At 43.2% G+C, this 144,179-nt stretch overlaps 2 protein-coding genes across 2 annotated transcripts; one reads left to right on the top strand and one right to left on the bottom strand.

Moving 5' to 3' along the window:
- Nucleotides 1-78,188: 78,188 nt before the first annotated feature.
- On the bottom strand, nt 78,189-122,133 carry UCHL5 (ubiquitin C-terminal hydrolase L5). Its single transcript, XM_033960306.1, has 11 exons — nt 122,002-122,133; nt 116,024-116,087; nt 115,524-115,629; nt 114,050-114,175; nt 113,900-113,961; nt 110,248-110,378; nt 101,997-102,060; nt 95,089-95,191; nt 94,035-94,148; nt 84,700-84,798; nt 78,189-78,730 (listed from the first exon to the last, which is right to left on the bottom strand). Exons 1-11 carry the CDS (start codon nt 122,075-122,077, stop codon nt 78,686-78,688), a joined length of 990 nt encoding a protein of 329 aa, XP_033816197.1. The 5' UTR covers nt 122,078-122,133; the 3' UTR covers nt 78,189-78,685.
- Nucleotides 122,134-122,271: 138 nt separating this feature from the next.
- On the top strand, nt 122,272-143,529 carry RO60 (Ro60, Y RNA binding protein). Its single transcript, XM_033960305.1, has 9 exons — nt 122,272-122,401; nt 127,265-127,866; nt 131,092-131,312; nt 132,616-132,762; nt 135,591-135,728; nt 137,981-138,097; nt 139,297-139,410; nt 141,309-141,455; nt 142,822-143,529. The coding sequence occupies exons 2-9, from the start codon at nt 127,287-127,289 to the stop codon at nt 142,972-142,974; spliced, it is 1,617 nt and encodes a 538-aa protein (XP_033816196.1). The 5' UTR covers nt 122,272-122,401; nt 127,265-127,286; the 3' UTR covers nt 142,975-143,529.
- Nucleotides 143,530-144,179: the final 650 nt, after the last annotated feature.

The following is a 144,179-nucleotide window of genomic DNA, read 5'->3' as shown; positions in this document are numbered from 1 at the left end:
ATGGCTGGTTAAAATCTAAATATCTCCTTAACTAGCAATGCGCTAACGGGTGTTAAAAAACCCAAATTTTCAATGTCGGTCACCAGAAGCAGCCTGACATTAAATATCTGGATTGCTTGCCAGCAACAGGTAGTCAAACTGCTGCCCACCATAAGATGAATATTGGGCCCACAGTTTCTGATATTGATGACGAAATCAGCTATCTTGAAGCATATGACCTCACTAAGCAAGGTGAAGAGCTGCAGTTTAGTCAGCTTGCTCGAAACCACCAGAATGCACGATATTCAAGAGGAATGTTGCTCAACGATATTCATTCTTGACAGATGGGGTTACCTCAAACACCAGCAAGAAGGATGAATTCCGGATGCTAATGGAACATGTCCAAACAGTAACTTCAGATGGGGACTGAAATATGCCACCTTTTTCAACATTTCGGTATACTCTTCCTTAATCTAGTCTAAACAAGCATGGGATTAGGTCAATGACCGACTTAGGGGTCTTTTTACTAAAGGCGGCTAAGTCCTTGATGTATGCTCTTTCATGAATTCCCCCCTTAATGGATGACCATAAAATGAGCCCCTAGGCTCTTGTCACTTCTGCTTATTACTGTCACAACAACTCCATTAAGAATTTTAGAAAGTCTCACAGAATGCTGCAATTAGATTATTAGGCCGGGTGTTTATTCGTGATCATGTGACACCTTTGTATTTCAAATTCCATTGGTTACCAATAGAATTTAGGATCCAGTTTAAGATCTAAATGTTAGCACATAGAGCATTTATTCCAGTTACAGCCTTCATATCTTTCTAATTTGGGGCTATTCTACTCCCCAAGGCGTTTATTACGATCTCTGAATGGCAATAGGGTAGTCGTTCCTCATATTTCGAAGGCACATCTTGCATCAACTAGAGATTGTGCGTTCTTCTATCTAGTTCCGCAGTTAGGGAATAATTTGCCCATAGACTTGAGAAAAGAAGAATCTTATATAAATTTTAAAAGACATTTAAAAGCACATTTTTTCCAGTTGACTTTCTCAACTTAGAACAGAGTTTGGGACTGTGATCTGTGTTTTATTGTTTTATTATTAGAATTATTACTGTTGAGATATTTGCTATGATATTTTATGGGAAAAAATCAGGTTTTTTAACTTTTGTTCTTAATCTTTCCTTTTCTATTTTTAATGGAGTTATTTTCTTGATGAATAAGAATTGTGTATTGTAAACCGCTTAGATCCTTTTAGGCTGTTATGCGGTATACTACTATGGCTCGGCCCTAAACTTGATCAATTACCCACTTCCATCCCACTGCCCACAGGCTCCTCTCTTCAGTTGGAGTTCTCTAGCAAAGTTCTGGGCATCACCATAGATTCATCATTATCCTTCAACGACCACCTCAACTCCCTGATAAAAAAATGCTTTTGCAGCCTTCACATGCTGAGGAAAGTGAGGTCCTGCTTCCACCAAAAACACTTCGCCGTCCTCGTTCAATCCATCATCCTCTCCAGATTGGATTATTGCAATTCCATTTACCTAAGCTTAACAAAGAAAAGCCTTCACAGACTCCAATTAATCCAGAACACCGCGGCCAAACTTATCTTCTCAAAAAGTAAATTTGACCATGTCTCACCGCTCCTGTCCAAGCTCCACTGGCTTCCCGTTATTTCCAGGGTCCACTTTAAATGTGTCTGCCTAACCTTCAAGATCCTCCACGGTATTCTTCCTCTTCTTATCCCTCTATCCTGGAATTCCTCAAATCCAATCTCCACTAGATCCACGCAAAAATTAAAACTATCCTACCCCTCCTTAAAAGGCATCTCCCTTGTTGGTAAACTTGGGTCTTCCCTCCTTTTCAGAATCGCTCAGCTCTGGAATAGTCTCCCTTCCCCTCTCCGCAATTTGAGCCCCTTTCTACCATTCCGTAAGCATCTGAAGACCTGGCTCTTCTCCAAAACGTAACCCCGTACCCTTCGTGGCACTCTCACACCTAACCTCTCTTCTCTCTTACTTATATAATTCCATTGGAGTTCCGTTCCTTCCCTAACCTTGTAAACCGAGTCGAGCTCCATCTGCGGAGATGATGCGGTATATAAACCCAAGATTTAGTTTAGTTTAGTTTAGTTTATACCATGCAAACTAATGCCCCGGCATTCATAGATAGTCTACTATGACCCTCCCAGAACCTCACAGCATTCCCTTAATGTCCCATCCCTAAAGATAATTGGTACTCAACGCACCCTCATTTTTTTAGTCACCGCCCCTTTAATTTGGAACTCTCTCCCTCTATACTTTAGAACTGAATGAAACTTGCAGAAATTCAAAAGCAGCTTAAGATGCTTGCTTTTTAAAGATGCCTATAACTGATTTTTATACACGTATCTATTCCAGTTATTTTTTTCCTTTTTCCCTTTTCCTATTGTATTTTCCTTTTTTGTATTCTTTCTATAAAATTGTAGTTCTTCCCTCTTTTCCCATTGTTTTCAAGTCATAAGTATGTTTGTTTAGTTCGTGTATGTCTAATTAATTTAAAAATATTCGTCTCCCAGCTATTTTTAAATACTTTGTACAACGCTTTGTACTTTTGGATAAGCGTTTAATCAAAACTTAAATAAACTATGACACTATATAAAGTTCTTCATACACATAAACAGTACTAATGTAGAGTAACTGAGTGGTGTCAATAACATCTCAAAGTCTCCAGAAAAGATAAGTGTGTTCATCACAGGGTGTCCTTTTTGACTTTGGTGGGCCTGAGGCTAACAGTATTGTTCTGGATGAATGGAAAGGAACATGAAAGAGGCAAAAAGGCCAAAAATGAAGGATCTTCCCTGAAGCTTCAACTAAATGGCAGGTGGAACTTGGAAACAGACAAAGACTCAGCATCAACAAACCTTTTTACCAGCTCAACACAAGATCTATTACACCTTAATGAGGTGCAATTTCATTTGCATGAATCATTACAATAAATCATATCTATTGAGACTGACAAAGGATCTACATCGAGTGACAAAGGATCTTACTTACCAAATGCCTCTTTGAGGTCAATGTCAAGTTGTCTTCGCATTACAACGATTCTAGATAGAATATATTTTACCCTTCTTAAAGTATGCCTGCTCATTATCTTGTATTCAGGGTCACTTTGACCACTTAAGGGACTCGGGGTAAATTTTTGTGGATGTCCCCCCCCAGGCAAGCAGCACAGCTTCCTTAGTCCCCTACCAAAACAAAATGAGGTATAAATGCCAACCCTGTCCTGGGAGACCCCCAGCCAGTCAGGTTTTCAAGATATCCCTAATAAATATGCATACCAAAAAGATATATTCGGAGCTTATCATAAACTTTAAATAGCTAATTTTCTTTAAATACCTATACTAAAACATACACTTGATATAAATAATATTATATAAATAGTATCATATAAATCTGCATGAGAGAGATTTGCATACAATGGAAGTGACAGGTATGCAAATCTCTCTCACGCATATTCATTAGAGATATCATTAGGAAGTCAGGGAGTGTCAAGGACATTCGGGTGGGGGGGAGGCTTCAGGGGTCAATCTTAATTAGGGCTTACTTTTGGGGTAGGGCTTATATTAGGAGCATCTTTAAAATCACGCTAGGGCTTATTTTCAGGGAAACAGGGTAGGTGCCCAGTTATAGACTTACTCCATACATGGTGAAGCAGCAGGGTTAGCAAGCAAAGGGACAATGAGCCATTGATAACTATTGAAAGCCTTGAGGCGTCCTTTTTATCCAATTCCTGGTTTTACATAGATTTTGCTTTCAAGGATTAATCCTAGATAACATGCTAGTAGTGAATGTAAGCAGCAAACAAGTAGACTAGTCATATGCAATATATATCAGCTGACGGTATCATTTTGCCATCAGCAAAAGACAAAAGGAATTGACCCCAAAATATCCACAAAGAAGAAAATCCAGAGAAAACAAAAAAAACTCTGTGGAGTGACGATGTTCCCAAATGGACTTTATTTGAAAGTATCAAAGTTCCAAAGGTACACTAAAATCATCCACATAAAATAATTCCATCCACATAAAAGTAAATCATCCACATAAGAGCCTTAAAGGACCTAGTCCGCTAGGGATACAGGACCCAACACGGTCCGCGTTTCGACAAAAAGTCTTCTTCAGGGGTCCCTGGGGGTCCTATAAAGGTGAATACGTGGGAAACAATTGTGTGGTGAGCAGGAAGTGAGACGCTGCTTGTGTTTGCAACATTCTAGAGCTCAAACTGTGATGTCATAATGCCTGATTCCACCAATGCCTAAGCTCCGTCCTCATCTGCGCAAGCCTCAAACGCTTTAAAATCATAAGTAGCAAAAACAAAAGGAATTGACCCCAAAATACCCACAAAGAAGAAAATCCAGAGAATACCAAAAAACTCTGTGGAGTAACGATGTTCCCAAATGGACTTTATTTGAAAGTATCAAAGTTCCAAAGGTCCACTAAAATCATCCACATAAAATAATTCCATCCACATAAAAGTAAATCATCCACATAAGAGCCTTAAAGGACCTAGTCCGCTAGGGATACAGGACCCAACACGGTCCGCGTTTCGACAAAAAGTCTTCTTCAGGGGTCCCTGGGGGTCCTATAAAGGTGAATACGTGGGAAACAATTGTGTGGTGAGCCGGAAGTGAGACACTGCTTGTGTTTGCAACATTCTAGAGCTCAAACTGTGATGTCATAATGCCTGATTCCACCAATGCCTAAGCTCTGTCTTCATCTGCGCAAGCCTCAAACGCTTTAAAATCATAAGTAGCAAAAACAAAAGGAATTGACCCCAAAATACCCACAAAGAAGAAAATCCAGAGAATACCAAAAAACTCTGTGGAGTAACGATGTTCCCAAATGGACTTTATTTGAAAGTATCAAAGTTCCAAAGGTCCACTGAAATCATCCACATAAAATAATTCCATCCACATAAAAGTAAATCATCCACATAAGAGCCTTAAAGGACCTAGTCCGCTAGGGATACAGGACCCAACACGGTCCGCGTTTCGACAAAAAGTCTTCTTCAGGGGTCCCTGGGGGGTCCTATAAAGGTGAATACGTGGGAAACAATTGTGTGGTGAGCCGGAAGTGAGACACTGCTTGCATTTGCAATGGAAAAGTTTTTTTGGTTTTCTCATCATTTTGCCATCAACATGGCCTTAAAACCGTAAATTCCTTTCACAATGATGCCGCTCAGTTCTTTTTCTCCCTTCAGTTTACCGTACTTCCCCAGCAAGATGCAGCTATATTTGTAATGGAATATTACTGAAACATTTGCCTGAAAGCGTTATCAGCAGGTGGCATGAAAAACAGGCGGGATGAAGACATTTCCCCTTGCAAATGAGAGGCAGATAAAATCCTGCTTGTTCCATTGCAGCTGGCAATAAGGACAGCCATGCACGAGCAGGAATGAGCTTCCAAACAAGTACATTTCAGAGGCGGAAAGGAAGTGGTTTTGCTAGAACACAACACACAAAAGAGGCTTTCAGGTCTGTTTTGGAGCGTCTACAGAGTTATGCAACAACCCCCAAATTCCACACATTCTTTCCTGTTTTAACACAGGGCTCATTCTGCTTGGATACTCCTTTTCAATGAATATTCGGTGGAAAATTACTGATTCATTCTTCTAAGAATTCACGCGTCCTACAAACATGCAGACCACCGAACATCAACATCCACTCATCGGTGTGGGACAGTGCCCTTAACCTTTGCTTACATTTTCCAAAATGTTTAGTCTAATATTTGAGGTGCCTGCCATATTTTTGGTCACTGACCGCGGTGCACTCATTGACGTAGCCAAAGCCACTAGCCAAGTCTTAGATAAATAATAAAATCACGGCTACAGGATTCAGTGACATGTCCTCACTCCACGTGCTTAGGAAAAGAATGTAACACTTCAGCTCTCTGCAGAACTGCTTCTCATTTCTGTAACACTACCATATAAATGCAGCACTATATTACACTATGCCAGCCCTGCACTTCCGTACCATTTAGTCAAGGAAAATCATGAGGCCGTGCAATGGGTACAGTTCAACAGTTCTATTACAGTATTTGTTATCCATGCTTTCCTGCTCCTTGTGACCCTGGAAAAGTCACTTAATCCCCCGTTGCCAAATTATGTAACACTGTGAATGACACCGCAAATAAAAATGATTTGTCCGACAGTATGAGGCAGGACCTGCTTTTACTGGAACATTGGTCCACAACCTGGCAGCTGGGCTTCAATGCGAAAAAATGCAAAGTCATGCACCTTGGTAACAATAATCCGTGTAGGACATACACACTGAATGGTGAAACCTTGTCCAGGACTACAGCAGAGCGGGATTTGGGGGTGATCATTAGTGGAGACATGAAATCAGCCAATCAAGTGGAGAAGGCTTCATCTAAGGCTAGACAAATGCTGGGATGTATCCGTAGAGGCTTTGTTAGCCGGAAGCCAGAGGTCATAATGCCGTTGAACAGAAGCATGGTGAGACCTCATCTGGAGTACTGTGTGCAATTCTGGAGGCCGCACTACCGTAAGGATGTGCTGAGAGTTGAGTCGGTTCAGCGAATGGCCACCAGGATGATCCTGGGGCTCAAGGATCTCTCGTATGAAGACAGGCTGCACAAGTTGCGGCTATACTCTCTCGAGGAACGTAGGGAGAGGGGAGATATGATAGAGACATTTAAGTTCATCACTGGCCGCATAGAGGTGGAAGACGACGTTTTCCTTCTAAAAGGACCCTTGTCCACAAGGGGACGTCCGTTGAAAATCAGGGGGGGGGAAATTTCATGGGGATACCAGGAAGTACTTCTTCACTGAAAGAGTGGTGGACCATTGGAATGAGCTCCCGGAGCAGGTGATCGTAGCCAGCAGCATACAAGATTTTAAGAATAAATGGGATGCCCACGTTGGATCCCTACAAGGGTAGCATAGAGGAGGGCAGCTTGGGAATGAGTGATAGAGTGTAGATTAGGGGAGGGTTGTTGGAGTGGGCAGACTTGATGGGCTATGGCTCTTTTCTGCCGTCATTTTCTATGTTTCTATGTACATTAGATAGAGTATGAGCCCAGCAGGAGAGATAGGGAAAAAAGCTTCAGTACCTGAATACAAACCGCCTAGGATAAATAAATGCTGCATATCAATTAGGAGTCACCCAATGTACAGGGCTACAGAGCTTGCTTTAGAGAAGATTCCAGGTTGTTCTAACCCTGTATGTGGAAACACAAAAGACGACCATATTAATGGAAATTCAAAACAGAAAAATGTATTTTCTCTTGCTTTAAGCATAGTTTCAACATTTAAAAGGCTTAGGGCCAAGGTTAAAGCATTAAGCAACCAAGATGAACTTTCAAGCCAATAGCCACCCCTCCCCCATCTGATAACTTGATAATTAAACAGAACAATCACAGTCATTCCAGAATATCACCATTAACTTTATACTGTACTGTATATTTATTTAAAAATGTATATTCCACTCAATCTATGATACTAAGCAAATTACATGTAAAAGATGCATATTTGTATATATATAATGGGGATAATTTTATAAAATTTCATCCAAATTTAAAGTTTGGACAATTTCCTGGTGGAAAAGTCCGTCGTTCAGTCTGTTATTGAGAAAGACATGGCCCTGGATCGGTAGCATGGAATGTTGCTACTCCTTGGATTTTGGCCAGGTACTAGTGACCTGGATTGACCATCGTGAGAACGGGCTACTGGGTTTGACCCAGTAAGGCTATTCTTACGTTCTTATGTTTTGCACAGAAAGAGAGGCTTTTATAAAATTGTGTGACCGCCTTCGTATTTTAAAAGTATGCTCATGCAAAAAGTGTACTCTTCAGACATTCCCACAGTGTGGGCAGAGCAAAGGTGGAGTTGTATTTTATAAAATATGTGGGTATCTGCATAGAATGTACGCATACACCTTTTTAGGAGCAGATAGAAATTTGTGCTATTGGAACTGACCTTACTATTGTAACATAGTAGATAACTTTAGATAACAGTCAACATGGTCCATCCAGTCTGCCCAAGATAAACTCCTAGGAGTCAACATTCAGCCAATGGTGAACAGTAAATTCAATGCTGGGTCATATCCGGGCCGGCATTGAATTGGTTCACAGACAACCCCGCGAAAGACAAAGGCGCGCGCCGACAACTGAGCGCAAGACGGAGGCGCGCGCTGAAGAAAATTACAGTTTTTAGGTGCTCTGAGGGGGGTTTTTGTTGGGGAGCCCCCCCAGTTTACTTAATAGAGATCGCGCCGGCGTTGTGGGGGGTTTGGGGGGTTGTAACCCTCCAAATTTTACTGTAAACTTAACTTTTTCCCTAAAAATAGGGAAAAACCCTCCACAACGCCCCCACAACGCGGCGCGATCTCTATTAAGTAAAGTGGGGGGGCTCCCCCACACACACACACCCCCGTCGGAGCCCTAAAAACAGTAATTTTCTGCGGCGCTCACCTCCGCGCTGCGTTCAATTGTCCCGGCTCGCTTTTGACCTGACACCCATTGAATTTCTGAGTTTACGGAGCAGGATAAGTGCAATATTCAACACAACCGGCTATGACTTACCGCATAAAGATAGGAGTGACTTTTATGCAATCCCATTTATGAGGTTAACCCAGCTGGTTATGTTCTGACCAATCTGGCCAACCAGTTACGTGTTGCTGAAAATGACCAGTTAGCCCAGAACAGGCGATTTAACTGGCCAGGAGTCATTTATGGCCAATTAAATCACATTGAATATCGACCCCCTTAAAACGAAGGTTCTTTAAAAAGTTTCCGCACTTTTCATATTTTTTTCGGGAAATAGCTGGGGTGGGAGAAGTGGTGAGAGGGCGTGTCCTAGAATGTCATGTGACTAGTCAGGCAGGCAGGCAACAAGGTGATTATGTGGATAAGTGATGTAATTCGTTTTTGAGATATTTAATAAATAGTGTTTAAAGAAATAAAAGTGCAGAAACATTATGAAGATCCCTCGTATATGATATGATATGATAAAATAGGCTTAAAATAGGTGCTTTTTGGTACTTCTCCTCCCATCCCCCACCCCACACCAGTGAAGACATGTTGCAAAACCATTTACTTTAGCAAGAAAATAACAGATCCATGAGTTTCCCACTTCCCCTTTTATGAAAACACATTAGACTTTTTTTATCACCATCTGCAGCGGTAAAAGCTCCAACTGAGAGACTTCTATGAGAGTCAGGGCTACCAGCGCTGCGGCCAATGATAAAAAAAAGCTTAATACAGCTTCATAAAAGTGTTGCATCAGTACCTATGAGCATAACACCATCAAATAAGAACTATCATACCAAGTCAGGCCAATGTCCATCATGCCTAGTATCCTGTTTTCAACAGTGGCCATTTCAAGCCACGTACACTTGACGGGATTCCAAAAAAAGCGGTTAATTTCCATGACACTTGAGGGTCATAAACCAGTCGAATTTTGGGGATTTCGGTTATACATTTGTCTGAGATACTTTCTGAAAACTCAAAAGGGTTCAACCCTTGAGAAATGGACTTTGAAAGGCCTGCTCAAAATTGTCTACATTATTCAAAATTGTCCTCGTAGTGGGTAGCTGGAATTTTTCTATTCTTTATTTTCTCAAGGACGGCTCTCACTTCTAAAAGTATTCCATGGTCTTTATAGCTTTTCTGCAATCTGATCCTGATTCAATGGCAAGATGGCGTGATTAGTGGATACCAATCTGATCTTCAAACTATCGCTTAGGGCTCCTTTTATCAAGCCACGCTAGCGGGGTTAACCCCTGCGCTGGCCAAAAAACTACCACCTGCTCAAGGGAGGCGCGTTATTATGCACGTTAAACCGCTAGCACGGCTTGATAAAAGGAGCCCTGGGTCAGACCAATGGTCCATCAAGCCCAGTATCCCCTCTTCACAGAGGCCGATCCAAGTCACAAGTACCTGGCAAAAACCCAAATAGTAGCAGCATTCCATGCCACTGATCCAGGGCAAGCAGTGGCTTCTCCCATGTCTGTCTTAACAGCAGAGTATGGACTTTTCCTCCAGGAACTTGTCCAAAACTTTTTTTTAAACCAGCTACATCAACCGCTCTTACCACATCCTCTGGCTTAACTATTCTCTGAAATGGAAAAAAATTTCCTCCTATTGGTTTTAAAAGCATTTCCCTGTAACTTCATCGAGTGTCCCCTAGTCTTTGTCATTTTTGACAGAGTGAAAAACCGATCCACTTGTACCCGTTCCACTCCACTCAGGATTTTGTAGACGTCAATCCTATCTCCCCTCAGCCGTCTCTTTTCCAAAATGATGAGCCCTAACTCTTTACTTTTTCTTCATGCGAGAGGAGTTCCATCCCCTTTATTATCTTGGTCACTCTTCCTTTTTTTGAGATAAGGAGACTAGAACTGAACACAGTACTCAAGGTGAGTTTGCCCCATTGAGCAATACAGAGGCATTATAACATTCTTAGTCTTATTTACCATCCCTTTTTTAATCATTCCTGGCATCTTGTTTGCTTTTTTGGCCACTGCTGCACATTGGGCAGAAGGTATCAGCGTATTGTCTATGATGAGACCCAGATTTTCTTCTTGGGCACTGACCCCCCCAAGGTAGACCCTAGCATCCAATAACTAGTTTCATAGGGCCTGGCAGGCTAAATACCACTTAACCAGCTGTCCTCCAATATTCAGTGGGAGAAAGCTGACTATCTCCTGCTGAATATTCCACTCCCAAGATTTGCCCAACAAAGCCAATCACCATCAATAGTAGCTAGATAGTCACGCCTAAAAAACAGGATTACCTTTCAGAACTGTACTTTAGTCAACCAGCCACTGAATATCGGCTTGACCAGATAAGTCTTCAGTGGTGAACTTTGACCCAGATATTAAATGTTGGTGGCCAGATGCAGCCCGGCATTGAATAACTGGGATCACAGCGGGCCACAAGAGACAGACAGCTATCTCCTGTGGTCTGAGTATCAGGGAGATAGTATCCAATGAAGGTACTTGGGATACCTCTAATGAATATGCATGAGCTAGAAGGGCATACAATGGAGGTGGGATATTGTGAACACAAGACCCTTTTGTGAATTCCAATGACTAGAAATGAATTCGGATGGCTAATACATGCTGACTGTCTGTGAGGTGAAGGAGGGGGTGTATGCAGTGGCGAAGCAAGGGTAGAAGACGCCCAGGGTGGTGGCCCACAACCCTCTTCTCTCCCTCCCGCTCCTTCTCCACCCCCCACCCCCACCCCACCACGTGCATTCCCCTTTTGTTCCCCCATAGCTCTTTAAATTCACTGGCACAAACAGCATCCCCAACCTGCTGCCTTTTCCAGCTTCGGATCTCCCTCCGATGTTCTGGTCCCACGACAAGGAAGTAACTATAGAGGGAGAGGTTGCAGCTGCTGCCCGTATTGGCAAAGAGTTAGAAGCACAGGGGAAAGTGAAGACCTATGTGCGGTGGGAGAAGGACTGGAAGGGCGGGAAGAGGTGCCGGTGCTCCAAACCTAGAGTGTGCCTGAGGCAGTCTGCCCCCCCCCCCCTCCTTTCTACATCACTGGGTATATGGACCTTCTTTATCTGCCTTAATTTCATTCATATCTGATTTTCCAGCCCAATCATAATGTACCCTACCCTCCTTCCTTCCTATTTATGACAAAAAAGGATCCAGAGCAATGGCACTATTGGCCTTCCCTTGTGGTCTTGTCCTCCTATTCTTCTCTCTAAACCTCCATGACAGGGATTGCTCCCATAGCTCACTATCCCTTTTGAAACCTGCTGCATGAGCACCTACATTGTACCAGAGGCTCTGAGCAGTGTGAATTAGACTCAGATCTCCAACGTAGCAGCATGAGTGGGGCCATAAGACTGGTCTGAATAGACACGAATCTCCCAACTGCACTTGACAAAGATGCAGATTGCAGAGGATCAGCACCATGAGCCCTGGCCTTCAGATTAAGCTCTTTATCACTCCTGACGCCACACAGCCTGCACAAATGGATCCCTGGACTCTCGTTGTGATTCACGCTTCGGTGCTTTCATCACATGAGCAGTCCCCGAGCCCAGGCAGTCTGCTGGAAGATATTGGGAAACTTGCCATGACAAATGATAAGTGTATGGGTAGACAGTTATGCGGAAACATGAGAAAACAATGGATTTTTCTTCAATGTACTCTTTAGAACATTAGTTTTTTGTTCTCTCTGTGCCTGTTTGTTTGTATTAAGCAATATTTTTTCTTCATTGCAATCTTTTCCTTACAGCCATCACCCACCCCAGGTCAGCCCAAACAGGTGACCTGGCCTTTGTTTATCCTCATTGCACGCACGAGATGGTACTTTCCAGTGTATTTTTCTATCAATAAAAACCAAGTACTCACATGCAGGGATACCCTTAAGAGGTGGGGTGACCACTGAAGGACCTAATCCCTCATTAGCCAGCCACGGTCTCCATGAAAAGACAGCATAGCAAATACAAATCTCTCGTTGGGAAAAGAGAACAAGTCAGACTGCTACAAATCCCTACACAGAAAATACCTGACCTAGAGCACATATGCAATAGGGATAAAGCTTCGCCAAGCAGAATAAATGACCACAAATTAGAAACAGAAATGAGCAGAGAAACTGAACTGGAATCTTCAAGAAGCCAGACTCTACATATAGGGAACAATTGAACAGCATATATTGATCTACCCTATGTCCTGTGTGTCTGTCATAATTCGATTGAAAGCTCTTTCAAGCAGGGACCATCTCTTGCATGTTTATCTACAACGCTGTGTGCGTCTGGTAGCACTATAGAACGAAAGTTGGTTTCATAGTAACATAGTAGATGACGGCAGATAAAGACCCGAATGGTCCATCCAGTCTGCCCAACCTGATTCAATTTAAATTTTTTCTTCTTAGCTATTTCTGGGCAAGAATCCAAAGCTCTACCCGGTACTGTGCTTGGGTTCCAACTGCCGAAATCTCCTTCAAAACCTACTCCAGCCATTGAAGCCCTCCCCAGCCCATCCTCCCCCAAACGGCCATATACAGACGCAGACCGTGCAAGTCTGCCCAGTACTGGCCTTAGTTCAATATTTAATATCATTTTCTGATTCTAGATCCTCTGTGTTCATCCCACGCTTCTTTGAACTCAGTCAGTTTTACTCTCTCAAGAAAGATATAGCGGCGCTAGAAAAGGTTCAAAGAAGAGCGACCAAGACTAGGGGGCACTCGAAGTTACAGAGGCATACACACACATAAATGATCAGAATTCTGGCATATGCAGGGGTTCGGGTGCACATATACATGTAAATGCCAATAGGCCAGCTACATCTGACACCTAAAGATGATGGTGCAGTTTGAAGGGGGCAGAGTCTGGGCAAAGAACAGGCAGTGCACATGGTGATGTCCATAAACTATAGACTACTATGGATTAGGCACACATTTGAGCAATCTAGCTACAAGCATTTACACCAGCTCTATGTCTGATTGAAGTGGCCATGGCTAAAATACAATTGTCCATTTGTCTTGCTGGGATTTCTATGAAGGAAAGGAGCCACCAATTTCTCTTAGGTGCTGCTACTACGACTCCTCATTTCTATAGTGGTACTAGACAAATACAGGTGCTGTATACATTGAGAGGCATTTTCGATATGATGTCCAAATCTGCAATTATGACATGTAAATCCAATAGACCAAAAGGACTAGATCTAAAATATCTAGATGCTGGATTTCTAAGCTAGTTTTGCTTTTTTTTCAACCACTCATTAATTGAGTAGGTTTTTTTGTATGGATCTTCAGAACGCAATCGGGAATGACATACTTCTGATTACTTAGGTCTACATCGATCCAATTTTTAATGCAAAAAAGCACAAGCTAAGTTTGAATATTAGTTTTTGCACAATGATAAGAAGTAGAGAATGACACGGTGACAAAATTCATCACCTTCCCCGCAGATAACCGCGGGAAATAATCCCATGTCATTTTCAAGTGTCTATTTCAACCTCAATCCTTCTACACCTGCTTTCTTCAAAGCAAAGCTTGCGGGTCAGTGGTTGTGTCCATTCATACTCTGATTCTTCCCTCTCTCCTTAAAGAATGACATGAAGATGGTTTCCCGCGGGAACGGGGACGGGGACGGTGATGAATTTTGTCACTGTGTCATTTTCTACTTCTTATCATTGTGCAAAAACTAATATTCAAACTTAGCTGGTGCTTTTTGTTCAGTGTATTGTTAAATCTTCAATTTCACCATCTCTCCTGACATGCATGTTTTACAGGAAACTTTCTTCCGGGCCAAGGGATCTATAACGTCTGAGGGAGCCTTCAAGTGCCGTTTGTATTTGGTTTTCTATTCACATACAAATCTGAGTTTGGACAGTCTGCAAAAGATGCACCAAAATCTAGTAGCAAACATGAGCATTTTTGAAACAGAAACACGTCTTTTTGTTTTGAAAATGACCGTTTCTTCGATGTGTGTCTATCATTTTGAAGCATTTTTGAAGAAAAAAAACCCCCACATCCAAAAAAGAAACTTCATAAAACAAGCCATCGGGATGTAGGAGGGTCCAGCAGTTTTAGTAGTCTGGCCACACAGGCATCCCAGCATAGAAACATAAAAACATAGAAATAGACGGCAGATAAGGGCCACGGCCCATCCAGTCTGCCCACCCTAATGACCCTCCCCTACCTTTACCTTGTGAATAGATCCCACGTGTCGATCCCATTTGGCCTTAAAATCAGGCACGCAGGTGGCCTCAATCACCTGAAGTGGAAGACTATTCCAGCGATCAACTACCCTTTCAGTAAAAAAGAACTTCCTGGTGTCACCTCGCAGTCTCCCGCCCCTGATTTTCCACGGATGCCCTCTTGTTGCCGAGGGACCCTTGAAAAAGAAGACATCTTCCTCTGCCTCGATGCGGCCCGTGAGATATTTGAACGTCTCGATCATGTCTCCCCTCTCTCTGCGCTCCTCGAGCGAGTATAGCTGTAATTTTTCTAACCGTTCCTCGTACGGGAGATCCTTGAGTCCCGAGACCATCCGGCAGAGCAGGGGCGGCACCTTAAGGGGCACTGCATTACACATCTCACCATAACCCCCTTATGGTATATGGTGAACCCTCCAAAGCTCACTCAAAACCTACTGGGCCCAACTGTGCACCACTGCTCTAGCCCTTATGCCTGCAGGTATCGCCTATATGTAGGTAGAGTGGGATTAGGGTGGCTTTTGGAAGGCTCACATAGTTCAAGTGAGATATGGGCCTGAGTCCTCTTCTCTGTAGTTGACTACACGGCTCTTCTAGGTCTGGCCATATGAGGGGATGCTGAAAAGTTCTCAGCCCACTCAAGACGAGAATGACCTGGTTATAGTTCAATCAATGATCTGAAACAATATCAAAACAGAGAATGGCACTCTTTTCAGCTACAGTGGCAAAATAACGCACAGAATGTAGGAAGTTGGTTGGTTGGGCTGAGAACTTTTTAGCAACAACTCATGGCATCTGAAGCTATCATACAGGCAGGTACCGTATATACTATTTCATTCACATCTTATGGAGGTGGGAGGGGTCAATGACCACTGGGGAAGTGAGGGGGGGGGGGCGGGTTGTGTAGGGTTACCATATGGCTCTAGAAAAAGGAGGACGGATTGAGACATCCGGGTTTTACTTCTACTGACAGCAATGGAAGTAAAACCTGGAGCCATATGGTAACCCTAGGTTTGTGCCTGCATCCCCCCCAGTGGTTATCTGGGCAGTTTAGACACTTTTTTGGTAACTTATTTATTGTTAAAACAGGTCTAGTCCCAAATGTCTAAACTGTGCCCTGGACATTTTCTAAAATGTAAATGTTCAATTATTGCAGAAAAACATCCAAATCACAATCAAACTATAGCCACCTGAAGTGACATACAAAGTAAAAAATGCATATTTTCTATGTACTGTATAATCACATGCAATGAAAACACAAGAAACATCAACAGCCAACACCGCACACATAGAAAACCAGGTAGGTTCCCGAGTCAGCCAATTCCTTTCTGGACAAATGACAGACACATCCAGATCCCAAACAGACTAAAGCTGCCTTTCACCTTGCCAGCTATTTACCCAAACAAATGACATCAGCCTGCATCCATTTCAAAGAAACAAAAAGAGGGCCCTGTAAAGCTAAAAAAGGATAGGTCGTCTTACTCACCATCTGTACTGCAAACAACTAGCCCTTAATACAAGCAACATTAAAAAAAAAAAATAAACTAGAACAACTAAAATTTAAAAAGGCCCAGGCTTATCAGCCAGATGCTGTGGGGCTCAGTTTCCAAAGCGTGGCATAAAAGGTGCAGATGGCTGTTTTTTTCAACAAAATGTCCCAAATCATTATTTCTGAAATCCATTTTTGAGTCCGTTTTGTCCATTCTGTAGACCAGGGGTGTCCAACCTTTTGGCTTCACTGGGCCGCATTGGCCGAAAAAAATGAAACTGGGGCCGCGCAAACGCTGCAGCAAGACAGAGGAGGGAGCCGGCAAGACGGTAAACACCCGGGGGCAGCAGAGGAAAACACTGCATCGCCCCTCGACGGGGGCCGCACAAAATACTTCATTGGGCCGCATGCGGCCCTCGGGCCACAGGTTGGACACCCCTGCTGTAGACAGTTCTCGATGCTGTCTGCTTGCAATGCATCTAAATTTCAAGGGAGCGTGTTGGAGGCATGGTTTGGGTGGGATTAAGGTAGGTTTATGATTTGGACAAAGACATTTTAATTTAATAATAAAATTGTAATACATATAATTACAAGGCTGTCATTTATTATGTTACTGTTATTAACTATTTTTATTTCACATATTATCTGAGGTAGAACTAGTTAATTGTAATATTATTTAAGGGGTCCTTTTATTCTATGGGTGCCTTAGCCTTTAGCATGCGCTAAATCAGTTAACGCACCTTAATAAAAGAACCCTTAAATGTAACTCTTTTCTCGGACTAGAACATATCTGAATTAACAGCCGTCCCTTCCAGATACCCCACATACAGGGGGTTCAGGAAGTCTGAGTTAGACAGAAGGCGTAGTTGACCGCATTTCATTAGTGTGAAGCCGGCTCATACAGTGACTAGGTTGGAGCTCAGCTATTTAACCCTTAGAAAACAACAAAAAAAAGAAAATGTGGCTCCCTACTACTTAGATTCTAATTAGAGATCCTCTGATAGTACTCTCTTGAAATCGATACCCCTTGCATTCCTCTACCTTTTGACAGTACCTTCGGGCTAAAGCAATGTAGCATTCCCACAGTCAAAGAGCAAGCCAACGGAAACTCAAGAACAAGATGAAACGTGAACGTTCCCATAGTTCGACATATGGCTTTTTACCTAATTGATGCAAACTGTTTTGCTGACAGTGCAAACTTGTCTCTTTGTTTCTGAATGCCGCTCGTTACCTGTCACAATAAACAGCACCAGTGTACGCAAACGTCTGAAGCAGCAGCCTTGCACTGACACACTCCTGTCTACAAAAGTGGCCCTCGGGACCTGCTGGGCTCTGCTACTTCAGCCATATTTAGGGGTCCTTTAACTAAAGCCCAAAAATGGATTTAACCCCACCCCCGTTTTACAAAACTGTAGTGTGTTTTTTTAGCGCTGACACTCATAGACTTCCTATAAGTGTCGGAGCTGTTACCGCTGCAGCCAGCATTATAAACCGCGCTAAGGTTTTGTAAAAGGGGCTGGGGGTTAGTGTGCACTAAATCCCATAGAACCCATTATATTCTTTTGGACTGAATAGCATTTACTCCCTCTTCTACAAAGCTGCGCGGCAACGGCCCCAAAGCCCTTTAAATCTCTATGGGCTTCGGGGCCTTTACCGCGTGGCTTTGTATAGGATAACATGCACACATTAGCGTTTTAGCAGACGGTAATATTTAGCGTGCGCTAAAAAGCAAAGCGCACCTTTGTAAAAGAGGGGGTTAGCAAGAAGTAGCTTCAAAGATTAAACCAGTCTCTGTCGTATCCATTATTGTGTGCCCTTATTTTTTAAAAAAAGTTTCTTCTGAATCATTCTAATCTTCTTAAGGAGTGAAGTGGCAAAACAATAAAAAAGATTGTGGAACAGATCAAATAAGCGTCCAAATAACTTAAAAACAATCCACAAAGGGTGTATCTAGTCACAAGTGACCCACAAGATAAAAACCAAATCATGACCCAAGTGCCAGTGTATATGAGAAATTACGCTTTGGCAATGCAGGACCCTGTTTAGTCACAATCTTAGCCAGAAACCATGGAGAAGAGTAGGGCCAGTCTCTTATCCAAATGTTTCTCTGGGCTGAAGAACAGAAGGCTTGTGCACCGTCAGCCCTGTCCAATTGTCTGCATGCGATTTAGGTCATAGAGTATTTCATGAGAACAGACTATGGGAGGAAACCACTTTGTATTCCTGAGCTGACAAATGACCTAGTTTCTGCAGAGAGACTTTGAGCTGGCTCTTTTCTAATTCACCTGCTTGATTTATTCTGCTGTAAGTAGAACCGATTCCATATCAAAGGCCAACACAAACTAAATTGCCCAAGGGTGTAAGTTCAAATACCAGTAATAGGGCTCCTTACTTGTTCTACTACACTAACAGGGATTTATGTCTTCCAATATACTTTGGATGTTTGGATATTTCTATGAACCTGAAGTGTGCACAAATGTAAACATTGTACTTTTCATGGCACTGCAGAGTATGAGACTGTAGAGCAGGGTGTTCATGTAGATCAGTGCCAAGTACCCCCGGCCAAACTCCGCCCCAAACTCCACCCCCATAGTAATAATACTAATTGTAATGCAATTTCTTCCATCCATTTTTCATATAAACACACTCTAATCTTATTAATACATAGTGGTAACCACAAAATTTTAAAAAAACACAAAGCACACTGTACGCAGAGAAAATGTTAATTATCATTTATATTCAGGGGGGTTTCAAAGATGTCAGATGACTTTTAAATATGCAATGTCACCTCAGTAATAACTTTAGAAAAATAGACAAATATCGTGCAAAATATAGACAGCAGATATAAATTCTGAAAACCGACACATTGTGATCACTAAATTGAAAATAAAATCATTTTTCCTACCTTTGTTGGCTGGTGATTTCATGAGTATATGGATGCACTTCCTTCTGATTGTGCATCCTATATTTCTGCCTTTCTTTCTGCACTCAGGCCCAACAATTGTCCCTTTCTATTCCCTCCCTCCTTCCTACATCCCGAGTTAGTGCCCCCTTCCTATCATGCCTACGAAGCCACGCCGAAGCCTGCCTGCCTGCTCCCAAGCCGACCCGCCACCAATTCTGCCTCCTGCCACTCGCCCCCCCCGCCGCCGCTGCTCACAGCCCTCCATTCACCTGCTCCATTTAATTCCCCTCCCGCTGCTGCCGCAACTACAAAAGGGCCAGGCGCTGGTCCATAAGCCTTCCCCCCCCCCGACATCAATTCTGGTGCTAGAGAGAAGGTCTGGACCAGCCAAGCAGCGACTATTTCTTTATTTCTACATAAAAGTGTAAATCTTAAACGTTTAAAAAAAAAAAAATCAAAAACGAAAAGTGGATGACATGGATTTTTAAAACTACAACACCTTTGGAGTGTGCTACAGTTCTCTTCAGCTCCTTCGGTTCTACGGTTAAACTGTTACCATTCTTAGTTAGATTATGGCACTGTGACCCTCATCATAGCTTATGTAAGAACACAAAAATTGCCATACTGGAACAGACTGAAGGTCAATCAAGCCCAGAATCCTGTTTCCAACAATGGCCATCCCAGATCCCAAGTACCTAGATAGATCCCAAGCAGTCCTAGCGGAATTGTGCAAGTGCAGAATTTCTCACCCCCTCAAGACATATAGAATTTTGCACATGCTATGCAGAATTCAGTGCAGACATGAGTAGCAGAAGAGGAAGTGAACTGCTGCAGAGCGGGTCACTTCCTCCTCCTGTGCTGGCTCAGACACTGACTATTTAGCTAAGCTGCTGTTTTGCATGTGAAGAATTCCAAGCAATAAAACTTGACTATCAACCAAAGGTCACAGGTCAAAACTCCCCCCCCCCCCCCCCCCAGAATCCAAAGCATGAGAGGACCTCTCATATACTGACAGACTGAAAAAGCTAGGGCTTTTCTCCCTGGAAAAGCGGAGACTTAGAGGAGACATGATAGAAACCTTCAAGATCATGAAAGGCATAGAAAAAATAGACAGGGACAGATTTTTCAAATTAAGGGGATCAATAAGTACAAGGGGGCACTCAGAGAAATTGAAAGGAGAGAGGTTTAGAACAAACGCCAGGAAGTTCTTTTTCACACAGAGGGTGGTGGATACATGGAACGCGCTACCAGAGGATGTGATAACCAGGAGCACGCTACAGGGCTTCAAAGAAGCTTTGGATAGTTACTTGGAAGACAAAGGGATTGAGGGGTACAGATAAGAGTAAAGGTAGATTATAGGGATGGGATTAGAGGTAAGTTACAAAATTAATCAGGGACCACTGTTCAGGCACAAGGCCTGATGGGCCGCCGCGGGAGCGGACCGCTGAGCAAGATGGACCTCTGGTCTGACTCAGCGGGGGCAACTTCTTATGTTCTTATGAAGGTAGGCAACAGCTGAGTATCCTCCCTTCCAGGACTGTGAGTGCTACTTCCACAGCCTTCTCAGCCATAGTAGGTCAGAGGAGACATAATCTGGCCTGGGAATCGGACCTCGGGTCTACCGCAGGGCGCTGCATAACATTGCCAGATCAGCCTGAATATCTAAACAGAAATCTGTTCATGACTGCTATTTTAATTTCATTATTTTGCTGCACATTTTTCTTCACAAGACGCTTAGGGCTCCTTTTACAAAGGCACGCTAGCAGTTTAAGCGCACTCGAGCCATTACCGCCTCCTCTTGAGCGCTAATCCGGTGTGTGCACCTTTGTAAAAGGAGCTCTAAGAGTTATAAGGTATTTTCTAGTCTCTTGCTGTTGCGGGACTGAAATAGGTGTGGCCTGAAACCGTAGAAAAACACTACACTACCAGGGAGATAGCCTGACATGACATGCTGTATTTTATCTTTCCTTGGCTTGATATAAATTAATGGCTTCTGAATTAAATGAGATCAAAAATATTCTAGGAAAAATAAATCTTTCTTTGCACTGTGTGTGAGTGTCTGCCTCCTCCGTGTGCATTTGTTAAGAACACTATTAAGCTGAAGGGACTGTAAATTTAATATGTGGAACTGAAGTAAGCAGAGTATATGAAGGAAATGTATCTGGTGCCTCGATCATTATTTTCCTGAGACAACACAACCCTCATTATAAACCAGCCAAGACTAATGGCCTTGCATTAATTACTGTTTTAGTTGTTACAACATGGCTATGATCCAGTTTCATCTTCAAAGTCACTACATTTCAGTAAAACCAAACAAGGAAAACCATTTGAGTGGGGCAGAGAGGTGGGTCAAATGCAGCACTCCATGAACTCATCGTCCATTTGCAAACCAAACCTCAAGCCTCTGTGCTGGCCATACATTTGCAGAAGGTGAAGTCATAATTAGAATAAATTCCAAGAACACTTTCTCCTTAAGCTTTGATCTGCACCTGAGCTGTTTACTGGGAGATCCAGCCTCTATAATATCATAGAATACAAGTTGAAAATGGTACAGTTGTAGTGTGACACTATGGAACGTCTTCCCTCTCTGTTTACACATTCAGACATGTCTGTGTGGGAGACTCCGTGGGAAGAGATAGGGTAAAGTGTGTCTCAGCAGAATTAAAGAGGCTATATTAATGGATGTGGAGAAGTAAATGGGGTTTCGGTATTATGACTGATTGTATATGTTAACCAAATGATACCGTTTGTATTTATAGATTGATATACAGTAGATATCGATGTGTAGGTAGGGATGTACAAAGGGTTACCAATGTGTCTGTAGGGATGTACAACTTGGATGTGTAGATTGGGAGATATTCAAGAGAGCTTGGGGTTTGAGTTTGATGGCGGGGGCAGATATAAGCTTGGGGAGCGTTTGACATGATGTATGAGTGGAAAGATGTCTTATGGAGGTGCAGAATATATGGGCGTCAGATTGTTCGACGGACAGGAAATGTGGGAGAAATGGAGATGTGAAGGAATAGAGTGTTTCATGGTAGTCTCATTCTCCTTTCTTACTCCCTTTCTCTCCCCTGCCTCCCTTCCCTCTCTCTGCATTCACTGCCTCTGTTCTTCCGCGCCCCCCACCCCCCACTTATATTATTTTGCAATTCTTCCTTTTCACCACAGCTATCACAGGTGCTCTTCTGTGCTACAGTTGGGCCTCTTCATCCTGTGTCATGGGACTCCCTGTGGCATGCTCAGTAATCTTCACTACTGCCAGACCTCTTCATCCCTGAGGCATAATCTTTGAGTCTTCTGTTCTTTTTCGTCTACCACCTCCTAATTTGCTTTATACATGCTTATTTGTGCATATTAAAACAAATCTATGCGAATGGATGGATGGATGGCCAGACAAACAGATAGACCCTCCCTAATAGGCACTATCGGTCTAGTGAAACATGCCTAAAAATTGAAAACCGGAGAAGGGGGGGGATAGAAATTGGATGGGGAAGATGTAAGAAGAGCAGTTGAGGGATATGAATGGGCAGTAGGGCATAAAAATAGGGGGGAAGGGGGGCATAACAGATGCGGATGTGGATACATAGTCCCACAGGGTTCTCCTCTCTCCTCAATACTTTTTCATGTCTACCTGAGCTCTCTTGGTCCCAGATTGTCTGACCTGAATGTTTCTTATTATAGCTATGCTGATGATATAACTGTTAATTCCTGTACCATCCATTTTACTACAAGTAACCCAGTTAATATCAACGGTGTTATCAGTTATGGAACACTGGATGCAGGAATTTAGATTAAAACTTAATAAGGACAAGACAAAATTCTTTTGTGCTGCCCCTTGTAAAAAGATGGTCGAAGAAAGCATAGTGGTAGGCGGAATTTCATATCTAGGAAGACCAACAATTAAGATCCTAGGGATCACATTAGATCAAGATTTATCAATGAAAGAACACACTAACCAGCTGGTTGGCAAATGTTTTTATACATCCTAAAAGATCTTTTTTGACTATCCCGCCTTCAAATTGCTGGTGCAATCTTTGATTCTCAGTTCTCCGGATCATTTTATTGTTATCTATTATGCCGGCCTTAAGAGTAATCTCCACAGACTGCGACTGATCCAGAATACGGCTGTAAGGTTGATTTTTAATTTGAAAAAAAAAAAATCGGACCATGTCACCCCTTCTTCTCGTAGGCTGCACTGGCTTCCGATTGAGGCCAGGACTATTTTTAAATTCGAATTACTCTGCTACAAAGTGTTCTTTGGTCTCACAGCTGATTATATAGTGGAACATTTTGTACTCTGACATATTTTTCCTTTCCTTCTGTTAAGAATTGTCGCTACAAAAGATAACATAAGAACATAAGCATCGCCTCTGCCGGGTCAGACCAGGGGTCCGTCGCGCCCGGCAGTCCAGTCCCGCGGCGGCCCTCCAGGTCCATGACCTGAAAATGTTCCCTACCTAACCTAAAAAGTCCATACCCTATATGCTCAGTGTCCTGTGAGGTAAACTTTGATACTCTTTTCAGACAGCAATTAGAGACAAGGAATTTAGCTAGTTATTAGTCAATGCTGTGTCATACACATTTTAGAAAACACATCTATTTGATAAATTTTTATAAAATTAGAACTGGATAATTTATTAATCTGTACTTCCTGAAACTGTCTAAGTTTCTTTTAGGGTTCCTTTTACGAAACCGCGGTAGCGGCTTTGGCGCATGTGACTTTTTAATCACGCGCTAACCCCCGCGGTAGCCGGAAAAACTACTGCCTGCTCAAGAGTAGGCGGTAGCGGCTAGCGTGACCGGCAGTTTAGCGCGTGGTATTATGCGCGTTTAAACCGCTAACACGCCTTCGTCAAAGGAGCCCTTAGTTGTAAGCTGCATAGAATCGGAAGGTTACAAACAACAATATAATGGAATGGAATGTGAGAAGGAGGAATACAGTTCTTCAAGAAAACGAGGGAAAGACAGAAGTCAAAGGGTGATGAGGGAGAGGGAAAGCACCTAAGTTAATTGGGAATCACGCAATCAGAGAATCATACCTCTGGCAAAAGTAGGCAGCGGAAATGTAGGGCCTGTGGTGTGAATTGGCTTTATAGCGTTTAATGCCACGTCCAGTGTTAATAATCCAATCAAACAATCACTCAGTGCAAAATTCTTCTCCAGTGGGAATTCTGATTCCACTTGTTCAAATCGAGTCCGTGGTCATGGGATTCTTCATTATTCCCCAACTGGTAGAATTATTATTATATTTTATATTTTTATATCGTTTTATAACTTATTTATAACGTATTAAATAGATTTAAAAGTATATCACTTATCTTAAATCCTTATTGGTTCCCCTTCCCGACGCGTTTCAAATTCCTTTTTCAAGGTCGGGGGAACAAAAGATAAGGGTAATCCTACTCCATCTTTCTTGATAGCCAGCGGCAGGAAACTGGAGTAGGAGATTGGATTGGCAGGACCTACCCCTGGTGAATCCATGTTGACTGGGATCCCATAGATTCTCCTCATCCAGGATTGTGTCTAATTTACACTTAATGGAAAAAGGACCCAACGGAGGAAAATCACCAGGCGCACAGGAAATGCCAAAAGGAATGCCACCAAGAGGTTAGAAAAGCGAAAGGGGAATACGAAGAGGGGCTGGCCAGGGAGGCGAAAAACTTCAAGGCATTCTTCAGTTACATAAAGGGGAAGCGACCAGCGAGAGAGGAGGTGGGGCCGTTGGACGATGGGGATAGGAAGGGAGTGATTAAGGAGGATAAAGAGGTAGCTGAGAGGTTGAACACGTTCTTCTCATCGGTTTTCACGAGCGAAGACACATCTAATATACCGGACTCAGAGGAGCTCATGAGTGGGGAACAGGCCAAAAAATTGGAGTACATAGAGGTAAGTAAGGAGGATGTCCTCAAACAGATAGACAGGTTAAAATGCGGTAAATCACCGGGCCCGGACGGGATCCACCCAAGGGTTCTGAAGGAACTAAGACAAGAAATAGCGGGCACAATCCAGCATGTTTGCAACCTATCCTTGAAAACTGGTGAGGTACCAGAGGACTGGAAATTGGCGAATGTCACACCTATCTTCAAGAAGGGATCGAGGGGTGACCCCGGGAACTACAGGCCGGTGAGCCTGACTTCAATTATAGGGAAGATGGTGGAAGCTATGATCAAGGACGGCATTTGCGAGCACATCTAGAGGAATGGCCTACTGAGAACAAGCCAGCACGGATTCTGTAAGGGAAGGTCGTGCCTAACGAACCTTCTGTACTTCTTTGAGGGAATAAGCAGTCGGGTGGACAATGGGGAACCCATAGACATCATTTACCTCGATTTTCAAAAGGCTTTCGACAAGGTGCCACATGAAAGGCTGCTTAGGAAGCTGTGGAACCACGGGGTGGGAGGGGATGTGCACAGATGGATCAAGCACTGGATGTCGGGTAGACTGCAGAGGGTCGGAGTGAAGGGCCAATATTCTGACTGGTGGGGAGTCACGAGCGGTGTGCCACAGGGATCGGTGCTGGGGCCGTTACTCTTCAACATATTTATCAATGACCTGGAAAAGGAGGCAAAGTGCGAGGTTATAAAATTTGCAGACGATACCAAACTGTGCGGTAGAGTTAGGTCCAGGGAGGAGTGTGAGGACCTGCAAAGGGACCTGGACAAGCTGGAAGACTGGGCAAACAAATGGCAAATGCGCTTTAACGTGGAAAAATGCAAGGTCATGCATATAGGGAAAAAGAACCTGTTGTTCAACTACAAATTGGGGGGGGCATTGTTGGGAGACAGCAGACTTGAGAGAGACTTGGGTGTGCTGGTGGATGCATCACTGAAGCCATCTGCACAGTGCGCAGCAGCCTCGAAAAAAGCCAACAGGATGCTGGGCATCATAAAGAGGGGCATAACAACCAGGACGCGGGAAGTCATCATGCCATTGTATCGAGCGATGGTGCGTCCACATCTGGAATACTGCGTTCAGTATTGGTCGCCACACCTCAAGAAGGACATGGCGGTACTTGAGAGAGTCCAAAGGAGAGCAACGAAACTGGTAAAAGGGCTGGAACACTGCCCATACGCCGAGAGGTTGGATAGGCTGGGGCTCTTCTCTCTGGAAAAAAGGAGGCTCAGGGGAGATATGATAGAGACCTTCAAGATCATGAGGGGCATAGAGAGGGTGGATAGGGACAGATTCTTCAGACTGAAGGGGACAACAGGTACGAGGGGGCATTCGGAGAAACTGAAGGGAGATAGGTTCAAAACAAATGCAAGGAAGTTTTTTTTCACCCAAAGGGTCGTGGACACTTGGAATGCGCTACCGGAGGAAGTGATCAGGCAGAGTACGGTACAGGGATTCAAACAGGGATTGGACGGATTCCTGAGGGATAAAGGGATCGTGGGATACTGAGGGAGGAGCTGGGATGTAACACAAGTATAGAAAGCTAACCAGGTAATAAGTATAGAAACCAAATCAGGTCGTGCATGTGCAAGACCGGAGGGTTAGGACTTCGATGGGAAGATAGGACTTCAATGAGAAACCAAGGTGGCAAGGGAGCCCCTTCTGGTGATTCAGACAGGTCGTGACCTGTTTGGGCCGCCGCGGGAGCGGACTGCTGGGCAGGATGGACCTATGGTCTGACCCGGCGGAGGCACTGCTTATGTTCTTATGTTCTTATCTACACCCTCCCAGCCATTGAAGCCCTCCCCTGCCCATCCTCCACCAAACGGCCATACACAGACACAGTTAAGCTCTGGAATTTGTTGCTGGAGGATGTGTTAATAGCAGTTAGGGCCTGATTCTCAAAACAGCATCCCGATTGTAGGCAGCAATAAGCATCCTACCGCCATCTTAATAGACTAATCGGGACGTATGGCTTTTTTTAAAGTGATGCGATGAATGACGTCTACAATGTAGGCATCTGACTCGTGCCTAAAGAAGCATCTATGCATGCCTACTTGCACCGGAAGTGGCCTTAGGCATCCACAAGCGTGCCTAGGTGCTTCTGGAGGCGTGAGTCAGATGCCTTAAATGCAGGCCTGTAAAAAAAAGGCGTTTTTACAAAAAGCAGACGCAATTCTGGACACAGCGCCTACCAGTGATTGACACACAGTTGGCGCCTGCTATTCAGCAGGTGCCGTTTCCAGAATCAGCCCCTTAGTGAATTGGGGTTTACGACAGGTTTGAACAAACTCCTAGCGGTAAAGTCCATAATCTGACATGGGGAAAGCCACTATTTATCCCTAGGATTGGTAGCATGGAATGTTGCTGTTTTATGGGATTCTGTCATGTACTTGGGACCTGATTGGACACTATTGGAAGAAGGATAGTGAGCTAGAAAGGCCATTGGTCTGACCCAATGTGGCTATTCTTGTGTTCTTATTTCTTATGGTCACTGTACTATCTACTCAGCACTGGCGCGGAATATATGTTTTAATTTAAACTCTGTTGCCAACAATTAACTTAAGCCAATGATTGCGCAAGCTGAAAATTGGCCCCTAACTTACAGCATATTATCTTGTACATACTAGCTCATTTTTTATCAGCCTAAGAAGGTGAATTACAGATCCAGTGAAATAGCAGTGCTAATGCCAGAACACTGTGTTCAATCCTGGACAGATACCGTAAATATTGTTTCATCAAGTTTATATAACAACTACTAAGATTTATCAAAGTTCACCTGTGTTGTCTGTATCTACAACAGTGTGTGACGGCATCTCTCCAAAGCCTGTGAAATTTTAAATCATCTGCTATGTGGCTCACTGGCCGGCGTCCTTCATCAGTTATTTCTCCCACCCTTTCCAATTCACTGTACTAGGGTCCCGTATGAACCCTAGTATCCTCGGCTGTTAAATCTTGCTTCTTTAACTTTCTCCAAATACTGTACTATTTGCCCCTATTGGGACAAGGAGGCACTGTTTACATTCATCCACACTCTCATCATAAGTAGGTTAGATCAGTAGTGTTCAACCCAGGGATCACCTGGCAAGTCAAGGGGCCTTAAGCATCTGAGCCAATTTGGGCATTAGGCCCCCTTGCCTGGTGCATCCTGGGATATACTGGGAGAAGCCTAAGGCCCTAATTGGCTCAGACGCCCAAGGCCCATCCCCTGGGAGAGGCCTTAGAAGTCTGAGCCAATCAGGGTCTTAGGCCCTTCCCCATTCATCCCAGGATGCACTGGGAAGGTGAAAGCCCACCATTTTGGAGTGGCGGGCCTGTGGGCAGGAGGGACTGGGCATCCCTCCTACTGTCATCTTCACTCAGAGGTACAGGTGGTTCAGGGGAGCCAGAGGGGAGCCGGAGGAGGAAGAGGGCATCCCTCCTGATGATTTTTTCTAAGGATGGGGAGTAGGGAAGGGGAAAGGAAGGGAGGAGGGTCCTGGCAGGGGATGCACTAAACTCACCGTGTGTCTAACGATCATCGCTAAACTAGTTGAACAAATTTAGCATTGGACGTAATTTACCGACTAATGTCCACAGTGGCTCAGCCCTGCTTCAAACACGGGGGTTCACACTGCAGGGAAGGCGGCAGAGAGCAGGAGAGTCAGGGCAAATGAATTTTAGCCGAGCTTCCTTGTGCATGTAGAGAACCTGGCACTCATCCCAAAACTGTTGCAAACTTTTTGATTGACAGGGAGCCCGAGTTTGAACAGGGGGAGTTTTAGCCGAAGCTGCTGCCGCCGGGGTTCACCCTTCTAGAGAACTAGTTGAAGAGACAGGAGAGTCGGGGGCCCCCCCCTTAAAAAAAAACCCAAAAGCAGCAAAAACAAACAGAAACTCATGCGCAGACAATCTACAGGGAAAGCAGATGGTCTGCGAATGCGTCAGGATCGCACACTAGTGATCTGTGTCAGCGGATGGGGGCATTCCTCCGATCGCTCCCATTAGAATATTACTGCGGCCCTGTGAAGTATTTTGTGTGGCCCCAGTCAAGGGAGATACAGTGTTTTCCTCTGCTGCCCCCCGGGTGTTTACCGTCTTGCCGGCTCCCTCCTCTGTCTTGCTGCAGCATTTGCGCGGCCCCAGAAATTTTTTTTTCAGCCAAAAGGTTGGACACCCCTGATCTAGACCTTTGTTACTATATGGAAACTTTAAGCCAGTTCTGGCTCTCTAGCGCCACCTGGTGCATTTTGATACCCATGGTGCTTGCTTCAGATAGAAAGAGTAGGATTAGAAATGCCACAGTGGAATCTGGTTTAACCTCTACATCAGTGTCTCTCAAACTTTTTTTTAGCGCCAGCACATTAAATGGAGCAAATGCTTTTCGCAGCACACTAAATGGAGCAAATATTTTTTGTGGCACATTATAATAGAAATCATAAAATTGCAAAACCAACAAAAAATTAAATTTGAGTTATTTATTTAAAGTTCTTTAAGCTATGTCTGGGTAATTGTAACAAGGGTGAAACTAAAGTAGATAGAATAGAATTGCTAATTAATGCGATGGATGTGCTTGTTTTTGAGTGCATATTAATTCAAAAAGTGGCTCGATAGTCGACAAGCAAGCACGCATTTCATCATCCACCATCTGCGGTCGTTTTCTGTTTTTTCGATTTAATTCAAAGATAAGAAGATCCATACGGTACCAAAGCCTTGATTGCTTTGTTGCTCAAGTTAGGATAACTATTGCATAAAAAAATAAAAGTAAAATTATGTGCCATTATTTTTCAAGGACCAATCACGTCAAAGAATGATGCTTGTCTGGGCGGTTGTATCCGTAAACATACAGACGCTCATAATATTGACAGACATGATGTACATATATTCTAGTGTATACTTCTGAAGGGATTTTATAAAAATAAAAGTAAAATTCTGGAATCTCTCAGGGCACACAACTGTGCCGTGGCACACAGTTCGAGAGACACTGCTCTAGACAGTGAGTAAAAAGCACCGTAGTTTTCTCCTTAGTCCTATTCTCATTGTCCCCAGTCAATTCTTTTCCATCCCCACCCCCATTCCATCATTATTGATACCATCCCAGCACCATCGCCATCCTGCATTTAATAGGTCTTAGTATGTCTTCCTTTCTCCCACCTACAGGTCCCGCCCTCCCTCAACCCCGAGGTCCAACTCTTCCTGTCCCGTCCTCAGCCTCAGAGAGTGGGCGGGTGGCAGAGAGCATCTACGTTGCGTCGGGGGGAGGAAAGAGGTGATGCAGGTAGGCAGGAAGGTTCCGAAGCCATGAGGTTGAGATGTATACTGCCTCTCTGATGCAACTTCCTGTGGGCGGGACATGGCACAGAAAAGCCCGGAAGCAGCCTGTATTCAGCTACATGTGGCGATGACTCCCCAACCATCAAAGAGGGGGTGAAGATGAAGCTCTGAACCCACACACATGGGGGGAAGGGGTGAGAAGAGGCACCAGACTTGCAGGGTAGACTGTTTTCTTCCTTTTCCCTGTGATACGGGCAGTTTGTACCCCCAAACTATGCCTATGGTGTGATTGTAGCTTCACTTAGCCCAGAGGTATGCTACATGCTAGCACAGCTTAGTAGAACTGCCAATGAGTTTATGCAGAGAAAGCAGACTAATTCCCCAGCTTTTATTGATCGAATATTAATTCCCTATGATCCACCAAGATCTTTAAGATCCATAACCCAATCCAATTTAAATATCCCCTCCTTAAAAATAATCGGTACACGTCGAACCTCTATTTTCTCTGTAACAGCTCCTACTATTTGGAATGCTCTTCCGCTTTATCTAAAAACAGAAAATAATTTAAAAACGTTTAAAAGTAGCTTAAAATGTTTCCTTTTTAAAGATGCTTTTAATTGAAGTTATTATTTCATTATTTTTTTTTTTTTTTATTTTTTTTTTCTTTCTCTTCTTTTCTTTTCTCTTTTCTCTCCTTCTTTTTTCTCCATTAAGTCCTGCCCTTTTGTTTTTTTTCCCTTAATGTCTCTCTCATTTACTATAATTATTGTATTTCCTCCCTTTTTCCTTCATGTATCGTTTGTTAGTGCGTCCTTATTTAACCTAGTACGTGTTGTAGTTCGTCTAATAATTTTGTATTTTCGTTTTTTTTAAATAAGTTTGTTTTAATGGTAATTCAGTTTGTTACAATGTTATTTTATCAAGTGCTTTGTACAACGCTTTGCAGAATCGATAAAGCGTTTAATCAAGAAACTAATTAAACAATAAACTGGCAGCTCCATTTAGGAGTGTTGTGCCAAGATGCCCTTATAGAATACTAAGCTAAGATGGCATGGGTGCCCCCCAGTTAAGGTGCATATATTTAGTTCACATTAATGGCAAGTGTAAAGGGGTGTGTTTACATGTGCCTAGTGATGTCCATAGTATTCTGTAAGTTGGAGACATGCCCATAGCCCACCCATTTGTCAATCATTTGTTAGGTACCACTTACAGAATGGCACCCAGCGGTACGTAAGCCGACTTAGGCACCTGAAAGCATTGAATTTTTAGGGTTTCTTGGCCTAAATGAGTGTGTCTAAGTTAGACACCTACTGGCATAGTGTTACCAGACATGTCCTCTTTTTAGAAGACTGTCCGGGGTCCTGTATGGACTTTCCAAAACCCAGCAGTTTAATTTAAACTAGTGGTTGTGTTTGCTGAAAATTGACCACAGTTTCATTCGCACTTTAAGTAGGAAAATAATCCCTATTGAAGCTAATGAACCATACAAAAGGTAAATTAATCGTGATGAAACTAAACCCACACTCACCTCATAAACACTAGACAGTCAGATACGTTTTGGGAAAGCAGTTCAAGCCATCAGCATGCATCATCCCCTTTACGCTCCATTAGCTCTTCACTATAAAATGAACTGTCAGATAGATTATTGCTGGGAATTACTTCTCAGCCTGATGTCAGCTACAGACAAGTTTGTACTGTGCTAAAACTTTTTCCCCACCTTGGCACGGAGATGGCCACACAGATCTTGGCTGCCTTAATCAAAAAAGAAGCCAATTTGAGTCCGGTGACGGGACAAAAGCGCGCGAGATTTCGGCGTGCCGACATTGCAGCACGACTGGGTAAGTTGCAGCTGTACTCGCTCGAGGAACGCAGAGAGAGGGGAGACATGATCGAGACGTTCAAATAGGTCACGGGCCGTATCGAGGTATAAAGGACCCACGGCCACAAGAGGGCATCCGTTGAAAATCAGGGGTGGGAAATTTCATGGCGACACCGGAAAATATTTCTTCACCGAAAGGGTGGTTGACCGCTGGAATAATCTTCCACAACAGGTAATTGAGGCCAGCAGCGTGCCAGATTTTAAGAAAAGATGGGATTGGCCTGTGGGGTCTCTTCATGGAGGTAGTTAGGGGGTGGGCCATTAGGGTGGGCAGACTGGGTGGGCCGTGGGCCTTTTCTGCCGTCACGCTCTATGTTTCTATTTGGCATGTGGGATCTCTTCATGGAGGTAGTTAGGGGGTGGGTCATTAGTGTGGGCAGACTGGGTGGGCCGTGGCCCTTTTCTGCCGTCATGTTCTATGTTTCTATTTGGCATGTGGGATCTCTTCATGGAGGTAGTTAGGGGGTGGGTCATTAGTGTGGGCAGACTGGGTGGGCCGTGGCCCTTTTCTGCCGTCACACTCTATGTTTCTATTTGGCATGTGGGATCTCTTCATGGAGGTAGTTAGGGGGTGGGTCATTAGTGTGGGCAGACTGGGTGGGCCGTGGCCCTTTTCTGCCGTCACACTCTATGTTTCTATTTGGCATGTGGGATCTCTTCATGGAGGTAGTTAGGGGGTGGGTCATTAGGGTGGGCAGACTGGGTGGGCCGTGGCCCTTTTCTGCCGTCACACTCTATGTTTCTATTTGGCATGTGGGATCTCTTCATGGAGGTAGTTAGGGGGTGGGTCATTAGTGTGGGCAGACTGGGTGGGCCGTGGCCCTTTTCTGCCGTCATGTTCTATGTTTCTATTTGGCATGTGGGATCTCTTCATGGAGGTAGTTAGGGGGTGGGCCATTAGGGTGGGCAGACTAGATGGGCCGTGGCCCTTTTCTGCCGTCACGCTCTATGTTTCTATTTGGCATCTGGGATCTCTTCATGGAGGTAGTTAGGGGGTGGGCCATTAGGGTGGGCAGACTAGATGGGCCGTGGCCCTTTTCTGCCGTCACGCTCTATGTTTCTATTTGGCATGTGGGATCTCTTCATGGAGGTAGTTAGGGGGTGGGCCATTAGGGTGGACAGACTGGGTGGGCCGTGGCCCTTTTCTGCCGTCATTTTCTATGTTTCTATGACCCCAGCGCACCGCCTAAAAAGTTACTTTTAAAGAGCTCCGATAGGGGGTATGGGGGGGAACTTTACTTCATACTCTTCGTGCTGCCGTTGAGGGAGTGGGGGGTGCAACCCCCCACATTATAGAGAAAACTTAACTTTTTCCTATAAAATTGGGGAAAAAGTTAAGTTTATTCTATAATGGAGGGTTCCAAACCCCCCCCCCCCATGGCAACACGAAGAGTATGAAGTAAACTGGGGGGGGGTCCCCACTCACACCCCGCGTCGGAGCTCTTTAAAAGTAACTTTTTAGGCGACGCGCTGGGGTCTTGCGCCGATTTGTCTGCGCTGCAATGTCGGTGCGCCGAAGTCCCGCACACGAATGACTATGAACCTTTAAACCCTCCTTATCAACCAAGCATATGAATTTGTGATTTCCTGGAACATTTTGTACCATTTTGACCAGGGAATTTTGCTAGACCTGTAGCAAGAAATAATTGGTCCTGGATCTTGTGTCATTTCCTCAAGCTTTGCATGTTTTGCCCTCCCTTGAATCTAATCTAATCTAATCTAATCTAAACCTTAAATTTATATACCGCATCATCTCCATGAGTATGGAGCTCGACATGGTTTACAAGAACTTAAATAGTAGGTAGAGAAGAAGAAAAAGGATTACATGAACTTATGTGTAGAAGGGAGGAGAAAAAAAGGGGGGGAGGATAGAGTTACAATTTGATGAAAAGCCAGGTTTTCAGTTGTTTGCAGAATAATTGAAGGGAGTCCAGGTTCCGCAACAGGATGGTGAGGTCGTTCCAAAGACCTGTGATTTTGGAAAGAAGGGATTTTCCCAGTTTGCCTGCATAGTGGATGCCGCGTAGAGAGGGGAAGGCTAGTATATACCTTTGGGCAGTTCTGGAGGAGTCGGGTCTGGAGGAGTTGAAGGATAGCGGGATAAGAGGAGGGAGGATGCCTTGAATGATCTTAAAAGCCAGGCAGGAACATTTGAAATGGATTCTGGAGATTATTGGGAGCCAGTGAAGTTTGGCAAGGAGTGGGGAGGCATGGTCAGATTTGCGTTTTGAGAAGATCAGTTTGGCTGCAGTATTCTGGATTAGCTGGAGTCTTAGAAGACTTTTTTTTTGATAGATTTAAGTAGATGGCGTTGCAGTAATCTAGTTTGGAGAGGATGATGGATTAGACAAGGATGGCAAAGTATTGTTGGCTGAAGTAGGATCTAACTTTCCTCAGCGTGTGGAGGCTGAAAAAGCATGATTTTGCCAAGGAATTGAGGTGGTCTTTGAGGGAGAGAGAGGAATCGATAATGATGCCAAGGACCTTGGATGAGAATTCGAGTTGTAGTGTATCGCCTGTGGGTAGTAAGAAAAGGGTGGGCAGGTGTTCGAATTTTGGGCCGAGCCAGAGTAATTTTGAATATGATTGACAAGAACACATAAGCAGGCACAGAATATGTAACCACTTCTAAATGCACCATATAGAGTTAGACAGAGATGCCAAGCTACCCAGTTCCAAGGTAGGACAGCCTTGGATTTCTGACCACCCCATCTTAGTGCATTTTAGGTCTTGCAGCACTTTAGGATGTACATATGTTCCCAAAATCTCTAGCCTGGAACTGAGAAACTTGACATCTGTGTATGCAATCACAGAAATGTCTTAACTATAACTGCCAGCTGGATCCAGATTCGAATGACAGGGTTGAGCCAGTCCTGGATTTACCCCATTGCACCCAGGAACATGTAGTTCTGATGTCCCCATTGCATTCTCTAAGAAAAGCAAGGCTAAAATTCCTAACTAGAGCAAACCAGGATTGGATCAACCCTGCCCCGTGAATCTGGATCCATTGGGCAATGCTAGTCTTAACACATCCTCTGGAATTTGAATGTGTGGATAAATTTTTTTCACCTGGGCCCATCTAAGATTCTAGTCTTATTCCAGAGTCGCTTCATGTGTATTTTTGGAAAAGTTGCATAAGAATTATCACTGCTGGGTCAGACCAGTGATCCATGGTGCCCAGCAGTCCGCTCCCGCGGCGGCCCTTAGGTCAAAGGCCAGTTCCCTGAGACTAGCCTTATCTGCATACATTCTGGTTCAGCAGGAACAGAATGGATTTGGAGTATGTGAAAGAAAGCAGTGCTAAGACAGGAGTTTAAAGCTTACCAGATTTATATTATACCACTTATCATTTTCTGCCACATCTGCCTACACAACGAACCTTCTGTACCAGCAGGAGTTTATCTTGTCTAAATACTCTCATTAGAAAGTAAATATCATCAAACTCAAAATAGAATGTCTGTTCTAAAAAAAGCTACTTAAAAATAACCAAGATGTCATGTAACTTTGCCTGAAGATCTTTTCAGTTCCGGCTTTTGTAATCATCCTTGGAATTTGCTGTTTTTAAATCAAGATTTTTTTTTTCACTTACCTTGCTTCAAAAAGTTCTTGTAGGAATCGGTTGCGACACGAATGCGGTTCATGCCAGAACATTTTGAATGCGTTTGGACAATTTAGCCATCTGTCGAAGCATGGGAGCCAACTTTTCCAAAATTATTGGACGTGCTACACCCAACAGAAATTTTCTCTCCCTGAACACATTCAAAGAGTTTGTTCACTATTGAGGGTGCTCGAGCACCCAAAGCAGCGGCTCTAATGTTTTGGAGTAAATGTCATAAGAACAAAAGAATTCCCATGCAGGTCCATCAAGCCCAGTATCCTGTTTCCAACATTGGCCAACCCAGGTCCCAAGTACCCAGCTAGATCCCAAGTAGTAAAACCAATTTGATGCTTCTTAACCCTTTCAGGACCAAGGGACATATTTGTCCCATAACCTTAAAATCCTATAAATTTTGATTGGGATAGTCTACAGTTCTTAAATTTGATATGTACGGATTCCATATGATACTGCCTTTATGTAAACAAACTGGTTCCGACATTCATTCATTAGCGTCGTTGCCAGATTGACGAGAAGATTCACTTGCCACACTGTCCATAAGCCAGAAGTTTGATTTTTTTAAAAAAAAATAATATTTCACAAAAAAAATCAATATTTTGGCATCTGCAAGCCCTTTTTACCATAAAAATGTCATCAAAACCACAAAAATTGGCTTACGATCCTTATGGTCCTGAAAGGGTTAACCTAGGAATAAGCAGTGGATTTCCCCCAAGCCGACTTCTCTTGTAGGAAATTCTCCAAACCTTTTTGAAAACTGATTTCACCATATTCTCCAGAAACAAATTCCAGGGTGTAATTTCATGTCATGTGAAGAAATATTTTCTCCGGTTTGTTTCAAATCTACTACTTAGTAGCTTCATCACATGCCCCCCTTAGTCCTAGTATTTTTGGAAGTAGTAAACGAGTGATTCACATCTACCCTTTCCACTCCACTCAGTATTTGATAGACCTCTCTCTCTTCTCCGAGCTGAAGAGCCCTAGCTGCTTCAGCCTTTCCCATCCCGTTTATCGTTTTCATTGCCCTTCTCTGTACCTTTTCTAATTCCGCTACATCTTTTTTAAGACACAGTGACCAGAATTGCAGACAGCACGTGTGGTGCATCCGTATCATTCTCATCTTTGTTTTCCATTCCTTTCCTGAGAATTCCTATCATTCTATTTGCTTTCTTAGCTGCCGCCGCACATTGAGCTGAGGGTTTCAACGTATCCTCAACGATGACATGTTATGTGACTGGCATCGTTTTGTTATGTGACTGGCATTATTTAGACTTTAATTTCTATGAATGAATAGAATGAAAATGATATAAATTACTTGCTTGTTTTTATGTCCGTGCGCTGAAGGAAAGTGGAGAGAGAGTGGGCTGAGGACGCTGAAGGGAAATGGGGAAGAGAGAGTGGGGAGAAGACGCTGATTTATAAATTGACAATTGTACAGAATATTGTTTCTTTTTTATATTCATCCATAGCTGCATGTTAATGATGTGCTCATATGCACTTATTTATCATCATAGCATATACATCATCATTAACATGCAGCTGTGAATGTGTAAGGACAGGCTGAGGAGGATGGATGGGAAGGAAGGAAGGTGCACATATCAACATATCGTACATTTTTAACATGCATGATGCAGCTATAGGCAAGCTGAGGAGGATGGGATCATATAGATGTGTATGTTCAGATATGCGTTCAGATGTGTAGTTTTTTCTGAGATATTTATTAACGATGTCCTTTTCCTGGGCAGTGACTCCCGACATGGAACCCTGCATCATATAGTTTGAATTCCTCTTTCCCACATGCAACACTTTGCACTAGATGAATATACAGAGCCGTGCAAAAGTTTTGCATCACCCCCAAGTAATACATTGCTCCATCTTTCTTGCTGGATCACAGCAATATTTCTGATGCCTACTAATGCATATTATATACGGACATGTTCAGAATTTTATGTTCTATCACCCTGCACATTTTAAATTGATTTAGGACTTCAGATTTAAGACTTATAATGCATAAATTGAAAAATGTCGAAAATGTCGACATTTCGCATCAAAACTGGATCGAAACAGTCCAATCAGATCACTCTGTTTTCAACCAATGGCATTTGTTTTGAGGAACCAGTCACAGTGCAGCATTCACAGGCATATATGATGAAGCAGGAAAATCAGTTTTCATAACTGTCTGCTGCTCCAGTGACAACATAATTGCAACATGGGAAAAGTCAGAAATCTTTCAAAAGAATGTGTGATGGTGGTTGTACTTAATGAAGAAAACATTCTCTTCAGCAATGAGAGTACTTGGAGGCCAGTTGGGCTTTCAAACCACAGTGCCTGGACTTGGTCTGGGGCTGTACGTCAGCCAATGGCATTGGACGATTTCAGGTGACTGATGGCGCCAAGTATCTCTCCACTTTGCAAAACGTAAATGGTTCTGTCTGCAAGGAGTCTCTTCCAGGGTAACTTCCACTTCCAGGATGACAATGCACCCTGTCATTGGGCACAGATGGTGACAAAGTGGATGACACTGAGCCATATTCAGCAACTGGAATGGCCAGGGCAGTCCCCAGATCTCAATCCAATTGAGAATTTGTGGGATAATCTTACTGTCAAGGTGTTCAGAAAACACCCCAAAACAAAGGTCGAGTTGATTGAAGCACTGATGAATGCTTGGCACCATGTTGTACAGCCAGATGAACTTCGAAAATTGGTTCACTCCATGCCTCAACGCTGCAAGCTTGTTATCAAGAAGAAAGGCTGGCCCATATGTTATTAGACTAACAGAAAACAACCAGCCCTTTTCAGAGCTACCTCCTCTTGAAGGGGGTGACAGTTAAAATACAAATAAACTTAGTACGTATTGAAATAGCCAATGTAATCCATTTATGAAATATCGACATTTTTTGACATTACAAGTCTTAAATCTGAAGTCCTAAATCAATTTAAAATGAGCATAAAATTCTGAACACATCAGTATATAATATGCATTAGTAGGCATCAGAAATATTGCTGTGATCCAGCAAGAAAGACGGAACAATGTATTACTTGGAGGTGATGCAAAACTTTTGCACGGTTCTGTACAAATGGGAAATATAAGAACATAAGAATAGCCGTACTGGGTCAGACCAATGGTCCATCAAGCCCAGTAGCCCGTTCTCATGGTGGCCAATCCAGGTCACAAGTACCTGGCCAAAACCCAAAGAGTAGCAACATTCCATGATACTGATCCAGGACAAGCAGTGGCTTCCCTCATGTCTTTCTCAATAACAGACTATGGACTTTTCCTCCAGGAACTTGTCCAAACCTTTATTAAAACCAGCTATGCCAAACAGGGCATCTTAAATATACTCCTATATGGCTGCAATTACACTAGGACTATGGGTTCAACTTCTGTTTTACTTTATCTGCTTCATTATGTCATTTGGTTATGGAAAAACACTTTATTGTATTAGTTTAGGGTCGGCAAGAGGAGGAGATTTGGGGCGAGAACAGGGTGGTGAGTCGGGTGGCAAGAGGAGGAGATTCGGGGCAAGAGCTTTTTCAATTCCATCACCGTTTTCCTCTCCACAGGAGTAGATCAACTTGTGGTACCTGTTTGATGGGGGAAATTTGAGGAGGCATCTGATATTGATATTTCATCCACATTAAAATTTTTGCATCCAAAAAGATCGACGGACAATCCATGTTCCCTTTCTGTTATAAAAGATTTGGAAGATGGAATTATACCATCTCTATTATTGATCATAAATAAGTGTTTACAAACAAGAACTATGCCTAAATTACTGAAAACTGTATGGTGTGTGTCGTTAGATATATCATCAGCTTTTGATTCAGTAGACTGATATTTTGAAGCAAAAATTGATGATGGGGATAGGAGGCAAGGTTTATGCCTGGTTTTCGTCATAATTTCAAGATTGGATGATTCATGTTAACAGCAATGGTCAAGTATCAAGCACGGTACCTATATATAGGGGTGTCCTGCAAGGGCTGGCACTTTCTGCTCTACTCTTTAATCTCTATATAGCATCTTTGGCGAAGGTTTTTTGCGAATTGAGCATCAGTTATCATTTTTATGCTGATGATATTCAATTCTTTTTCCCTATGGATGACTGGAAAGTTGATTTGCAAAGGACATTATCGAATTGTCTGCAAGTTATAGATATATGGATGACTGAACACAAATGAGCATTGAACCTTGCTAAGATAGATGTGATGCTGATTGGACGGAATGAAGCTCCACAATGGCCCCTATATGTAGAAGTTAGCAACATGAGACTTACAATTCAAAGGCAATTGATGATTTTGGGTGTCTGGTTGGATGCAACATTAAGTATGAAAGATCCAGTGTTGGCAGTGGTAAAATCTACATTTTTCCAAATGCAATTATTGAGTGGCTCAAAGCCTATGTGATCAGGTTATCCAGCAGGTGGTTCAAACTATAGTAATTCGAAATGCACTATCTCCCATAGGCTGCATTCCTGTTAGAGTTGGGTGTACCATCTCACACTGGGCAGGCTTTTCTCCACTGCTAGCCCTGAAGTGAGAAGAGAGCCAAAAAAGACACTGGAGTGATTCAGGAACCAATAAGCTATGAATAAAGCAGTTGACAATGTTCATCAAAGCCACAAATGATGGAAAGTTCTCAAGCTCTCCTCACTAGCATGACCTTATAGCTGCCTCACACCAAGTCACCATGTCCCATTGATGTCACTTGGAAGTGACATCAGTGGGACGTAGGCCCAAATGGACTTCAGCAGGGCATAGGATTCAACAGGTCATGAAGAAGGCTGCAGGATATACCAAACCTTTAAATCTGATATTTTCCATTTTGTTTTACTTCTGCATGACTATGTTTCTGCACATTCATGCCATTGTGAAGCAGGTTAACTGTCAGCACATGTCTTCGGTAGCAGATGTAAGTGCATAATTGCAAGCATAACTAAAGAGAGCACAATCAAACACATTTCTGGATGACCTATTTTTCACAGCAAACATCTCGAAACAATTTTTTTTTCTTCACTAATAACTAGGTCAGTCATTCTAACCTATATTTTGAGATCTGTTGGATAATGTTTTGCTCCCCCCCAGTAGCCTAGTTGAAAGCAGTGGAATGAAGCTGAACAAAGTTTTAACACACACGAACAAATTCAGAGGAAAAATTTCACCTTGCTGAGACCCTGCACTGTGAATTTCACTGACTGGGATAATATAATACTTTTCAGATTTCATCCAGCATGTCCCCACGGAATCGCACTGTCACTTTGTTCAGTTGGTTCACAATATACTTGTCATTTTTTTTTTTTTTTCAATAGAAAAGACAGATGTATACAAGACAAATAGTTTTGAATTTAGGGCCACTGGAGTTATAAAGTTTGGGTGTCTGAAAAGATTTCCAGATCCTACATAAAGTAATATGATTTTACTTGTCTGACCAGACAAATCCATCTTCCAGAATACAGAAGCCCAGGCAATTACCTGACCAGAAATATAGGGGTCAATATTCAGCATGGTTTAAGGGGGCAGGAGAGGGGCTGTAGAGATTGGCCTGTTTGGATAGATCATATGGTCTTTTTCTTTAGTCGATATTCAGACCCTGCTTAGCCACTTTAATAGCATTATGACATCCCCAGGTTCTGCTCTTTGGTACACAAACACCAAAAGGTGCAGCAAGGTAGAAGGGATGGAGTCAGGAGTTGGCAATAGAGGAGAAGGGTACCGACAAGGGAGACTTACCCAATGAATGGAGTTCCTGGGTGGAGTATAGGTAGAGAAGAGAGGAAAGATACTGAGGAGCTGCAGGTCAATAAGAAATTGAACTGTATGCGGAAACAGAGAGCCAATGAAACGACTTGAGGAGAGCATAACAACACTGGTGGAATACGAGGCATGCAATAGAATTTTTAACACACTGAAGGGGTGAGAGATGGCTTAGCAGAAGACCTGTGAGAAGCAAGTTGCAATAATCCAGGTGAGAGGTGACGAGAGCGTGGACGAGGGTCTTGGTAGTGTGCCCAGAAAGAAAAGGCCAGATTTTAACAACATTGTAGAGAAAGAAAAGACAAGTTTGGCAGTCTGTTGGATATGTGAAGTGGTGAACGCTTGGAATGCTCTCCCAGAGGAGGTGGTGACGGAGACTACCATTCTGGGTTTCAAGCGTGAGTTGGATGTACACCTCCTTGCAAATCACATTGAGGGATATGGGTAATCAGGGTTTCCATCTGGGAGCACCTGGCTTGGCCTCCGCATGTGCGGGTCGCCAGAATAGATGGACCTAAAGTCTGATCCGGTGAAGGCGTTTCTAGTAAAGTATCGGGGTTCAAGAAGGGATTGGGCAACTTTCTGAAGAAAAGGGGATAGAAGAGTACGGATAGAGGACTACTACACAGGTCCTGGACCTGATGGGCCTCAGCGTGTGCGGACTGCTGGGCATGATGGACCTCTGGTCTGACCTAGCAGCGGCAATTCTTATGCTCTTACATTCACCTGCCCACTGCCACAAGCATTTGGATGTTGTACAGCTGAGGATCCTACCAAATAAAACGTTATACAAGAGAGAGAGAGTGGTTTATGCTTTTCTATATAGGAGGGGCCTTAGGTATCTGAACCAATTAGAGTCTTAGGCCCCTCCTAGTGCATCCCAGGATGCACCTGGAAGGGGGGCCAAAGGTCCTGATTGGCCCAGATGCCTAAGGTCCCTCCTATGGGAGGGGCCTTCTGTATCTGGGCTAATCAGAGTCTTAAGCCCCTCCCTGGTACATCTCAGGATGCATAGGGAAGGGGAAGGCCTGACATTATGAAGAGGCGAGCCTGCCAGCAAGAAAGAGTGGGCATCTCTCTTGTTTACTTTCTACAACAAAGTACAAGGGGGGGAGGTTTGGGGCTGCTTGAGCTGAGGGATTCTGACCTGACTCCCCCCCCGACAACCAGACCACCAGGGCCCTCCTCTCTTGAGGACTTGTTGGTGTGGTGGTGGGAGGGGCTGAAAGGGGGGCCTTGTTGGGGGGGGGGCATGGGGATGTGGGTGATCCAGGTTTTGGTCAATCAGGGGTGCATCCCTCCTGCCAGTGATCTTCATGAGGATGATCGGGAGTGTGGGAGGGGGTCAGGTGGCCACAATTTTGTAGGGGGGTTGGGAGCATGGAGGGGTTCGAGTGGCCACAATATTTACAGGGGGGTTGAGGAGTATGGGAATACAGGTTTTTTAAGCAGGAGACAGTGGACATCCCTCTTGCTTCTCTTATTTTATGGCAGACCTGTTGTTTTTTTCGGGTCCTTAGTAGCCGTTGCTAGATTATATGAATGTTTTAGCTATGTTATCAATCAGAGTGCTCATTCTAATATTAATGACCTCATTTTAATACTAATGAGGTCGTTTGCATGGGACAGTTGGAGAATGTACGAATGCACAGAAAAGCATGTGGTGAGCCATTGTGTACATCGGTCGGCAAATTAGGTTAAGAACATAAGAAGTTGCCTCCGCTGAGGCAGACCAGAGGTCCATCTCACCCAGCGGTCCGCTCCCGTGGCGGCCCATCAGGCCCGTTGCCTGAGTAGTGTTCTATACCTATCTATACCCCTCAATCCCTTTGTCTTCTAGGAATTTATCCAAACCTTCTTTGAAGCCATTTAACGTGCTCCTGTCTACCAGCGCGTTCCATGTATCAAACTGGTTTAGGGACAATCATTAGACAATCATTGAATTTAGTGCATCCGGGCCTCAGTTCACTACTTTGGTTTCTACCCCCAGGCTGCTCAGTTTACTCATGAGCCTCCTATGCAGGACAATATCAAATTCAAATAAACTATATTCAACCCATTCCCTTGAACTAACTCTTAGTAGTCCAATTGGTAAAACTACTTGTCCTCGAATCTTGCAACCACTGAATTGTGGATAGTTCACTATTCTTTCTTTCAGTAACATCTCAGTTTCACCACTGTTAAAGGTGCAAAGGCAGATATTTTCCAACTTCCTTTTGTGAAGAGGGACCATAGACACTCTTCTCCAATCCTATGGGACCTTTCCCATCTCCAAAGTATTATGACACACATTCTTCAGCAGTCCCAGAAGATTTCTGACCTCTTTTAGTGTCCTAGAATGTATCTGAACTGGCCTCATAGCTTTCTCCTCTTTCAATTCTGCAAGTTCCTTATAAACACTTTCTTCCATGAACACTGTGGTTTCTACTCCACTCCCATATGTACCTTGGCTAGATGTCTGTGGCCCTCTAGGGTTTTCTTCAATACAAGTTGAACAAATTATTTCGTATTTCCGCTTTTTCTTTGTCATTCTTTACACAATGATCCTTAGCATTTTCAGTCTAATGATTTCACCTTTGGCTTTCCTTCTTCCCCTGCCATGCCTGAAAGATACTGCCTGTTCACTTTGCTGCCTCCTTTCCAGCATCTAAATGGTTGACTATGCCTCAAGGTGATTAATGATATGAGTTCCATGTAGCTGATTCCTTTCTGTAGAACTGTTATGTGGTATACAGCTGTTTGTTTTCCAGTAGATCTTAGCTTTCAAAAAATGTATTGACCTTATTAACCACAAATGCAATTTGTAGGTTGACACTGGACCCACTCCATTATACATACAAATATTTACTTTTAATTATGTTGAAACATAATCCGATAAAATTCATTAACTTAATGCCAATGCAATTTTCTGAAACTGCACCAGCACAGAATGAGAAAATTACTGAGATGCTCTAGCCTGAAGGTGTTTTATGCTTCTGAGTAATGTGTTGTGATCAATATTTTTGCAGACAGTGAGTCACCAGTAAACATACAGATATAAAAACCTTAACATAGCATGTGCTAGGTACCTATTTCTCTACAAGAGTATTACTGCTGGTATATTTGGCAAAAGGACACAAAAGACAGGTGAAGCAAGGTAACCAGATTTGTGCACCAGAGCACAGCATTGGCTATTCTACAGCATGAAGTTTGCAGTACATCAAATATTATCATCTTATTATAAAACATCTATGAGTGTATGTGAGCACAGGTTCCTTTTGCAATGGAATGACATAGAACTCAAAAAATATACAAGATTGTCTGCTAATCTAATGATTTAACTGGTGCTGAGGAAGTCTTGCAGCCCATCTGCATATTCCTCTCAGTATTCTCCAGGATGACTCCCAGGTCCACCCCAATCCACTCAGGGCCTTCACTCTAGGTGCTCTCTCTTCCATAGGGCATCTTCCCTATTTCTATGTCCCTTCAATAAACTGTGTATCTGGGGTCCCTTCTCTCCTTTGCACATGATTCATTTCAGCTTCACCCCTCTCCATTTTTCTGTCTCCAACCCCTCCTTTGCTTTGGCATCTCTCTCTTTCTCTTCTCCTTTCCTTCCTTCCTTCCCACTCCACACCATGGTGTGGTATCTCTATCTCCTTCCCTTCCCTCATGCCATGGCATCTCTTCCTCCCCCTCCATGGTCTGGTATCTCCTTTCCTTTTTTCCTTTCTCTCCCTCCCATGGACTTGGCATCTCTGGTTACTCTCCCTTCTCCCTCCTTCCCTCTCTCTCCCCAATTGGGTGCTGCAGCAGCAGCATGTCTCCCCCCCCCCTTTTCCTGTGCAGTATTTCTACCCTCATCCCTTCCCTGTGCAGCAGCAGCAGCATGTCTCCCCCCTTGCCTTTGCAGCATATCTCCCCCCTTGCCTGTGCAGTATTTCTACCCTCCCCCTTCCCTGTGCAGCATTTCTACCCTCCCTCCTTCCCTGCCCAGCATGTCTACCCTCCCCCCCTTCCCTGCCCAGCATGTCTGGCCAGCTCCCCTGCAGAAAGTCGTGGCCATCCGCTCCTCGCGCGATCCGCACCTGTGTCGGGAGCCTTCTCTCTGACGTCGTGACATCAGAGGGAATGCTTCCGACGCAGCTGCGGATCGTGCGAGGAGCGAACGCCCTGCAGCTTTCAGCAGGGGAGCCAGCCAGAAAATGAGCAACGCCGGTGAGCACCCGCAGACACCCCTGTTTACTGCCACTGCTGCTGGTTAAGGAAAGCAGCAGTGGCAGAATAGGGAGGGTGGCCGCCTGTGCACTAGAGAGTTGCGCAGGGACAGAAGTTCCACCCGTCCCCGTGAGGAATCCCTCCATCCCCACCAGTCCCCGTGAGGAATCCCCTCCATCACCATCCGTCCCCGCAAGGAATCCCCTTCGTCCCCACCTGTCCCTATAAACTTCAGAAATAGTTATTTCATTTAATTATGCTACTGAATTAAAGGCTCTGGTAAAGACCCATTTACAAATAAGCAAAGACACTTTATTAATTTGGAAATATTAATTGGGAAGAATACCAACTTTTTAAACAGGTTTCTACCAGATCCTCTAATGTAAATATAAAATATAAATACTCAGCTAATGAGAACCCCCAAGCTGTCAGCTGAGGACTTTCTTTGCAGTTGGCTGGCCTTTTGCCAAGCTTGGCAGGCAGCAGTAGCGTCTCTGAGTCACGGATGCTGGCACCTTAGTGGCTCATGGATGTTGCCAGCGATTGCTGTGCTTGGTGGAGGGGAGTTTTGGCCATCTCTAGAGGAGATCTTCTACTGGCAGTGCTTGGGGATCACCAGTCACAGCAAGGGTCAGCAAGTACAACACTGTAGAAATAAAACCAGAAATGCATTTCCTTTTCTTTTGAACACAATATAAAGACATCTACTATATACATTCCCCAAAGCTAACATATTTTAGTCAATAAAAATTCCGTTTTTTACCTTTGTTGTCTGGAGACATATTTTTCCATAAAGTTGGTCCCAGTTTCTTTTTTCCGCTTTCCCATCTTCTGTAAATTCTTCTGTTGCTGTCTATTGGTTCCTCCTACCATGGTCCAGCATTTATCCCTTTTTCATCTTTCGCCCCTGCCCACCAAGTCTCATGCCCAACATTTCTCCATCTATCACCCCTCTCCAGCACCATGCCACATCTCTCTCTCCATTCCCTTCAACACTATGTCCAACATTTCTCCCTCTTGTATCCATTTCAATCTGTCCGTTCTACCACAATATTTCTCCCTCTCATCTGTACCTCACTCCCTCACAATGATCAAAAATTCTCCTTTCTTCCATTCCCCGTGTACACAACCATCTCTTTCCCTTCCTTCCTCTCTCTCAAGTCCATGCCTTCTGTGTCCAAAAATGCACTCCCTCCCCACCTCTTCCCCTCCCTTCCTCCATCCTCTCTCCAAAGTTCATGCCTTGTGTCCAAAAACGCACTCCCTCCCCCACCTCTTTCCCTCCCTTCCTCCATCCTCTCTCCCAAGTTCATGACTTGTGTCCAAAAACGCACTCCCTCTCCCACCTCAGCATCTCTTTCCCTCCCTTCCTCTCTCCCAAGTCCATGCCTTCTGTGTCCAAAACGCAATCCCTCTCCCACCTCAGCATCTCTTTCCTTCCCTTCCTCTCTCTCAAGTCCATGCCTTCGGTGTCCAAAAATGCACTCCCTCTCCCACCTCAGCATGTCTTTCCCTCTCTTCCTCCATCCTCTTTCCCAAGTTCATGCCTTGTGTCCAAAAATGCACTCCCTCCCCCCTTTTGTGTTCCGCGTTTGCCTCCCAGCCCTCATCTTAGCAACTTTCTCAGCCAAATGGAGCTCAAGCCGCGAGGCTCATCTTCCATTTCCTGCCTGCTCTGCCGCACACACATAGCCAACCGGAAGTCTTCCCCGATGTCAGCGTTGACATTGGAGGGCAGGCTTTGCTTAAGCCCTCCCTCCGACGTCAGCGCTGACATCGGGGAAAACTTCTGGTCGGCTATGTGTGCGTGGCAGGGTAGGTAGGAACAGAAGACGAGCCTCACAGTGCGAGTTATATTTAACCCCACAGGTCCCCCGTCATCCCCGTTCAGCTCTCTCCTGTGCACCCCCTTGGGGCGTGCACCCGGGGCGGACCTCCCCCCCCTAGGTACGCCACTGCAGGGAAGGCCTATGGGTAATGGGTGGGAGAGGGTGGAGTTGGTGAGTGGCCCAGGAGGACAGGTTTTATGTCAAGGGGATCCTTCCTTGCAAAACCTGCTTGGTGATTAGGCAGAGACCTGCCTGTACCAGGGGCCTGATTTCATGAAACTCTAGGAGTTTGTTCTTCAGTATTAGCCACAACGGCATGTTTTTCCGATACTCCCTTTGACATAAAATCTGTAACACAAAAATATTTTAAATAAATAGTTACATGGCTTGCTCTACACTGCTCTAATTTTCCCTTTCTTCAGTATTCTTTTGCAAGGCAAAGAATATGTTATCTATCTCTAGACTGATATGTAATTTATAGTGTCGATTGTTTAATCTTTGCAGCATCAGTAGAATTGAAAGTTAACTTTTGTCTCCATATCTGATACAATAAACCTCTTGCAGACAAAATCCCAGAACTTATGATGCTTAACACCAATTCCAGTCAAGCAAAATAATAAAAATTCCATCAGAACAAGTATGTTTATAGTTAAATAACACTTCATGTCCAAATTTGAGACAGATCATCTCATCATAAGGTTATAAACATATATCTATAAACATTGCCTAAGAGCACAAGTTCTGGATTAGATGAAAGCCAACAAAGGTGTTTCACCTGAGCAAAGCAAAACTGTGTGTGAAAATGGAGTGATGGAATGTAAACACTGGAGTTTTACTTTGGGAAAGGAAATCCATGAGGAGACCTTTCCAGCAGCCACACACAACTTCAAGGCTCTGACTGCTCGTAGAAAGAAAATTTAGAAATGGCCCACCACGAAGGAGACTGAGGGGTTTATCTAATAGCAAAGTGTGGGGAGAGAGAAGCCTTTCTCCTGCTTCCCTCCACGCCGTACCGTCCAGCCATCCAGCTTCTTCGGCGGGAAACACCACCTCTGGCAACGACGACCTCGCCTGCCCAGACGGCCTTTTACAAGGCCAGGATCATCAGCCCAGGAATGCAGCATCTCCACTAAAGCACAACACTGCCCACACCTCAAGCAACCATACCTCTCTCTATTTGTACAGCATCTTGTAGCTCTTGAAATATACAGCTCCATTATTCTTGTAACTTCTCCTGGAAATGACCAGAATTCTCTCTGTAATTATCCTGGAAATGTCCAATTGTCTCTTTTGTAATCCGCCCAGAACTGCAAGGTTGAGGCGGAATAGAAATCAGCAATGTAATGTAATCAGTAATGTAATGTAATATTTCGGCAATGGCAGTAGAAATGTACTTCAGGACACTTCAATCTTTTACCTCCCTTCCTCCTATCCCAATTATTTCTATCCTGTCCTATTATTAATGGAGTTCTGTTTCCCTTTATTTTCTTGCTCATCCTTGCTCATCCTTGCTCATCATTCTTTTTTCTTACCTCTTCTTTTAATAAGTTGTGAGATTATGCAAACCACTCTAACAGTCTTGACCCTGAGCGGTATAAAAAGTCTTTTAATAAACCTGAATCTTTATTTGATATATCACCTTTCCTCTGCAGATATCAAAGCAGTTTACATTACAGTGTTCCCCCGCGAATTCGCGGACTCACTAATTCGTGGTATTCTCCAACTGCCTCTTCCTGTACTAAAGTCGAGCTACACCAATCAGGAGCTGCATGTCAAAGCAGCTCCTGATTGGTGTAGCCTTACTTTAGTAACAGAAAGAGGCGGTCAGAGCATACTGCGAGTGATTTTCTTCACTCGCTGGTGCTCCAGCTGCCCTCTCCTGTCTCTCCTGCCTTTTGACAGGCAAAAAACCGTATTCGCAGTTTTTTGAAATTCATGGGAATTTCGCAGTTTTTTGAAATTCATGAAGAGGAGAGGGATCTAATTTCTGGGGGAGGGGGGTTCCAAAGAGTAGGGTCTAGGATGCTAAAAGACTTTTGTTCAGATAGAATCATGGCAGATCTGATTTAGTGGTGCTCGGACTAAAGAGGACTGCGAAGAATTACAAAGGGACTTTGAACAAACTAGAGGAGTGGGCGACGAGATGGCAGATGAAGTTCAGCCGAACGTAGAGAAATGTAAAGTATTACAAGTAGGAAGCAGAAACCCGAGGTACAGCTATACGATGGGAGGGATGTTATTGAATGAGAGTATCCAAGAAAGGGACTTGGGGGTAATGGTGGACAAGACAATGAAGCTGATGGCACTGTGCGCAGCGGCCGCTAAGAGAGCGAATAGAATGTTAGGTATAATTAAGAAGGGTATTACAACCAGAATGAAAGAAGTTATCCTGCCGTTGTATCGGGCGATGGTGCGTCCGCATCTGGAGTACTGCTTCCAATATTGGTCACCGTACCTTAAGAAGAATATTGCGATACTCGAGAGGGTTCAGAGGAGAGTGACACGTTTGATAAAGGATATGGAAAATCTTTCATAGGCTGAGAGATTTGAGAAACTGGGTCTCTTTTCCCTGGAGAAGAGAAGACTTAGAGGGGATATGATAGAGACTTACAAGATCATGAAGGGCATAGAGAGAGTAGAGAGGGACAGATTCTTCAAACTTTCAAAAAATAAAAGAACAAGAGGGCATTCGGAAAAGTTGAAAGGGGACAGATTCAAAACAAATGCTAGGAAGTTTTTCTTCACCCAACATGTGGTGGACACCTGGAATGCGCTTCCAGAGGGTGTGATAGAACAGAGTACGGTATTGAGGTTCAAGAAGGGATTGGACAATTTTTTGTTGGAAAAGGGGATAGAGGGGTATAGATAGAGGATTCCTGCACAGGTCCTGGACCTGGTGGGCTGCCGCGAGAGCGGACTGCTGGGCACGATGGACCTCAGGTCTGACCCAGTGGAGGCACTGCTTATGTTCTTATAAAAGGTTGGAATAGGAAGAGTGTAGTTCTAGTTGGAGTGTACAGAGTCAGGTATCAGACCAGGTAAAGGGGGGATACCTGCATGATAATTTTAAATGCAATTCTGTGTGGGATGGGGAGTCAGTGTTTTCAAGTTTCAAGTTTTATTAAAATAATTGTTTAAGTGGTGTACAAAACTGAAGTATAAAAATTTTTTGAGCATTAGGGGAGACATAACTAAGACAAAAAATTACAAAACATATTGAAACAAATGGAAAGCATGGGTGAACTACAATTGTAATAGGAAAGAGGAACAAAAAAAAGGCCAGCCCAGGGTGGGGGGGGGAGAGTTATGCTCTTCCTTCAATGGAATCTGAGTGAAATTGGGAAATTACAGGTCGTATGCATCCCTAAATAAGAATGTTTTTAAATTTGATTAAATTTGTCAAAATTGGTCTCTTCTCGTAATTATAATGGGAGAGAGTTCCAAAGAGTTGGGGCAGTAAGTGAGAAAATCCTTTTACGGGTGATATCATAGAATAAATGACATAGAAAAGGAATATTCAAGAGAAATTGATTGTTGGATCATAGTGTCCTTGAAGAGCAGTAAGGGATGATTAATTTATCAATAAATCCCAGGGAGTGTGAGTTTTTTGTTTTGAAAGTGAGTACAGTAGTCCTCTGAAATTCACGGGGGTTCCATTCCAGGAACCCCCGCAAATTTTGAAAAACCGCTGTCAAAAGGCAGGGGAGGCAGGAGAGGGCAGCTGGAGTGCTGGCAGGTGAAGAAAATCACTCACGGTCTGCTCCAACCGCCTCTTCCAGTGGCTTCCGTGGGGGGGGGAGGTAGGGATGTGGAACAAATCGCCTGTGTTTTCATTCACTCTTATGGGGAAAGTTGCTTTGAGATATGAGCACTTTAGTTTACAAGCATGCTTCTGGAATGAATTATGCTCGCAAACCAAGGTTCCACTGTATTTATCAATGATCTAGAGATGAGAATAACTAATGAGGTATTTAAATTTTCTGATGAAACAAAGTTGTTAAACCATAAGATGATTGTGAAAAATTGCAAGAAGACTTTGTGAGACTGGGCATCTACATGGAAGATGATGTTTAATGTGAGCAAGTGCAAAATGATGCATGTGGAAAATAAGAACCCGAAGTATAGCTACGTGATACAAGGCTCTATGTTAGGACTCACTGCCCAGAAAAACTTCCATGACCGAGAAAAACTGTCTGGTATGCTAAATCTAGAGCGGTTGGAGCAGACCGTGCTAAATCTAGAGAGTAAAGTTGGGCTACACCAATCAGGAGCTGCTTTGACACACAGCTCCTGATTGGTGCTGCCCGACTTTACCCACTGTGAAAGTAGAAGGGAAACCAGTGTTGGCTTTTGCTGATAGTCAATTACCCTACATTCTGCATACAGATGCTAACTAAGAAGGGTTAGGTATAATATTGCACCAGAAGTACCCAGAGGTTACTGTCGCTTTTGCCAGCTGAAAATGATCTGAATCTGAAAAGCAATATCCAGCTCATCAGCTGGAATTCCTGGCACTAAAGTGGGCTGTAGTAGACAAATTCCACAACGACCTAAATAGTGCCAAATTCACAGCATGCATAGACAACAATCCACTTACATATGTTCTGATGATGGCCAAGCTCGATGCTATTAGTCACAGGTGGCTTGCCACACTAGCTACATATGACTTCAGTTTGATATACCGCCCAGGAAGAGTAAACATTGATGCTGATGCACTATCAAGGAGTACTCAACAAAGGAGTCATGAGGATAAGATGTCAAGTAATCAGCCAAGGAGAACATACAATCAATAATTCTTCTGACCCAGAAGATGGGGTCAGAGCCTTATGCCAGCCTACTAGTGAGTGTGAAGCAGTTACCTCACTGAGAATGTCTGCCACCCTCCTACCTGTGGCATATACCAATGTCACCAGCCTAAGTGAAGATGGTTTACCTTCTTTAAGTATATCTGACCTGCACAAGGCCCAGAGAAATGATTGAGGTTTAGAGCTAGTGTGGAAAGCAAACATTCCTTGTGATCTTGGACAGTTTATTTCCCGTTGCCTCCAGCAGTCTTTTAGGTTTTAAGCCGCACTGAGCTAAACTTAGTTAGGCAGTCTAGAAATTCACAATATGTTTATCATTATGTAGGGAGCAGGTCTGCTTAAAGGCTTAAGAACCCAACAATTGTAAGGCAAGCTGAACTGGTTGCAACATAAGTGTACAGAATTATAATGGCATGTTAACTAAAATTACTTATTTTATTGGGTTCTCTATGGCATTCCCATGACAACCAGTATAATAAGCTTTGTTCATGCCCTATCTGAATGCAGACATTGCACTCGGCAAGGCGCTCCTATCTGCAGCTTCCATCACATCTAAATTTAAAAAATATGAAAAGACTTAGGGGTCCTTTTATCAAGGCACGGTAGGGGGTTTAACGCGTGGAATACTGTGCGTTAAACCGCCTGCTGTGCTAGTCGCTAACGCCTCCACTGACGAGGCGTTAGTTTTTTGGCTTGCCGCAGGGGTTAGCGCGCGATGAAATGTCCGACGCGCTAACCCCCCTTAGCGTGCTTTGATAAAAGGAGCCCTTAGAAACTTAAGCATGCTGCTTCCATTAAATAAAACATTTGAAATCTGATTTAGCAAGGATTCTTTCCAAATAGGCAATATAATGTTATAAATCAGGCCCATTATATTTAATAGCTCACTGCCATTATTAAGCCTGACTTCATGCACATTGCAAGGAAGGTTAATGAGTGAAATGGTGTGTTGGCTATTAGTCCACTCTTCAAGATAATATTCGTATAAAGAAATAAAAGAAAAAAAATACCTTTTTTAATTGGACTAATTTAATATAGTTTATGATTAGCTTTCGAAAGTAACCCTTTCTTCCTCAGATCAGAAATAAGCAAGTGTTGACAAAATCGGTATATATAAGGGAAACGTGAAAGCATTTCAGTGGTAGTTGGAAACAAAGAGGTGGCAAAGCAGTTTGAATTTCTTTGTAGTGGGAAAGAAAGCTAGTCCACTATTCCATCTAAAAATATCTTTTTTTAGAATACATTGACAGTAATGTATAATTTAAAGTTTGCTTATATTCATGGACTGTTAGAATTTGACTTTACTATGGAAGGGATTGTTTGAACTAATGCCTGTTTGCTTCCTTCATTGTTGAAATCTGATTTTACTTGGTATCTTGATACAATATTTTATATGTGGAAAATAAGATTTTATGTATGTGATATGTAGACAACCAGAAGAACTAACAAATCGATTCTGGAACAAAATAAACCGGCTGTATCACTCGAAGCCCAAGTGGTGAAGTTACGACTGTCCTATTTTGGTCACACTGTCGGAAAAGAAAGACCATTGGAGAAGAACAAAATGTTTGGCAAGATTGAAGGAACCAGGCGAAGAGGGTGACATCCAATCAGATGGCTGGACATGAAGAAAACAACCTTGGGTATGACACTGGAGGACCTTACGGGAATAGCACAAAATCGATTTTTTATAGGACTCGAACATGAGTTGATGGCACCTAATTAACTCATGTATCCTGTGAGATAAATCATTTTTATTGTAATTTTATCTTTCTTCAGATCATAAAGGAACAGTTTTTGCTAGAATACCAAGAAAAGACCCTGAGGAAAGAAAATCAATCATTAAATCTATGAAAGTCAATTCATAAATAATGCATACTATTTCTTTTTACGGGTTTGTTTGTTGTTTTTTTTTCAAGTATTTCTTTACAATCCTTCAATATAGTCTCCCTGCTTTGCAATGACAGAGTCCCAACATCCAGGAAACTTCATTATTCCATCCAAGACACCATTTTTGTTCAGTTGCCGAATGGCTCGGGTAATGGCAGAAGAAAGCTCTTCCAGAGATGCAAAATGATGTCGACGCATAGGTTGTTTCAACTTTGGATAAAGGTCGAAGTCTGGTGGACTCATGTCTGGACTGTAGGGAGCATGAGGTAACACCTCCCAGCCATATTTGCGTAGTTTTTCAATGACGACATTCTCTATGTGCGGGCGAGCGTTGTCATGAAGAATGAGTGGTCCAGCCAAGAGCAACTGAGGTCGGGTTTTGTGCATTTTTCTGCAGTATACTGATGTCGGTGGAATTCCTGTGGTTTCAGAAAGTTTCTCGCATGTTGCACGACGATCTTGTTCAAGAGCATCAGTCACGAGTTTCACACATCGTTCATCAGTTGTTGACTTCGGCCTTCCTGGTCTTGCATCATCATCTACGCTCACACGACCACTCCGAAAATGAGTTGTCCACCGAGAAACTGTACTACGGTCTTCTGTTAACTCACAACAAACTTCACGTAACGCACTGTGGATTTCTGTTGGGTTTTTGCCATGTACAGTTTCAATCTTAAGGTACGACCTCTGATCGTCAACAGACACAGTACCCAAGACGCGTGCAGCCTCCATTTCCCACACTTGTTACAGCCACACTATGGGAAACAAGGTTTACTGCAATTGCATCACCCGCTCCCCAATGTTGCCAACCTGTGCATTATTTATGAAATGACCCTCGTATGAAAAGGCAGTGCAAATATGGGTCTTGGAATGTAACAAACAGTAACCCATGCACAGAGAGATTCCTATTACAATTATTCTTCCAGTTAAATGGAAGATGACTATGGACCCCATCACTATTGCTTTCAACCTATTTACATTCATGTTTCTCTCTGCACAAACCCAACAAGGTAAATTTCCATGAGAGAAAAACAAGGTATCTTTGCAATGTTACTACTTTCACAATACATAATCATGACATCATTTCTTCCTCTGCTTCAAAACACGTGAGTCTTACAAATAATCATCTCTTACTAAAATAAATAAGGCAAAAAGAAATGAATCATGTTTGGTAAATAAAAGAAGATTTGTACAGAACCCAGTGTTACTATCTGCTTGTTCTATTTGACTTGGCTAAACCCCATTTTTGTAACCTTTGGTCTCTCTCTGTCTTTTTGTTTTCTATATTCCCATCTTCTGCCTTCCATTGCTATTTTCCTCCTTTGGGTGATCTCTCTCTTTCTCTCTGCTCCAGTGTTGGGGATTAAAACCAGAGCAATTGTCCTGGTTTCATAAGTGCCCTGTATAAGAGGCTTGGGAAATTTAAGCCTCCCTAAGCCCAAATGTGACTGTCCCCTCCCTCCCTCCCACACACACACTTGATCCAATCTCCACCTGAGTCTACTGTACAGTAGTAGTGGTGGTACCATTCTGGAAACCAAAGACCAACCCCTCTCTTCTACGAAACCACGCTAGCAGTTTCTAGTGTGGGGAGCCGCGCTGAATGGCCTGTGCTGCTCCCGACGCTCAAAGGAACTGAATGTTAGAGCGGTTTCGTAGAAGAGGGGACAAGTGTCCAGCTTGGGCATCACACTGACTCTATCAGCCCATATATCCAAGATAGGATCTGCCTCCTTCTACTACCTACAACAGCTAAAACATGACATCACTGCGTTGCATCCGTGCATGCATAGATGCCTTCCTGATACGGTCCTGAGCTGGAAGCTTTTCAAAACCTGGACAAAGTGCCGAGTTTTGAAAAGAAGTCCAGACATGTCCTCTATGTAAATCCTACTCTGGTCACCTTACTGGGCAGACTGTTTGGACCATGAGGGTGTTTTCAGCTGTCATTTACTGTGCAGATCACATAAGTGGTTCTTATTATACCCCTTTATATTTTTACTAAAAATTGCCTTTATTGTAATATTTTGAATGTTTTCGCTATAACTAACTGCCACATAACAAACGCTAACAATTATTTCTAGCACTTGATGTCATCAAAGCCTTGCAAATATTCACAGCAGAGTTTGGATTGTGTAGAGATATTTAGACAGCAGGTTCTCAGAGCTATGTCTTGCCTGTGATTAGAAAACATTTGTATAGCACGGAAAGCACTTCACACTCTCAGAAATTCTGGTGCTAATCGAAGGTACTGCTCACTGCTCAGTGAGAAGTAGCAACACTTTTCCATTTCTCCATCTGTTCCTGTCAAGAGCATATTAGAGTCATTGAACCAGCACCATGGTTCATTTCATCAAGTAAACTCTGAAAATCGCACAAGTGGAAGGCTGCAATTTCCTAATTGTTTTAGTTGACATGGATGGACATTTTTGATAGGACATCGAAATCTGATTTTGGAAATCCTATTGAAGATGCACAAAAATCACTGGCAATAATCAAAGAAATGTACAAACTATATCCCATGTGTCAAAAATGGCTGATAGAAACGTCCAGCAAAAGTGTGTCCAATGAACGAGTTCATTCATCACAAAACGTCTCTAAATCTTTGGAAATACGCTACGTCAAATGTCCATTCTTTAATCGATTATGGAAAATGTCATTAGTGATGTCAGGTGTTCCCAGAATGGCAAGATGTTGTCCCCGCAGCATCCTGTATGTGTATATATAGCAATGCGCATGGAAAAACACCTCTGTGGGAATGAGGAGATAGCGATAGTCAAAGAGAGACAGAGAGAGAGAGTGGGAGACAGAGAGTAGGGGTCCCTAAGGAAGGATCCCCATTACTCCCGAGAGGAGTGTGAGGTGCTTGACCACCAGTTGAGGTGTCACATACAGCAGTGACACCTCAACTGGAGAGGAGACTGTGAAAGCAGCTCTGAGGCTGAAGAAGTTGCCTTCTAAGCCTCTGCGGCCACTAATGGGGTATCAAGGAAATCCACAAAGGGATGTGGGAGAGGGAAGTGCTGAAGCGTAGGCAGGGGATCCCAGATGTGAGTTAGTGGAAGACAAAAAAGAGGACATGTGGCCCTGACCCCGCCTTGCCTCCAATCATCCCCTGTCCCTGTCTCAGCCCCACCCTTCATCCATTTCTTTAGTCCCCTTCCCACCCTTTTTATCCTTTTAGTGCTGTCTCTTTCTCCAACCCCCCTCCCACATGAGTGCTTCTCTGTCTCTGTTTGTCTCTCTCCCCCTCCAACCCCCCTCCCCCAGCAGGATTCAGCTTTCTGTTCCTGCCTAGACGGGACCAGCTGTAGAATGAAGGCTGCAGGCCAACAGCAGCAGGATCACCTCGCTGACGCTGCCAGCCTTCCTGAAGATTGAAATTTTAGCAGAGGATGTAGGTGGGGAACAGTTGAGCCATACCTGGACAAACTTCTCCAAAGTTACCAAGCTGTCCGAACACCCGGATAGTCTTCTAAAAGAGGACATGTCTGGGTAAATCTAGATGGCTGGTAACCTCGTACAGGGTGGAGGCTTGGGGTGGGAGGGAGAGGGGTGTTTATGGATGTGTCATGGTGAGGTTGTGGTGGTGGGATTGCCATTTATGACAGACTATGGACTATAGACTACAGCAGGAGTGCCCAATAGGTCAATCGCGATCGACCGGTAGCTCACCAAGGCAAAGTGAGTCGATCACCCAGGACTCACTTTGCCTTGGCGATCTATCGGGCCGACCAGCATTCCTCTCCCCGACATCAAATCTGCCGTCGGAGAGGAAGTTCCGCCCAGCCAGGCAGCGATTGGCTGGCCCTGAACTTCCTCTCCGACGGCAGAATTGACATCGGGGAGAGGAAGACTGATCTGCCCGATAGATCGCCAAGGCAAAGTGAGTCCTGGGTGATCGACTCACTTTGCCTTGGCGAGCTACCGGTCGATCGCGATCGACCTATTGGGCACCCCTGCTGTAGTCTGTAGTCCATAGTCTGTTATTGAGACAGACATGGGAGAAGATACTTTGTGTTATGGATCGTAGCATAAAATGTTGCTACACTTTGGGTTTTTGTTAGGTACTTGTGACCTGGTTTGGCCACTGTGAGGACAGGCTACTGGCCTAGATGGACCATTAATCTGACCCAGTAAGGCTATTCTTATGTTCTCTCTACTGAGGATTAGAACATCTGATATAGGGTACTTTAATGTCTCTTGGAAATATACCCTGGATTCAGTTGGGCAGGGAGCTGTGTGGAGGGGCTATATAAGGTCCTGGTTAGAAGCCATGGTAAAGCATTTTCCTTAAAAGTCTAGGGCAAGAAGTCTATTTTAGGAAAAGTCAAACATGTTGAGCTAGAACATTATTGCCTGTTGGAAAAGCATCCAGATGGATTTGTGTAAGGTTGGTTGGGAAATTTACTGACCAGGAATCCATGATGAGGTATCTTTCTGAAAGATTTAATTTAATTTGTGCATTCATTACACTTCTTCCTCCAAATTCACGGTTTCAGCAAGCGTGGTTTTGATTATTCAAGATTTTTAGCTTGCTGGCTCCTCCCCCAAAATTACATCAGCTTGCATAGAGAAATTGCTGATTCCAAGCATTTACAGAGAAAATCGCTGATTCCCAGTACTTTCTTCAGAAACAGGCCAGGTCACCCACCATGTTATTTACGATGGTTTTTAATAGAAAATAGCGAATGACATATGAAAAATTATTTGCGGTTTTTCTGTATTCGCGGGTCTTTTAATCCCCTATCACAGCGAATACGAGAGAGAAGTGTATCTGCTTAACAAACATAGTCATGGTGGATCACCAAAAATTACAATAGAAAATAAAATATAGAAACATAGAGTATGACGGCAGAAAAGAGCCAATGGCCCAACAAGTCTGCCCACTCGCATAACCCACCCCCCTAACACTTCCTTGAAGTGAATCCACATGTTTATCCCATTTATTCTTAAAAGCGAGCACGATGTTGACCTCTACTACCGGAAGTGAAAGATCATTCCAACGATCAACCACCCTTTCGGTGAAGAAATGCTTTCTAATGTCCCCATGAAATCTCCCTCCCCTGATTTTTAGCAGATGCCCTCTTGTCGCCATAGGTCCTGTAAGGAAAAAGATGTCTTCTTCCATCTCCATATGGCCAGTAACATATTTGAACGTCTCTATCATGTCTCCCTTCTCTTTGTGTTCCTCGAGAGAGTATAGCTGCAACCTACCTAGACGTTCTTCATATGGGAGATCCTTGAGTCCTGAGACCATCCTAGTGGCCAATCTCTGAACCGACTCTATTCTTAGCACATCCTTTTGATAATGTGGCCTCCAAAATTGAACACAGCATTCCAGATGTGGTCTCACCATGGACCTGTAAAGCGGCATTATCACTTCGGGCTTCGGCTGACGAAACTTCTCCGGATGCAACCCAGCATTTGTCTAGCCTTGGATGAAGCTTTCTCCACTTGATTGGCAGCCTTCATATCTTCACTAATGATTACTCCCATGTCCCGTTCTGTAACAGTTCTAGTTAAGGTCTCACCATTCAGTGTGTAGGTTCTGCAAGGGTTTCCGCTACCAAGGTGCATAACTTTACACTTCTTGGCATTAAAGCTCAGCTGCCAAATAGTAGACCATTTCTCCAATAAAAGTAGGTCCTGTGTCATACTGTCGAGTACGGTACCTCCGCCCACTACATTACATTATTTAGCGTCATCGGCAAATAATGCAATTTTACTCTGAAGTCCCTGAGGTAGATCCCTTACAAAGATATTAAATAGGATTGGACCCAGGACCGAGCCCTGTGGTACTCCACTGAATACCTCCGACGCTTCGGAGGGAGTGCCGTTTACCACCACCCTTTGAAGTCTGCTACTGAGCTAGTCTTTAACCCATGTAGTTAATGTTTCTCTAGTCCCAGCGAGCTCATCTTGTTCAATAATCTATGGTGTGGGAAACTATCAAAAGCCTTACTGAAGTCCAGATACACTACATCCAGGGACTTAACACGATGTAATAATTGAATAGTGGATGGGACGATATGCACTCTGTACCATGAAGTGCAGTATGTCATTTAGTGATAAATTTGATTGTTATGAGCAAGTTGTTCTGTTAATTGCTGTGTATGTAAGTTTATTTGTTTTATTTTGTATGTACACTTTGTAACTCGCCTTGGATAAAGGCAAGCTAGAAATGCTAATAAACTTTTTCTCATTAAACATCATCTGCTGTTTTGATGCTCACCAGAACGATAATGCTGACGTGAGTGCCTAACTAGGTGAATTTTATAGAATTTGGAAGTAAAAGTACCACTCACATTGGCCGAACATACAAAGCATAGATACCCTAAAGATTCAAAACAAAGGACCACAGAAACTCAAATATGCAGACAAAAATTAAAATGAGCCAGACTGTGCATATGTAAAACTCTAAACAGAAACAGAAAGGGGAGATACATGGGGCATAGGGACAGAGACATAAAGGGGATAAATCCTTTTTCAGGTACATTAGCGACAGGAAGAGAAACAAAGATGGGATAGAACGCCTCAGGCAATCAGACGGAAACTTTGCAGAATCTGATTCTACCAAGGCAGAACTACTAAACGAATACTTCTGCTCAGTATTCACCTGTGAAGCGCCGGGAGCTGGTCCACAACTACAGACAAAAGACAGCCAAAATGACCTGTTTCAGGATTTCGAGTTTACGCCCAGTAGCGTCTACTACGAACTTTCAAGACTCAAAGTAGACAAAGCCATGGGACCAGACAATCTATACCCCAGGGTGCTCAGAGAGCTGTGTGATGTTCTGGCTGAACCACTATCCGTGCTCTTCAATCTTTCCATGCGCACGGGAAGAGTACCCCTGGACTGGAAAACGGCTAACGTAATTCCACTGCACAAAAAAGGCTGCAGAACAGAAACAGAAAATTACAGACCGGTGAGTCTCACATCCATAGTGTGCAAACTCATGGAAACACTGATCAAACAGAAACTCGACAAAATTCTAGATGAAGAAAATCTACGTGATCCACACCAACACGGATTTACCAGGGGAAGGTCCTGCCAATCAAATCTGATTGACTTCTTTGACTGGATGACTAGTCATCTGGATGCCGGGGAGTCCCTGGATGTGATATATTTGGACTTCAGCAAAGCTTTTGATAGCGTCCCACACCGCAGGCTGTTGAACAAACTAAAATCGATGGGATTAGGGGATACACTCACTACATGGGTTAAGGATTGGCTAAGCGGTAGACTTCAAAGGGTGATGGTAAACGGTACCCCCTCCAAAACGTCAGCCGTGACGAGTGGAGTACCACAGGGCTCCGTCTTAGGGCTGGTTCTATTCAATTTATTCATAGGAGATATGACCCAAGGGCTCAGAGGAAAAGTATCACTGTTTGCCGATGACGCCAAACTATGCAACATAGTAGGTAAAAGCAGTGTGCCTGACAGTATGACACAAGACCTACGACAGCTGGAACAGTGGTCGTCAACTTGGCAGTTAAGCTTCAATGCTAAAAAATGTAAAGTGATGCACCTAGGGAAAAAAAATCCACACAGAACTTATACACTAAATGGTGAAACCTTGACCAGGACCATGGTGGAACGTGATCTAGGAGTTATCATCAGTGATGATATGAAGGCTGCCAATCAAGTGGAGAAGGCTTCGTCCAAGGCAAGACAAATGTTGGGCTGCATCCATAGGGGTTTTGTCAGCAGAAAACCTGAAGTCATAATGCCGCTGTACAGATCCATGGTAAGACCTCATCTGGAGTATTGTGTTCAATTCTGGAGACCACACTACCGGAAAGATGTGCTGAGAATTGAGTCGGTTCAGCGAATGGCTACCAAGATGGTCTTGGGGCTCAGGGATATCACGTATGAAGAAAGGCTAAAAAAACTGCGGATGTACTCACTGGAGGAACGAAGAGAGAGGGGAGACATGATTGAGACCTTTAAGTATATTACGGGACGTATAGAGGTGAAGGATGATATCTTCTGTCTTACAGGGCCCTCGGTCACCAGAGGGCACTCGCTGAAAGTCAAGGGAGGGAAATTTCATGGTGATGCCAGGAAATACTTCTTCACCGAAAGGGTGGTCGATCATTGGAACGAGCTACCTCAGCAAGTGATTGAGGCCAACAACGTGTCAGATTTTAAGAGAAAATGGGATATCCAGTGGGATCTCTAGGGGAGTAAAAGTCAGGGAGTGGGTCATTGGTATGGGCAGACTTGATGGGCCGCGGCCCTTTTCTGCCATCAATTTCTATGTTTCTATACATAGGGATGGTATATGGACACAGGGGGGGGGGGCAATGCCGGACACAGGAGGCAGTATACAGATACAGAGGGAAGATGTTAGAAATGGGGAAAATAGGAACACAGAAGGGTGATGGTTTGTGCGGATGGGATCAGATGGTTTGCGGGGACAGATGGGGACTGAGCTCGCAGGGATGGGGCAAGGCGGGTACTGAGCTTGCAGGGATGGGACGGGGATGGGGACCGAGCTCATGGGGACGGGGATGAGCTCACTGGGACGGGAACAAATTTTTTTATCTGTGTCATTCTCTAATACAAAGCACAGATACCCTCCAGATTCAAAACAAAGGACCACAGAAACTCAAATATGCAGACAAAAACTAAACTGGAGACCCCAATGAGCCAGACTAAAAACTTCACAGAACGCACTGTGGATTTCTGTTGGGTTTTTGCCATGTACAGTTTCAATCTTAATGTACGACCTCTGATCGCCAACAGACACAGTACCCAAGACATGTGCAGCCTCCATTTCCCACACTAAACTGAAACAGAAAGGCATCTCCTCTGGTACTTCGCAAAATATAAAGTCATTGGATACATTTTTTAAAATCTGTATACCATTTATATCCTAAGTGGTTTACATTGAATAGTAAACAGGTACTCTTCAAGGATTTTCCCTATCTGTCCTGGTGAGCTCACAATCTATGACAAAAGAATTGTGAACAGTTGCAAGAGAACCCTGTGACCCTGGGAGACTGGGCATCAAAACAGCAAGTGCAAAGTGAGGCGTGTGGGGAAAATGATCCGTGTGTGACAGCCACTAAGAAAGAACATAAGAACATAAGAACATAAGCAGTGCCTCCGCCGGGTCAGACAATAGGTCCATCCTGCCCGGCAGTCCGCTCCCGCGGCGGCCCAAACAGGTCACGACCTGTATGAATCACCAGAAGGGGCTCCCTTGCCACCTTGGTTTTTCATTGAAGTCCTATCTTCCCATCGAATTCCTAACCCTCCGGTCTTGCGCATGCACGACCTGGTTGGGTTTCTATACTTATTACCTGGTTAGCTTTCTATACTTGTGTTACATCCCAGCTCCTCCCTCAGTATCCCACGATCCCTTTATCCCTCAGGAATCCGTCCAATCCCTGTTTGAATCCCTGTACCGTACTCTGCCTGATCACTTCCTCCGGTAGCGTATTCCAAGTGTCCACGACCCTTTGCGTGAAAAAAAACTTCCTTGCATTTGTTTTGAACCTATCTCCCTTCAGTTTCTCCGAATGCCCCCTCGTACCTGTTGTCCCCTTCAGCCTGAAGAATCTGTCCCTATCCACCCTCTCTATGCCCCTCATGATTTTGAAGGTCTCTATCATATCTCCCCTGAGCCTCCTTTTTTCCAGAGAGAAGAGCCCCAGCCTATCCAACCTCTCAGCGTATGGGCAGTGTTCCAGCCCTCTTACCAGTTTCGTTGCTCTCCTTTGGACTCTCTCAAGTACTGCCATGTCCTTCTTGAGGTACGGCGACCAATATTGAACGCAGTATTCCAGATGTGGACGCACCATCGCTCGATACAATGGCATGATGACTTCCGGTGTCCTGGCAAATAGAATGTTAGGAATTATCAGGAAAGGTATGGAAAACAAAGATGAAGATGTTAATTTGGGCTATTAATATGCAGTAACTTCAAAATGTTAATACAGCTTAGTAAAGGAAGGCTGAAGTTTTCTCCTGGACCAATATGACTACTACATTGCTTAAATTTTTATGTACAGTACTGAAGTCAATCGTCTTACAAGAGTTTCGAGCCTTTCTTTGGCTATACAGTAGATGGTGCAATGTTCGTTCTGACCGATTTAGTCCTCAACACTCCCTTGATTGATTGAGGGTTTGGTTTTTTTTTGTTAATATGCATTTTCTATTGAAAGAAAAGAACCTTCTTGCTCCCTACAAGCAATGCCATTGAAATGAAGGCTTTTAACAGATTCCATGAAAAGCCTCCCAGGTCTCCTGCGTCTCAGGATTGGTGTATTCATGTGTAGGCAGCTTCTCAAGAGTGATTCAAGCCAGATGGGACTCTTTAGACAGACGTACGGGAGCTTTCCAAACCGATTATGATATAGGTGTTTGGCCCAATTAATAGCAAGAGCAGATGACACATTCTTTCGACAAGGCTGTTACTAAAAGCACAATTCTACAGCAATTACTTGCTTTTTTTTCTGTATATGCTGTAGGAGGTTACATATTATATTGTATTTTCTTATCATTTTCAGCAAAGGCACGACCAGCGCTCAGCCTTTCATGGTGATTTAAAGGATCCCACGCCTAGCACTTTTCTCTGCGAGGCTATTTTGTTGTTCTCATAATACTTTTGTATTCCTGTGGCCAATTTGCACAATAGCAGTAAGTGGTCAATCAGAATATTTATTTGGACTTCAAATGCAGCTTTGTTGTAGTTCAGGTTTGTGCTGGTTTACAAAGCTAGCCTATGCTATTCTAAAATATATATTACTGTTTTTTGGCTTTTTTTTTTTTTTTTTCAATTTATGCTTTTCAACAAAAATGATCAGCAATGCAATTCATAAGAAATATTACAGGATATTAAAACAAGAACAGATGGTAATAAGAAAATTTCTAAGCAAACGTATCGTTAGAAAGTCTGAAACTTTAGTTCTCCAAAATAGAGGTCCACTTGAAAGAGAAATTAAAGCCATACTTAGGTGGCATGTGGGCAAACAATAATAACAATAACTTTAGTTTTCTATACCGCCAACACCCAAAAAGTTCAAGGCGGTTCACAGAATAAAGAGGCCTGGACATTCCAGTGATGATACAAAGCACACAGAAAAGCAGTACAATATTTCAATAGTGAAAAATACAATAAGAAACTATGACATAGTCATCAATCAAGTAACAAAATTTTTGAACAAATAGGTCATAACCAATTTTCTAAAGGTGCGATAAGATGCAGATTATTGAATCAGGTCGTCTAACCATACTTGAACTTTACCTGCTTGATAAGCCAAGGATCAATCAAAATATTTTTTATAACGACAATTTTTGGGATTAGGAAAAGTAAATAAACCAGTACGCCGAGTAGGCCTAGTTGAACAGTACCATTCAAAATGAGAGAGGAGATATAGCGGAGCTAATCCAAATAACATCTTATAGCAAATGTAAAGGACTGGAGTTGGGGTGTAGCAGGGTGGGATGTTGGGGTATTGGAGAGTGTTGGAGATATCGGGAAGTGTCAGATAGTGTTGGGGAGGGGTGTCAGGGGCATTTAGAGGGGTGTCAGAGAGTGGTGGTGCGGTGTCAGGAGTGTCGGGAGACTGACGTGGCCTGGCAGGAGGGAGTGGGCATCCCTCCTGCCGCATGGATGTGTGTGTGTGTGGGGGGGGGGAGGGTTGTCGGGGTGTTAGACAGGAGGGAGTGGGCATCTCCCCTATCGCATGGATGTGTGATGGGGTCCTCTGCCACTGCCGGCTCAGCTGATCACAGCAGGGGTATTCTCCTGTCTTCTTCACTTTCCCCTCTGCATTCATCGCTGACTGATATTTCATGGTCAGCATTCTTCTATTTTGAGCCAATCAGGACCTTAGGTCTCTCCCACTGCATCCCAAGATGCATTAGGAAGGTGAAGGCCCATCGATCTCAGCACACGGACCTATGGGCAAGACGGAGTGGGCTTCTCTCCTGCCGATTTTGCATCGGAAGGAATAGGGGTGTCAGGAGGGGGGGGGGGGAGTTGCCTCAAGTCGGGTGGTGTCGGATGATGTGGGGGGGGGGGAGGTAAGGGGAATCATACTTGTTGCCCTGGAGATTCCTGTTTGATATATATCAACCAATCAGGGATTGTTGCCCTGTAGATTAATCAGTCAAGATGTATGTTTCCACATTCACATTCCTGTGGGTTTACAGATTAGCTTAGCACATACCAACTGAACTCGGAACTTCCAGTAACTAGTGCTTACCTGTTCTGAACCACTTTGCTAGGTAAACAATGGGTTTTTTTCTCTAACCCACAACACATACTAGAGGTGAGATTTTTGGGCTGCTTTCTGACATGTTGTTGCATTACAGTACATGGTAACCATGAACCAAGATGGCTGACTCAAGGTCTTTTTCAAAACAGCTCCAGAGTCAAGTTTTGCCATAATGAGGGTTTCAAAATCAAATAAACTTTATGACACACTGACCCCATGTTTACATACTTTATTAGACATGATGGCAGGGCTTATATGTCCTTAAGGTCCTGTGCAAGAGCTCACGAAATCCAAAGTTGTGTGCCTTCTAGTAGGCTCTTAAATAGAGTTCAGTATGGAGTTCAGTTCTAGCAGGAGGAAGCTGAAAATGTAACACCTTTCCTCGGGACTGATATAATAAGACATTAAAACTCCAAGTAAAATAACAGAGTTAGAAATATTAGCTTACTACTACTTATCATTTCTATAATGCTACCAGGTATATGCAGCACTGAACACCAAACACAGAAGAGACAGTCCCTGCTCAAAAGAGCTTACAATCTAGTTATGACAAACTGGACAAAAAGGTGCATCTACACACAGTGCTCAGGTGGGGAATTACAGAGGGTGTGATGAAACAGATATGGGTGCTTAGCAGGTGGGATGGAGTTAGGGAATGCTAATGTTGTGCAAATCTTTACTAGGGTTACCAGACGTTTGGGAAAACCCCTGGGTGCCCGGAAGGACTTACAAAACCCAGCTGTTTGTCTGGATTATGGAAGTCCCCGATGCCTGGGACAGCATGTTGTGGAACTCTGCACATCATGCTCAGACGTCAGCATGATGACATCAAAAGCATGTGTGTGACATCATCGCATCAACATCTGTGTAGAGGTGCTCTACATGCTGCCCTGATGCCACAGAGGTACATTGGGAAGAATAACCTGAATCACAGTTACTGGATGCTAGGGTCCACCTTGGGGATTAGCGCCCAAGAAAGGGATCTGGGTGTCATCGTAGATAATACGATGAAACCTTCCACCCAATGTGCGGCGGCTTAAAAAAGCAAACAGGATGCTAGGAATTATTAAAAAAGGGATGGTTAACAAGACTAAGGAATGTTATAATGTCTCTGTATCGCTCCATGGTGCGACCTCACCTGGAGTACTACATTCAATTCTGGTCTCCCTTATCTCAAGAAAGATATAGCAGCACAAGAAAAGGTTCAAATAAGAGCAACCAAGATGATAAAGGGGATGGAACTCCTCTCATATGAGGAAAGACTAAAAAGGTTAAGGCTCTTCAGCTTGGAAAAAAGACAGCTGAGGGGAGATATGATTGAAGTCTACAAAATCCTGAGTGGAATAGAATGGGTAGAATTGGATCGATTCTTCACTCTGTCAAAAATTACAAAGATTAGGGGACACTCAATGAAGTTACAGGAAAATACCTTTAAAACCAATAGGAGGAAATATTTTTTCACTCAGAGAATAGTTAACCTCTGGAATGCATTGCCAGAGGTTGTGGTAAGAGCAGTTAACATAGCTGGTTTTAAGAAGGGTTTGGAAAATATCCTGGAGGAAAAGCCCTTAGCTTGTTATTGAGAAATACAAGGGGCAAGCCACTGCTTACCCTGGATCAGTAGAATGGGCTACTCTTTGGGTTTTGGCAAGGTTCTTGTGACCTGGTTTGGCTACTGGGCTTGATTTGTTTGGTTGAAATAACCATATAGACAGGCTATCTTCCTGCCTCAGTTCTTAATTCTATTTCTGGGAAGATCAGAGAAAGAAATCCACACAGGTCGTAACGCAGAAGGCTGCAGTAATCGAGGCTCTTCATTCTGCAAGGACACAGTACATTTCTCTTCGTTTTTCTTTTGCAGAAACTAGGGCATTGCCCTCCCTTAATAGGCACAGTATCCTACAGCCTTCAAATAACTGAGTTCTGGCTGCAGACAACAAAAAATCAATATTCAGTTAATTCTAATACCATAGAGAGCAATGTACAACTGAGCATTTAGTCCACAACAGCCAACCTTTTCTTTGGAACATAACTGCTATTCTTTGTTATTATTATTACTGTGTCTAACAAAACATTTAATTAAATTCAGCTGCCTGAGTACTGAGAACTCATCACTTTAACAATACATAATCCATTTTGTATTGCAGTATTATTTTCATTTGGGTCCTGTACATTTTAACCTATTTTAGCATTTAATTCCTTGATGACCTCTTTGGATACAGCATAGGAAGACACGTGACTGGTTTGGGAATGTTCTGGAAATTTTTTTTTGCCCCTGCTGTGCTACACACAACATAGTCTATGCCTGGGCTAAAAAAGCAACCAATTGTGGCCTAGTAGTTAGAGCGGAGGATGTGGATTCAAGCCCCATGCTGCTTCTTGTGACCCTGGGCAAATCACTCAATCCTCCATTGCCCCAAGAGCATTAGAAAACTTGTGAGTATCTAAATAACTAATAATAATTTGCATATGACAGAAAACTTCAGAAAAAAAGAACAGATACTACCAACAGTTATGATTTTTACCTTCAAAATTCAACCCAAGAATCCACACTAAGTTCAAAAAGCAAAAATATGACACAGTAAGAATAGTATTTTTCGACAAAAAGGCTCTCATAGTAAAAAAAAGGTCTAAGTCTGATTTGGATGTAGGGCACTACTCACCCAAAGTTGGCAGTAGCAAAATGTCCATTCTCGAAAAGTACGTCTAAAATATTTTTTTTCCCGAAAATCATCTATCTGTACGTCCAGGTTTTTGAACGTTCAGACCGCCACTATGTCTATCTTTATACTACATTCTTCACCAAAAATTTGTCCAAGTCCCAGAACAAGACCTTTTGGATGTGGGAGGGGCCAGCATGCTGATGGACTGGCCACCCAGACATGGCAACAGAAGGGCACCTTACAGGGCACTGCTGTGAACTTCACATGATTTATCTCTCCCAATCCCTCTACTGCCATATCCAACATATATAAAATGGAGCGTGCATTAGCAACACAGAGAGGTTATTTTGGTAAGTTTCAGAAGATCTGGGGACCATTAGCAGACTTCTGTAATGAATGATATCATTTTCCCATAATAAATAATTTTTAGGAGAGTTTTATTTTTATTTTATTTATCTCATAATATATATGTATTTGTCAATATTTTTATTATAATTGTAATTTGTATTGGGAGGGGAAGGAAGGGTTTTAAATTTTAGTAACAATTGTTATACATACTATGTAATACATACATTTTCAGATATTATTGTACATGAATTTAGAATGATATATTGTATTTACAGTGATACATGAAGGAAAACCAAGTGTATATTTTATGAGATTGTATAACTTTCTATGAGAAAACCAAAAAAACTTTCTATGATACACTTGTAGTATGAAAAATGAATAAAAAATTTAAAACAAATAAAACAACATTTTTCCCTCTCTCACCCCTCTCCTTCACCATGCCACACCTCTCCCTCCATCACTATGTCCAACATTCCTCCCCTTCAATCTGTCCCTCTGTTCCCTCTCCACCACCATATCCAACATTTCTCCCTCTCATCCTCACATCGATGTATGCACACAACTTTAGGCACCATTTAAGAATTTGGACGTTAGATTGCAAAATTCCAAGGGAGCTATGCAGTAAAGAGCAGTGATTCCCAAACCTATCCAGGGGGAACCTAACCAGTCATGTTATCAAGATGTCAACAATGAATAGGGCATGGGGTATTTAGGCTCCTCCGAGGGCAGAGGCAGGGCACCACCATTTTGAAGAGGTGGGCCACGAAGCAGGAGGGAGTAATAATTTTATTTTTATATACCGCCATAGTAATTCGAGGTGGTTTACAATAAGAAGAGCTGGACAGTCAGCGAAAAAATAACAATGAAGTCTTTGAATACATGAATATTTGTAGGGAGGGAGAGAGACAGAGTAAAAAAGTTACAATGTAGGAACATCGAGTACATATAAGTAGAATACAGGGATAAGGCTTTAAGAGTTCTTGGTTACAAATCCGTTAAACAGGTTGGTTTTAACCAGTTTTCTGAAGTTAAGGTAAAATGAGGAGTGAATGATGATGCTGCTTAGCCAGCCATTTTGTTGACTTGCTTGGAAAGCAAGAGTTCTGTCAAGGAATCTTTTGTATCGGCAGGTTTTTATTATGGGGTGGCTAAACATATGTATTCTGCGTGTAGGCTTGGAGGAACTATCCAATTTAAAATGTGAGACCAGGTATAGGGGGGCCAAACCAAGAATAGATTTGAAACAAAGGCAGGCATTTTTGAACAACACTCTTGCTTCTAGGGGCAGCCAATGAAGTTTATGGTAGTAGGGGGTTATGTGATCCCATTTTTTTAAACCGAAGTTCAGTTGCACTGCCAAATTTTGTATGATTCGGAGTCTTTGAATGGTTTTCTTGAGAGACCCCAGATAAATGATGTTGCAATAGTCGATGGGATGCACCAGGGATGGGCCTAACACTCTGATTGGCCCAGATACCCAAGGCCCCTCCCAAAGGAGATGAAGGATAGGGGTGATATGATAAAAACATTTAAAATATTTTAAAGGTATTGATAAAAAAACTAAATCTTTTCCAGAGAAAGGAAATTGGCAAAACTAGAGGACATATATTGAGGTTGGGGGTGGTGGCTTGAGTAATATTAGGACATTTTTTTTCATGGAGAGGGTGGTGGATGCCTGAAATGCCCTTCCTGAGGGATGTGATGGAATTCAAAAAAGCATGGGATGAACACAGAGGATCCCTAATTAGAATATGAATGGGCAAACTTTTATGGTCTGAATCCCACAAAGATGTTTTGGATAAGCTGGAGTGAGCTTCAATGGTGACTCCAATGGCAACTCCAGTAGTTGGAACCTAAAGACAGTACTGGGTGGACTTTTAAGGTCTATGGCCCAGAAAAAACAAAGAAATAAGACATTTTAATTTAATCATGAAACTGTAATACATGTAATTTACAGGGCAGAATAGATGAACTGCTCAGGTCTTTATTTGCTGTCATTTATCATGTTACTATTCAAAACATCATCAGTCCTGTTCTGAGATACTTCATTTCTTTACGAAACATAATCCCTTACAATTAATTTTCCAGAGCAGTTTACTTTTTCACATGTGCAAGGGGATTACGCTGAACCAAATTATGACTATGTTGGCCATCTGCCTCTGTTGATAAGTAAGTGGAGCCAGTTCTTTCATTCTGGCAAAAGGCAGTTAGTAGCATTATAAGGAATCCCAAAATAGTTTTTCCACTGCGACAGAATTGCATTATCAAGTTGACTTTGTCATAGAACTAAAAGGTCCCAGGGCAGTTAGCTCTTAAATCCTCACAGCAGTTTTTTAGGGCTGCAAACATTTGTATCTAGCAGGTGCAAAACATATGTTGTTTACTGCAGAGATATCGGGTTCTTTTAACCTGGCATTGTTTTAATGTCATAAAATATTGCTGTTTTATCCTTTTCTAAACTTTGTTCAAATAGAACAGGAAAGACAAATATGTGGGCATTGTCTCTTTGCTGTGCAGCTGTGTTTGTAATTAGGTAAAAAAAAGGCCCTTTACTAGTTCCATTTATTAAGTTCTTATAATGACAAGTACTTTTAGGATTTTAATTGCAAAGTATATTTGGAGTGGTGCCCATCAGTGTTGAATTGATGGCATGTTGCTGAGTATTTAATTCCACCTCACTACTATATCCTGCAATATAATTGCCATGACTCATTTATGGCACTGGGGGAGGGGATATTTGGATATTTTTAAACATTTTGAAACATTTTTTCCTTTTTTTTTTTTTAAAAAAAGGGTCTATATTGAAACAAAGCAGCATATAAGGTTCATAAAACTGCTAAAAATACCTTGCATAAATATAATTTATGAGAATTTCCAGAATCCAAACAATGGAAAACATTTTCTCTATATATATGGTTGAATGGTTTGTACCTACCACCAACCCCCCAAATTTTACAATGGCATCCTTAGAAAGAAGCTGTTAACAGGCACCAGATTTGCCCTGGACAGATGATTGCATGCAAAGACTTGGCGTCTTAAATATTTTAAGGAAGCCAACTACAGGTCCCTACATGCAATGGGGTAAATCTAGAACTGGACTAATCTATCAAGCTAGTCGGGCAACATTGGAACAGGTTGGCAACCCTATTACTCCTTTAACTCATAATCAGTTTTTGTGCAGCATTTATTATAGCAGTTACATTTTTCTATAACAAATTCTCTAACAAGCTACTTGGCTTCAAGTCCTTTTGATAAAATGACAAGCCAAAACAACTGGTTGACACAAATGAAATCTATCGAGACTGGGATCACTGTTTGCTTGTTTGAGGGATTGAGAATACTCTTTGCTGACCTAGTGCCTTTTGTAATTAGATTGGGTTTTGTCACAAAATGTGTTTGACAATAGCTCCATTTTAGTATTTGGGGAAAGGTATGATTGGAAGGACCTCCTTGAGGCACGAAGCAGCCATGCATGTTTCATTAAAAAGGTTCATAAATGTTGTTCAATATTCCATTTGCTTGATGCAGTTGCTAGAGGTTATATTTGTATCATATTTGGCACCTAACATTAGATGCCAGCTTATAGAATTGCCCTTTAAACTTTGAAACTCTAACTCCAGATTAATTGGAGGAGTGTGGTGCAGCCTCAGCACCCAGAAGTTGTGGGTTCAAATCCCCGCTGCACCTTGTGACCCTGAGGAAGTCACTTAATCCCCCCCACTGCCCCAGGTACATTAGATAGATTGTCAGCCTGCTGGGACAGACAGGGAAAAATGTTTGAGTACCTGAATAAATTCATGTAAACCATTCTGAGCTCCCCCGGGAGAATGGTATAGAAAATTGAATGAATGATTGCACTCAAAAGGCAGAAAACAAAATTAAGATCGACAGAAGATATGGCTGAAGAAGCTTAATATTCCCTCTCCCTTTTGCTGTTTCTAATTTTCTTGTCAATATTTGGAGTATTATGAACACTGGAGCTCCTGTACAGCCAAAATATTTTCACAGGGCGTGGGGATGGTAATTTCTTCCATTCAAAAAAAATTACCTGTCATAAACTTATGTTCCTTTTCAATGTTATTTTAAGGAAAATGGGTTTTTAGTAAAATATGCAAACACCACATTTTATCCTTCAAATTTCTCAGTTACGAGCTCTGGCATGTTAGGCCACACAATACTGACCCCTTGAGATATATCACTCCAGGTGATAAAGGCCAGCAGCGTGACGGATTTTAAGAGAAAATGGGATACTCACGTGGGATCTTTAAGGGAGTAAATTCAGGGAAGAGGATACTTGGAATGGGCAGACTTGGTGGGCTATAGCCCTTTTCTGCTGCTTTTTTCTATGTTTCTAAGTTCAAAGAGCAAACTTTCTATGGCATCCATGCCTTCTTTTGAAGTGCAGGTCAGCCTCAAACAAGGCATCTCTCATTTTGTCCGCCAGGGTGACTTGGTGATAACGTCCATAGTGTCCAACAAATACACAGCATAACTGGCACACCATATGCTTTATGCCAACCCTGGCTCAACCGACATCTGTTCAAGGCAATTTCCTGCTAAAATTACTGTTTACCTATTTGTTAAGACAAAATATTTGAATTTCTAAAATCCACATAACATGCTGAAAGAATGGAATAACAAAGGTTTCCATGGTGAGTACCTGGGTAAGGCAAATTCACTCTAGTCCACAGCAGCTCAAGAAATACCAGTTCTGCATTCAGGCCCTACGACTCTTGTAAACTCATTCAGGCATTCCATAAGCTTTATGGAAGGCATCCTTAATACAGTACCTTTTAATTATGTCTCTAGAGGGCTGTTAAGTGAAGAGTCTTGAGCCAATTAGAGAGATGGGCAGAGACATGGCAGATGAAGTTTAATGTGGAAAAATGCAAGGTAATGCATTTGGGCAGAAAGAACAAGGAGCACAAGTATAGCATGTCAGGTGAAACCCTAGGTAAGAGCGAACAAGAAAAGGACCTGGGGGTACTGATAGATAGGACCCTGAAACCGTCAGCACAATGTGTGGCGGGGGCAAAGAAAGCAAATAGAATGTTGGGCATGATAAAGAAGGGAATCACGAGTAGATCTGAGAGGGTCATAATGCCGCTTTATAGAGCAATGGTCAGACCACACTTGGAATACTGTGTCCAACACTGGTCTCCCTACCTAAAGAAGGATATAAAACTGCTCGAGAGGGTGCAGAGGCGAGCAACGAAGCTGGTAAAAGGTATGGAGAACTTGAACTGCAAAGAACGACTTAGAAAACTGGAACTGTTCTCCCTTGAGAAGAGGAGACTGCGAGGGGATCTGATTGAGACTTTTAAAATAAAAGGAATCGACAAGATAGAGCAGGACAAAAAGTTATTTACGATGTCAAATGTGACTAGGACAAGAGGTCATGGACTGAAGCTGAGGGGGGGGACAAGCCCAGGACAAATGCCAGGAAGTTCTGCTTCACACAGTGAGTGATGGACACCTGGAACGCTCTCCCGGTGGAGATTGCTGCGCAACCCACTGTTCTAGGATTTAAGGGCAAGTTAGATGCACATCTCCTCGAAAGGCGCATAGAGGGATACAGGTGACTAAGTTTTCGCCAGGTTACACCTAGCTGGGCCTCCGCGGGAGCGGATCACCGGACTTGATGGACCCAGGGTCTGATCCGGAGATGGCAGCTCTTATGTTCTTACTTCAGGGCTCATATGGGATTGGGGAAAGGATTCAATTGACGCCATTCCTCACTATGCACCCAAGCATTTGTCTAGCTTTTGCTGTCATTTGTCTACCGAGGTAAATTTGCATATAATAGAGGTGACAGGCATGCAAATCTGCCTCGTGCATATTCAGTAGGAATATCTTGAAAATCCAACCGACTGGTGGGTCTACCCCAGGACAGGTTTAAGAACCATTGATCTAGAGAATTCTTCAGGAGCTGATTTTCCCTCATGTCCCACATGACGGAAGATCATGGATTAGAAACTGGTTGTCGGACAGACACCAGAGGGCGGTGATTAATGGAAGTCGCTTGGAGGAAGGAAAGGTGAGTAGTGGAGTCCCTCAGGGTTCAGTGCTGGGGCCGATCCTGTTCAATATATTTGTGAGTGACATTGCAGAAGGGTTAGAAGGAAAAGTTTGCCTTTTTGCAGATGATACCAAGATCTGTAACAGAGTAGACACTGAGGACGGAGTGGAAAACATGAAAAAGGATCTGTAAAAGTTAGAGGAATGGTCCAATATCTGGCAACTAAAATTCAATGCAAAGAAATGCAGAATAATGCATTTGGGGATTAATAATTGGAAAGAACTGTTTTTTCTGACTTATAACTTTCTATGCTCCTGGTTGTATGTTCCCTTTGCAATTGCTAATAAAGACATTTAAAAAAAACAACAAACTGTATATGCTGGAAGGTGAGAGGCTGATATGCACAGACAGGAGAGGGACCTTGGGGTGTTAGTGTCCAAAGATCTAAAGGCAAAAAAACAGTGTGACAAGGTGGTGGCTGCTGCCAGAAGGATGCTGAGCTGTAACCTGTAGAAGAAAGGTGTTGATGCCCCTGTACAGGTCATTGGCGAGGCCCCATTTGGATTACTGTGTTCAGTTTGAGACCATATCTGGCGAAGGACATAAGACTTGAAGTGGCCCAAAGGAAGGCGACGAAAATGATAAGAGGTTTGCGCCAAAAGACATAGGAGGAGAGACTGGAAGTCCTGAATATGTATATCCTAGAGGAAAGGAGGGACGGGGGAAATATGATTCAGATGTTCAAATACTTGAAAGGTATTAATGTAGAACAAAATCTTTTCCAGAGTTAGGAAAATGGTAAAACCAGAGGACATAATTTGAGGTTCAGGGGTGGTAGATTCAAGAACAATGTAAGGAAATTCTACTTTACGGAGAGGGTGGTGATGCCTGGAATGTGCTCCCGAGAGAGGTGGGGGAGAGGAAAACGGTGACTGAGTTCAAAGAAGCGTGGGATGAACACAGAGGATCTAGAATCGGAAAATAATATTAAATATTGAACTAAGGCCAGTACTGGGCAGACTTGCACAGCCTATGTCTGTATATGGCCTTTTGGTTGAGGATGGGCTGGGGAGGGCTTCAATGGCTGGGAGGGTGTAGATGGGCTGGAGTGAGCTTTGATGGAGACTTCAGTAGTTGGAACACTAGCACAGCTTTGGATTCTTGCCTAGAAATAGCTAAGAAGAAACAATGGCCACTGTTGGGGAATCTTAATGTTGCCTTCCTGTTCAAGTGTTTCAAATTACTGTATAGCACTCTGTATAGCTTCTTTTGATCGCTGAACTACATGTCCTCCATCCCATCATCTCTCTCCTTCTCCTCTGTTTTTAGACCCATTATTTCTTACCCCCACCCTCAGTCCGGCATATGCACATCTCTTTGGACCCCTCCTTCCCTCCCTCCGTGTACTGTACTTCTACAACAGTGCCTGACACCCACCTTCCCCCACCCCCCCAAGGCCTGCATGTTTCCCCCTTCAAAGCAGCCTGGAGAGGATTGCCGGTTGGCTGTAGCGATCCTAGCAGGCTGCCATCAGCCTCCGCAGCACATTCCCTCTGATGCGGTCCTGCTCCTCCTCTAACATGCGGGACCACGGTAAAGGGAATGCGCTGTGGAGACAGACGGCAACCTGCTAGGATCACTACAGCCAACCGGCAATCCTCTGCAGGCTGCTTTGAAAGTGAGATTGAGAAGCTGGGAGAGAAATGGTGGACAATGGGATGGAGGGAAGGAACAGAGGGTATTTTCTTGTGGGCCAAATTTAATTACATAAATTTGGCCTGCAGGCCTGAGCTTGACACACCTGGTCTACGTGTTCCACAATTTTATTTTTTATAATTGTTTCCACTATTTTGCCTGGCACTGAAGTCAGGCTTACCAGTCTATAATTTCCTGGATCTCCCTTGGAATCCTTTTTAAAAATTGGTGTAACATTAGCTATCCTCCAATCTTTAGGTGGTACAGATGATTTTAGCAACAGATTACAGATCACTAACAGTAGATCAGCACTTTCATGTGAGTTTTTAATATCATGGGACATATACAATCTGGTCCAGGTGATTTATCACTCTAACTTTTCAATCTGACTTAGTACTTTTGCCAGGTCCAAAGATGTTTCAGTTGTTTCACATCCATGGGAGACTGCTGAAGAGAGGGAGGGGAAACAGATGCTGAGGTTTGGTGAAGACCGACATTAAGCATATGATTATTCAAGAGAGGAGAGAGATTAATACCAGATAGGAGGTTGGAGCAGGGAAGGAGTTTAAATGAAGACATTGGCAGGAGAAGAATACCTATTAAAAACATATTATAGAATTGATACCCTTGGGCTCTGGAACAAAGAAGAAAGCATGAATGCTGACAAGGATGCACCAAGTCTCGGGGAAAAACTATTCCCCCCATTCAGCTTCTGTAAGTAAGGGAAATGTTTAGATACCCAGGCAGAGAGTAAAATAATGGAAGGGGGGAAAAGCAAGTACTTGTACACAGTGAATTTTCATGAGAGATGACTACTCTCCCTGTGGCTAGGTGCAGTATGCACTTTATGAAGCAAAAGAACACCATTAAGAGGCAAGAAATCAAAATACAGTTGGTTTCTCCAAACCACAGGGTTATGTCTCCCTGCATGTAAATTGGATAAAACCAGGACAGGTAGCTTGTCCAGCTGGACATGGTAAACCTGGCCATTACACAGTCCTCCAATGTAACATCTGGAACATACATGTTGAAGTTCTGATCAAAGAAGCACTTGAAGATAGCTTGCCAAAATAAAAATGGGAATATTTTTTATTATTTATACACTCATTAAACACTGGACATTGTGAACATTTTTAAAGCAGATAAAATTTATGGCTCAACTCACCAACACAGAAATCGGGAGACAATATGTGACAAGTCAGACATATAACCAGACTTGGGTAGGCTTGGGTAGACTAAATCTGAAGGGAAAGGGTGTTGTGGAAAACTGAACTTTCCTTATGTTTGTGATTTGCCTGTAAAAGAAGAGGTAGGAAAGCAGGATAAACAGAAGGATAACAATTTTCCACTTATTACATGCACATGATGTAAAGATCCCCTTTCCACATATCCTCTCAGGAAAAAAATGTATAGCTCAGATCTGTGCATCCAGGGCAGCCACTAATGTTGAAATGGGCTGCACACAGTGAAGGATCTATTTAGGAGTCCATCTTGAATCCTCCTTGCTCCAAGACAAAATTCCTCCTCTCCAATGCTCTCCACTAGACAGGTCTGATCATTTAGCTTCCTGTGCTTTCTTGGCATTCTGTTTTTCTTTTGCCTGAGGGGAAAAAATGGCAATATATTTTAAACACATTAGGTCTACCCAGCCTTAGGTTCACCAAGCGCAAAGCAATTTCTTACGGCTGGTAATTGGATAATTGAACATCCTGGTGTTCTATTGAGAAGCAATAAAAATACCTTCCCAGCAAGGCCTGAGGCACGTGAACATTCTCTCACTATCTTCCATGGGCAGGACTAGCCCTACCATTCTGAAGCAACCACAAAAGCTTACTAAGAGCCAAGAATCAGTTTCCACTAGCCTATAAAATCTTTTACACAGCTGGCTTTTTCAAGCAGAATCCTCACTTTGTCTACTGTACATGTCTGTATGCTGTGAAAGACTAGACAGGCAACATCATGAATTCATTAGATAAACTGTGAGCCCACCGGGACCGATGGCGAAATGCATGAAGTACCTGTATGTAAAACCGCTTTGAGTTTAGTTGTAAAACTACAAAAAAAATCTAGCCAATTAAGTCTTGTACATTCTGGAAAAAAAATACTGAAATCTGCATGTTTTCTGGCAAACAAGACAAGATTGTACTGCAATCATGAAGCAACGTCATTTATATTAGCTTCCAGCGTCCTTTCCAGTTCTCACAGCAATTGTTCAGAAAGGAAATTATAAAAGTAATTAAGACAGACTATATGTAACTATCTTCGCAGAGCATGCACCTAGCAAGCACACTTTTACAGGGATTAGTCACTTTTGTAAGCATTTCCACTTCCCTCTTCTGTATCTCAGCAGAAAGCCTCAGGATTGGGTGATCCAGCTGACCACCATTAGCAGAAGTACAAACATCTGTCATCACCATATCGTGGTCACAGCACTTGTCAACAGTCAGAATTGAAATACATCTAATTCTGGCTGTTTCTGACCATAAATACCCAGCGGCTTTCAAAGGAAATTATATTTATAAGACCAAGTACAATCCTGTCACAGTATCTGACATGTTTGATCACTGGAACTGTCTAGCTTTAGACCATGGTCAAAATTTAAATCTATGGGTGGAGTGAGCTCAGATTGACATCTTTGTGAAAGTCAATAAAACATAAAGGGATTCTGACACCTAATCTAATCTAGTCTTCAATTTATATTTCGGTTCATCTCCCAACGGAGCTCGACTCGGTTCACATGTAATTAAGACTAGAGTACATAAGAAAGAGAGCATAAAAGAAAAAAAGCTGAATTATCGTCAATTCTTTGATACTATGGTTAAGCCATTTACGTTTTGTGTAAACAGCAGAATTTTCAGGGCTTTACGAAATTGTTGTAGCTAGCCTATCAGTCTAATGGAGTCAGGAAGTCCATTCCACATCTCTACCAGCTTGAAGGCAAAGATTTACTAAACTTTCCTATAGATTTAATACCCTTAAAAGAAGGGAAAGATAGTTTATATCTCTGTGTATTCCTCAAATGGCAAGATCTGAAGGGGTTCCAATATAAGGGAACTAAAGGATCAAATATTCCATAGAGAAGCTTAAAGATCATGCATGCATATTTAAATTGAATGCTGAAGTGGACTGGAAGCCAGTGAAGCTTTCTCAACAAAGGAGAAACATGATAGTACTTTCGCTTCACGAATATAAGCTTAGCTGCTGTATTTTGTATCAGCTGAAGTTGTTTTAGACTGCCCTGCTTAATGCCTAAATAGACTGAATTGCGGCCACTATGGTAACGATATCAAAAAGGCAAGCCATTCTTTAAAAAAACAGATTTGTGGAGGGTCATTAAATTTGCTTGTGCTGATCACTGGTGATAACAATCGTCACATACACAGAATAAACCCCAAAATAAAAAATGAAGTTCGGAAGGAGGGATGCCCATACCCTCCTGCTGCTGACATCAAGCAACCCCTCCTCCCAGGAGCAAGAGAGATGCCTACTCCCTCCCACTGCCAAGCAACAGCTCCCCTCCAGTGGTATGCCTACTCCCTCCCACTGCCAAACAGCCCCTCAATTACCCCCCCCTCCACCAGCAGGAGGGATGCCCACTCCCTTCCGCCACCAAGCAACAGCTCCCCCCCCCCTTTAATCTTGTTTACAAAGGCCAGCCAGAGGGATGCCTACTACTTCCGGCCAGTAGGCCCACCTCTTCAAAATGGAGGGCCTTCCCCTACCCTGTGCATGCTGGGATGAGCTGGGGGCCTAAGGCTCTGATTGGCTCAGGTTGAGATGGCTCTTTCAGATGGTGACTATCCAATCCAGGCTCTGCAGGCAGCTCACCACCTGCTGAAATGCATGCTCATCCTCCTCCTGTGTATATGTAACAGAACGTTATAGATTCAGATTAACTCTGATCATGAGTTCTGAACTTGAGTGTTCCTTGGTTTCAATACCAGCCTGATCAGGTTGTTCATGGCTCTGTATTGGTGGAGTTGACTGAACATATCCTTCCCTATTTTTATGCTTCTTATGAGATCTGTGCTGAATTGCCCCCTTCTGGTACTGTGAGCCTGGGGTCCGAGGGGCAGATCCCAGATCCTGTAAGCACTATAGCCTATTCCTGTGGGTGCTTTAATAGGTCCTGTCAGGAGCAGTAAGGAGAATCTTCCTTGGATAATGCCCACTGAGGCTGCTTGTGGCTGAAGTGATGGACTTTTTATTTCATGTTTCTTATTAAAGATGTATTTTTCCTTGTGGAAAAAGAAAATCAGCGCCTCTGGACAATCATGTGGATATTTGAAAACTGAAGGAATGAGCATCTAGCACAGTGGTTCCCAAACCTGTCCTGGAGGACCCCCAGGCCAGCCAGGTTTTCAGGATAACCCTAATGAATATGCATGAGAGCAATCTGCATATAATGGAGGTGCCAGGCATGCAAATCTGCTCCTTGCATATTCATTAGGGCTATCCTGAAAACCCGACTGGCCTGGGGGTCCTCCAGGACAGGTTTGGGAACCACTGATCTAGCATGTGCAAGAGAGCCCCCCCTCCCATGCATTAGAAGCTACTACTACTTATTTCTATAGTGCTGCTACACTTATGCAGCACTGTGCATTAAAACATTCAAGCTTACAATCTAATCAGACAAACAGGAAGAGTAGGGGTGGGTTAAGGAGTTTCTCAGGCGTGGGTGCTTTGCAAGTACATGGGGATTATAAGTTAAAAGCAACCTCAAAAGTGGGCTTTTAGCCTGGATTTGAATACTGCCAGGGACGGAGCTCGAAATACTGACTCAGGCAGTCTGTTCCAGGCATATAATGCAGCAAGAGAGAAGGGGAATACAGGTAAGAGACTCTTGCTCAATGAATAAAATTCCCGAGAAGGAGTTTAGGGAGAGATGAGTAGTGATACTGAGAAGCTGCAGAGTCAATGCATTTGTACCATATTTTTCACTCCATAAGATGCACTCCCCCCCCCCAAAAAAAAAAAAAGTAGGTGGTAATAAGGGTGCGTCCAGTGCGCTTTTCACACTCCTGCCTCACTGGACGGCTGCTGATCTCTTCACCTGATCTCTTCTGGCAGCAGCAGAGCAGTGCACAAGGCAGGCATGCGCCTGCCTGGTCCCGCACCACTCTGTGAATGGCCCTGCCCAGTGCATCCTAGGGTAGGTGCAGGATGCCACTATTTTGAAGAGATGGGCCCTGAGGCAGGAGGGAGTAGGCATCTCTACTGTTGCTACTTCTACAAAAAAAGATACTAGGGGGCTCATGAGGGAGGGCGGATGATTCTTGAGCTGGGGTGCAGGTGCAGGGGCTGGGGTCTGCCTGACCACCAGAATATTTATTAAGCCTAAGGAGGGGGTCTGCTGGATCTCCAGGGATTTTTGCTAGCTGGGCTCATGCAATTTCCTGACCTTCCTGTCAGTGCTTGAATCAATCAGTGCTCAGGCACTGACAGCAAGGTTAGGTCATGAGAGCTCAGACCTGCTGGAAAAGTTTGCACACTAAAAGCTGGCCATTCTTTGCTGTATATTATACGGAGTGCTGATTTTAATACTAATGAGCTTCTTGTAATGCATTTGTACAAGATTCTCGGTGGGTACTAAGATTGGTAAAAGCCCCTGACGACCCTTTTGTGCATCAGAACATAAGAACATAAGCATTGCCTCTGCCGGGTCAGACCAGGGGTCCATCGCGCCCGGCAGTCCACTCCCGCGGCGGCCCTCCAGGTCCATGACCTGAAAATGTTCCCTATCTAACCTAAAAGTCCATACCCTATTTACTCAGATTGAGTTAACTTTCAAGTAAGACTGGCTACAATCAGTCTCACTTGCAAGGTAAGCTTTTGAGCATCAGATCCTGAGTAAAAGCGATACTGGCATGTAAAGTACTGTAATATGGACCACCACTGCCACCTGGTGTCAACAAAGAATTTCTAAGTTAAAATGCATGAGAAAAAGGCCATAATGCCTAAAAAATATTCTAAAAGGCTAGAACCAGGAAATTCTTAGCTGTGAGACCTGAAGTTATGATGCCGTTGTACAGAGCCATGGTGAGGCCTCACTTAGAGTACTGTGTTCAGTTTTGGAGACCACACTACAGAAAGGACATGCTGAGGATCGAGTCGGTTCAGAGAATGGCCACCAGGATGGTAATGGGGCTCAAGGATCTCACGTATGAAAAAAGACTAAAGAAATTGCGGCTGTACTCACTTGAGGAAAGAAGAGAACGGGGAGATATGATTGAAACGAATAAGTACATCACGGGATGCATCGAGTCAGAAGACGATATATTCGGGCTAGTGGGACCCTCGACCACCAGAGGGCATCCGCTGAAAATCAGGGGAGGGAAGTTTCATGGCGACTCCAGGAAGTACTTCTTCACCGAAAGAGTGGTGGATCACTGGAACAGACTCCCACTCCAGGTGATAAAGGCCAGCAGCGTGACGGATTTTAAGAAAAAATGGGATACTCACGTGGGATCTTTAAGGGAGTAAATTCAGGGGGGGGGATACCTGGAATGGTCAGACTTGGTGGGCTATAGCCCTTTTCTGCCGCTTTTTTTCTATGTTTCTAACCAGGCCCTTTGGCTTCCAATACACCAACACTCCATCTTCAAACAACTAATGTTAGCTTTTAAATGCTTCCACGGCATGAGCCCTGACTACGTAGCAAGGAAGCTCCCAATTTACCACCCCTCGGTGGCCCCTCCGATTGCAACTTGAATTCAGGCTGTCCAATCCTCCAGCAAACCACCTCCTCCTGGAAACAGTCCAGAAGCAATCGTACTCATACAGCATGCTTAAACTATATAACTAACTCCCTCCTGCTATCAGGGAAATTGACAACTACTGCCCTTTCAGAAGGCAGTAAAGACACTACTGTTCACAAACAACTTGCTCCTGGTCTCAAACTTTAACCGGCCGGAAACTGGCGCACCATAACTCAGGGCATCTGAATCTGTCAGCCAATACTGTGCTTTAATCTACAGCCATGCAGATACCATTCTGAGATTCTATATAGTTTGTATTCTTAGTTTTAACTAAAGCATAGGTGTTCTCAACTCCACCCCATAGCATGTGCCAAATATATATATAAAAAAAAGAGTCTCAATTTTCTGTAACATGCGTATACTGTTTCTGTAGCTTGTTAATGATCCTGTAGCATGTAGATTCATTATAGCATGTGTGTTCTTAATTTCCCCATAGCACGTATGTTATTGAAAACCATCTCAATTTTCTGTAGCTCATTATTGATCCTGTAGCTTGTATGTTATTGATCCTAAAAACTACTGTGTACGTATCCTTCTAACCCATTCTGGGCTCCTGGGGAGGACAGGATAAAGCTAAATATAGATTAAATTAAGTGCATTTGAATTTTTAATTCTTTAACACTTTGGATGTTTTTTTTCCAAAGTCAGGGAAGTGGTTTATAAAATTTTAATTGGTTATTTTTATCTAGGAGAAGTCCTGCTTTTAGACCTGTGGGATAAAGGCAACAGCCAATTACTATGAATAGAAAGGGCTAATTTTACATCGGAAGCATGCAAGTTTCAATAATGACACAAAGTACTGAAAGCATACCTTTTCTACCAGTGGTATTAATTGCTGATGTTCTGCTAATGTCTTGAGCAATTCCATGATAAAAGGCAGATAGTTATGCTTTCTTCTTATGTTTTCAACCTGAAAAAATAATTGCACACAATCATTTGAGTGGAGAGTTTCAGATTAGCTTCCACCAAGACAAGCTATAGATGCCCCAATGGAAGATTAAGTTTTTACCTTTGATAGTCATCTTTCTGTTAGTCCCTGTAGGATTCCATATGCTAGGTGTTCAATCCCAACCTGCAATCCGGGAGTTGCAGAAATCCAACACTTTTCTGAGCTTATACTCCTCCCCCTAAGACAGCACAGTTACTTACCGTAACAGGTGTTATCCAGGGACAGCAGGCAGATATTCTTGACTGATGGGTGACGGCACCGACGAAGCCCTGGTACAGACAATTTTAGAGTGATTGCACTCTAAGAACTTAGAAAGTTCTAGTTAGGCCGCACCACGCGTGCGTGAGTGCCTTCTCGCCCGACGAAGGCACGCGGTCCCCAGTTAAGATAAGCCAGCTAAGAAGCCAACCCAGGGAGGTGGGAGGGACGCAAGAATATCTGCCTGCTGTCCCTGGATAACACCTGTTACGGTAAGTAACTGTGCTTTATCCCAGGACAAGCAGGCAGCATATTCTTGACTGATGGGTGACCTCCAAGCTAACAAAAAGAGGGATGGAGGGAAGGTTGGCCATTAGGAAAACAAATGTTGTAAAACAGATTGGCCAAAGTGTCCATCCCGTCTGGAGAATGCATCCAGACAATAGTGAGATGTAAAAGTATGAACTGAGGACCAAGTAGCAGCCTTGCAGATTTCCTCAATGGAAGTGGAACGGAGGAAAGCTACAGACGCTGCCATAGCTCTAACCTTGTGGCCCGTGACAGAACCTTCCAGTGTCAGGCCCGACTGAGCAGAACAGAATTAAACGCAAGCAGCAAGCCAATTGGATAGGGTGCGTTTAGATACAGGATGACCCAACTTGTTAGGATCAAAGGACAAAAACAGTTGAGGAGATGATCTGTGAGGTTTGGTGCGTTCAAGATAGTAAGCCAGAGCACGTTTACAGTCCAAGGTATGCAAAGCCTGTTCACCTGGATGAGTATGAGGCTTTGGAAAAAATACAGGTAGGACAATGGACTGATTAAGATGAAAGTCAGACACAACCTTAGGGAGAAACTTTGGATGTGTACGGAGGCCCACCTTATCATGGTGAAAAACAGTGAAAGGAGGATCGGCCACTAGTGCATGCAGCTCACTGACCCTCCTGGCAGAAGTGAGAGCTATAAGGAAGACCACTTTCCAAGTAAGAAATTTGAAATGCGGTGTGGCCAAAGGTTCAAAAGGAGGCTTCATTAAAGCAGAAAGAACCACATTGAGATCCCAGACTACAGGAGGGGGCTTAAGAGGTGGTTTCACATTGAAAAGGCCCCTCATGAACCTAGAAACCAAAGGATGAGCCGAGAGGGGTTTTCCATGAATTGGCTCATGAAAGGCAGAAATGGCACTAAGATGAACTCTGATGGAAGCAGATTTGAGACCAGAGTCAGACAAGGAAAGAAGATAGTCCAACACCATTTCCACTGCCAGAGACAAGGGATTATGGTGATGGCAGAGGCACCAGGAGGAAAACCGAGACCACTTCTGTTGATAACATTGAAGCATGGTCGGTTTCCTGGAAGCATCAATGATAGAACGGACAGGTTGGGAAAGGAGTGAGTGAGCCGAAGTCAGCCCGAGAGATACCAAGCTGTCAGGTGCAGAGACTGTAAGTTGGGATGCAGTAGTGTCTGCTGATGCTGAGTAAGCAGAGAAGGAAACAGTGGAAGAAGTATGGGTTCCCTGGAACTGAGTTGAAGTAGAAGGGAGAACCAATGCTGCCTGGGCCACCGTGGAGCGATGAGAATCATGGTGGCTCGTTCCCTCCTGAGCTTGAACAATGTCCGCAGCATGAGCGGTAGAGGAGGAAATGCATATAGGAAGAGATTGGTCCAATCTAGGAGAAATACATCCACTGCCAGACGGTGAGGAGAGTAGAGTCTGGAGCAAAACAGGGGCAGCTGATGATTGCAAGGAGCTGCAAAAAGGTCCACTTGAGGAGTGCCCCATTGAGCGAAAATGGACTGGAGAGTCAAAGGGTCGAGAGTCCATTCGTGAGGTTGGAGAATTCTGCTGAGATTGTCTGCTAAGGAATTCTTTTCTCCTTGAATGTAGACAGCCTTCAGGAATAAGTGACGAGCTGTTGCCCAAGACCAGTTCCTTTGGGCTTCCTGACACAACAGGCGAGAGCCCGTCCCTCCCTGTTTGTTGATGTAGTACATTGCAACTTGATTGTCTGTGCAAATGAGAAGTACTTGAGGAGAGAGAAGATGTTGAAAAGCCTTGAGGGCATAAAACATTGCTCGGAGTTCCAGGAAATTGATGTGGTGTTTCTTTTCCTGGGCAGTCCAAAACCCCTGAGTTTGGAATTCGTTCAGGTGAGCTCCCCAGGCATAAGGGGATGCGTCTGTGGTGATGACAAAATGATGAGAAGGTAGATGGAACAGTAGACCTCTGGAAAGATTTGAAGATGTCAACCACCAAAGAAGCGACTGTCGAAGAGACGAGGTCACAGATATGTGTTGTGAACAAGGATCTGTCGCTTGTGACCACTGAGTCGCTAGGGTCCATTGAGGAGTACGCAGGTGGAGACGTGCGAAGGGGGTGACATGTACTGTGGAGGCCATGTGCCCCAAGAGCACCATCATGTGATTTGCAGAGATGGTAGTCTGCTGAAACACCTGCTGACAGAGATGAAGGATGGTTTGAAGGCGGTTTGATGGAAGAAACGCCCTCATCAGAACAGTGTCCAGAATGACTCCAATGAACTGAAGTCGCTGAGTTGGAATGAGGTGCGACTTGGGCAGATTGATTTCGAACCCCAACAGGCGAAGGAAGTGAATGGTCTGATTGGTGGCAAGCAGAACAGCCTGAGGTGTATGAGCTTTGATCAGCCAGTCGTCCAGATAAGAGAAGACTTGAAAGTTGTGAGAGCGAAGATAGGCCGCTACCACAATTAGGCATTTGGTGAACACCCTGGGAGAGGAGGCCAGACCGAAGGGTAACACCTTGTACTGATAATGATGTTGGTTGGTAAGAAATCGTAGGAATTGCCTGGACGTCAGATGGATAGGAATGTGTGTGTAAGCCTCTTTGAGATCGAGGGAGCATAGCCAGTCGTCCTGAGAGAGAAGAGGGTAGAGGGTGGCAAGAGAGAGCATTTTGAACTTCTCCTTGACCAAACATTTGTTGAGATCTCTGAGATCTAAGATAGGTCGGAGGTCTCCGGTCTTTTTGGGAACTAGAAAGTACCTGGAGTAAAATCCCTGACCTCTCTGATCTGGAGGAACTTCTTCGATGGCATTGAGAAGAAGGAGGGATTGAACCTCTTGAGCGAGAAGGAGGGACTGAGACTTGTTGGAAGCAGACTCTTTTGGCAGGCCTAACGGCGGAAGAGTCTGAAAATTGAGGGAGTAGCCGTGGGCTATGATCGAGAGCACCCACTGGTCGGTGGTGATTACTTCCCATCGAGAGTGAAAAATGTTTAGTCGACCTCCTATGGGCTGTGGAAGAGGACGGGAGGGAGGAAGACTGGCAATGCCCTGGAGAAGGGAGTCAAAAGGGCTGAGTCGGCTTAGTCTGAGTGACAGGCTTGATAGCAGGCTGCTGTTGCTGACGAGCCTGTTGATGTTGTTGCCGTTGCCTCCGAGGTTGAGGAGGATGAGGCTGAACCGGCCGAGCAGAAAACCGCCTCTGATATGAAGGTTGTTGTCTAAAAGGACGAGGAGGAGGAGGCTTCTTTTTATTTTTCAACAAGGTATCCCACCTCGTCTCATGGGCAGAGAGTTTTTGAGTGGTGGTATCCATAGACTCTCCAAACAGTTCGTCACCCAGGCAGGGGGCATTGGCAAGGCGGTCCTGGTGGTTCACATCAAGGTCTGAGACTCGTAGTCATGCTAATCGTCTCATCGCCACAGACATAGCCGTGGCACGGGATGTAAGTTCAAAAGTATCATAGATGGAAATTTACGGTCAGGAAGATACTTTTGAAAAGAGGCCACTTGTTGAATCAGATGTTTCAGGTAAAAAGAGAAGTGAAACGCATAATTACCTGAACGGTTGGCCAACATTGCATTTTGGTAAAGCCTTTTTCCAAATTTATCCATGGCCTTGCCCTCTCTACCAGGAGGGACAGAGGCGTACACACTAGAGCCTGCCGATTTTTTGAGGGTTGACTCCACCAGCAGAGATTCATGGGGCAGCTGGGGTTTGTCAAACCCTGGTATGGGAATCACTTTATAAAGAGATTCCAGCTTCCTAGGGGCTCCTGGAACGGTTAGAGGGGTTTCCAAATTTTTATAAAAAGTTTCCCTCAAGATGTCATGGACCTTCAGTCACAGAACAGAGAGGGAAAGCTTAGGGCTTGAACGCCTTGTTTCAGCCCTGGATGGCTCACAAGCTTCTTTATAAGTTCCCTCCTTGGCCTCGGTGTGGTTGGGTCATCCACTGGATAGCGACACATCTCAACCTCGTAATTATAGTTGCTCCAGACTGGCCTCATTGTCCATGGTATGTGAATCTCATCAGTCTTCAGTGAGACAGGAGGCTCCAACTCCCTCTTCGTTGTTACCGTCTCAGTCTGGGTCCGGTGCTCTTGCAGCATCCATAGCGCTTTACTCTTATGGCATGGCTCTTGATCGCTTAGCCTTGATATAGTGCAGTTCGTCAGATGTAGTCATCTCAACGCCTTTTCAATTAAAGATGCTCTCTACTATGGCTTTTTATGCTTTTCACAGTGGTGGACCCTGAGAGGGCTCCCATTTTGTTGGTCCAGGTTTTTCTTCCAGCTGGCATAGAGAGGGTTTTAGCACTGGCCTCTCTTGAAGTTCAGTGTGCAGGCATTTCATGCTTCTGAGCACACAGAGGCTGTAGTTCGCTTACTGCTCATCCAGCTGTGACCAGATTATGAGAGGGGTGCTTCATTTGTGACCTCCCTTGTGTCATCCTTTCCCTTTGTGGAATCTTAATGTCGTTCTTCAGGGTTTTGGGGAAGCCCCTTTTGAGCCACTGTTGGCAGCTACTCTTCTGGATCTGATGATCAAGATTGTCCTTTTGGTCACCATGGTTTCAGCACAGCTTATTTCGGTGTTTCAGGCTCTTTCCCACAGGGAACCCTTGCTCCAGGTGCCAAAGCAGGAGTTCTCCATACGGTACCTTCCTTTGTTTGCCTGCTTTTCCTTCTTCAGGTTCAGAGCGACAGGATCAGATCTTGTGCAGGTTGGATGTCAGGAGAGTCTTGCTCCACTATTTGGAGAGGGCTAATGATTTCTGACTGTCTGCTCACCTATTTGTCCTGACTGCTGTGCCTCACTATGTTTGGCTGGCATTGAGTTTCTTGATAGCTCAATGGGTTCAACTAGCCATTTTCCGTGTCTTACATCATCCGCAGCAAGCAGCTTGACCTTGTGTCCTCTGCTGCAAACACAGCCGTGGCTACCCTCAACGTTGCATAAGCAGACGGAAAGGCGTCTGCGAGAGGGATCTTGTGCCCCCTTGACCAGTTACGTATACTGTGGCTTTGACAGAGTACTCGCACCGCTGCTCCTTCCAGAGTGGGCTGGAGAGCGAATAACTGCAGCCAAATCGCCTGGAGCTCCAGATGACTGATCAACAAACGCTTCAGACAAGGAGTCTACTGCCCCTGAATGGAGCAGTCCTTGCAGTGAGCACCCCAACCCAACAGGCTAGCATCCATCATAATAGACATCCACTCAGATCTGAAGAAGCCTGCCCTAGCGGAGAGCCTTCCCCTGAAGCCAACAGTTCAAACTGCTGTGAGCTGGCTCCATCCAGGGGAGCAGCATCTGAAGAGGATGACACTGCGGACACCACTAAGAGAGGAGGGACTCCTGTAAAGGGCACATTTACATTGTAGTCCAGGGGACTGCCTCCAAGAAGGCTGTCAAGGCCCCCATCACCTGCAGACAAGGCCAGGCCGCAGGAGCTGGACAATCCAGATCTCTGATCTGGAGTTTGTAGTTCATGTCTGCGTGCCTCGGGAAGAAACACATACCACCCTTCTCATCAAAGAGAAGGCCCAGAGACTCTAAGGACTGGGACAGCGTCAATTGGCTCTTTCAGAAGTTGACAGTCCAACCTAAAGCCTATAGCAGAGACATTCAATAGACTTCTACACCGATTGCTTGCAGAAATTGAAACTGGATTATAGCTCTAGCTCTCAGTCTAAGGGGGAGGAGCATGTGCTCAATAAAGTGTTGGATTTCTGCAACTTCCAGATTGCGTGTTGGGATTGAACACATAGCTTATGGAATCGGATGGGATGTAACAGAAATGCTTATTGGTAGACTGGTAACAAGGATGGAAAGCTTTAAATTTAGTCATCAGCTCTTCTAGAACATTACTAAACCACATGAACATACAAGTTAAATACCCATTGAGAGATATTAGGTCCCTTCTTCAGACCAGGAAAAGCGGGCTTTATAGTGAAAGAAGCCTATTTGCTATTCCCATCCTTCCGCGCACTAAGTACAGCAACTGGAAGGAAGGATGTGCAGACTAAACTAACTAAAAAAACAGAAGTTGTGAACAAGCTCAGGATAAACCACTCTTCCACTATTTACAGTTCTTCACAAGCTGAAAAATATAAAATCCCCATGAGCCTATGCAATAAAGTGCCTTCAAGCTTTGCATAGTGTTAGCGCAGTTTAAGAACATAATTTTTAGGGGGCATGATACAAGGGTTTTGCATACAAGCTAACTCTGAGCAAACCGTGAATTTGGATCAGAGATTTTTAACCAGTGTGAAGAGGTCAATAGGGTATGGAGAAGGGTCATGAAATCTAAGACAAATTATCGTTTGTAAACAGTCATTTTATTAAACATTACAGTATTTCTATTTCACTTTTATCCAAAGCGGATTACAAATATTACATACATAAAACACTTAAAATCACAACATATAAATCTCATTCATAAACCTATCAACAGTTTTTTTTCTCAAAACTTGTGCTGTAAAAAGGGAAAAAATTGAAAGTTAATGCTTCAGAGGCTGTATGTTAAGTGGCATATTTCATCTGACGCAAAAAAGATGTTTGATCAACATGTTCTGTTGCTGAAAATACATTGGCAGTCTATTCCACTCTGATGGTCCATCATATGAAAACACACTTTTTCTTATAGATTCATAGTGCAGAGATTGCTGAGGAACACAGGGATCTTAATGGTACATAAGGAAGCAAGCATAGAAACATGATGGCAGATAAAGGCCAAATGGCCCATCTAGTCTGCCCGTCCACAGTAACCATTATCTCTTTCTCTCCAAGAGATCCCACGTGCCTATCCCAGACCCTTATGAATTCAGACATAGTCTCTGTCTCCACCACCACTTCAGTGAGACTGTTCCATGGATCTACCACCCTTTCTGTAAAAAAGTATTTCCTTTGATTACTCTGGAGCCTATCACTGCTTAACTTCATCCTATGCCCTCTCATTGCAGTTTTCTTTCAAATGAAAGAGACTCGACTCATGCACATTTACTTTTTCACATTCTATTCAGTTCAATGGGTTTTTTAAGCTAGATCTTTTATTTCACCTTAGTTTCTATGGGCGTCTCACCATAAGGAGTTTTGGTGGTTTTATGCGTTCCGTGTCCTTTTAGCTCAGTTTGCTCATATGATACAATTCTGTTCAGTATGTCAATGAGAACAAAAAAGTCAAATTTCATCAAGCAATAATAAACTTCTATTGATTATGACAGGAGTCGCTATGCAACATATCACCAGTAACTGGAAAAATTACAATAATCTTAGCTATACATTCTGGTGGAATTCGTTGTGCCACATTTACAAAATGGAAAGAACAATTGCCATACAGAAAGGGAATTATAATAATTTTAAAAAGATTTGGGGGCCATTGACAAATTATTGTAATGATTAGACATCATTTTCCACTGACAGTATATTTATACATAGGGAAGAGGGGGGATGGTATAAAGTTCTATTAAAGGTTTAATCAATAGATAAGAATACAATATTTATATGATCTTTGATTGAAATTTTTGTGGGAAGGGTGGGTAGGGAGGGAATAAATTTATGTATTTACGATGACAATAGAAAAAAATTCAAGTGATGTGTAAAAGTTTTAAATGATGTAATTGTGTACTTGATGTAAGATGAAAAAATGAATAAAGAATTTTGAAAAAAAAAGCTCAGTTTGCTCTCTATTTTTTTCTCGTTTTTTCTTTAGTATCTTGGAGGTTTATCTACATCATTGTAGAGCCGTGCTGTTGCCCTTTTGCTAGTCAAGCCTTTCTATTTAGTTCCTCTTGTTTTATTCTGTTTTGTTCAGGCTGACTAAAGATATGGTTGTTAAATACAGGTTCAAAGTTGTTGTTTGTGCCAGTTAAACCATTTTGTATTTTCGCTTTTTCATTAAGTATATAATACACACTAGTGTTTGCCTCAATAGACACAATTTGTATCAATTTTTGTTTCTTTGGCTGTTTTCTGTTTCATTTCGCGTCTGGCCTTACATTAGTGATTACGCACGGCTTTAGGTTACTTAAGATTTTGTCCACATCTGTCAGACTGTATTATTACATCTTGGTATGTAACCAGTACCCCTTTCATCTTTCTCCTTGCAACTTCTTATCACTTCACCCCCTTTTGTATGACTTTCTTTATAACTTCCATTGTGTAAGCACAAATTTTTATATTAAATTCACAAATTCATATTAAATTCACAGCTCCTTAACATCAATACCATTGGTTCTCTATTAGTATTCTAACCCGTATGTGGTTATGCCTCTTCACCAATCAAATGTACACACGGTTCTCTTCTTTTTTTTTGCATCTCACTGTTGCTTGTAGTTCACATCTTATTGGACACCATTTATTATTCAAAACATTAACGCATATTTTCTGTAATTCATATCCTAGGATCCCTGAAGAAGGCGTGTTTAGCCGAAACAAGGCCCGTGTTGGGTCCTCTTATGATAAATATGGATAGAGTTTTTATTATGTTTATTGTTTTTGTCAAGAACACTTTGAATAAAATTACGACCAAAGGTCCGAGAACACTGAGTTTCCACAGTCTCGTTTGTTTGGATTTGCTTAACTTTCCAGATTCCTCTTTAAAAGCAGAGGCACCTAACCTGGAGAAAACAAAATGCAGGTAAACACACACACAAATTCTGAAACATGAGAGAATCTTTCATAAAGTGTGACTTATTTGCTTAGAAAAGACATGCATCTATCAATCCTACCTTGTATCTTTTCAATTTTTGGTTTTCTTCATCAATTAGCAGCTGGTATTTTGCAACTTCTGACTGTATAGAACTTAGCAAAGTGCTACTCTGATCCGTATCCATTGGCTCTTCCTAGGATTGAATAAATAAAAAAAATCAAAACCTGACCAAAATAAAGGGGATGACAATGCACAAACATGCTTCCCTTTCCTATTTTACATTGGTCTTTGGTAGCATCTTGTTTTCCACTGTACTTACCAAAAGATTAGGTTCTTACCAAGCGGCCCCCAACATTACCTCCTGCACCAATTCATGCACGCCACTAAGAACTAGGTCTAAAATTGCTTCGCCTCTTGTCAGTTCCTGAATTGGCTGCTCCATAAAGCATTTCATCAAGGAATTTGATCTCCCTAGCATGCCCTGATCTTACATTTACCTAGTCAATATTGAGGAAGTTGAAATCACCCATTATTATTGTGTTACCCAGTTTGTTAGCCTCCCTAATTTCACAGCAGAATGGTTTAGTGATCTCTTACCAGTTTAAGCTTTCTCTATCCCATTTCCTTTCAATACACTGCCCTCATTCTTCCTCTCCCCATCACAATTGCCAATATACAAAAATGTATATACTCGTTCCCTCCCCATTCTTCTCATAAAACCCAAAACCTTTTTCATAACCTTCATATCCAGCAGACTCTCTCTCACACAAACTTCTATCCCCCTTCACATAATTTCTCTTCCTCTTTCTCCTCTATCAGTCTCTTATCGCTATCCCCCAAGCCCCTGCTCTCTCCAGCACATTAACAGACCACCAGATCAATACCTGCTGTCTGGGATGGATGGTTATTCCGAACTATACCATTTTGCTACGAGTTCAAAGCAGCATTTGTGGTCTAGGAAGCAGAGAACATCCTACAATGTGCTGCAGCTCTCTTCCTACTGGCCTGATTATGTATATATAGGATAGCACCACCTCCGACTCAGCTCAGTCTCCTGTAGTTAAATCTGCAGGGACTTCAAATTCCACAACCCTTCTTACAGGTGCAGAATCATGAAAAACTAAGTCACTGACCTCTGCAAGCTGTCGTTGTAACTCTGTTATTTTTTGTTCATAAATCATTTTCCTGTCAGAAACAATGGCCATCAGATTGAAACGGATCTCCCCCTCGCTGTATCTGAAAGAGAAAAATGCAGGTTAATATAGGTCAATTTAAAACAAGGTTGCTTTTTAACCTGAAACTTTCAAAGTTCTATACTCTAGCAAGGGTACAAAATTTCAAAATGGAACACTATAAATATCAGCTTTTTAAAACACTAGTTTCAATCTGCAATGACCACTACCAACTCTTCAGCAGAGGACAGAGTGCTTTTATACTACAATTCGACCTAAGCAGCGCCTTTGACTTAGTAGAGCATCACAACCTTCTTTCATACCTGGATGCTATTGACATCACAGAAACTGTCCTAAATTGGTTCAAGGCTTCATACCAAGTCTTCCATGATGACAAATTCTCCCCTATCTGAACCACTCCCTGAGAGCATGGAATCAAGGGTGAAATACTCATGTGGATTAAAAACTGGTTGGTGAATAGGAAACAGAGAGTGGGGGTAAACGGACAATACTCGGACTAGAAAAGCATCACATGGAGTGCTGCAGGGTTTGGTGCTTGGACCCATGCTCTTCAACAAATTTATAAATGACCTGGACATTGGTAAGATGAGCAAGGTGATTAAATTTGCAGACGATACGAAGCTATTCAGAGTAGTGAAGATGCAGAAGGATTGCGAAGACCTGCAACGTGACAAACACGCTCGAGAAATAGGCTGCAGCATGGCAAATGAGGTTTAACGTGGATAAGTGTAAGGTGATGCAAGTCGGTAACAAAAATCTTACACATGAATACAGGATGTCTGGTGCAGTACTCAGAGAGACCCCCCCACCCCCCCCAGGAAAGAGACTTGGGAGAACTGGTCGCAAAGTCAATGAAGCCGTCCGCGCAATGTGCGGCGGCTGCAAAAAGGGCAAACAGAATGCTAGGAATGAGTAAGAAGGGGATCACAAACAGATCGGAGAAGGTTCTCATGCCGCTGTACCGGGCCATGGTACGCCCCCCCACCTAGAATACTGCGTCCAGCACTGGTCGCCGTACATGAAGGACATGGTATTACTCGAAAAGGTCCAGAGAAGAGCAACTAAAATGGTTAAGGGGCTGGAGGAGTTGCCATACAATGAGAGAGGACATGATCGAAACATTCAAAATAATGAAGGGAATAGGCTTAGTTGATAGACAGGTTGTTCACCCTCTCCAAGGTAGAGAGAACGAGAGGGCACTCTCTAAAGTTAAAAGAGGATAGATTCCGTACAAACGTAAGGAAGTTCTTCTTCACCTAGAGAGTGGTAGAAAACTGGAACGCTCTTCTGGAGGCTGTTATAGGGGAAAACACCCTCCAGGAATTCTAGACAAAGTTAGACAAGTTCCTGCTAAACCAGAACGTACACAAGTAAAGCTAGTCTCAGTTAGGGCACTGGTCTTTGTCCTAAGGGCCGCCGCGAGAGCAGACTGCTGGGCACGATGGACCACTGGTCTGACCCAGCAGCGGCAATTCTTATGTTATGTTCTTACTGTCCCCGATCCTGTTCATCATACTTATGTTCACTGGGGAACCACTTTGCCTCATTGGGTGTTAAGAGTTATAGCCGATGATATCATGGTCCTCCTCCAATACCTACTCTGCCTTCAAAGGAATCAAAACGAATCAAAGGGGTTATCCAAACTATAGAAGACTGGATGATGAAACACAAACAAACTAAACCCTGAAAAAACCAAGTTTTTCATCGCAAGCCCCTCAAACCTCAAGAAAACATCAAGATTGAGTATAACCCTACCACTACAGTCTACTATCAAAATCCTAGGAGTGACTCTAAGACTACAAGATGACTATGGAAACCAAAACGCTACTATGATTCGCAAAGGCTTTGCAGCACTCTGGAAACTATAATCAATCCATTTCTACTTCGACACCCTTCCCTTCCAAATCCTATGCTAAGCCCTGATCTTCAGCATGGTAGACTACTGCAACCTAATTTACATCTCATGCATGAAGAAACACTTCAACAGACTCTGGACGATTCAACACACAGCTGTGCACCTTATCTTCTACCCAAGGAAAACTGACCATGCCACGCCTTACCACAGAAATCAGACTTACCGGCCTGTAATTCTTCCTTATTTCCACTTTTGTGGAGAGGGACTACATCCGCCCTTCTCCAGTCCTCCGATACCACTCCCAACTATAGAGACTCGTTGAAAAGGTCAGTCAGCGGAGCTACCAGAACTTCCCTAAGCTCCTTCAGCACCCTAGTATGTACACCATCCGGCCCCATCGCATTGTCTAACTTTATTTTAGCTAGCTCCTCACAAACACAACCTTCTGAACATCAATCAGGGTCTATTACTCCTCAATCACTATTCATGTTTGTCTTCTGCAGTCCCGCTCCCATGCTTCAGCCGTGAACACAGAACAGAAATATTTGTTAAGCAATTCAGCCATTTCTTTATCAGCTTCTACATATTCATCCCCTTTGAGCTCGCAATGCCGCTTTTGCACTTCTTCCTATCACTAATATATCTAAAAAAAATGTCTTGTCTCCCCGGTTTACTGTGTCAGTTATTTTTTTTCTTCCATTTGCATCTTTGTTTTCCTGACTACACGACCAGCCTCTTAACTCTTCCAGATATTTTTGCCTGTCTTCCTCTTTCTGCGATCTGTATTTGATTCTGACCTTGTCATGATCCTATATTTGTACTCATATCCTAACCTAGAGTTCTCTTCGTATTAACTCACTATTACTGCATTTGACTTTGACCAAGTCTTGATCCTATGTTATTAATTCCTGTATCTTCTCCTCACATGAACAGTCTTCTGCTTAATTCCTGTTAACCACATCAAACTTCACGGTGTATTACAGAATAGAAATAAAATTTTATGTTATGTTAATGTTACAAATCAGTACAAAGAAAAGAAAGTGACACATGCAACCACCTTCCTAGCTCCAGTTTATATACACCACACAAAAATGCACACTGTTCTCATGTACCACCAAAATACCCTTTCACTTTACCTCTGAAACAAGAAAGGGCTTCAACCTTAAACTTGAGGGAATTTAATGCTAACGCCTGATGAAGGACTTATTGCAGAAAGGCTGAACTGAATGACACGTGTTTGCTGCAAGCCATATTCTTCACCTTCCGATGTATGATAAGGAGTAGAAATCCTGTGTTTTAAAGATAACTATGACCAGTGTCAAATAGCTCATGCACATCAAATGTCATCTTTCAAAAGGCCAAGCTATAAGTCAAAAGGGATCTATATCCCACCTAAAATCTGGCCCCTGCCTCAAAAATTCCAGACCTCTTGTCAACAGCTGTGGGGAACACGCTAAAAAGAAAACCAGATCCACATACCATAGAAGAAATCAATAATAAACTCAACTTGATCAACTCTTGGCTTCAGCAAAACATGCTTTCCTTAAACATCTCCAAATCCAAGAGCATATTTTTCTCTACTTCTCCAAAATGCACTCTGAACCATCTGATCAGCATTGATTCATGCACCATCCAAATTGACAACAAAATCAAACTCTTAGGAGTTATTATTGATAAAGATCTTAACTTCCATCAGCAACATCACCCAGAAATGCTTTTACAAACTAAGACTCATTCGTTCTATTCTTTCTTTATTAGATCACCCCTCCATCAATAGTCTAATTCACTCCATTGTTATTTCCAACATTGACTACTGCAATACCCTGTATGAAGGAATTACTCAAAAGGAAATTAGTCAGTTACAACTTTTACAAAACACTGTACATAAGCTTGACTGCAAAGCTAAAAAATTTGACCCTGTGACTCCCCTTTTGTGCAAAGCTCACTGGCTACCCAATCCTCATCGTATCACTAACAAAATACCAAGCTGTCCAATTTACCTTCATTCATCGACAAACTTCTCATTCCATATACCCCATCCTGGAATCTGCGTTCTACTACCCAAAACCTATTTTCTGTCCCCTCTATTTGAAAAGTATTCCTCGATTCTACCCGCAAAACCATTTTCTCAGTCATTCTCCCATGTTATGGAACATCCTTCCAGCAGATCTTAGACAAGAAACATCACTTGAAAAATTCAAATGTAAACTAAACATTTTCCCATAACCCTAACAGCTTCTTTGTAGATTGCAGTACTGAACTGAAACGCTTCTTTTGAAGCGATTCCCTAACCTAGTGTACTAAAGCCCTTCCGTTTCTTCCCTTCCTTTTAAAATTTTTTTTTTTTCATTGTATTTAAGTTCTTACCATTTTCCATTTTCCCCCTCTTATTCCAGTAAGTCTATTTGTGTTGTCGTCCCCCACACTTTTTATTTTGAAGTTTATATTTTATTTTGATATTTGTAAACTGTTTAGGTATGTTTTTGATAAATGGTATATCAAAGATTAAATAAACTTGGAAAACTTGGAAACATGGTCTATGCTGTTAGTGTAGCACCACTAGAACGACCAGAAATGAATGCTTCACAAATTTTGAAGAACTTTCGCAACCTGAGGCCATAGTGGGCAGGCAGAGGCTCCCACCTTGGCCAGGGTTTTAATAGTGCAGGGTTCCACGTTAGGAGTCACTGCCCAAGAAAACATCTAGGTGTCATCGTTGAGGATACATTGAAACCCTTGGCTCAATGTGCAGCAGCAGCTAAGAAAGAAAATAGAATGTTAGGAATTATCAGAAAATGGAAAACAAAAGATGAAAATGTTATAATGCCCTTGCATCGTTCTATGGTATAGTCACACCTTGAATACTTTGTGCAATTCTGTATCTCAAAAAAGATATAGCAGAATTAGAAAAGGTACAGAGAAGGTAGACAAAAATGAGGAAAGGCTAAAGCAGCTAGGGCTCTTCAGCTTGGAGAAGAGATACTCTTAAAGGTAATATGATAGAGGTCTATAAAATACTGAGTAGAAAGGGTAGATGTGAATCGCTTGGTTACTCTTTCCAAAAATACTAGGACTAGGGGGCATTGGATGAAGCTACTAAGTAATAGATTTAAAACAAACTGGAGAAAATATTTCTTCACACATGTAATTAAATTCTGGAAGTCGTGAGGACCGAGTGAATTTCTTTCATCATTTGATGATTGAAGATGAGACTTGGGTCTACCACAGATCCTGAGCCCAAAATGGAGACAAAAAAGTGGAAGCACAATTCATCCCCCACCCCAAAAATGTTCAAAGACAGAAAATCTGCTGGCGAATTCATGGCAAACTGTTTTCTGGGATTATGCTTCTGAAGTTCATAACACACAAGAGAACCATAACTGGGGAGCGTTACACCAACACAATGATCACTTTGTAGGAGTTAAAGAGAAAAGATGAGGAAAACTCACAGCAAGCGTGCTGCTTCTTTACAATAATGCGCTGGTGCACATGTCACGACAATCACAGGCTGCCAACCGAGAACGTGGGCTTCAGCAGTTGAATCATACACCCTACATTCCTGACCTGGCTCCCTCGGATTATTTCCTACTCCGAGTTTTGAAGAAATCTCTCCACGGACAGAAGTTTTCAAGTGATGAAGACATCAAAGAAGCTGTGACATCCTGGTCTGAAGATCATACAGAAGAATTATTTTCAAAGCGGTTAAAGTCATTGCAGGAAAAGTGGATGAAGTGTATGGAGCTATCAGGGGACTATACTGAAAAATAAAACAAAAATTTTGAAAAAAAACTCTTCTTTCCTACTGAGTTAAATTATACTTTTCAACAAAAAATAGTTTTTCTTTGCTATTGAGAACTTAAGTGTTTAGTTAATTTAATGACGCTGATTTCAGATCTGCAATTGAAATTCAGCTAACGTGTCAGGCTTCTGAGATACACGTTACTGATTTTTTAGACAGTGTGCTATATCGGCACAATATTGCGAGTATGAACTGTGTTCCACCAAACTTGTGTTAAGGAGTTTACTCTAAAAACAAAGACAGTAAGGTGACATGTTACAGCATATATTTATGCCTCAACTCACACAAAAGTGATGTCAGCATGTTCAGAAATGTTTGAGACACTTGCTTTTACGCTTGTACTGTACATTTGTCTCTCTTTGCAAGAGCTGACAATAGTCTACCATCATACTGGGATTGAACTTTCCCCGATATCTACTTTCCATCACCTTTATATCTTGATTAAATCTTTCATGGCTATTATTGGTGCAAAGGAGGCTTCTACCAAATCTTCCAATCAAGGTATCTGGAAGACTTATGTAATTAAATTTTGTTTCTCATTATTTATTAGTTTTGTGAACATATCTGTAACAGTTTTTCATATTGATGTTTAGTTTAGCATCAACAGTGGAGACAGTTGGGGTTTATAAGTTTAGAACATGCTGTGAAAGCTACATTAATGTATTCGAGCTACCGGTATTTTTTTTAAAGACAGCAGAATGTGAAAAATGTAGATGTGGTGATTTTGCAAGACACTATAAATAATAGCAAAGGCATGATTGTTCTGAACAGATTTGGATACATTTTCTTCTATAAAGAAGCTTGTTAGTGAAGGTTACTCCAAAAAAAGTCACTGCATACTGATCAGTTTATGGGGTGATGACAGGCTCAGTCACAGTACAGTACACTGCAAGTGGTATCAAGTTTCCTGCCTGTGCTGAGAAGAGGATGAAAAATGTGACTGCCACTGCTGATGGGAGGTAGGCACTGAAGACTACCCTCAAGTTCTTGGAAAGTGAGAGAGCTGATAGTAACTTATTAGAAAGGGGAACACATAACTTATTCCAACAACTCATGATAAGTAAATTTTTCTCTTACGGCAGCAGTAATCTGAGAATAGCCCAGCAATGAATAAGGCCCAAGTTGGACAAAACAATTCTCTACCTTGCAGTACAGTCAAACATTTATCATATCAGGAAAAGAAAATGCATTTACTTCTGTATTCGTTTCTCTATGACTGGTCGTACAGCACTAATCCAGTCATCTTGATTGCAAGCACCTATTAAAAGAAATAGAAAATGAATAGACATTGCCACACCAGTAAACACAAAGACCAATAAATGAGAAAACAAAAAGAGCAGCAACCTAACTTCCAATAAAACTTAATAAAAGGCAGCAGCCAGAGGAAATAAATCCTTTATATTTCAACAGAGCTGTTGAGGAGGAGACCTTCACATTGAAAAGGAATAGGGAAATACATGGTCCCTTAACAAGGCTGGTAAACTGAGGCATCCATAATATCAACTTTGCTGGTATTTTGCAATTATCAGTAATGTTTTCCAATTTTAACAAATCTAAAAACTCAGGCACTACAATTACATGTTAACCAGAACTACAACAATTCCCCTATTTGTGAACAATTTAATTTTAAATAAATGTAGAAATGTTTTTAGTTTAGACAGACTCAAATTGGTTTGCACATCCCATAAAACAGAGTACACCAAATCTACAATAAACCAAATTTGAACCCCCCATCTCACTTCCCCCAGGACAAAGACAAGGGTGCAACATAAAACATCTCCAAATAAAATAAAATCCCTTACACACCAAAAATACTTTTACCCTCATCCTGTCTCTCCCAAATTGAGACTGGATCTGCAATGAAGCTGTTGCACTACATAAAATAGTCACGCCAGTAAGGAAACGTTAGGTTCTTACCTCAGTAATCTTATTTCTAGTAGACTGCTACTTTATTCCTAAACCTTCGGGTAGTCAACCTCTTCTTGTGAGATTTCCTATAGAAAGCCTCATTAACATTCTTTTGTCCCACCTCCCATCCCTCTGGGCTATCCTCCAATTCCTCAGTTTGTACCAAAGCAGATAGTAGAGAGAAAGTAGAATAGGGAGGGGTATGGGGACACTCCCAGAGAAACATGTCTGTTCTGCTCATATCATTAACATATACGTATGATTAGATCACTTATTAAACTGCTTGAACTATCATCATTGAACACATTGATCCACTCACTTGTTATTTCACGACTTCATTATTGTAATGCTTTATATAAAGGTTTACCTCAAAAAGAACTCAGGTGACTTCAAATAATCCAAAACACCGCCATAAAACTGATTTCTAACACCTGGAAATATGATCATATTACACCACTTTTAAAGAAGGCCCATTGGCTTCTGATTTCTCATTGAGTCACTTACAAGATTCTGTTATTAACCTTTAAAACTATTACAACAGATCTACCTGAATTTATCAAGTCTCCTTATTCCGTACTCCCATACTAGAACCCTACGCTCTAATAATCAACACTTATTATCCATTCCTTCACTGAGGCAACTCAGTACGACACATTCAACCATTTTTCAGTTAACGCTCCAACACTCTGAAATGCTGTGCCTATAGAACTGTGTGAGGAAACCATACTAGAGTGATTTAAATCAAATCTAAAAACCTTTTTATTTAAAGATGCCTTTTTGTAGAAGCCTTTCTAATTTTTAAATCAGATGGTCCCCAACCAGTGAGATTTTTAGGATACTGACAATGAATATCCTGAAACCTGATTGGCTGGGGAACCCCAAGGACAGGTTTGGGAACCACTTGGTTGAAATAATGGGTTAGGAACTTAGGAAGTTGGGAAAGTCATTTTCATCACCATCATTGCCTTTGGTACAAAAAAGAGAGAGATACCAAGAGAGGACAGCCCTAAAGGCATGAGAGGAGAAAAATGATAGAGATGTTTAAATACCTACGTGGCGTAAATGCACATGAGGCAAGTTTCTTTCAGTTGAAAGGAAGCTTTGGAATGAGGGGGCACAGGATGAAGGTGAAAGGGAATACACTAAGTATTCTTAGAAAGTACATTTTCACAATAAGGGTAGGAATGCATGGAATGGCCTCCCAGTAGAAGTGGTAGACATGAAAAATGGATTGTGAGTGGATGGCTTGGGTTGTTGATTACTGGAGTAGAATTTGGTATTTGTTTGGTGAGAAGTGTACCAAAGGGAAATACGGGACTGGAAGGTTGAGTGTGCTAGATTTAAGGGAAGTGGACCTATCTGAGGGATTCATCATCTATCTAGGTATTTTTCTCATTGTATTACATCTTATTTCTCTTTGAGTGATTATGGTTGAATTGAAGGTAGCAACCTTTAATATAGATGGTATACATTCAATGGTAAAACGTAAGATTCTATCCTGAATTAAGAAGCAACAAGTAGTTATAGCTTATTTGCAGGAGATTCACTTCACTTCAGTTGAGCTTGACAAACAAAGTATGTAGGGATTGGGTGGGAGATCTGGGCTACTCTGCTTATAATGGGCGACAAAGAGGTGTTGCAATTCTTGTACATAAACAACTGCCCTTTCAGATACATAAATTACTCCAGGCAAGGAAGGGTGCTATGTCTTTATGGTGGGTGAACTTTGGGGGATTAACCTTTTCCTATGGTAATAAATTTTACATTACGCTGGTTCCAATCATAATTAGTTTAGCAAAGTTTTGTATTATTCACCGTTATCATTTACGGCTATTGTAAAAATAATGTAAATAAGTCATAAGTCTGTAAATTCAAATATTTTGAGTTCCTGGCTCTTTATTAATCCCCTGTCTATGTCATTTTTGGAATGTCCCATCATCTAGGACACAGTTCTTCAACCGCCGGTCCGCAGAAAATTTCTGCCAGTCCGCGCAGGGCCGGCGAGATCAAGTCGGCAGTTAAATTTCCTGCCGACTGCGGTTCCTGCTGATTAATGTTCCTCCCAGCCTCAGGCGATCAAGATAGGCTGCCAACGTCGGGGCCTTCCCTCTGTGAGTCTCGCCTGTTCGGAAACAGGAAGTTGAAACAAAATAGGCGGGACTCAGAGTGAAGGTCCCGACGTCGGCAGCGTGTCTTGATCCTGCCGAGTTGCTGAAGAGGGCCGCGGGGAAGTTGCGATTATACCGGAGAGAGCTGCAGATTCAGGTGCAGGTGGAGGGAGATGGTCAGCGTGTGCAAACAAGATCCTGGGGAGCCTTCACAATGGCTGTCTCCCCTCCCACCAGCTCTCCAATTTGCCAGGGCAGTGATTTACCGGCAACTTCCTGCAGACAAGTACCGAGAGCTGCTGGAAGGGGAGGAAGCCACTGTAGGAGGCTGGGAAGGTCTGGAAAAGGGAGAGCTGTTACTGGACTTGAAGGGAGTTAGAAGGAGAGATGCTGCTGGGAGGGGAGGAGGGAAAGGGATGGGAAGAGAGTTAATGTTGGATAGAGGGAGGAGGGAAGGGAGAAGAAGGAGAGATGCTGCTGGGAGGGGAGGAGGGAAAGGGTTGGGAAGAGAGTTACTGATGGATAGAGGGAGGAGGGAAGGGAGAAGGAGAGATGCTGCTGGGATTGGAGGAGGGAAAGGGATGGGAAGAGAGTTAATGTTGGATAGAGGGAGGAGGGAAGGGAGAAGGAAAAGAAGGAAGGAGGGTAGGGAGAAAGAAAAAAGGAAGGAAACAGCTGGCAGGGAGATTACAGGAGGGGAAGGGGGTCAGGGTGGAATGGAGAGATCAGATGAGAGAAAGGGGAGAGAGAGGAATGAGAAAGTAGAGAGACATTGATGCTGGAAAGGGGGTCAGCAGAGAAATAAGAGAGGGATAAAGATGTTAGATCTGGTGTAAGAGAGATAAAAATGAAGAAGGCAGTGAAGCTGGAATGAATGATGTAAAAAGGAGAGAGGATGATGGACAAGGAAGAGGGGCATAGAAAGAAGTCAGATACATATGAAAGGGGGAGAGGGCAGACATTGGATGGAACGGGCAGATGCTGGAAGGAAAAGAGTGAAAAGAAGATGAAAGCAGAAACCAGAGACAACAAAAGGTAGAAAAAAATAATTTTATTTCTATTTTGTCATTAGAATATATCCTGCTAGAGACATAACTGGGGACTGCAGTATTCTGTTAGCATGATATTTCTATGTAGTATTCTATAATAACTTGGCTTGTTCAGTTTTCTTGGTAGTAGAAGGGATATATGTGAAGGGGAGGGGAGACAGGGGTTTTGTTGGTCTATGCTCTGTATATTTGTATTTATAAAATCACAATTCTTCAGAATATTGTTTCTTTTTATAGTTTAATAAAATACGTTCAATATAAAATCATAATTGCGGCTTGTGCAGATGGGATCAGATGGTTTGCGGGGACCGAGCTTGCGGAGATGGGGCGTAAAAGGAGTTTTTAAATTTTAGTCCTAGTAGTTTGCCGGTCCACAAAATAATTATTTTATTTCTGCCGGTCCACGGGTGTAAAAAGGTTGAAGAACACTGATCTAGGACACACGATAGGAAAAGGTTGATATACTGTATTACTTTGTAAAATTTTTGCACCCAAGATTTACAATCGAATATTATTCTAGTTTATTGAGTCTACTCACACAATACCACTCTAACCAACTCATCTTAGGGGGTGATTTTAATATAACCTCAGACCCCAGCTTGGACTGCGCTCCTTCCAAACCTGTACCAAGAGATCATTCTCAAAAAGGGGTGAATTTTATGTCATATATGTCAACATTTAGAGGTAGTAGATGCATGGCGAACTCTTCACCCTTTTGATAAAGAATACACCTTCTATTCCAATCCCCATAAATTGTACACCCATTTGGACTATATTTTCTTGTCACACTATTAGCACAAGTTGCAGAGACCATCCTAGAGGAAACAGTGCTGTCTGATCATTCCATGGAATTACGTCAGATCCTACAGAGCAGATCTGGCGATTTCCACCTTCATTATATCACGATTTAGAGTTCCATAAATATATACATACCCATTGGATGGAGTATATTCAACATAATGACACCACAGATATTGGGCCTGATGTGTTCTGAGAGGCTTCCAAGGCAGTCATGAGAGGCCGTTTTATTAAATTTGTAGCCCATAAGCGAAAACAGCAAAGTGCAGCACTATTGGACTTGGCTACCCAGCTGAGTTCCCTGAGGAAGACCCATAGAATTAATTTGAGTGACCACATTGGCCAACAAATTAAAGCACTTAGATCCCAAATTGATGCAATATTGGAGCAAAGAGCCCAACAAGATATTTATTTCCAGAAATACAGATTATATCAATGGGGTGGTAAAGCTGGGAAATTGCTAGCTAACTTAGTTAGACCGTTTCAGAAGAGACAGGTTATCCAGCTTATTAAGAACATCCATGGTACCTGTTTCACTGAAGAATCACGGATAAGGGAACCGTTTGTTAAGTATAATAAAGACCTGTATGCCCAAAGAGACTTCTTGAAGTCTGTGATCATTTCTTTCGGAGACTAAGAACATAAGAAATTGCCTCCGCTGAGGCAGACCAGAGGTCCATCTTGCCCAGCGGTCCGCTCCCGCGGCGGCCCATCAGGCCCATTGCCTGAGCAGTGGTCTCAGACTATCCCTTAACTTACCTCTACTCCTATCTGTACCCCTCAATTCCTTTATCCTCCAGGAACCTATCCAAACCTTCTTTGAAGCCTTGTAATGTGCTCCGGCCTATCACAATCTCCGGAAGCGCATTCCATGTGTCCACCACCCTCTGGGTGAAAAAGAACTTTCTGGCATTTGTTCTAAACCTGTCCCCTTTTAATTTCTCCGAGTGCCCCCTTGTACTTGTGGTTCCCCATAATCTGAAAAATCTGTCCCTGTCTACCTTTTCTATACCCTTCAGGATCTTGAAGGTTTCTATCATGTCTCCTCTAAGTCTCCGCTTTTCCAGGGAGAACAGTCCCAGCTTTTTCAGTCTGTCAGTATATGGGAGGTTTTCCATACCCTTTATCAGTTTAGTTGCTCTTCTCTGGACTCCCTCAAGTACCGCCATGTCCTTCTTGAGGTACGGCGACCAGGACTGGACACAGTATTCCAGATGCGGGCGCACCATTGAACGATACAGTGGCAGGATGACCTCCTTCGTCCTGGTCGTGATACCCTTCTTAATGATACCCAACATTTTGTTTGCTTTTCTTGAGGCTGTGGCGCACTGCGCCGACGCCTTCAAGGTTGTGTCTACCATCACTCCCAGGTCTCTTTCAAGGTTACTTACCCCTAGCAGTGATCCCCCCATTTTGTAGCTGAACATCGGGTTCTTTTTCCCTACATGCATGACCTTGCATTTCCCTACGTTAAAGCTCATTTGCCACTTTTTGGCCCATTCTTCTAGTGTCGTTAGGTCCCTTTGCAGATCTTCGCAGTCTTCCATGGTTTCTACCCTGCGGTAGAGTTTGGTGTCATCTGCACTACACCTACCTAAACTTACACCTGATCAGCTTGCTGTTTTGAATGCCCCTATTTTGGCTGAGGAAATTTGGCAGGGCATAAAGAAATTAAAGCTGGCCAAGTTGCCCGGGCCTGATGGTTTTGGACCAGAATATTATAAGATCATGGCTTACTTGATTGCTGGACTGCTGAAAGTTCTTTTCCAGGCCTTATCTACAGGTACTCTGACTCCTAGTCATATTACTCTATTACCAAAGTCGAGTAAAGATCCTTCTTCGGTAGGGTCATATAGATCTATTTCTCTTCTGAACCAGGACATCAAGTTACTGGCGGCCATTATGGCTAACCAGTTAAATAAGTTTCTGGCATTGATAACTGGACCTGACCAAGTAAGTGGGTTTTGTACCTTATAGATATGACTCCATGAATCTCATTTAAGGTTTGGTGGCTATTCATGAAAACAAAGGCAGGGGAGGTACGTCAGCTATTGGTAGCTTCGATACGGAAAAAGCTTTCAATAGTATCTCCTGGCAGTATCTGTTGACACAAAGTTGTTAAATCGCAAGACCTTTGGAGACTTGGCATCAAAATGGCAGATAACGTTTAATGTGAGCAAGTGCAAAGTGAACCCAAACTATAGCTACACGATACAAGGTTCTATAGGTGTCATTGTTGAAGATATGTTAAAACCTTCAGCTCAATGTGCGGTGGCAGCTAAGAAAGCAAATAGAATATTAGGCATTATCAGGAAAGGATTGGAAAACAAAGATGAAAGTGTTATAATGCCCTTGTATTGCTCTATGGTACAGCCGCACCTCAAATACTGTGTGCAATTCTGGTTGCTGTACCTAAAAAAAGATATAGCGGAATTAGAAAAGGTACAGAGAAGGGCAATGAAAATGATAAAGGAATAGGATGACTTTCCTATAAGGAAAGGCTAAAGTGGCTAGGGCTCTTCAGCTTGAAGAGACAACTCAGGGGCGGTATAGAGGTCTATAAAATACTGTGTGGAGCTGAAAGGGTAGATGTGAATCGCTTGTTTACTCTTTCCAAAAATAATAGGACTAGAGGACATGCAATGAAGCTACTGAATAGTAGACTTAAAACAAACCGGAGAAAATATTTCTTCATACAACGTGTAATTGAACTCTGGAATTCATTGCCAGGGAATGAGGTGAAATCAGTTAGCTTAGTGGGATTTTAAAGTTTGGATAAATTTCTAAAAGGGAAGGCCATAGGCCATTATTGAGATGGCTTGGGGAAATCCACTGCTTATCCTTAGGATAAGCAGCATAAAATCTGTTTTATTACTTGGGATCTAGTTAGTTACTCGGGACCTGGGTTGGCCACTGTTGGAAACAAGATACTGGGCTAGATGGACCTTCGGTCTGTCCCAGTATGGCCATTCTTTTGTTCCTATCCATACCTTAACTACCCTGGTGCTATCTTTTTGGAAAGGGGTAGAAGGACAGAAGAACGAAGGTAGCTCCAAGAAGGTCTGCACAGTAGCGACATTCACCTACCGTAAGGCTAATTCATACTTTTAGATCAGGCTTGTTCAAGAGCAGATCCAAAAAAAAAAGTAACAATGGCAGTAGCTCTGACCACATACCTATATTCGGTACTGCAGACTATACATATAGTGGTGCTGAACAAACAAAAATACCAGCATCAGTGTTTAAATTATAGTCATTGTTACTAATGAAATATTGCCCACAATATTCTTGAAAGCAATAATTCAAAAGGGTACATTGCTATTAGAATTTAAAATAACCCGAGTCCCTGAGAACTACACCATTTACATACATCTATGCTTTAGTCTGATCATATTACATAAAAATATGGCATTTCTATTTCAGTGGTTCCATTCCTGCTAGCAAATGTGAATGAATGTATCAGCAGAAACATTAGATTTAATGGTGTCTTCATCCTTATAAATCTAGATTTCTTTTTCTTCCAATCATATCAACATGTTTGAAACTACAATCTAAATGTAGAATAAATACATATATTTTTACCTAAATCAATTGGTCCTTCTCTTAGTCCATCTAATTCATACAACCTTCCATTTACAGGAACATAGCTGACAAAATGAAAGGCATCTTCATCTTTGGTTGATGACTTGGCATCAAATTCAAACATTTGCTGTCTGGTGTAAGAAAAACAAAATTCAGGTGATACTTCCGAAATAGTAGCTGCTAACACATTTTACAAGATAAATGTCTGAAATCTTAGTTGGAAATAAAATTAAAATCACATGTTCTGTGGGACAATGTCTGATATTTGCCAAAATGTTCCATTTCTACTGTGTTAGTACAAATACACCAAACAAGAGAGTTGACCCTGATTCCTCCACAAAAGGAACACAAACCAAAACAAAAAGACTTGTGGAGAATAGATGTCCAAGATGAAGGCTTTATTTCAACAAATAAATAATCCACCTAAAAATATCCTAGGGCCTCAACCACTGGAAACATATGGACCCTCATCAGCGCAGAGGCTTTTCGTTTGCTTTTAGTATTTAATCCACAAGCCTGCTCATAGGACCTACAGGAACCCCTGAAGAAGACAATAGCAAGCATGGAACATGTTGGGGTCATATGTTTCCAGTGGTTCAGACCCAAAGACATTTTTATGTGGATTATTTGTTTAAATAAAGCCTTCATCTTGGACATCTATTCGCCATAAGTCTTTTCATTCTGGTTAGTACAAATACACTTCACAGGTATGGCTTCCATGCAAAACAGACATCCTCTCTTAACCCCTGCTGCAGCTCAGAGTAATTTATTTCAATTTACTCAACCTAATTGTTCAGCTCATGAAATCCCATATATTGATTAGATTCCCTATTGTCTTGGTGGGGCTTATTCTATCCTACTCCGAACATTTCTAAGGCATCTCCCACATTTTTCCCCTTATCATTATCATGCTCTACCTCAAAATGAATGAATCTAGCATACTCCTATCCTTCATAATTTTCCACATCTTTTGAGGGTACAGTGGGAACTTGTAGACACACCCACATAAGTATTGATCCTAACGCCATGACACTGGTGTTGGTTTGTTTCATCCTGATTTAAAAGGTGCATTTTGGGTGGTACTCTGTATCGATTAAAAGATCACAGGAACGCATTGTAATTGTCAAGGTATGGGGGAATGATTTTGTGCCTATGGTTGCTGTGTTTCCTCTATTTGTAATAGCGTTCAAGGCAGGGTTACAAGCCAAGAAGGGCTTAAAATAAGGGCTTTTGATTTGACCAGGTGAACTTTGGAGAATTGTGCCCAGAGTTGATTCTGACTAAAATAAATTTCAAAAAACCGTGAAAGAGGAAAGGCAAGGCGACAACATCCACTGAACACGACTTCTTAGGTCCGCGGAAAACTAAGAACTGAGGGACCACGCGCCTACATCGGGAAGGCACTTGCAGGCTATCGCAAACTTTCTGAAAGTCTTAAAGTGGCAATGCACTTTTAAAGTATCCATACCGCGGCTCCATCAGTGATGTCACCTATATGTGAGAATATGCTGCCTGCTTGTCCTGGGATGATGTCACTTAGAGTTGTGATTATATGTATGAGTTAGTCACATTGGTTTGTATTAAATATTTAAAGCAATATACATTTTTTACTATCCAAGGAAACCCCCTTTTTGTTTATAATTCATAAAAGTCATGATATATAAAAGGTATAACTAATTTTTTTTTTTCTTTTATTTATAAAAGTATAAAGAAAATAAGTCATGACTGCAGCCCTGGATTAATCATTAAGCAAAATAAGAAAGTGTTTAGGGCACCAAGGGAAAGGACACCACAGTTTTTCCCCTAGCTTTCATCCTCTTAACTCTTTCACTGCTGTCTGCCACACCCTTTACCAAACATGAATTTCAGCGTTTTTCTAATCATTGTAACTATATATGATGTTTTGTTTCATACAATGACATTTCTCAGCACTTACTGCAGGGGTGTCAAATTCAATCACATAAAGGGCCAAAATATAAAACATACGCTAAGTCGCGAGTTTATTAAGATACTTAGGGGTCCTTTTATTAAGGTACGCCAACCGGTTTAGCTTGCGCTAAAGATTAGCACATGCTAAATGCACACCTTAATAAAAAAAAACAACAAACCTTAGTCTTAGTAGAAGTATAGAGTTACAACCTCTCCAACCCCACGCCAGCTCTGTGATGTAAACAAAATAAATTAAAAAGACTTTTCCTCTCTCTTTTACGTCATAGTTCGCGCTTGCTGTCAAACACCAGCTCTGGCAGGATACACATCTGACATATTGTAATCACAAAACAGAAAATAAAATGATTTTTTCTACCTTTTGTTGTCTGGTCATTATTCAGATCATGTTGGTCCTAGGCTCTGGTTGTCTTCTGATAACTCACATGCCAGGGTATCCTGCCCATTTGTCGTTTCCTTCTTTCTCCGTGCTAACCATCCATCTTCCATCTCTGTTCTCCTCTTCCTTTTCCCTCCCCACCCCCGGAGGTCTGGCATTTTTTTTTTTTGTCTCTATCCCCGCAACTATAGCGATAGTCTCCACCATCCCCAGATCCACCATCTCTCCTTTTCTCAACAACCTTTTCATCCAGCATATCTCCCTCCTTTCCCACCAACCCAGGGTCCACCATCTCTCCCTTTCTCTTCCCAACTACCCTCTTATTCTCCCCATCCACACTTTGTCCAACTTCTCTCCCTTTCTGTTCCTTCCCTCCCTCTCCTCTATTTTTAGACCCATTATTTCTTCCCCTCCCACCCTCAGTCCAGCATATGCACGTTTCTTTGGACCCCTCCTTCCCTCTCTCAGTGTACTTCTACACCAGGGCCCGCCCCCCGCCCCGCCCCCAAAGGCCTGCATATTTTCCCCCTTCTTTCTAGCGTCCTCTGGCTTCCCGGTCTCACCTTTAAAAAAGCAGCCTACAGAGGATTGCCGGTCGGCTGTAGCGATCCTAGCAGGCTGCTGTCGTCCTCCGCAGTCCCGCCCCCTCCTCTAAAGTAAGGGACCGCAGCAGAGGGAACATGCTGCAGAGGCTATGGCAGCCAGATAGGATCGCTACAGCTGACCAGTGATCCTCTGCAGGCTGCTTTGAAGGTGAGACCTGGAAGCCGGGAGAGAGATGGTGACAAGGCATGGAGGGAGGGAAGAAACATGGTATTTTCTTGTGGGCCAAATTTAATTACCCTGCGGGCCAAATTTGGCCCACGGGCCTGAGTCTGACACTCCTGACTTACTAAGTCTTAATGTTTTGTCAGTTAAACAATGGAAGGGCCGAGGGGCACAACTGTGGGCCTGTGTTTAGGGCATCAACTGGCATTAATCTGGCCCTGCATGACTGCTGAAAAAGTGAAAAATACTATGACAGGTACTTTTTTAAAATACTACATATACCACAACTGATCAAAGAACTTGCATTTTCAGGAGTGGGAAAAACCAATTTTGTACCCAATAAAAATCCACTAAGAGGTTTGCTTCAATTGTATGAAATAATGTGATTCTAAAGCTGGGGACCAGAAGAGAGCATTACTCTATAAAGAGCTAATCCCAAACACTGTAATAAAAAGATATCACCTTGGCCTCAACTTTCTTCCAAGGCCACTACCTAAATAAAATGACCCCCACAATCACTAAGAGCAATTCAGTCAGAGAAAAATCCTCCATAATTACCTGGCAAAACCATTATGCACTTGTCTTATCACTTCTGAATTGCTTAACGCCAAACCCTTCATCTAGAGCAGAAGAGAAAAAAAAAGTTAAAGAAAACACAATCCACACTTGAGACTGTCCAGAAAAAGAAAGTCACACTTCTTTACTTACAGCTGCATCAAAGCTGTTGGAAAACTCCTTAAATTCTGACAGCGTCTCCCCAAGCTCAATATCTGAATGGTTGCAATTTAACAAAACGCTGACTATAGCCTGAGTGGCACAAGCATTATTTATGACCTAAAAAAAAATAAATGGATAGTTGTATGGTTAGAAAACTTGTATGGGTTAATATTATTTTTGCTACAGCAGACTATTACCTTGAAAGTATCTTAAATTTGTTAGCCTGTAAAAGTATGGTTGGTCAGGTTGAAAGGAGATAAGCAGTCAAAGCTGGACCTAATGGACCTCTGATTGACCTGTTAATCCTAGGGAAGATGAAAAACACTATACCAAAACCCCTCAAATGCTGCAGGAGTGTTTTCTTTAGTGATAAAACTGTTTTATCCCCCATTATCTTTCCTCTAAAAACCTTGTCCCATTTACATTAGTATGGATTAGGTGATATAGATGGGCCTAATTCTCAATCAAGAATGTTCTTATTTTACCACCAAATAAAACATCCCTACCTTGAAATTCTGTATAGCTTAATCTTGGCATCCCTTTGTTTTGCCTGTAATTGATTTAGGCCTAGATTCTCTTTTTTTTTTCCAATTCTTTATTCATTTTTTCATCTTACACCAAGTGAACAATAATACATCAGTTAATTCCTATACATCACTTGCAAATTCTTTCTTATTATTATTTCAATACATATTTTAAATCCCTCCCACACCTCCCTTTCCACAAATAATGTAAATCAAACATATCATACATGTAATATGTTCAAAATAATAATAAACCATTAATGTAGCAATATATCCCCCCTTCCTCATTATTCTAATTATACTTTTAGTGTATATAGGTGTCTACTCATTACAATATGTTATCAATGGTCCCCAAATTTTTTTGAAATTGTTATAATTTCCTTAGTTCCACCAGAAGGTGTAATTAAGTCTGGTATAATCTTTCCAATTTCTGGTAATATGCTGAATAATAATAATAATAACTTTATTTTTCTATACCGCCAGTCAAAATGACTTCTAGGCGGTTTACATTGAAAGAAGGCTGGACAATCAGCGAAGAAGAGAAATGTTACATAAGAAACTCACATGACATCTTGCTTTTCCTTGGAGAATAAATGGACACAGAAAACGTTTTTTATGCTCTTGCATGCACAGTTTTTAGCACTGGCTGCTGCGAACCACTAAAATCTGTGCTACGGTTTTGTAAAAGGGGGAGGGGGAATTAATCATTTGACATTTCCTAGGATTCATTTTATTTAAAAGGATATACAAGTAGGGAAAGGAGGAAGAACTGTGTCATATCAGCAAGTATTCTTATACACCTATCAAATATGTGCATAAAAAAAAATCTTTGCCTGTTGTTTCAGTCTCAGTAGACTGATTTATTTTTCTCCAATAATTTATTTGTATTATCAACTAGGAAGAGTGTGCAGGGTAGAGCTGATGAGAGAGACTTACTGTACCTGTTTGGCAAAAAATATTGTGTCAAGTCGAGAATCTTGAACAATGGAGCCAGCTGGTTCTTCCCCTGGCTGCCATTTGAAGAGAAAAATTAATCCATGAACTGGTCTGCAAAATAAAAAGCATCACAGTAACAGAAAAAATGCAGTAGAGGCATGCCAAGAACCAGAGTGCACTGCAGGCTTCCCACACCACCTTCTCCAAGGCAGCAAATACATTTACAAACTAGAATCAAAAGTAGGGCTTAAACAATTAGGTAAATGGTCCTGAGATCTCCATTGGAAAACTGTTATCTAGTCCTAGAGTTTAATGCTTGCTCAACTTTACAAGTCATAAAATGAAGTAAAAGAGCACCATTATGTACAGACATGCTTGTACAATGTAGTCAACCTGGAGATCTCAGAAAAAACACACAATGTGCCTTTCAAGAGCAGGAACCAACAAACTATTAAATTAATTAAAAAAAGAAAGAACTTTTAGACTATAAATCTCCAATGCTTACCTAAGTTTTTCAAAGTTTTCTGGCTCTAAACTCCATATTTCTTCAACTTGAGCACCCCTACAACCTGCAAGAAGAAAAAAGTTCTAATAAAACATAAACATTACATGTTTTTACTATTACACTAACTTAAAATATCTGATCAGAAAAAATACTAAGGGTTCCTTTTACTAAGCTGCGTTGTTAGGGCATTAACCACGTGGAATAGCACGTGCTACAATGCCGCACGCGCTAGACGCTAACACCAGCATTGAGCTGGCGTTAGTTCTAGCCACGTAGCGTGGGTTAGCGCGTGCTAATCTGCTGCGTGCGCTAAAAACGCTAGCACACCTTAGTAAAAGGAGCCCTAAATTGACATACAACTATAAAAATGAAAAGCAACCGAAATAGTGCTGTTGACTTATCTGTTGGGCTAAATGGTCTCTCTCTCTACCACCCATCTATCATTTATTCAAACGATAGAAACTCTTCAAAACAGTTTTATTATGCACATTACAGTTCTACCACCCGAACAGGAACTTGACTATGCACAAGAGTAGCTAGGAACCAACCTAAGTGCAACCAAATGGAAAAGGAATGGGGAACCCCCTAGTCCTGTAGTTCTGTCTCTGCTAAATCTTAGAAACAGTAGAAAAGATCCCGAGATGGACAATGGCAACATCTAAGGCAGAAATCGGGTGAATTAAAAGTCTGCACAGGGTGGGCTGTACAGACTCCTGTGTATATTGACAGATACAAAATTATCGAGGTAAGAACCTAATTTTTTTTCTGTGACTAAGGAGGTGATGATGTCTGGGTAAGAAAAAAGGTTGTCTCAGCACTAGTGACACACATAACGAAGCACTGCGAGGTGGAGTCTGTCATAGAGGAAAACACCCTCCAGGGATTCAAGACAAAGTTAGACAAGTTCCTGCTAAATAAGGACGCACGCTGGTAGGGCTAGTCTCAGTTAGGGCACTGGTCTTTGACCAGAGGGCCGCCGCATGAGCGGACTGCTGGGCATGATGGACCACTGACCCAGCAATGGCAATTCTTATGTTCTTATTTTCAACGTACAGGGTATCAGAAATGACATGGGAAAAAGAAGCCGATTTAAAAAGGCGATGCACTGAGGGATCATCACAGTGATCTACTACCACTCCTGCTTCCTGGACCCCGTCAGGGATCTCAAATCATCCACAGATGCTGAAGAGTCATGCAACAAAAAAGTAATGGAAAGGGACTTCCAATCATCACAAGTTGTGCTACGAAGGGTCACCGACAGTAGGAGCATAGGAGCAGGCATGGTATGAGGCAGAGATGCCTGCTTGGGAGAAGGACCCCCTGAGGCAGAGCCAGCGTGCCCATAGGCAGCACAGCACTTCTCAGTTCTGTTACGTAGGTTTTCTATAAAAGGTTGACAAAATCGGAAAAGCTCTGCATTGGAGAACCCGAGGTTCCTTGCATGACCCTAAACAATGGAATAGGAGTTTCATCCGCCATCATGCTCATATGTTTCACCCCTTTGCTGCTCAGACCTGATCTTCCAGGATTTTGGGATTCCAAGGCCTTGAAGGACTGAACAGGGGCCGAGCTCGAAGCTCCCACCCCTTCCTCTTGCGTCCTAAGCCACAAGGAACACAGCTGCTCAACTGGTAAACCTGCACAAAAAAAAACCACAGGATCTAGGGCTAAAAAGGTCTGGTGCATCCATGAGAGGTGATCTCTAGGCAAAACAAGTGGTTTTAAGACAAAAAAAAGGAATTTTAAAAAGATTGCTAAAAATCCATGTTGGCAACCGTCAGAAAATTTGCGCTTAAAACAGGCCATTGGAGCTAAATCAAAAAATAAATAAATAGTTATTTTAGGGTTTTAGGAGGAGGGGAAACTTAATCCTAACCTCAAAACCCTGAAAAACAAAATTGAGACCCTCCCTCACCCTTGATTTCCCCATAGGGAATAATGGGAGTGCTCACTGCAACTTCAGGTGCCTGTCTAGGAAGTAAAGGGGGGGGGGGTGGACTATGGAAACAGCTTCCTGATACCCAGAGGGTTCTTATTCAGGGCCCCCACAGCCTGCACTCAAACCTCTGAAGAAATCAGTAAGCGAGCAACTCCCAAGGGGGCGGACCCTTAGCTCCCAAGGCACACCAAGCAGACTGGTTCCACAGGTACTCTGAAGAGATTGGCTTTGGAGCAGCAGTCCACCCACACAGGACTGCACCCTTTCCCAGAGGAATAAGCCCAAAAATGGGACCTCCGAGCACCAAAGCCATGAGGAAGTTAAAAAAAAAAAAAAAGGAGATGGAAAAATACCCAAAAATAACAAAAAGACGCAGAAAAGATCAGAACATACTATCTGAATTTGCTTGCAGAAGGAAAAACGGAAGAGGGAGCTGTTCTCCACTGCAGAAGGGGAGGAGTTCAAGAGTGACACATTTCTACAGATTTGCGGTTAGTGGGAATCAACAGTTAAAAGTATAGACTCCTGTGTATATGTTAACAGAATTTCAAGGCATAAGTCTCAGCAATGTTGCTCACTGAATGGGGATGAAGAATTGGTGGAACCAAAGTCAAAGAATACTTGAAGAAGGAAGGGCTGCCATTAAATGTTTTACCAATAATAGACAATGAGAAAGAAAATGTTCAGGTGGTATTTTTGCCACCAATAACAACCTCACTGCTTCAGTCACATGCCCACAGTATCATTAGGTGTGTCAAGGCCTCATACACTCACTAGGTCTCTGAGATGATTCGAGCAGCCACTGATGCTGACCCTAAAAGTCATGGACTGCTGGATATCCTTCACCTCACAATTGCTGTTGCAATAACTTTTATCAAAGCAGCAATGGATGAATTAAAGCCAGAAAGAGTCAATGCACAAAACAAAGGAAAAATAATAATGGATTATAATCCTATGACGGAACATGGCATTAAAGTTACACATATGATAATGAAAGCCTTGGTGCCTCTAAAGCAAATGTTTAATGAACTTAAAAGGCAAAAGCAAGAACTCCCTATCAACAATGTTTTTTCACAAGTTTGAAAAAGAAAAGGTTTTCACTATTAAAGACCATCAGCAGCATCTATGCCTGGTATCATCCAGCCATCATCGTTTTTATCTGCTTAGCCTTCTTCACCTTCCGAAGATGACCCTTTTCCCATTTCATCAGAAAGTCCATAGCAAAGCACATAGTACCAGCATCATCTCATGCTTTAAAAAATCAATAACAAAGCACAAGTTCACAAGAATGGAGAAGTAGGTGAGTACCCACAAATGTGTAACGTTGTTTTTCATTGCCTACACAGCGCATTGATTGAAAAGTGTGTTCGTAATGTATTTCTGTGCATAATTTATCAATTACTATAAACTAACAGCAGTCAGTATGACTCTTTCTTGGTTTCATGTAATCATGGTAGGTCTTGGAAAATATTATCTGCAGATAAGAGGCTCCCCTGTACGTTATTAAAACAAACTACCTATAACTATAAAATGGATCAAATCTTCAAAATCCTGAATGAATATAAATATTTACAAAACACATAGAGTAAAACCTTGGTTTGCGAGCATAATTCGTTCTGAAAACATGCTTGTAATTCAAAACAGTCGTATATCAAAGCGAATTTCCCCATAATAATGGAAACGCCACAATCCAAAAACTTAATACAAAATACTGTATGTACTCGTATTGCAAGACCTTACTTGTTTAGAACAGTCAAAGTAACATAGTAAATGACAGCAGATAAAGACCTGAACGGTCCATCCAGTCTGCCCATAAGTTATACTTATTAAAAAATACATTATATTAACTTGTCTCTTCTTTGATATTTCTGGGCTGTAGACTGTAAAGTCATTACACTCGTGCAGCGTCAGAGAGAGAAAAACCATCAGCTCAGTTGTGCTGTCTATATATTGTTTGGATGTTTTTGTTTTAAGGTACTATTCGGTTTAGCCCCTAAATATATAACTGACCTTTTCTCTTTCACAATCAATAGACATAAGAGCTCACACTTGAATTTTGTATCTCCACCGGTTAAGAGGATGTAAATTTAAAAGACATCACCAACATCTTTTCTCATATCAGGCAGTATTATAGGGTAAAGATCTGGAACAATTAATTATGCTTACTAATTATACTTTCTAGATAGAACATTCAAGTTTCAAGCTGGTAGGCAGCAAACCTGGCTAGGCCACTTCATCGACGGCACCAGGTTGACATATGGGGCTTTTCGGAAAGAATTAAAGACCACTCTGTTCAATAAATTTATTCCATAGCCAGACTTCCTCCCCCTCCTTTCAAAGCTACCGCTCATCATACAGATTCCACTTTTTCCCCATTAACGGTACTTGGTATTCCGTATTCTCTGACTCTTCAATGTCTTCCTCTCATTTGTATTTTGCTATTCGCTGGTTTTTCCAACCATTCCAGTGTAACATGTTAAAATTATAGGTAACCTATGTATATCATTCTTCTTGCCAATTTGCACCATGTAATCACTGATCGCTCTGAGACCCCCTTCTCTATCTGTATGTTGTAATTCGCTGACTGTACAGCTATTCTTCTCTGTGAACCGCCTAGAAGTCGCAAGATTATGGCGGTATAGAAAAATAAAGTTATTATTATTATTAATAGTTATGGGGAATTTCATCTTCGCTAAAAGTAAATTTGACCATGTCTCCCCGCTCCTGGCCAAGCTCCACTGGCTTCCGATAATCGCCAGGGTCCACTATAAATGCGCCTGTTTAACTTTCAAAATCCTATATGGTATCCTCCCTCCCTTTATCCCTCTTTCTTGGAATTCCTCAAACCCTAATACCACCAGATCCTCCCACAAATTAAAACTATCCTTCCCCTCGCTAAAAGGCATTTCCCACCCAGGAAAGCTAGGGACCTCCCTCCACTTCAAAATCACTGAGCTCTGGAACAACCTTACCTCCCCTCTTCGGAACTTGAGCTCTCTCCAAGTTTTCCGCAAACATCTGAAAACCTGGCTTTTCTCAAAAAATGTAAGTCTCCCTCCAACTTAGGAATCAAGGAAACTCTTATATCTTGGCATTCCAAGTCCTGTAAATGTTCTTCACACTTCTACCTCTAACCCTCTGTTGTAGTTCCTTCCTATTTCTCCTACTGTAAACCGCGTCGAGCTCTACGAACGTGGAGATGATGCCGTATACAAACCTAAGGATTAGATCAGATTAGATATCTTGTTCCTGAAGTACTTAGGTAGCTGATTTGTTCAATCTTTCCCAGCATAACTGATCTCTAGAGGCTGTCAGGTCAAAAGCGTGCCGGGACAAGGGCGCGCCCAGACAATTGAGCGAGCGAGCGCCGCCGCACCACTCTAAATTACTGTTTTTAGTGCTCCGACAGGGGGGGGGGGGCGTATATCACGCTGCGTTGTGGGGGGCGTGGGGGGTTGTAACCCCCCACATTTTACTGAAAACTTCACTTTTTCCCTGTTTTTAGGGAAAAAGTTCAGTTTACAGTTAAAATGTGGAGAGTTACAACCCCCCATAACGCCGGCGCGATGTCTATTAAGTAAACTGGGGGGGGGGGGGGGTTCCCCAACACAACCCCCTGTCGGAGCCCCTAAAAACTAATTTAGAGAAGCGTGCCGTTGTCTATGAACCTCTGTAGAGCTGTTTATCACGAGCTCTTAACTTTAATTCCTGATTTCTATTCCGCCTCAACCTTGCAGTTCTGGGCGGATTACAAAAGAGACAAGTGGACATTTCCAGAGAATTCTGGTCCTTTCCAGGAGAAGTTACAAGAATAACGGAGCTACAAGATGCTGTACAAATAGGAACTATCGGTCTGTAGCATCTTTTAATCGTTGTGAACCGCCTAGAACTTCGCGGTTCTATGACTAGGATTGGAGTGCAAGAGCTTGCTCGTGTAATGGACTCTTTTGCTCGTCTTGCAGGCCGAAGGGGGGGGGGGGGAAGGCCCAGGACGAGCCTTTTCCCGCCCAGAGGACTCGAAGCCGCAGCTATCGCTCACCAAAGCCCTTGATCAGCTCGGTAAAGACGCCGGGGTCGCTCTCCATCAGACACCATTCGCCAGCGCTGCCCGCCATTCTGGCCGCGGACCGACGAGCGCGCGTGCCTTCGCGCGCCAACGCTGCCTCAGCAACCGCGCTCTTTCCCAGCAGCCTCCGCGCCGCCCCTTCGGTGGCGCGCTGTCCTCCACACTGGGGGAAACTCTATAGCCCGCCGGCGCGCGGCGCTCTCGATCGTCGAGAGAGCTGACGCAGCCTGCGCGAGCGCACCAGAGCGCGCAGCCGCCTTGGGAGGGCACCAATCGGAGGGCTTGGTTTCGGACGCGCCGCTCGGCAGAGACCGGGGAGCAAGAAACAGGAACTCGAGCGGCCGGTGCTCTCCTCTGTGACGTCACGCGGCAGGTAAGAGCGGCTCGGGAGAGGGTGGGCGAGTGGCGGCCTGCGCGTGCGCAGCCCGGGAACGGCCTTCGCAGCCTTTAGGCCGGGCTAGGGGCGAAAGGGCAGTTCAAGAAGCAGCTTCCGTCTTTAGGGACCAGCATTCCGTTCCTAGAAGCCGGGTTTTTTCCTTTTCTGTGGAGAAATGCTATTTAATGTAACTTCTTAGGGGGCCATAGGCAGACGAACGCTTTTTTTTGTTTGGGGGAGGGGCCCTTGCAAGCTCCGCCCCAGACCCCGCCCCCTAATAGTATCACTGTAATTGTAATACAGTGGTACCTTGGATTAGGAGCATAATCCGTTCCAGGAGAATGCTTGTAATTAGAGAATGACACGTGACAAAATTCATCACCGTTCCCGTCCCCGCGGATAACCGCAGGAAATCATCTTCATGTCATTCTTTAGGGAGAGAGGGAAAAATCAGAGTATGAATGGCCACAACCACTGACCCTCAAGCTTTGCTTTGAAGAATGCTGGTGTAGAAAGACTGAGGTTGAAACAGACACTACAGAATGACAGTCTCTGGTATCCAGAGCAGATATTGTGATGTCATAATGCCTCATTCCACCAGTGCCTAAGAGCCAATCACATCAGTGATGTCACAATGGCTTCATTATCCTTGGCTCCCATAAGAATCAGAGTATGAATGGCCACAACCACTGACCCGCAAGCTTTGCTTTGAAGAATGCTGATGTAGAAGGACTGAGGTTGAAACAGACACTACAGAATGACAGTCTCTGGTATCCAGAGCAGATATTGTGATGTCATAATGCCTCATTCCACCAGTGCCTAAGAGCCAATCACATCAGTGATGTCACAATGGCTTCATTATCCTTGGCTCCCATAAGAATCAGAGTATGAATGGCCACAACCACTGACCCTCAAGCTTTGCTTTGAAGAATGCTGGTGTAGAAGGACCGAGGTTGAAACAGACACTACAGAATGACAGTCTCTGGTATCCAGAGCAGATATTGTGATGTCATAATGCCTCATTCCACCAGTGCCTAAGAGCCAATCACATCAGTGATGTCACAATGGCTTCATTATCCTTGGCTCCCATAAGAATCAGAGTATGAATGGCCACAACCACTGACCCTCAAGCTTTGCTTTGAAGAATGCTGGTGTAGAAAGACTGAGGTTGAAACAGACACTACAGAATGACAGTCTCTGGTATCCAGAGCAGATATTGTGATGTCATAATGCCTCATTCCACCAGTGCCTAAGAGCCAATCACATCAGTGATGTCACAATGGCTTCATTATCCTTGGCTCCCATAAGAATCAGAGTATGAATGGCCACAACCACTGACCCGCAAGCTTTGCTTTGAAGAATGCTGATGTAGAAGGACTGAGGTTGAAACAGACACTACAGAATGACAGTCTCTGGTATCCAGAGCAGATATTGTGATGTCATAATGCCTCATTCCACCAGTGCCTAAGAGCCAATCACATCAGTGATGTCACAATGGCTTCATTATCCTTGGCTCCCATAAGAATCAGAGTATGAATGGCCACAACCACTGACCCTCAAGCTTTGCTTTGAAGAATGCTGGTGTAGAAGGACCGAGGTTGAAACAGACACTACAGAATGACAGTCTCTGGTATCCAGAGCAGATATTGTGATGTCATAATGCCTCATTCCACCAGTGCCTAAGAGCCAATCACATCAGTGATGTCACAATGGCTTCATTATCCTTGGCTCCCATAAGAATCAGAGTATGAATGGCCACAACCACTGACCCTCAAGCTTTGCTTTGAGGAATGCTGGTGTAGAAGGACCGAGGTTGAAACAGACACTACAGAATGACAGTCTCTGGTATCCAGAGCAGATATTGTGATGTCATAATGCCTCATTCCACCAGTGCCTAAGAGCCAATCACATCAGTGATGTCACAATGGCTTCATTATCCTTGGCTCACATAAGAATCAGAGTATGAATGGCCACAACCACTGACCCGCAAGCTTTGCTTTGAAGAATGCTGGTGTAGAAAGACTGAGGTTGAAACAGACACTACAGAATGACAGTCTCTGGTATCCAGAGCAGATATTGTGATGTCATAATGCCTCATTCCACCAGTGCCTAAGAGCCAATCACATCAGTGATGTCACAATGGCTTCATTATCCTTGGCTCCCATAAGAATCAGAGTATGAATGGCCACAACCACTGACCCTCAAGCTTTGCTTTGAAGAATGCTGGTGTAGAAGGACCGAGGTTGAAACAGACACTACAGAATGACAGTCTCTGGTATCCAGAGCAGATATTGTGATGTCATAATGCCTCATTCCACCAGTGCCTAAGAGCCAATCACATCAGTGATGTCACAATGGCTTCATTATCCTTGGCTCCCATAAGAATCAGAGTATGAATGGCCACAACCACTGACCCTCAAGCTTTGCTTTGAGGAATGCTGGTGTAGAAGGACCGAGGTTGAAACAGACACTACAGAATGACAGTCTCTGGTATCCAGAGCAGATATTGTGATGTCATAATGCCTCATTCCACCAGTGCCTAAGAGCCAATCACATCAGTGATGTCACAATGGCTTCATTATCCTTGGCTCACATAAGAATCAGAGTATGAATGGCCACAACCACTGACCCGCAAGCTTTGCTTTGAAGAATGCTGGTGTAGAAAGACTGAGGTTGAAACAGACACTACAGAATGACAGTCTCTGGTATCCAGAGCAGATATTGTGATGTCATAATGCCTCATTCCACCAGTGCCTAAGAGCCAATCACATCAGTGATGTCACAATGGCTTCATTATCCTTGGCTCACATAAGAATCAGAGTATGAATGGCCTCAACCACTGACCCGCAAGCTTTGCTTTGAAGAATGCTGGTGTAGAAGGACTGAGGTTGAGACAGACACTACAAAATGACATTGGATTATTTCCCGCGGTTATCCGCGGGGACGGGGACGGGAACGGTGATGAATTCTGTCACCGTGTCATTCACTACTTGTAATCCAAAATGCTCCTTTATCAAAGCAAAGTTCCCCATAGAAAATAGTGGCAACAGCAACGATTCGTTCCAGAACTCGGGTTCTGTACCTGCCGGGTGCTGTAGCGCCGTCTCCTCCGTCCGTCATCCAAAGAAGAACCCCACAGTGCCGCTTCGGGGGAATGCCTCTAATGTCTGCCAGCCGCCGGACAACCCCGCAGTGCTGCTTCAGAAGGATGCATCCTCCATCCGCCGGCCAGCCCTCCACTTCGGATGCCCCTCGCATGCTGGAGAGCCCCCACCCGATCCCACGCAGCCGAGCGCTGCCCCACCCGCATGCCACATACGACACGCACAACGCCAATGATTGACATTGTGCGCGTCACACACAACACGCAGGTGGGATGGCACCCGGCCGCACAGGCCCAGACAGAGGTCCTCCAACCTGCGGAAGGCACCCGACATGAAAGGCTGGCCGGAAGAGGAATCCCCCAAAGCGGCACTTCCTGGACTGTAAGTGCTCGTTTATTGGGGCAGTGCTCGGTTTGCTCATCTTGCAAAACACTCGCAAACCGGGTTACTCGCAAACCAAGGTTCCACTGTACCATTTTTCATATATACACACAATATAATCGTATTAACAATACATAATAGTTAACCACAAAATTAAACTACGCAAAGCACACTCAACACTCGTTCCTACCAGAACACCTGGCCTTGGTCACAAATGCAAATAAGCACTATGCAAATACAGGACCACAAGCTAAAATTACTAATATATATATATATATACACACACACACACAAAAACCTAAGGTTCAAGACTCTTCATGCAGTACAACCCTAGATAAATAGAAATGAATGCACTTCTTTCTGAACAGTGCAAAATATAGACAGCAGATGTCATTTCTCAAAACTGACACAATTCAATCACTAAATTGAAAATAAAATCATTTCCGCTACCTTTCAAACCATCTTTCCCAGTCTGTGCATACACTTCCTTCTGTCTGTGCTCTTAACTGTGTATCCAGGGCTACCTTATCCATTTGCTGCTTTTCTCTCCTTCACTTTCTGCCATACATCCGTCTTGAGCATTAACTTTTAACATTCAACTTTCTTCCATTTTTCTGCTTTCTTCTCAAAATCTACTTTTCCGTGCCTTGCCTTCCCTTCCCTCTGTCCATGTGTACCATATCCTTCTTCTTTCTTCTCCCATCTATCCATAAGAAGCATTTCTTCTTATCTCTTCCCTGTCGCACCCATTGCTGTGCACCATCTCCTCCCTCTGTCTCCCCTTTCCCTCCATCCCTATGCACCATCTCATCCCTCTCCCATGTTCAGACATCTCTGTCTTCGCCTGACTGACTGCCTACAGGACGGGCTTTCTCGCAGCACACAGTTTGTGATACACTGCCCTATTAGGAACAGTGCGCCTTCATCAGGTCCCTTCCTGTCCATCTTTGGAGGTTAGTGGTCTTATGTGTTGGCCTTTCTAAGTGTCCTTGTGACTATATTCTGCAACTGCTGAAATCCTTCTAAAGTCAAGAGATTTCATCACTTATTGATGAAGAAAACAAATGAACCAATCAGGTATCCTGGCCACACCTTTTGAGTAAACAGGCAGAGAAGGTTAAGATTTTCAAAGCACTTAGACTTAACAAAGTTCCATAAGTTAACTCTAAATGCTTTGAAAATAAGCTTCTAAGTGTATCAACATTGGTCTGTGAAATAGCCACAACATATGATTATTTAGGGACTTGTGTTAGGCCTTGCCTACTCATGTGCCTGCATCAAGTTAACAGCTTCCTTAAGAGGAGAGCTACTCATTTTAAACCTAAGCTTGCAAAATATGAAATCAGTGTTTAGTGATGATTGCTGTTTCCTGCAGGTCCACTAAAAGAGCTCAAACAATGGTGGAGACAGTGAGCCAGATGCAGCCCCTGAACGAAAAACAAGTGCCCAATTCTGAAGGTGGCTATGTGTGGGAAGTCACACACATGAACAGACTACACCGCTTCCTCTGCTTTGGTTCTGAAGGTGGTACGTACTACATCAAGGAGCAGAAGCTGGGATACGAGAATGCAGATGCACTGATCAGATTGATAGAGGACGGCAGAGGATGTGAGGTGGTCCAGGAAATAAAGACCTTCAGCCAGGAGGGCAGGGCAGCAAAGCAGGAACCTACACTATTTGCTCTTGCTATCTGTTCACAGTGCGTGGACACAAAAACTAAGCAAGCTGCATTCAAAGCTGTGCACGACGTCTGCCGTATCCCCACCCACCTCTTCGCCTTCATCCAATTTAAGAAAGACTTGAGGGAGGGCATGAAGTGTGGCATGTGGGGACGTGCCCTGCGAAAAGCTGTGGCTGACTGGTACAATAACAAAGATGCTATGGCGGTTGCTCTGGCAGTGACAAAATACAAACAGCGGAATGGCTGGTCTCACAAAGATCTTTTGAGGTTGTGTCACCTAAAGCCAGCTAATGAAGGTAAAGAGGTTTATGCAGACAGAAAGAACTTGTTAAAACCACTTATTTTATTTAATAAAAGTGTTTCTATGGTTTAATATCAGTGAGAGGTGACTGGTATCAGGGGGAAGGGAAATACTCATGCACTCACCTTCCCTCCCTTGATCCCATATCTTTCTTAGCAAAGACCAGGTTTACATTTTAGATTTAGGCATCCGCTCCTCATTTAGACTCTAGCTCTAGAGGAGGTACATCCCAAAATTCCCCCAGATGTGTTGCACACAGATGAATTTCAGTGTAAAATTCTCCAATATTCTAGTTTTTCAGTGGTATAAAATCTACAGTGGTGTTTGCAAAAGAGGAAAAGAGCTGCATTTTCTGTTAGAGGAGTTGCGTGTTCAATATGTTTGGCAAAATAGATTTGTTTTGGTAGATTTCTCATGCAGAGGTAAAATATTTAATGCTAATATATTTACTTTTGGTGCAAATGCTTTTACATACCCTTTCCTGGAAGTGCAGAAAGAATAGGCTGGTACTTAAAAACAACGACAACTATGTTTATTTAAGATTTGATATACCGCTCCTGCATTTTACTGACCTAAGCGGTTTACAGTGTATCAGACTAAAATGAAATTAGGTACAACTAGTGTTCAGCCAAAGTGCTGGAGCAACTGCATCCTGATATAAGCCACAAGAGGATGATGGATTGCTTTACTGTGGCAGGAGATGCTGGAATCTGTTCTTCTTAGCCTTATCCTGGAAGCACACCTAGCCATTTGGGATTTCAGGATTACTACAGTGAATACGCATGAGATAGTTTTATGTTTGCAGATTTATTTCATGTATATTTACTGTTGCAGTTCAGAAAATTCAACTAACTAGGAGGAGGATTCTCAAAAACCCACGTTAAAAAGTGACGGCCTGCTAACGCAGCCGTTTTGATACCAAATCTAAAAAACCGAGACATTCTCAAAAAATTGCACATTCAAATGACATCATCGGACAACAGAGAAGATTCGCTAAATTTGTGTGTGCCCATCGTTGGCGATAGCAATGGGCACATGCGCAGAAAAAAACGCTGTTAACAATAAAACAAAAACACAACAGCGGGAGAGATGCCCACACTCTCCCGCTGCCCTAAAATCCCAGCTACGAACCCCCCCTCCATGCAACAAAAGAGATGCCCATTCTCTCCAGCACTAAACTACCTGACCCAACTCCCCCCCTCCCCCCACAGCAGGAGCGATGCCCACTGTCTCCTGCTTCACTAAACTACCTGACCTGACACCCTCCCCTCCCCCGCAGTGGGAGAGATGCCTGCTCTCCTCCGCTTTTAAGTGATCCCTTCCCTTGTCTCCACCACCCCCTCCCCTTACCTCAAAATAGATCCGGAGGGACGTGGACACCTTCCTCCCAGCTACTGTGTCATCTAAAATGGGCCTTCCTCTCCCCGGTACATTTTAGGATGCACCGGGGTGGGGCCTGAGGCTCTGATTGGCCCAGGTTGTTTAAGGCCCCTCCCATGTGAGGGGCTTTATACAACCTGGGCCAATCAGAGCCTCAGGCCCCTCCCCGGATGCATCAGGAAGGCTCTGATTGGACCGGACGCTTAAGGCCCCTCTAGGACCCTTCCCGATACATCCATGGAAAGGCCTGAGGCTCTGATTGGGCCTTAAACAACTTGGGCCAATTAGAGCCTCAGGCCCAACCCCGGTGCATCCCAAAATGCACCGGGGAGGGGAAAGCCCATTTTAGAAGATGCAGCAGCTGGGAGGAAGGTGTCCACGTCCCTCCCAATCTATTTTGAGGTAAGGGGAGGGGGCGGTGGAGACAGGGGAAGGGGTCAGTTAAAAGCGGGGGAGAGCGGGCATCTCTCCCTCTGTGGGGGGGCGGTCAGGTCGCAGCGGGCAGTTTAGTTCAGTAGGAGAGAATGGGCATTTGTCCTGCTGCAGGGGTGGGGGGAGGTCAGGTTGTGGCAGGGAGTTTAGTACAGCAGGAGAGAGTGGGCATCTCCTGCTGGAGGGAACAGTCGGGTCAGGTTGCGGTGAGGAGTTTAGTGCAGCAGGAAAGAGTGGGCATCTCTCCTTCTGCAAGAAGGGGGCGTCGCTGCAGTTCCGGTTGGGGGGGGGGGGTTTGTGTTCGCCACCACTTCAGGGAAGAGGTGTTGTGATGCAGTGGAGAGAATGCATCACAACACAGGGGCTTTCTAACAGTCTCTCACACTGACTGGCATCCCTGGACCAGTCGCTTATTTTTGTCGCCAAAAACCAACGCCACTTTTTGAAAATGGCTTGGCATTTTTTTAAGAGTCCATCAGTGTTGAAGAGCCCATTTGCATGTCAATGTCGGAGACTACTAGAAACCTCGCTTAAGACAGAAATAATCCCTTTTGATAATCCGCCGCTAAAGTGCATACAGGCTAAACCGCCGGAATACAGTTTAGCGACAGCATTAAAGTTTTGAGAATATGGGCCTAGGTGTGCCTCTGATAGAGGGTTGAGAAGCATTGCCATATAAAGTCTCTGGTAAGGCTAGATAAGAAGATGTGAGGAGAAAGAACTAGTGATGACTTTTAGATTGGACAGTCATTGAAAAGTATTTCTGTCAAGCACAGACGATCCTTAATAATGGAGAAGGGAAAGTTTAATGCCAGAGAAACAAGAAGGATCTTGTATTTACCTACCTCTGTAGTGTGTGTGTTAAATTATAACAAACTCCCACTTGATGTATCAAAAGGAAAATTTTAAGAACATAAGAATTGCTGTTGCTGGGTCAGACCAGTGGTCCATTGTGCCCAGAAGTCCGCTCATGCGGCGGCCCTTAGATCAAAGACCAGTGCCCTGACTGAGTCTAGCCTTACCTGTGAACATTCTGGTTCAGCAGAAACTTGTCTAACTTTGTCTTGAATCCCTGGTGCTGAAAACAGTAAAGCTTTAAACATACAGAAAGAGTTCAGCTAACTGAGCTCAAAAAATCAATCTGCTTTTATTTCAGGGATATTTCTTTAGCCAGAATTGACTGTACCACATTCCTAAAGGAGAGTAAGCTCCCAGGAAATTACAGAGGCCCCTGTTTCAGCCACACCTGACAGCTTTCAGAGGTGCAGAGGGGCACCTTAAGGAGTAGTGAATTGTGAAGCAGTGAATAGTGTGGCTTGCTTCAAATGGGGAACACACACATAGTGTTTTCTCTTCAGCTTTCTAAGCAATGTGCTGTCCTGAATAACTGATATTTTCTTATCTATAGAGCTTACTATAGTGTCAAAGTATATCACCAAAGGCTGGAAGGAGGTTCAGGAAACCTATAAAGAGAAGGAGCTGTCTACAGAGTGTGAGCACTTGTTGAAATATCTTGAAGCTGTGGAGAAGGTGAAGCACACCAAGGATGAGCTAGAAGTCATTCACCTGATTGAGGAATTCCAACTGGTCAGGGAGCATCTCCTCACCAACCATCTGAAATCCAAAGAGGTAGGGCACTCCAGAATGGTAAGGGACAAAAAACATCATGGTCTCAGCAGCAATTGTGCCTCTTCTGGATCATACTCCTGGCAGCAGTGAGCACATGCTGAATAGGATAGGAAATTGTATTCAGCCAAAGTACAGCACTCCAGTTGCTACATTGAGAAAATGCATTCAGAAAGGATGTGATGCATAATAATAATAATTTATTTCTTACATACTGCCAAAGCCGTAATAGTTCTAGGCGGTATACCATAAAGAAAGGCTGGACAATCAGCAAAAGGGTACAATCAGCAGATACAGATACAATTAATATATGTAAGCAAGGAACTGGTATAATAAGGGTCAAAGTAAGGAGATCGGGAAGGACGGTACGGAGGGAGGTCTTGGGGAGCAAGGGTAGGGTAAGGTGTCTTAGGCTACAAATCGGTTAAATAGATTAGTTTTTAATAATTTTCTGCAGTTTAGGTAGCATGAGAAGCGCAAGAAAATATTGCTCAGCCAATCATTTAGATGACCTGCTTGGAAGGCTAGAGTTCTATTCAGGCCTTTAGAGTTGGATGGCTGAAGAGATGAGCTCTGCGAGTGGGTCTGGATGGACTATCTAAGGTGGAATGAGCTTTTGAGCACACATGGGTCACCTGGCTTAGTTGAAGAAGGGAACTGACACAGGGTAGAGTGCTGTGGTGAAGCTTGCCTTGTCGCAGCCCATTCTGTAACACTTCTGAGAATAAACAGAACAATTTTAATAAAAATATTTACATGAGATGCACACAGTTTGGAGAATAGACTTTAGAAATAAATAGTATAGGCCAACCTCAGCTGCAACACTGTGGCTCGGGGAACTTGAGTCTGAGTGTCCTATCCTGCAGGGCTCAGACACATCACTAGGCAGGCAATACCCTTGCACTATTGGTAAGACAAAAGGTGGCAGCTGCTGTTAACAGAAAATGAAGGCATTTAGTAGGAAACGTCTTCCCCCCCCCCTTCCCTCCCTAAGCTCTTGGCCAATGAAGCAGCAGATAAGTTAGAGCAAAGGAATTTGGCTAGGAAAGAGTAGCATTGTGGTAAGGAACTCAAGCCTCACCCAAAGAAAATTATGGAAAGCTGGCCCGGATCGTGATGAAAACAGTATAATGACAAGTAGACTGAGTCATTTATGGAAGAGGGAGATAATCAGGGAGAATGGGAGAAGTTTTATGATAAGGCGTGGCAGTTTGATTCTTGCAATCTAATGTGCAAGCATGTGCATCTCTTGTGTGAAAATGAGAACTCAAGTGCTGTTATGACTTTCACTGTGTCACTTTACCAGATCTGGAAAGCACTGCTGCAGGACATGCCTCTAACAGCACTTTTGAGGAATTTGGGAAAGATGACAGCAGATTTGGTTCTAGCACCATCCAGCCCAGAAGTCGCATTGGTTTGTGAGAGACTGTGCAATGAGAAACTATTAAAAAAGGTACAAAACGCAGTGCCACTCAATTTGCAGTGAATGAATCATGTTTGAAAAAAGCAAGGTAATGAGTATACTGGGGCATTAAACACAGAAGACATTTATCAAAGAGGTCTAGCCAGGTATGTGAGAAGCTAGCTCAGGAATGGGCAACTCCGGTCCTTGAGGGCCGGGATCCAGTCGGGTTTTCAGGATTTCCCCAATGAATATGCGTTGAAAGCAGTGCATGCAAATAGATCTCATGCATACTCATTGGGGAAATCCTGAAAACCCAACTGGATTACAGCCCTCGAGGACCGGAGTTGCCCACCCCTGAGCTAGCTAGATGCCCAAAATGAAATCTGCAACTATCAGCGTGGCTTGAAAGTAAGCTGGGACTTTGGCAACATGCAGTCTTTTAGCTAGATTTAAAGGACTTCTTGAGTGGTTGTTTAGGATAGGAGAATGAATGGTGCATTTACAATTGTATTTTCAGTTTTACATTTCTAGTCTTGCCCCTATTCTTCCACCTACAGTGGATAGGCATATCTAGATCAAATTTTCAAAGGGAAACAACTTGGCTAGCTTGTGTTTGAAAATTTGCTATAAAGTAACACCTCCCCCCCCCAAAAAAAAAAATTCTATATATGGTGCCTAAAAAACAGCGCTGAACAGAATGGCACTTAGCGCAGTTGTATAAAAAGCACTCACCATATATATAATCACACTTGGCATCCATATAGGTGCCATTTAGGTGCATCCATACACTTACATTTAGGTGCATCCGTTTAGGCCAGGGGTGTTCAACCTTTTGGCTTCCCTGGGCCGCATTGGCCCCAAAAAATGTTTCTGGGGCCGCACAAACACGCAAATGCTGCAGCAAGACAGAGAAGGGAGCCGGCAAGATGGTAAACACCCGGAGGCAGCAGAGGAAAACACTGCATCACCCTCGACCAGGGCCGCACAAAATACTTCACGGGGCCGCATGCGGCCCTCGGGCCACAGGTTGGATACCCCTGGTTTAGGCCAATGAAAACCAGGCCTAAACAGTGAGCCTAACTTTTAGGACCGCCCGTTCTTTGCCCATGCTCCTCCCCTGGCCATGCCTCCTTTTGAGATTCATGTACTAGAATTTATCCACACCACTTTATAGAATGCACTTTCAGGGCCAGATTCACTACATGCACCGATCGAGTCCCGACCAGTTTGCAATCGTTCCCTGACCCGATTCACTAACCTTGTGCCTGAACCATCTCCCACCCAATCCAATCTGCCCATGCAAATGAGGGGAAATTGCCTGCATAAGTAGGAAGGCATCGATTCACTAAACAGAAGAAACACCGATTGGCTTTGCCGATCCAAAATGAAGCAACTGCTGAGGACCAGTCGCTACTGTCCTTGCCAACTCTCCTGCTCTCTGCCGCCCTGAAATCCCGGCATCGAGGTTACAAAATAACCCTCAAAATAAAAATTTAAACTGTACATAACTCTCCAATTCAGAAAAAAGCGCAGTGCAGTGCGAGCATGTTCTGTTCCATTAAATTGAAATGTCCACTCAAGTAAACTGCAGCCCCCCCCCCCCCTCCTTTGTGTTGACCTCGCTTGTGCAGCAAGCAAGTAAGCGCATGTGCGGATCGCATCTGCAGCCAACCAGGATGGTCTGCGCATGCGTCGCGATCGCTCTGCAGCAATCCATGGGATCGCTTGTGGGCATGCGTCTGCTCAGATAATTTGCATGAGGACTCTGTAGTGAATCGGTTGCCCAACAGAACTCGGCCACGAATCGCCCAACAATGATCCAGTTTAGTGAATTTAGGCCTGAGAAAGTTGTATGCGTAACTTCCACATAGTGCCAATTAGCGTCATTTACAAAGTGTTAATTGCTAATTATTGGTGCTGATTAGCTTGTTAAATGATTAAGTTGCACACCAACTTTGGGCTAGATTCACGAACCTGCCCGTTCGGGACCGATCAGTGTCCGATTCGAGCAGGTCCGATGGATTCTTCAAACTCCAATATGCAGATGGGGTGATTGGAGGAACGGATCTGCCGGCACGGATCGCTGGTATGCGATCTCGACGCATGCGCAGACCATCTGTAGACGGTCTGTGAATGCCTATCCAAACCGTGACCTTTTTTTTAACTTTTTAGCCCGGCGAGTCCGTGGTTGTAACCCGCTTTAAACCCGCGGGTTAAAACCACGGTCTCGCATGGCGGGGAAGGACTGGAGAGATCCGGGGACCAGCAGGCCAGGGTGGCAGGAGAGATGATGGAAGACCAGGGTGGTGATTCGGGGCAGAGCAGGCAGGAGAGGTCCAGGGAAGAGCATCGGGGCGGCAGGCAGGAGAGATTTGGGGCGGCAGAGAGCAGGGCATGCAGAGAGCAGGGCTTCTATGGAGCTGGAGAGTCAGAAAGACATTTTTGACTGGTCTCCAGCAGTCGTTTCTTGGGTTGGTTTAAAAAAATTTGGTTGGTGAATCGCGTCCCTGTCTACTTTGCATGCATGGATTCAAAGTGGATCTCAGGAGAGGTTAGTGAATTGGGCCGGAGGAAAATAGATGAAAGAAATTGGGTTACAATTAGTACTATTATTATGAGGGTGGAGTCAGGGGTGGAGCTTGGGTGGGTCTGGGGCGTAGCTTTCAGTTGGTATTTGTTAGGCTTAGAGGGTACTTGGCTTGAAGAAGTTGAGAAACACAGTTCTATATAACTCACAGAGAGTAAAATAACCCACCAGAAAGAAGATTATTGAGATAAGAACCTAATCTTTCCTTAAAATAAGCACCCTTTGGGTGTTCTCTTATAAAATTATTCCCTTACTACTTTGAACTGACCTACCTGTCTTGCTTTGGCAGGCGCGAATTCACCCCTTCCATATTCTGGTTGCATTGGAAACGTACAAACAAGGACATGGGAACAGAGGGAAACTTCATTGGTCTCCTGACCAAGCTATTGTGGATGCTCTTGACAGGGCCTTCTACAGAACGTTCAAGGTAATCCTGGTGTAGGAGAGGACAGAGGCTGTATAAAGTATAAGTGAAAGGTCTCTTTTGGCTAAAGCTGACTCTTACCAGAATTCAAGGGGCTGTAAAGACCATAATTCTCAGCAACTGCTAATTTCTCTATATAAATTTTATTATGTGACACTTCACCTGAAATCTGAACACTGTCACAAGCCACTGGAATAAATCCACTGGACACCCAGCCATAAAGAGTTTTAGCTAACCAGATTTCTTGACTTCCCATGGCTTTTCCTCAGCCCACGGCTAGGGTGAGGTTTCTCTCTCTCTTGCTCTCTCTCTGTGTCTCATAAAGATTCCCAATGTTCCACACAGGGACTGGAACCTGGACCCTGAAAGGCTGGCCATTGTCACATTATTGGCTCAACAAACAATTAAACCACTTCAGCCCCTAATCCATGGACCAACTAGTCACATTGCCACAAGCAAAAGGTTTTTCACAGTGAGTTCCTTCTGCAGTCTTCTGTTTGCAGATCGCACAAACATTAGTCTGGACAGCTGTATGATTGGGAATGATTTTAATTTTAAGAGAGTGGCTGCTAAGGGGTATATTTTGATCTGCTTTTTATATTTATTTTTTTTCCGGTCTTTATCACGAATTTTAGATGGCTTTCGATGCTCAGAGCTCCCCTTGTCGAAGGTTTAGCTCTGCCCGTGTGGAGAAGAATTAGACTGATACTAAGTAGCTATTCTTTGAAACTGTTGTTATTTGAATAAAAACAACTTGGTACTAGTACTAAGCAAAGCAAAAAGTTAGTGTAGTTGAAAACCAAGTTGATGTCACTGTGGCAAAGTCCAGTCCGGGTTTTCTTGGACGCTCTTGCAGGTATAATAGTTTTTAAGTAGAGACCTGAGCCTGTTACCTCACAGGTTCTGGTTAGGCAAAACTGTTTCTCAGCTCAAGGATAAATAGTTTTTCTTAAGCAGTCAGACCCACACATACAATCCTCAGTATAACAAGGCTAGCTTACCTGAGCTCTTCTAACAGTCTTTGCCAGATTTCTTGACTTCCCATGGCTTTTCCTCAGCCCACGGCTAGGGTGAGGTTTCTCTCTCTCTTGCTCTCTCTCTGTGTCTCATAAAAATCCCTTTGTTTCCCAGTGTTCTCCTTAATCCACAAATAGGGAAGGATTCTTCAGTGGAAGTCTGTTTCTCTGGACCTCCCCTCTCAGGGACCTCCAAATAATTCCAGTTTGGGGCAGGAGTACTCCTCCCTGCCTAAGTCCCACCCCTCTGACTCAGCAGGGCTGTATCCCTTCCCTAATGGATCTCAGCACTGATCTGCAAAGCTCATGGCATTCTGGGACAGGTAGTTTTCCCCGATTTGTCTGCTGCCCAATGGTATAACTACAGTCTTAGTGAAAGAAAACCTCCTTAATCCATCACAGTCACATTTTAGGACAGAAACTAAGAAGTAAGAATGTCAAAGACTAGAAGCAGTGCTGAATTATGACTGCTATGGATTGTCCAGTTCACATCTTTCAACCAATGGGGATGTTCTTCAAGTGATGATGTACTTACACACTGACCAAAATTTTTGGCTGCATTAAAAGAGGCAGCTCATCTGACCATGTTCAAGGTCTTGGAGATTTGGCAGCGTGCAAGAATACCACATCAGCGAATAGACTCGGGGATTTGCATATTGATTAAGCTTTATGATGAATGAGAATCTAAAAAAGAGCTGGCACAGATGCAATGAATGTGATCTGGTGAATCAAGAAGCCTTCAAAGAACGGCTCTTCCATCTTTTTGATATTCCTACCAGTGATGCATTAGTCACAATGAAAATCGAAGAAGACAGACAATTTCTAATCATGCAGGGGCAAGATGTTTCATCATGCAGCATGGCCAGATAGAAAAAGAGCATGAGAAGAACGATATAGTAAGTTTGCAGCCATAGTACAGTAGAGGTAGAAAAAGTCATTGTCTGTAGTTCTACACAGCCAACTTCTAGTTCTCTCCCTCTGACTAGCAGATTTTCTTATTTCAAGAATATTGCTGAAGTTGACTCATTTGGTGTTTCTCATGGTATTAATATGTCTCAGTGAAGGGATTGTAAGCAGATTTAGGTTAGATGATCGAAGACTGCATTGAGAGGAGTGAGGTATCAAAAGTCTATTGAATTCTGGCTTCCCTGCTTGTCTAGTTTTAAAAGTCAACACCCTACTTCGCAGCAGTAGTAGGACCTGTCTCAGCGCTTCATCAAGACGTGTTTTCTTTTGCAGACAGTTGAGCCAACTGGAAAGCGATTCTTGCTGGCAGTTGATGTCAGTGAGTCTATGGAGCAGAAGGTTTTGGGAAGCGTACTTAATGCTAGCACCGTGGCCGCATCAATGTGCATGGTAAGGAATGGATCCTGGATGGTTATTTTCTGTACTAAATGATAATGGCATGATGTCTAAAGTAATTTTTCCAGGACACTTTACCCACCTTGTATCTGCTAAGAATAAACTTTGTGCTAGTAAACAACTGCCTGTCATTTTCATTGATACTAACTATTGAAATATTAGTGTTTTCTCATTCATCTAGCCTTCTGTGTGTATTGCCTTCTTTTCTACCCAGTGCTTCTAGTTCTCTAAATATCATTGCATCTGGGGTTCTTTTGGCTTCAGTAGAAGTGACATGCAGATAAGCAGAATGCCGTGGAAGTCCAGCTGCAACAGTATTTAGAAACAAGTATAGTCAAAACACTCCGGCAATGACTTGCAAACCAAGCATTGACTCTATGCAAACCCCCACCCCATCCCCGAGAACCCACAGCCCAAACCCTTACCTCGAGCGAACAGGACTTGCCGGTGCTGAAAGAGCCTGCTGCTGATCTCTGCTGGGCTGCTGCGTGGCCTTGACCATCTGCGCATGCTCAAGGCCGCCTGGCTCCCACTCTCTCCGAGATTCTCATGAGATTCTCGGTTTCTCCAAGAATCTTATGAGAATCTCGGAGAGAGTGGGTGCCCGAAGGCCTTGAGCATGCGCAGCCCAGCAGAGATCAGCGGCAGGCTCTTTTGGCACCGGCATGTCCTGTGGGTTGGTGCTGCATGCCGGTGTCCTGTCCACTCAAGGTAAGGGTTTGGGCCTTGGGGGGGGGGGTGAAGCCGATTCCTTGGGGTGGAGTGGGGTGGAAGTGCACCAGTGGCATGAGGGGGGATTAGGATGTGGTGGGGTGGGGTGGAAGCGCACATGTGGCTTCGGTGGGGGGGGGGGGGTCTTTTTGTGATATGGAACAAATCATCTGAGTTTCCTTTACTTTGTATGGGGAAACTCCACTTTGATATACAAGCACTTTGGTTTACTAGCATGCTTCTGGAATGAATTATGCTCGCCAACTAAGCTTCCACTGTATTTAGAAACAAGTGATGTTATAGGCTGAGATGGAAGCTGGAGATGTTTGTTCACTTTGACTGAATGTCTGGGGTATGCCAACAACAGGGGCTCTTAGCATTTGTTTTAAATGATAAAAAGCCATTTATTCACAGAGTACTGTTTACAATAAATCTGGCCTCCCAATATATTGGCCTTGAAATGTTCAACCTCTCTTTCTCAGGTTGTGGCACGCACCGAGAAGGATTCCCATATAGTTGCCTTTTCATATGAAATGGTTTTATGTCCCATAACAGTGGACATGGCTTTACCAGAAGTCCTGAAGAAAATGCAAAAGGTATGTATAGGAAGCAGGAAGCCCTGAGGATAAGTCCATCTCTAGCTTTGTCACTTTGTTATTTTGGACTAGTCACTTCCTCAGCTATAGTTTTTGTCTCCACCACCTCTACCGGGAGACTATTCCACGCATCTACCACCTTTTCTTTAGGAAAAAAAAAAAAAAAGTATTTCCTATGACGTTTAATGCATCCTATGACGTTTCATGCTGGAGTTTTCCTTCATTTGAAAAAGGCTCACCTCCTGTACATTCGGCCTCGCTTCTTCTCCATGAGTCTTCACAAAGTGCCTAGTGGTGGTAGTGACAGCCTTGAGGTCTCACGGTCTCCAGGTCTTTCCCAACCTAGACGACTGGCTGATCAAGGATCATTCTTCTCAGGCTGTGGCCTTGGTCACGAATCACACCTTCTCATTTCTTCAAATCTTAGGATTTGAGATCAATTTTCCCAAATTGAACCTTCATCCTTCTCAAAGTTTACAGTTCATTGGAGCCATACTAGACACCACTGTCATGAGAGCCTTTCTTCCACCAGATCGACAAAGCACTCTGCTTCAGCTTTGCCAGCAAGTACTTTCTTTATGGATCATCTCAGCCAGACACATGATGGTTCTCTTGGGCCACATGGCATTTACAATCCGTTGGCCAGACTCCATCTCAGAACTCCTCAAAGGGTCCTTGCTTTTCAATGATCTCAAGCAACCGATCGTCTCTCTCAACACATTTCTGTGGCATCCTCTCTTCAACAGTCACTTCAGTAGTGGATGATTTCCTCCAATCTATCTAGAGGTCTCCAGTTCCACTTGCCTCCTCCTCAAAAGGTGATGACAGTGGACGCATCAACTTATGCCTGGGGGGCACATATGGATGGTCTTCAGACTCAAGGTTCCTGGTCTACAAGGGAACGCAACTTCCACATAAATCTTCTAGAACTCAGAGCGATTTATTATGCTCTGAAAGCTTTCCGACATATCCTAGGCAATCACCTCCTTCTTATTCGCACAGACAATCAGGTAGCGATGTACTACATCAACAAACAAGGGGGAACAGGATCTCTCCTTCTTTGTCAAGAGGCTCAGAAAATCTGGTTTTGGGCAACTGCTCGCAACATTTTTCTGAAAGCAGTCTACATTCAGAGGGATCAGAATTTGCTAGCGGACAATCTCAGCAGAATTCTTCAACCTCACGAGTGGACCATCAGCTCTGCAGCTCTCCGTCCCATTTCTGCTCAGGGGATCACTCCTCAAGTGGACTTGTTCGCATCACCCCACAATCACAAGTTGCCCCAGTACTGTTCAACTGTACACACAGGGTGGGGACAGTGAGGTGCAGGCCAGTGTCTGAGGGAGAATGCTAAGGGGCTGAACAGGGTGGAGGCATTGAGGTGCAGGCCAGTTTCTGAAACTGCATACTGGAGGCAGCACAGGGTAGACATGCTGCAGTGATTGACAACTAAACTAAACCTTAAGTTTATATACCGCATCCTCTCCACGGAAGTGGAGCTCGGCACGGTTTACAAGAACTTAAAATATAAGAAGAGAAAGGAAAAAGAATGGAAGAGTAAGGGGGAAAATAGAATTACATGTTAGAGAAGAGCCAAGTTTTCAGTTACTTTTATTGTCCCTAGGATACCTCTGCCCTTCATTTGCTGGCCTTTATTAGTTTGAATTCCTCTAGCATATACCAACTCGTATTACAAGAAAATATTTTTAGTGGCTTTAAAAAATATGTTGAATAACTTCATAGAGAAAAGGGGCTTGGCTAGATGTCAGGATGTGTAAGTGTGTGGAGCAGGATAAATGAATCTCAGTGGAAAATCAAGAAATATTTCCCCCTTGTTTATCTATTTGAGAACAACTTTTCCAACATGGCCTTGATTTCAGAGTTGTCTTTTTTTGCAGATTCCAATGGGTAGCACAGATTGTTCCCTCCCAATGCAGTGGGCTCAGAAAACAAATACAGCTGTTGATGTTTTTGTTGTGTTCACCGATAACGAGACCTACTTTGGAAATATTCACCCTGCTGTAGCCTTGAGGGAGTACAGGAAGGTAAATGGCTTTTTCTTTCTAAAAATAAAAAGAACCCAATATTGAACCGTGGGAGGCAGCCTGGCTGCAATCTCGCATAATCAGTGCTGGGGTCACCGGAATTGAATATCTGGGGCAAAGGTCAGTGGTTCGCATTTAGCCAGACAAGCCGCTTTTCATCGGTTGGCTGGCTAAGGCTAACAGCCAAAGATAGAAGCCAGCCAATGAAAATTCATGGTGACTAAGTACGTTGCTCGACATAGCTGGTCACTAGCTGGCTGGTGAGTTCGATATTCAGCGGGAGATAGCTGGCTGATAGCCGACCAAACAGGAATTAGACAGCCTGGAGCCGTTCCCGGCTGGCCAATTTGCACTAAATATTGTGAGGGGGGGGGAGAGAGTAATTAACTCCCTCATAGAATTAGAGAGGTGAATCAAGGTTAGCTTGGGATACTTTTGAAGATGAATAGAACATGTGAAGAAGAAATTCTGTGATATGAATGCTGATGGGCATCTAGGGGTGGGGCATTTCCTAAATTTAGGCATGGAAATAAATCATGTGCTTAATTAATAATAATAATAACTTTATTCTTCTATACTGCCACAAACTTGCGACTTCTAGGCGGTTTACAATCAAGGGAGCTGGATGTCCAGCGAGTTACACCATGCAGATGATCAAAGGAAATACAGAGTGCAGAGATTTTAAGAAAATAAAAATATAACTATACAGTTTGCTGAGCGAGAATATAAGATATACAGTTTGCTATGTTATTATTAATAAATGGGGGGTGGGGGGGTTTCTTGATCCTGGCAACTTGGAAGTCCCATCTATGAGACTATTGTACCTGCTTGTCCTTCAGAGAAAGCATAGTTACTTACCTGTAGCAAGGGTTCTCCAAGGACAACCCGCCCATCTCCCCTAGTTTGCTTTGTTACTGGACTGCAGATCCCGTGAGCTGACATTGGGTGGGAAGGCACCAACATGTGCACAGTACATATCAAGTTCTATGGATGACAGCAGCCATCTGTGAGAATACATACCTACTCTTCTCGGAAATCATCTGTTAAAGGAAAGTAACTTTGCTTTTTGTGAGTTCTGGCACTTTAACATGTATGAGCTACAAATTTAGCCCTTAACATGTGTAAGATTTGCTTCTTACATGTTTTCCAATCTACATGAGGCAATGCTGTTTTTGTAAGATGGCTGGACCCATTGCACATGCTGGTAAATCCTAATAATGCATCTTACAAAAAGCTCTGTGTTCAATAAAGCTTTTGTGAACGTCCTGATGTGGCTATCCCCTTTTTTGACTTGTATGTCTTCTACACAATAGGACTTTATGTCTGTGCTCTGCAAGAAATCTCATAAGTGCCTTCTTTGTCCTAGAAAATGAACATTCCATCCAAGCTGATTGTCTGTGGCATCACTTCGAATGGCTTCACCATTGCAGACCCAGAGGATCGTGGCATGCTGGATATATGTGGCTTTGACTCTGGTGCCCTGGACGTCATTCACAGCTTCTGCCTGGATTTAATTTAAATAAGGAGGCAGAGTGACACCTGTTGTGTACCCTAAACTCCCCCTGCACACAAATTGGAACCCACAAGGCATTGAATTGTGTGGAATTAGGGGGGAGGAATAGAGGGGGTTGTTATAGCGCATGGTTTAACAACAGCAATCCTTGAAGGAGAGTACTGGGATAGCTGGTGACACTCAGTGTAGTGATAGGCCTGCTAGGAGCAGAAGTTGAAAGAGCTACCATGTCTTGTCAGAGTTGCTGTAGTTCGCTCTAGTTTGTCAAAGAATATTCTCTCTCTCTGTTTTCTAGTAGTTTGAAGGACAAACAAAGGGTTTGCACATTTTGCTAATGTCTTTCTCCACGGCAAGTATAGATTTCAAGCCGAGTGCAGCAACACCCACTACTGATACCTTAAACGCACAATGCTGGGCATGGCAAACTGTGAGCAAAGGAGATCTTTCCCAGCTATGTAGAACCAGGATCAGGACTAAAATGTGTGTGCAAGGGTCACTATATTGATTCCATGGAGTATCTAGCAAGTCAGAAAGAAGTTAGTGGGACAGTGGCCTAGAGTAGGTTTTTCAATGTGTAGTTGATCCAAAGGATGATAAATGCAGAACGAAGATGGATATTGCTTTTCTAAAATGAGATACAGAAAAAGCAGCACCCGTCAATGAGTTCTTACAGGGCACTTGCCTGCATACATGAGCTAACAAACGGTTGGTTAGATAATTAATTTGTGAAACGGGGTGTCGTCAGCAAAGGGAGAAAATTCTCCAACTGGGAGCGAGTTAAAAAACCCACTTACCCGCACACCATCTAAAGTAAAAGCATTTTTCTACTTGAGAGAAATTTGGTAATGCTGCCATTTTGATGTCTCTTATGATTATAGATTTGCAGTCGCAAAGCTGAATACCCGAAAGTCTTGAGAAACTGGCTGGGTGAAGTGTCTCTTGTTTTATACTACCCCAAAACGTGTGTAGGAAATAACTTCCAAAAAAGAGATCTCTTTTATTTTCATGATCCTTCCCTGATTTTGATGGAGGTTTTTTAGCAGATAGGATGCTTCAACATCCAAGGAGGAGCTCCATCGTGCATTCAGAGTGCCAAGAAACCTACATTACGATTGCTTGAGAGGTCTCTCACCAACCCTCAGCTGTGACTGAGTTTCATTGTTTACAGTAGAAATGAAGATGCGATTTCCTGAATTCTAGAAGTCAAATCG

Source organism: Geotrypetes seraphini, chromosome 10 (assembly GCF_902459505.1).
Source record: "Geotrypetes seraphini chromosome 10, aGeoSer1.1, whole genome shotgun sequence".
Taxonomy (NCBI): Eukaryota; Metazoa; Chordata; class Amphibia; order Gymnophiona; family Dermophiidae; genus Geotrypetes; species Geotrypetes seraphini.
The sequence above is the reverse complement of the archived record's forward strand: the minus strand, read 5'-3'. Positions and strand labels throughout refer to the sequence as shown.

Excerpts from the sequence above, each read along its gene's own strand:
- UCHL5 (XM_033960306.1), bottom strand. The coding sequence starts at position 122,077 with ATGGCGGGCAGCGCTGGCGAATGGTGTCTGATGGAGAGCGACCCCGGC. Across the intron at positions 114,176-115,523 it reads CAATATTTTTTGCCAAACAG|GTCATAAATAATGCTTGTGC; the intron begins GTACAGTAAGTC and ends ATTTTTTTTTAG. Across the intron at positions 110,379-113,899 it reads GTGCATAATGGTTTTGCCAG|ACAGCAAATGTTTGAATTTG; the intron begins GTAATTATGGAG and ends TTCTTACACCAG.
- RO60 (XM_033960305.1), top strand. The coding sequence starts at position 127,287 with ATGGTGGAGACAGTGAGCCAGATGCAGCCCCTGAACGAAAAACAAGTG. Across the intron at positions 131,313-132,615 it reads ACCATCTGAAATCCAAAGAG|ATCTGGAAAGCACTGCTGCA; the intron begins GTAGGGCACTCC and ends TCACTTTACCAG. Across the intron at positions 141,456-142,821 it reads CCTTGAGGGAGTACAGGAAG|AAAATGAACATTCCATCCAA; the intron begins GTAAATGGCTTT and ends TCTTTGTCCTAG.